The 144,179-nt window shown below is 41.4% G+C and overlaps 3 protein-coding genes and 1 long non-coding RNA gene across 7 annotated transcripts in view; 1 reads left to right on the top strand and 3 right to left on the bottom strand.

Annotated features, from left to right (window-relative positions):
• Positions 1–13,057: 13,057 nt before the first annotated feature.
• LOC308091645 (fibroblast growth factor 4A-like) lies at positions 13,058–22,308 on the bottom strand (the record flags this gene model as incomplete). The annotated part of the gene is made up of 5 exons (XM_080437307.1): positions 13,058–13,135; positions 13,333–13,566; positions 18,799–18,902; positions 21,720–22,033; positions 22,115–22,308. The coding sequence occupies 4 exons, from the start codon at positions 22,306–22,308 to the stop codon at positions 13,390–13,392; spliced, it is 789 nt and encodes a 262-aa protein (XP_080293433.1). The 3' UTR covers positions 13,058–13,135; positions 13,333–13,389.
• Positions 22,309–23,775: 1,467 nt separating this feature from the next.
• LOC308092724 lies at positions 23,776–24,626 on the top strand. Its single transcript, XR_013933808.1, has 2 exons — positions 23,776–24,008; positions 24,043–24,626. It is a non-coding gene; the product is annotated as an uncharacterized lncRNA (long non-coding RNA).
• A 6,000-nt stretch (positions 24,627–30,626) lies between these two features.
• On the bottom strand, positions 30,627–114,515 carry LOC308091815 (solute carrier family 45 member 3). Of its 3 annotated transcripts, none has more exons than XM_080437544.1 (8): positions 114,417–114,515; positions 67,829–68,164; positions 55,568–55,764; positions 52,824–53,108; positions 49,558–49,811; positions 47,077–47,249; positions 35,047–35,312; positions 30,627–32,349 (listed from the first exon to the last, which is right to left on the bottom strand). In XM_080437544.1, exons 2-8 carry the CDS (start codon positions 67,974–67,976, stop codon positions 31,894–31,896), a joined length of 1,779 nt encoding a protein of 592 aa, XP_080293670.1. In that variant the 5' UTR covers positions 67,977–68,164; positions 114,417–114,515; the 3' UTR covers positions 30,627–31,893. The 3 variants fall into 3 exon arrangements, with proteins under 3 accessions (XP_080293670.1, XP_080293671.1, XP_080293669.1); XM_080437545.1 differs by lacking the exon at positions 114,417–114,515 and adding an exon at positions 78,711–78,832; XM_080437543.1 differs by lacking the exon at positions 114,417–114,515 and adding an exon at positions 77,818–78,057.
• A 24,859-nt stretch (positions 114,516–139,374) lies between these two features.
• ferry3 (FERRY endosomal RAB5 effector complex subunit 3) overlaps positions 139,375–144,179 on the bottom strand; it is a 30,915-nt gene continuing 26,110 nt past the window's right edge. For both annotated transcript variants that reach the window (XM_080437574.1, XM_080437575.1), the window contains exon 14: positions 139,375–140,170. In XM_080437574.1, the coding sequence (XP_080293700.1) occupies positions 140,078–140,170 (93 nt within the window). In that variant the 3' untranslated portion in view covers positions 139,375–140,077. The remainder of the gene's footprint in view (positions 140,171–144,179) is intronic.

Raw genomic sequence — 144,179 nt, forward strand, 5'->3', positions numbered from 1 at the left:
TACGTCATTCACTGCCATTCATGATGAAACAGTGTGTGGACAAACACTCAACCAGGCTTTGATGTTGCCAGGTACAGGTAATTCACCCTTTGAAAGGTCATTACCATGTTTGATGTAATAGTAGTTCTAGTATAGTATATAATAGTTCCATGCTGTATTTCAACTCAAGGAATGGAATTGTAGCTTGAAGAGGCTTTTAACAATACAATGTGTTTTAGTTAACCTTAACAAAAATGTTCAAGTTGATTCTGTAGAATGATTCTGTTGATTCTGATTCTTTTTTTAAATGTCTTCTGCAATATCAATATGGATATGGATATATTTTCATTCTATTCTCTAATCTTCTGACCTTTCCTGAACTATACAAAATGATTTTGACTAAGCCTAATTAAGCCTAATGTTGACAATGGACAATCCTCTGTAGTGACTCTGTATGGTCCTTTAAGACAAGCGACTCAAACAAATAAAGAAAGACTCACAGAGCGGTACACCTCTCCTCTCAGGTCCATGCACAGGAACTGTTTTAGCCTCCAATCAAATATTGACACAAAGTTGCTCGTCCTGGTTCTTAACGGCAGAATAACTGTAAGAAAAAACAAGGCTGTTGTTCAGAAAAATGTAACTTCACGCATGCATGCTTGTACGTACAACATCCTAATAGGATTGAATCACATTTCATAAACCACATTTCATAAACCACATGAACCCTAATAGCGAACATTTAGGCCAAAATAGCCGATCTACAAGCTCAAAACGCACCGTAAAGCGACACATTGTGCTTGTAGATTGGCATTTTTTTGGGGGTGAATACTAGCATTCCTTAACCCATTCAATCCGGGGAAGCATCTGTGTCATTTTAGATTTCTTTGGGCTATTCAAAAAATAGCAGATCTACAAGCTCATAGTGCGGCACCGAGTGCCACGCTATGAGCTTATATATCTGCTATTTAAAAAAAAAATTGTGCAAATCTTTGAATATATATTTTTTAAAGTGAACATTTCTAACTCAAATCTTTGCTCCTGGGGATTCTACAAATGTCTTCCAAATCCTAACAGTTTTTTGATAAAACTTATGTTGCTATAATCAGTGGTTCTTTTTCTTTTCATGTCAAGGACCCCCAAAAAAATATGTTGTTCCAGGGACCCCCCCAGAAGCAAAGATTTTAGTTAAAAAAACGGTTTAAAAAAAATATATATAATGATTTGCACAAATTTTCACGATTTGTCAAAAAAAAAAAAAAAAAAAAAGCAGATCTACAAGCTCATAGCGCGGCACTTGTATATCTGCTACTTTTTAATAGCCCCAAAGACATCTTAAAATGACACAGATGCGTCCCCGGTCTTAATGGGTTAGTATAGACCCCTGGGGGACTCCGGCCACCTATAAGAATGTAAGGGTTTATTTTTAAGAAAGAAAGAAACATTTCCACATACCCAGAAAGTCCAGCTGCACCTCTATCCTCTTCACCAGGTCATTGGATCCCAGGCGGTCCTCAGGTTCACGCGTGAATCTCCTGATGAACCCGGAGCCTGAGCTGAAGCCGTGCTGGTGGGAGAGGAGCCTTGCAGGAACACACCTGAGCGATCCAGGTAGAACAATGAGCGTGAAGGTGAGGAGGAGCACTCTCATGATCAGTGAGGATGGGATCACACTGACTCTCACACTCACACACACACACACACACACACTCGCACACACTCACACACACACAGGCACTGAGCTCTCTACCCACGGCTGAGTGGACTGACTGCAAGTGGACCAGGAGAAAGTCCAACACGCTCTATTTAAACAGGGGGCCGGCCGATAAGCTGGCTAACTCATTTACCCACGCTGGAGTATTCAGTGCTTACCTGTTTATGTCACTATGGGCTGGCTTGGTTGGTTGGTCGGCAGCAAAGTAACTAAGTAGCCTAAATTTACTTAAGTACTGGAGTACAATCTTTAGGTATTTTTTTTACTTTACTTGAGTTGAGTATTCCATTTTTTTAAATGCTTTATACTTCTACTCCTGCATTTCAGAGGCAAATGATATTGTACTTTTTACACCAATTATTTGACAACTTTAGTTACTACAGTAGTTGCTTTGCAGATAGGTTATTAGTACACAACATAAATGAACTGATAAATGATGTATTATTATAGGTTACCCTAGCCAGCAGCACATGAAGTCACCTTTACCAGCTGCAACAATTAATTGATGAATGCATTATGGATTACAATACATTAATATGATTGTGAAATGGACCAAACTGCATAATGAGTACTTTTATGTTTGGTACAGTAAGTACAGTATTTTTATGCCAATACATTGGTACCTTTGGATTTTACTTTTTTTTTTTTTACAGTATGGTATTGTTAGTTTAAGTAAAGACATGCACATTAAAGGACCACTTCACCTATTTTCAACCATATCTTCATATAATTGGTCCTCACCAATGCTCATTATGAGATGACACAATTTCCGTCTACTCACTCTGTCTACTCACTCTGTGTCTCATTGGTGGGCTGTGGAGAGTTGAGAAACCTGCCTACCAGTGACATCATTGATGGGAATTCCAAGTTAATAGTAATGCTGTGTGTAAAGCTTGTATATTGCTAAAATGATTCATCTTGGGGACAGGATGTTACTGCAATATATACACACCTAAAGTACTGGTTACTGGACGCTAAAGTTACTGGACCTGCATTGGTCATGATAGGGCCTCGTACTTTTTTGATACTGAAGAAATAATCACATTATTTTGGTTTATTTTATTGTTTTATGACCATACTGTATTATGTCTAATCATGTGTTTGAATTGTACCCAGCTTGAGAGATGTAATGTACTGTATGGGGCAGTGACAGTGACAGTGGAGCAAGGAGGAAAACAGAAGTTGGTTAAATGCAGTGGTGTAAAGTAACTAAGTACATGTACTCAAGTACTGTAGCCTACTTAAGTAACATTTTGAGGTATTTCTTTTACTTTACTGGAGTATTTCCAATTTTCTGTACTTTTACTTCTACTCCACTACATCTCAAAGAGGCAAACATTGTGTTTTTTACTCCACTACAATTATTTGACAACTTTAGTTACTAGTTACTTTGTAGATTTTGATTATTATTACAAAGCATACATTACCCACTTCCGCCCTGTATACATTTCATCCATTTGAAAATAGGCAATCTACAAGCTCACAATGCGACGCATTGTGAGCTTGTAGATCTGCTATTTTCAAAAGATTTTAATAAATTGTATACATTTGAAAACTTTTGAAATGGGACATTCTGCATAATGAGTACTTTTGGTGCTTTAAGTACGTTTTGAAATTTTGAATTCTGGACTTTTACTTGTAACAGAGTATTTCTACATCGCAGTATTGATACTTTTACTTAAATACAAAAATGTGAGTACTTTTCCCACCACTCGTTAAATGATGAAATTTAGCAGGAAAGTACATAGCAGGTATGTATCCTGTACTTTGGGTTGGGGAAAGCAGATTACCAGACACACAGGCACACGCCCACACATAGATTGCTTAGAACAGGGGTGATGCAACTTTGATGATGGAGAGGGCCACTATATTTCCACACTCACTCCATGACACACTTTTTCGTAAATTAATGCCGTACTTCACTAGCCTGACACTCAGCCTGAATTTATATTTCGTTTCACTCCATTATTCAGTCTGAAAGCCCTCTCAGTGCAGCAGTTTTCTGAGATGGGGGCGTGGCCAAAGTGGGACTCTTTAGCGATAGATTCATACTGGATTAACCCGATCGGGCCGGCCCGCCGGTTAGATTTTTAACAGAGAAAACCGCCTTTTACGGCGTCACCACACTGAATGCGAGGTTAGCGATTTCAGGGGCTGGAGCTAGGTTAGTACTTCACCAGTCTGTCACACAAAAATAGCAAAAATAGCCGATCTACAAGCTCAAAACGCGTTTTGCTGCGACACATTTTGAGCTTGTAGATCTGCTATTTTTGAATTATAATACAGATTTTTTTTGTTTTTTTTTTATTGGAATCCTGAAAAGTAACGTTTGTATTTAATTTTAAATGCATTTAGTTATACTTGTTAGCTTTTTTTTACTTAAATACAATTACATTGGACATAAAAAAGTCAATCGAATTTTAATACAAGTCATTAAGCTACTAATATAGATTGAAGTAATTAAAGCGGGTCATGATTGCATGTTTGGAATTGTAACAGCTGAAATCAATAATATATCAGTAATCTGATATTAACCTGCGGGCCTTAAGTGAAGGTGGGGGCCGCATGTGGCCCCCGGGCCGCCAGTTGCCCATGTATGGCTTAGGGTGTGGGGGCACGACGCTGCTGCAATACACACAGGCATACGCACACACAGATTGGGTGTGAAACACGAATGCTGTGAAAGGCCTACAGACACACACTCATATGGGAAAAGTACTGGGCCATTACAAAACCACAGGGGGGTCAAGAAAGAGGATCTTGACTGTAATGAAGCAGAGTGGCAGATCGAGTGCTGGACATGATGAAAATGATGATTATGTGAATAATGTAATTTAATCGATAGTATCGATCATGCTGAAGTATGAAACTATAACTAAAAGACATGTGTACAACATCTGATAATGAAATGGAGGAGAAGTGATCTGTTGCTTATAATATGAGTGATGGAATTCATTGTTTATTATAATGGAAATGTGGAATTAATCATGACTGAACGTTTTAACAAAGGACATCTACATTTCAGTTTGGTTGGTGCTGATCGTATGTAGGCCTACTGTATGTACTGTAGTACGCATGTATGTACGTATGTATGTAGCATGAACACCAGCAACTGATTAAATGAATATTAAATGTCTAAATATTGAATCAAGCAACTGTGGTATCTGAAAACCACAGACTTAAAGGTTTCTATTGCTTTTGTAGTTGCCAACAACGCCATATTGCAGATAAGTTTGTTGTCCCAGAGATGAGAATGAATGGTTGTAGAATGAAGGAGTCATCACTAGTTAGTGAGGTTTCGTTGCTTCCAGTTTATTCAGACAGTACAGACAGTATAGAACAGCCAACCATCTCCAGTCCACAGCCCAACGGCCTGGAGTGGCACACACCACAAGCTTACATTTTAGTATGGTATATATAGCACATTCAGAGAAAGAGGAGGCACATGTATGGGTGTGTCAGACTTCAAAGGTGAGCCCCCCCACCCGGCACAAACAATAGATCACCCTTCGAGCCCCCTGATTCAATTTGCACCTGTATGAAGCAGGAAAGGGGAAGGAGACAGATGCATAGACCTCTGTCTCCCAGCTAAACAACAAAGAGAATGTTTAATTGTAACCCCCAACCAGCTCAGACCAAAAGGCACCTCTGAATACACTCTTGTGTCTGACAGTAGGCTACCTGTGAAATATGGCTTACATTTGTGTCTATGTTTATGAAATATACTACACAACTGTCTGAAGTGCACACAAAAATACAGATAAGTAGAAACGTTTGAGTACTAAACTTTGAGTACTAAACTGTTTTCTGTAATGGTGGCCTCTAATTTGCATATAAGGAGTAGGCTTACCACTAATTACATAAAAAATACCATACACACATTGTATGCACATTGATGTATACACCATCTCACCCTCAGAACATAGATAGACACTTTATTTTTCAGTTTTGCTTGCCTTGTTGAAATTGTTCAACATTGGCAGCCATTTCTTTATGCAAATTGGAAGGTTAAACACAATAACATTCGTTCGGGAACCATGTTATTCAGATTCAGCACCCTTAAATTGTGTATGTAAAATAGTCAGCTTCCCAACTTTTACCTCCAAATAATTATTTTTTCTGAAATCCCTCCCGTCTAATGATTAGTGGCAGTGCCCACCTGGCTGTAATTGCTATGGGGTGGGGGTGGGGCAGTCCAAGCACACGTGTGGATCTGCAGGTATTTGTGAGTGAATCTCACCAAAAGAGTGCGACGCTTGTCTCTAAACTGAATGTGTGTTGGTGTACTCACAGATGCAGATTCAACAATTCACACACAGAATTGATGATTTACAAATGATATTTTATGATAAATACGCCTGCAAGTATAAATTATTTTTAAAAATTGCAAATTATATATTCACAAATAGTCATATATTTGTAGCCTGGTAAACCCTCCCTCCGGAAATCTCAATTCCATTTCATTTCAGGAGTGAGTCTGGCCTGATCCGCCTGTCTGCAATATTGGCTGTGCTGGAGTTGGGCGGGAGTAATACCGTTGACTGACAACCCCTTCAGCCAATGATAATTTTTCCCCTTCAGCCAATCAGCAGTTCACCAGTCTTAATGTGACGCGACGGGACTTTTGAGACAGCCATACCCAAAATGGGTTGCCTTTTTCGGGTACAATGGTGTCACTGCCCGCCCCTACCGGTTCTCTAATTATTATTTTTTAAATAGGCTTTGTCATGATTAATTGACCACATATATGAAGTTAAACAACTAAATTCTATCCAAACGATATCTTATAAGTAAATTCCGTGCCTCAAAATAGAAGTTAGAGAGCTTTTTGAAGTAAAAAAATAGCGGAGAATTGGCCGCACAAGAAAAAGATGGCTGCCGTTCGTGTTTTGGGCTCACTCGAACTCGCCACCTGATTGGCCAACGTAAGCTGTCAATCACAGAAAAATGAGCGACGACGCTGATAGGCGCGTCCGTTTGGCATACAGAGCCAATATTGCAGAGAGGCGGATCATGCCAGACTCACTCCTGAAATGAAATGGAATTGAGATTTCCGGAGGGAGGGTTTACCAGGCTAATATATTTGTACAAATCATAGCACATGTATTGTGCAGTAAGTTTGCAGATAAGAAAATACATTTGTAAAAATGTTGACGTTTGTCTCAAAATGATGTAACGTGTGTTGCGTGTCACATGTATGCGTGTGTGACGGTGGCCAACTGTGTCACATGTGACTTGCCAATTTAATGGCACCCTTTTTAATCCTTTCAATTAAATTCACAATGGATTCACAATAATAAAATATAGGTTGCACATTAAATTGCGGGGTGCATAATTATCGTGAATACCAATGGAACAAATCACTTGCAGACTACGCCACTCAGGTTTGTTATAGGAGCCTAAGAACTCCTCCACTAACACCTTTCTTTTCAGGCTCTACACAGGTTCGAGTTAAAACCAGTAAGTACTTAAACTTGATTGAGAACAACACTTTTAAAACCCAGGAGAAAACGGAGACTGACAAATGGCTAAAAAGGGTGAATATACATTTATTAAGAATTTCCCTAATACAAGAGGCCTCTGTGCCTTTAAAATACAAATAAGAAAGAAACACAATATAATCCTAAAATAATCCTAAACTCCTATGGCGCCAACTAACTAACTAAAATGCAATACAAAAAGATAATGGGGCTGGACATGTGCAAATGATAGCAGAGTGCAAAATAACAGGGCGCAACAATAACTTAATTTAAGTAAAGTGCCAAATGCTGTTAAAGTGCGCTGTGTGCTATAATAACTTCAAGACCAAACTCATGAGTGCAAATGGGGGGTTTGCGGTGGGGAGAGGACCAAGCAGGTAATCTTCTGTAATCTTCTAGTTCCACATCATCATCTGAAATCATCTGAAATCACAAAAGCAGGGGCCAGTTCATCCGTTCCCAGATAATATACTGCGAGGCTCTAACTCAGTGGGTTTACACAGCTAGTGTTGCATAAGACGGTACTTACAACGACGGCAGGTATTAACCTGCCGCTGCGTTGGTTGTGCGTGCAACACTGTAGCCACCCCGTCGTCCTTGGCTCGCTCCAGGTCCCGCTCCGTTCGATCACTTGGTCACTGTTGAATTCGCTGCTTTTCCAGGCTCATCTCCTCCTCTGCATGCTCTGGTCTCTCGCAGGGTTCCTTGTCCACACGGCGTCTCACACTGTCTCGGTGGTGTGAGTACTCGCCCTTGGTCCCTCTTACCGCCCCAATGCACTGGTCTTTTTCTCGGTTCACACTCGGCCTCCTACACACAACCTTCCTCGTTGCTGTCTCCTTTTTGAATGAGCGCGGCTCTAGTTCATGTCCTGCTCACCGCGCCCTCCTCACTCTCGATTGGCCGCCGGTGACGTCGCCTACTAGGGGATTGGGCAGTGGGGACCACGCCCGAGTGTCTGTCAGCGTCTCAGCTGTTTGCTGTCATTGACACTTAGTGCTGCTAAGTGGCTTGGGGACCGGGGGAAAACATTGTCCAACAATAAACGAATACATTAAGACATCATAATACAGGCTTAAAAGGGGTTAATGAAAAACATGCATAAATAAATAACAGAAAAATTATAAGAATACCCCGTTTTCCCCCCTGTCACACGTGTGTTGGTCTACTCACAAATGCAGACTCAACAATTGACACGCAGAACTGATGCTTTACAAATGATATTTTATGATAAATGCACACACAAGTATAATATGTTTTTGTAAAAATTACAAATTCATATTTACAAAAGTCACAAATAAATAATTGGTGTTTGAAGATTGCAAAACACATTTGTGAATCATGGAAACACATTTCTAAATCATGGAATATTTGTGCATCATGGTATTGGATTCACAAATAATGTTGAGACAAATCTCTCCCCATATGCCGTTTGGTCAAATCCGTCCCAAGCCATCACACGTGGGTGTGGGAATGCGTTGAGTGAGGACCAATTATATAAAGATAGGCTGAAAATGGGTGAAATGCTCCTTTGCATGTCAAATCCTCTATTGCATGCCCATCACTACAGATTACTGTTCTGTTTCATAGTTGATAGAATGTATATTTACTCATCATATTCACTATTGATAGACTGTACATATACTACCCAGATATCCACTGTTGTATGGCTCACTGTACGTCCAGTATATCAGTGCAGTGCTGCAGGGTCTTAGTGCCCGTGGATATTTTGAAAAGCAACAACAGCATTGTCAGAAATAGTTATATTAAATACATAAATAAATACGTATTTTACGGTACATTTCGGTGCCTGTATCACTGTGTCGGGAGCAGACACCCATAGCGTTTCAAAAACACATTTATGTGGAATGGTTATTGTGAAAAATACATCAGTGAAAGATTATATAAATGAGATTATTATAATTGTTTAATTGAAAAAGTGACACAGTATGGTGTTGTGTTTGTTACAGGGAGCATGCTAATATGGGGAACATTTATTTGGAAACTATTCAAATGTAATTATATTCATTTGATGAAGTAACGAGTGTAATGAATCATTAACAGATTACATTTTCAAAAGTAATCTTCCGTGGCATCTAAATGCACCGAAGACACATGCACGTGTAAACATTAAATCATGTTCACATGATTTACAAAACAACTTTTTTATTTTCATTTCAGGAATACAGTTGACTGCAGTGCACAGCACATACGTACAAAAATAAAAGGAAAACCATTTGTAATATCGTATTTTTTTACAACTTTTTTTACTTTTAGTCTGTCCATTTTCAATAAATCGGTACTAAGGCAGAAAGGTGAGGTATATGTTCAAAAAAGAGGAGGAAGCACTCTCCCCTCAGTGCAGGAATAAAAAACTGAGAGAAACATGAACCTGATTTAAGCTGTGTCGTATGACGATGTCGCATGCTGGAAATAGCAGACCTACAAGTTCACATAGCTGAAAATAACTAAAGCTATTAGCTCACAACTCCAGCTATTAGCTCAAAAGCTATTAGCTCACAACTCCAGATATTAGCTGACAAGCTATTATCTCACAACTCCAGCTATTAGCTCACAGGCTATTAGCTCACAACTCCAGCTATTAGCTCACAAGCTATTAGCTCAAGATATTCGCAGAAAAATCAAGCTATTAACTCACAATTCAAGCTATTAGCTCCACAAGCTATTAGCTCAAGCTATTGGCTCACAAGCCAATGGGTCACAACGCAAAAATAGCCAATAATAGCAGACCTACAAGCTCACAATGCATTGCATCCGTGACGCCTTGCGAGCTAGCAGGTCTGCTACCTTGGTCATGTGACACGTCGTACGACAAAGTATAAATGGGGCTACAGAGCACCGTAGTCTGACGTAATTTACTCATCCTACCTGGGTTGCGGTTTATTTCCCCCATTCAGAATTCCCATAGACTTGTTTAATATCGCATCAAATAAGAACTGTGTTCCAAAAATAAACAAATGACCCTGGCGGTTTGACTCATATGGATATGAAGCATCAACTGACGGTGAGAAAACGCTAATGTTACTGCGGCCAAATTAGTTAAATTTTCGCCAGAAATAGACTTTATCAAATATGAGTGACTGACTATCATAAACAATACAGCGACACCTCCCTGACAATATCGCCGGGACAGTTTGTTTATTTTTGGACCACAATTCTTATATGAGACGATTCTAAGATGACCCAATGTTTTTCTCCATAGAGAAATTACTTCCGCAACCCAGGGGATGAACGAGTGACGTCAGAACTTCAGTACTCTATAAAAGCTGCCAGCACACAGGGAAACACAAGCCTGATCCCAAGTCAGTCATCCCACTCTCCTCCCATCTCCCTGTGAACCAATACAGCTGAAAACAGTTCAACAGAAGTACAATTATTATTTTTTCTATATTTTTTTTTATCCCACGATTTTGTACCCCTTTTTCACCCGGTGCTAATTATCTTAGTGATCCTATGCGCTACACTCCCCCCGCCAGCCTAGGGAACCCAGAGCCGAGCTTATGCCTCCTTCAATGCATGAGAGCCAACTGACCTTCTTATCACCTGACAGGGGGGAGTTTCCCGGTAGGACGTAGCGCGTGGAAGGAACACGTTATTCCAACCAGTTCCTTTCCCCTCCTTCATGGGGGAGGCGGTATAGTGACCAGGAGTACTACATGTTTTTGTGAGGGTATTACCTACCCTAGGAGACACAGGGAGAAGTACAACTATGGCAAACATCTGAATGTAGGCTCCGTAGCCACAGGGGGTAAAATGCAGCGAGACCCTTCCAGAACACCTCTTCTGCCTCGAACTAAAGGTTGTTTTGTGTGGTTAATTCACATTGATTTAAACTGCTGTTTGTGTCATGAGTAGGCTATATCCACACGCAAATATAATGAGGTGATAAAGCTAACTACCGCTTTCGAAACAGCGAATCACAATCCCGTCGGTTGAGGACCTTAAATCGTTGCAAAACGATTCAATACATTTGTATATAAAAAAAGGAGCAATGTTACACCCTCAGCTCAGCTTTGAATCTGAAGATCGGAAAATCCCAATCGGATATTTAATTCCCAAGCCTTTAAATGTAGGTTTAATATAAACACCAGCTGTTTTCCAAGGTCTGTTTTTACCCCTTCACAAATTAAGGAGCCGTTACACTATTTCGACTTGTTATCTAATTGTTATGTCATGTTTTCTGTATGACTGGCATGAAAACATAAACCATAATAACAATCAAAACTAAGCAATTATTTTTACTCTTGCATGTCTGCTAGTTCTGATAAAACTTTAGCTTAGTTTAGTCATTGTAGGTTCATATCATTGGCACAATCTATCTATCTCCACCAGGGATAACCAGCGCCTCTGACAGAGAGGAGGAAACTAGCAGTTGGATAACGCTCAAATATCCCCAAACTTCAGTTTTCAACAGGTATACAGTCCTTATCTTCTAAATATCAGATATCAAGACATCTTTAGCCAAACTGGGCTACCTGAAATATTGTTCACAAATCCTAGAATCGTGAAGTTAGCAACAAGTTCGTGATTTCAGAAATCAACTATAAATATTTACATTGTTTTTAAATTAATACGTTAGACCCTTATATCCAGAGTGATTTGAACATTAATGGCATTCGTTAGAACTTCAGCCTCTGTGTGCATTAAGCAAAGATTTTTGCCAACTAATGAACAAATATCATCAAACCAGTGTGTAAGAGAAAGAGCTCCTCCCACTTTATCTGTTTCGCTTTGACTGTAAACACTTAAAAAAAAAGTATCAGGTATGAATAAACTCAATGCCGGTTGCAACATGGAGGGCACAGCTTATAACCGCCAGTCCAGTCAAATGGAAGTCATGCTTTGCAGAGGCTGAGACTTAGACTTAAGCCTAGTTCAGACTAGTAGTTTTAAGCGGGATTTACAATTCGTCATACGACTGCGTCACACGTGGAAAACAGCAGACCTATAAGCTCAAAACAACGTGTGGCGGATGTGATGTTGTGGAGAAAAATCCATTTACGGTGTCTCAGATCAATACACACCTCATCCACACACACACACACACGACACACGCACACGCAGTGACGCGCACACACACACACACACACACACACACACACACACACACACACACACACACACACACACACACACACACACACACACACACACACACACACACACACACACACACACACACACACACACACACACACACACACACACACACATTCATAAGCAGATCCACGCAAATCAATCTGGCCTTAGCCATGTAGCATGAACAAATAAAAACCCCAGGATTGTCAAAAGCTCCCTTGGACATAGCTGCTTGGGGGATGGGTTGAATGACATCTCCACTTCAGGCTTTCCATATCGACTGAGTCTCAATTACTTAATTGATCTAATTATGGAAAGAAAATCAAGTGGAGTTACTTCTGGCCCTCTAGGAATTGGGCCCCATGTTGAGCGTCTGTGAGAGTGACTTGCGTTTCATTCCTATTTCTGACTCGAGGAGGCGTGCATTTCTGGCATGCGAGGGTGTGTGGGGCCGCAAACTGGGATCCAAGGCACCCCCCCCACCCCTCGACACCTCATGACAATGCAAGCGAAGCTGCCACCATACCCGCCCTTACAGCGCCATTGATAACAATAAAACATATCAAAAGGGGAAGGATGTAAAACCTTCCAGTCCATGGGGAGTGATGGTGTATAAAAACGTTTTCAGCAAACAGGCATTCTTCTTCTCTGTAGACATTTCATGCACACTTCTTCTTCTTCTACTACTACAACTTCTTCATCTTGTCGGGACATTACGCATTGAGGTAATAAAAGATATCCATTTCACAATAAAATATATCCATTTCACAATAAAATATATCCATTTCATTTTCCAGGAGACCAACTGACAGTCATATTATAAAGTGAAGGGACAGGTGCAGCCTTCTGGTGCAGGTGCAGCCTTCAGAAAAAGAGGGGAAAAAAAATAAAAAAATAAAAAGCAGCAAAGAATGGCATATCTATAAGTTCGAATACAAAGTAGTCTACCCAAATATACATATAAAGTCTTTGAATAAATATCATCATATTTAACGGCATTTTTTTCTTCTTGCAGTTTTTTCTTTTTATGTATACATGTACTTATAATATATATGTTACCTGGTGGGAAATAAGCCACATGTGCAAATCAGTTTAGTTATTGCCAGGCTTTGCTGGTCATATCCGGGGTAGGAAGTGTGTGACAGTCATGGCGGTGGTGGCCTTGTTGCCCCTCTTGACGCGGCCATGCTTGCTGAGGGCGATGTAGGAGCCTCGGTACGCCCACGACTCGTAGGCGTTGTAGTTGTTTGGCAGCAAGCTCTCCCTGAACTTACACTCATCATGGAAGACCGTCTGGAAAGGGCAAAAAGGAACAAGTGTGTTAATACAGTGATTTATTTATTTTTACCCCTTTTTTTGTCATAATGCCAATTTAATCCTCCCCACACATATTTACATGTGTGTTGTCACTGCTGTTGCATCTTAATGGCTCACCTGCCAGCAGACAATTGGACTCGAGTCATAGTGACTCGACTCGAGTCTGACTCGAGTCGCATATTTGACGACTTGCGACTCGACTCAGACTTTGAATGTAAAGACTTGCGACTCGACTCGGACTTGGAAGGTAAAAGACCAACGAGACTTGAGACTCGACTTGCTAGCCAATGACTCCCGACTCGACTCGAGACGAGATGACTTGGATGACTCGTTTTGTTTTTTTCCCTGTGAATGATCTGTGTGTGAAATGCGCTCTCTCTTTATACAAACCCATGCTCACTCTACCGCAAATGCGCTCTCTCTCTTTATACAAACCCATGCTCACTCTACCGCAAATGCGCTCTCTCTCTTTATACAAACCCATGCTCACTCTACCGCAAATGCGCTCTCTCTCTTTATACAAACCCATGCTCACTCTACCGCAAATGCGTTCTCTCTCTTTATACAAACCCAAGCTCACTCTACCGCAAATGCGCTCTCTCTCTTTATACAAACCCATGCTCACTCTACCGCAAACGCCACCCCCAGCGGGGTCATTTTGATTCTATGACGGCTGCCGTCCAGTTATCATCAGTGCCAGTGTTGTGAGGAAAAACAAGCAACCAGGTCTAGGAAAACCAGCCCAAAAGAAGCGAGTCAAGCGACTATGGGCCACATGAGCACTCTAACATATACATCAGCTATTTGAAAATAGCAGATCTACAAGCTCACAACGCGTCCCGATGCAACTATAGTCGTTCGTGTTTTGTTTATGACCCCAGCCTGCAGCCACCACCCCAACAACAACAGTAGCACCAGCCAGCGAGATATACGTACTTGTAAACATGAAAGTCACTCACCACTGTCGAATTTACTTTATCCATGGTAACAGCAATAAAGTCTCTGCGTAATCCATCACTTTCTCACGTCGCCACTTTTCCATTTGTCCGCAGGTTTAATAACTTTAACTTCACCAAATCACTCCCACCAAACTTGAATTCCTTCCTTATTTTTTTTCCACCATAAGTTTCTCTCTGCTATATATATATATATATATATATAAGCTTAAAGAGATGCCTTTATTCCACTGTGTTGTAGTTTTTTTTTTTTTTTTTTTACCAAGGACCCATTTGCAAAAACAAAATAAAAACACATATAGTGTTGCCAGATCTGCTTATTATGCCAGATCTGCTTATCATCATTTCCCCGCAAGATTTTTTTTGAAAATAGCAGATCTACAAGCTTACAACGCGTCACGAGCTTGTAGATCTACTATTTTCAAATAGCTGACGTATATGTTAAAGTGCTCATGTGGCCCATAGTCGCTTCTTTTGGGGTGATTTTGGGCTGGTTTTCATAGACCTGGTTGCTTGTTTCTCTCACAGAATCTGGCAACACTGCATGTGTCCTGTAGTACTAGATGGCTAAACTGTGCCTGATGGAAAATAACGTAATATTAAAATACTACAAAACAAACACAGACACGTCAAGATTATAGGCCTAATAGGCCTATAGATAAATGCCATTAATGTATTTCCTTTCCTGCATCATTTCACCCACAGTTTATCCAATATTCATTCATAATTAATATAATTATAGGCTATTTGTCTTTGATTGACCCAACTGCACCCAAACTGCAAAATGTACTGTCAGTAAATTATAATTAATGGTGTGTGTGTGTGTGCGTGTGCGTGTGCGTGTGCGTGTGTGTGCGTGTGCGTGTGTGTGCGTGTATGCAGTTTTATGTCTGCTACACAGAAATGTCACACACCAACTACTCAGAAAGGCGGTGCCAGTTTGAGTCTGCCAAATGTTAAAAAATAAACAATTTTGTATCAAACATGCCATTTCTTTAGTGTAATTTAGCCTTTCCCTAGTTCTAACTAAATGATCAGACATGTAATGTTGTAATGGATAAATGAACAGCTTTATGCTGGTTTAATTCTTGACTTTAAGATACAGTTTCTCTCTTCAAGATATAAACCTGAGTGCTTTGTGGGTGGGCTGGGGAACAATAGTAGTGAGGGACTTGACACAACCTTGTGACTCGACTTGACAACCTTGTGACTCGACTTGTGACTCGGCTTGACTTGCCCACAACAGAAAGACTTGGGACTCGACTTGGACTTGGGACCAAATGACTTGGGACTCGATTTGGACTCGGACCGGAGGGTTGGATTGACTTGGGACTCGACTTGGACTTGGGACCAAATGACTTGGGACTCGACTTGGGACTCGGACCTGAGGGTTGGATTGACTTGGGACTCGACTTGGACTTGGGACCAAATGACTTGGACTCGACTTGGACTCGAACCGGAGCGACTTGAACAATTGTCTGCCTGCCAGTGAGGAACCCCCACTGGGAGGACGCAGAGACTTCGCCCTACTCCTCCCGCCCAACACTCCCCGCTGACAGGTGTACCGCCCCCCCCCCCCCCCCAGCCTATAGGGCATAGCAGTGGCTGCCATTTTGTGGTGCCACAAATTGAAAGCCCATTCATCTTTCCCATAGAGATTTCCGAAAATATTTACATTAATTATTTTAAGCCTGTGTGACAACCCGGTAATTTACAACCCGACGTTCAATCGTTACTACAACCATGAGAAGTCCGTTTCAGCTCAGCTACTATTTGTGCTAATAATGCAGATGAGCAGTGAGGACCTCAATAACCTCAAATGGTGGCTTGAAGGGGGTACGTGTACCCTTCCAGTCAAACGGTGCCTTCCCGGCCCGGGCACTTCCACACTCCAGGAATTTGGAAGTGCAGTTCTCAGACCCAAGACCAAAAAAACAGTTAAAAGGACGGAGGCACGCCGTCTCAAGTGGACTTGAGCCACGGGGCGGGAGGCGCCACCGATCGAGCCATCAGGCGAGCGAGTCGCCGTGCCAAGTGTTGCTTGCCAAGTGTTGTCCGATTGAGCCGACTCAGCGCTGTTCGAGTTATCTTAACTCATCTTAACTCATATTCCCCAAAAGTCAACATGTGCCTTATTTTATTATTTAAAATAATTTCTCTGTATTTGTCACCATTAATAACAGTGGTAATGCTAAAGTACAACAGCAGAGTAATTAACGTCCATTAAAAGACCGTTATGACGTCAACCTAATTCAATCTGTTGTCAGATCAACAGCTTCCAGATATTAGCCAGGCACACACATCATCACCTCTGAGCCAATGATTGCCTCTCATTGTGTGTGTCAAGGGTGTTGGCTGAGGTGCCGACATGGAAATAGCAGCACATGTATAGTTAGACCTCTGGTCCTCTGGACCTCTGGCCCACTGCGCTGCGCTGCATGCTGCTGCTCACAAAGTGCTCTCCTGGGATCAAAGAGTCAACATCCCCCCAGGAAGCTCTAAACCAGTGGTTCTCAATCTTTTTTCATGCCAAGGATCCCCAAATTGACATGTATTTGGCGACAGACCCCCGTCTGAAAATATTTCGTGCCAGGGACCCCCAGAAGAGAAAATTTGCGTTTTAACATTCCAAATTATTCAAAATCTTTCATGCACTTGTTCATGCAAAATAGCAGATCTACAAGCTCGCGGCACGAAGTGAGATCTGTTATTTTTGAATAGCTAAGGTTACACATTTCGCTGGGGACCCCCTGAAACCAATCCAAGGACCCCTGGGGGTCCCCGGACCCCACTTTTAGAACCACTGCTCTAAACATTTATGCTGCATGCGTTCACACTGCCAGCTACAAACGATACAACGCCACACCGCCACGCATATCTGAGCTACAGACCCGTAATAATAATAATATCGCAAATTTATATAACGCTTTTCTAGTTTTTCAAGTACCCAAAGGTGCTTCACATGGGGGGGAGGAGAAAACAACAAAAGAAAATCATTTATCAGGGAAAAAGAACACTAGGAAAAGGCTAAAGACTATGGAACAAAATCAATAAAAACTGTGGAATGGAATGGCAGTTAGCTGGGGTAAGCCATATTGAAGAGGTGGGTTTTGAGAGCGAGAGGCTTTTGTAAGGACTGCTGCACATGTATGAATATTTAGATGGGTTCTTGCTGGCGAATGGCATAAAAAGAAAGAACAGATATTTACTCTGGCGTCTCACATTTTGTTTTATAATGCCATTTTAATGGGTCCTGGGTCATGGGTGGTGATGGCCGACCTCTTTGCTGTGAACCCTATACAGACTATAGGCCTTTACTATGAAATGAAACAGAATGAACACATGTTGAGTTGCTTGTACCTTCTAAACATAATTATAATCCTAGTGGGCACCTAAACCTTGTGGCCACCTCAACGTTAAATTGGCAGTTCTTTTTTTTCCTCCAAAATAAAAATAAATGTTTTAATAAAATAAATATTAAATCAAATAACATAAAAAATATATGCATTGGGAAATGGTCTTAAATTATGTAAAGTATTAATGTTTTGAACTTGCACGGTACATCATTTATCAGACCTAAATTTACCCTTCAACTTATTGTGAAACGACTGCATGGCTATCACAGGTTTTGTAGCAATTTGCAGCATTTGTAGACATATTGGGCCTTACTGTACATCTAATACACAAATATATATATATATATGTATTTGGCCCCACATTTATAAAATAAATGTAAATATACAATCAATTATAAAACATGAAATAATGCCTCACTATTCCAGCTACCGTAAGCCTAATGTTACAGTATAGACTACATTACTTTTGAGAGATGCATATCCTATGGGCTTTAGGCTTTGACTTGACAACCTTTCACATATAGGTCTGTAAAACAGTTATACGTACAGTAGCCCACATAATTCCCATATGTCTATGTTGACAGATTTAGTGCTCAAAGCAGCCTAATTTATATAGCCTACTACACCATAGTACTACAACAGTTAATAAGGGTGACAAAATTGTGAGTCTATTTGGCACAATCCTTCTAAGCTTTAAGGGTCACACAGTCACAGAATAGACTCTATGATCAGGGCCAGAGCCATGCACAGCACGCCACGCCAATCCAACATAATGGCATCCTAATAAAACCGGACCAGGGGGCTGTAATAATGATTATAATTATAGCAGCAGCACTATTTCAGGGGAGGCCGTTAATAAGTCAAATATAAAATGGAATAGCTTTGTGCATACCTACCGTTGCGTACAACCGTCCGCGGCTGTTCATGGCGACAAAGCGCTCGCTGCTCACGCCGTAGAGGCTGATGACCCCTCGATCCACCGTGGAGATCTCTATGAAACCTAGTAGACAAAGTAGATCTCTATTAAACCTAGTAGACAAAGTAGATCTCTAATAAACCTAGTAATCAAAGTAGATCTATATTAAACCTAGTAGACAAAGGATCTATACATTATTAGATCTCTATTAAACCTAGTAGACAAAGGATCTATACATTATTAGATCTCTATTAAACCTAGTAGACAAAGGATCTATACATTATTAGATCTCTATTAAACCTATTAGACAAAGGATCTATACATTATTAGATCTCTATTAAACCTATTCGACAAAGGATCTATACATTATTAGATCTCTATTAAACCTATTAGACAAAGGACTGTTAGATTATTCGATGGTACCATTCACCTCATGGATCAGATGATGTGTGTATAATGGTTACTACTATGGTATACAATTGTGCTCTGCACGTGTGTGTGCGTGTGTGTGTGTGGGGTGTAACCTTGCAGGTTGCTGCGCTATTGCTGCTGCTGACTGAGCCTTTTGTTCGTGCATCTTTTTTTCTAGCCAACACACCTTGCATTTACAACCCCATATATTATATATTATTACTCCATGCATTAAAGATAATATTGTAGTGACATGGTTTGTGGGGCAGGCCGTCACAAACAAAAGTTGCGTCTAGAAGCGCTTGATGCGCGCAGCTTAACGGAGACATTTAACTGATGGATGCTGGTTTTTAATGTGTCTTTGGGGTTGCTGGAGGAAACCCAACTGCGCAGCCGCATGAATGAATTTATTTTTGTGATAATGCATTTTATTTGTATTGCACCTTTCAAAACAAAGTTCCAAAGTGCTGCACAGAGCAAGGTTAAAAACAACAGACAACAAAGCAAAATCAAAACAACTTTTGATTAAACAAATAATATTAGAGTGTGTACAATCATATATAAAACAATAAAAAAAAACACTTGGTGTAGAGGTATGTTTTCAAAATTGACTTAAACAGAGGGACGGATGGTGCTAACCTTAGCTGCACCGGCAGTGCGTTCCACAGCCAAGGTGCCCGATCGCCCCGGGTAAGTACTGTAGGTTAGTTTTAGGGACCTTCAGGAGGGCCTTATCTGAGGATCTAAGGATGCACTCAGGCTTATGAGGGGACAGCATATCAAAGATGTAAGTAGGGGCCAGCCCAAGCAGGACTTTATAAGTAACTAGAAAATGTGCTCCTCGGAGCACAGGTCTCCGCCAGGCGAGTACTGTTCCTGATTAATCCTGTCTTACCTATTTATATTACATATTGTGATGTCACGTGAAGCTTGACCAATGTTAGCTTGGCTGAGACGGACACACACACACACAGAAGGTAAAACATACTCTCCACCATGCCTTCGGCCTGGCGGAGACAATAAGACGAATTTTAAAATCGCTCAAGGAGCTCACAGGCAGCCAGTGAAGGGCAGCTAGTATGGGTGTGATATGGTCCCGTTTCTTGGTATTAGTAAGCAATCTAGCATCAGAGTTCTGTATCAATTGCAGGCGGGATGTGACTTTCTTGCTAAGGCCGGAGTAGAGGGAGTTGCAGTAATCAAGGCGTGATGATATGAGGGCATGAATGACCTTTTCGAGGTCGGGGGCTGACCGGAATGACTAGATTTTCGAGAAAGAAACTAAACAAATTTTAAACTAGGGGAATCATTTTGGAGGTGCAAGGCGCCAGTAGCCTCACGTGTCCAGACTATATCACTGTCGAGGGCAATATTTTTTTTTGCGCTGGCAGATTTGTCTGGTCCCAGGCTAAGGCGTCGGAGGTTCCTGTCGTGGGTTCCGGCCGCCTGATGACGTAAAGTTGCGGTTAGGTTTAGGCATTATTTCTGTGAGGTTAGGGTTATGGTTAAGGTTAGGCATAGTGTTTGTGAGGTTAGGGTTAGGTTTAGTTTTAAGCATAGTTTTTGTGAAGTTAAATGTTAGGGTTTAAGCGCAATCAAGGCGAAACACCAAGGAAAGAGGGAGTCCCCACTTTCCAGTCCCGAGACGTCCATCACAGATTGGCGTCCCCCCCCCCGGTCCCAGCTCCCAGTACAATAGTTCCGCTTCATTTCCCAGCCTACTTTCTAACGGGCTCGGACCAATGTTCACATTCACAGCTCCCGATTTTAACACAACCAGTTTGGCAAACTCTGTTGCAATGATATAGAAACAACATTAAATGTTCCCCTGTCGAGTTTATCTACCTTTGAGATTTTTAGTATTGAATAATGAATGGTAAGACCCCCCTATCTTGTGTGTTTTAATTTACAGGCCCCTAAAACGTGTTCCAGAGCTTTTATCAATTATCATGGCCCAGCATGACAGAGTCATCCTGGCTGGTGACTATAATATTCATGTCTGTTGTCCTTCATCTACTTTAGCAACTGACTTAATTGTACTCGTTTGAATCGTTTAATCTGGCACAGCACGTAAATTGTGAGGGAGATCCTCCACCACTTCATGAACAAGGTTTGAGGAATAAGACAGCAACGACGCATGGCTCGTCGTAGGAGATCAATACGTCGTAGGAGATCAATCAGATGTATGCATTGATCTGCAGCTGTTGATGAATTGAAACTTGCTAGTGCACTTAGACGGCCAATAGGGACAGGCTGTAATTGCTTAAGCCCCGCCCCCTTTGTGTTCCTGTTGAGCAGCCTTGAAATGAATGGACAGGGATTTAACATTGTTCCTCTACTTCATATAGCTTAATGAAATTAACTCATCAAAGGCACCACTCTCTTCACACTGGGTGGGATTTGTATATGTAATACCTATAATATATACACAATATATATATATATATTATATATAATACCTATAATATATATTTATAACATGTAACTCACTGTATTGGTTCTCATCATGTGCTCCATTAATCCTCCCGTCTTGTAGAACCTGCAGGTGGAACCCGATGCCCACGTTGCAGTAGAGCCTCCTGACCCGTTTGATGCCCAGCAGATAGTCTCTCTGCTCCCCGGAGACCCCCAGAATGGAGCGGGAGAACAGCGTCTCCTCCCCGGAGACCCCCAGGATGGAGTGGGGGAACCCCGTCCTCCTCCTCGGTGGGAGGAGGACGGGGTAGGAGGACACGGCGCCCGCCAGGAGAGCCAGCAGGAGGAGGACGGAGGAGGTGGTGAGCGGGCGGTGTGTCCAGCCGGCCCTGCAGGACATACTGATGAGGAGGCGCTGCTCCTCCGGGGTCACGTGGTGGTGGTGTCACGATTAATGACCCTAAAAATACCCAGAGCAGGAGCAGGAGCAGGCTGGTTCTGCTGGCTTCTGCATGCCGCTGGCGGAGGAGAGGGAGGAGGAGGAGGAGAGGAGGAGTATTTTGGGAGCAGTGCGGAGCCAGAGGAGCGGAGGGGCTTTGGGCAAGAAGAGACACGAAGAGCCGAGGAGCGCAGCAGCACCGAAGGTGGCGGTGGTGATTACCATGTCACTCTTTCACTCTCTCTCTCTCTCTCTCTCTCTCTCTATCATCCCCCTCTAGCTCTCTCTCTCCCTCTCACCCCCCTCTATCTCTCTCTTTCTCTCTCTCCATCACCCCCCTCTGTGTGGAGGAGAATAGCCCAACATCACCACTCACCAAAAAAATTCCAACAAGGCAGGGCTATTGCATCATGACATCACCGTCCAATCATAATGGGCGGAGGATGAGGATGATGATGATGCCAGGAGAAGCCAGAAACATCAGTAAAGGGCCACTGTTATGGTGGGGCTCTTACTTCTGCGATGCCAAGTGTGTGGAGAGTTCAGCTGGGAATACCCACACAACTCTGAGAGTGTTTGCAAAAATGGTACCAAATGGACCCGGGGGGGTCCTCAGGAGTTGGATTTGACAGTGTAGGGGGGGGGGTCTGGCTCATGATGGGACACTTTGACAGCGGGGGCTCCCAAATTGGGTCGGTGGTCATATGTCTCGACGAGGCTGGCTTTCCTTATTTAGAAAGGGGAGCGTGTAAAAACAGGTCGCTTGTCACCGGAGAGCGGCGTGGTGGCTTTGGCTTTATGGTGACGCTTCCTATAGGCCTTCCTACTGCTGCTATTCCAAAAGAATAAACAACTTTTTTCTCTCTCCCCCATGCAGGAAAATGGCTCATTTTGTTCTCTGCAGGGTTCTAAATCATATTTCATTCTTGTACAATTAACACCATGCCTGGGGGGGGGGGGGGGATATATCACCCTATAGCCTATATATACAGTGTATGTGTTCCTGAGGCCTGTGGGAAGCAAACAGGAATGGATAGGCCTGTGCAGCGCTACATTGCTCGCATGCCATTCCCAGCAGCGACATGAAAAGCCCTCTCATCTTTTCCATGTAACAGATAATGCCAGCAGACCAGCAGCAGCAGCTTGGCCACCCTGCATACGTCAGTGTGGGACACACGCAGTTCCCCGACTGGTCCAAAGGATGGCGCTATTTCCAAGTTTGTTTTAAAAGCACCAGGGTTGTTTTGACATCATAATAGGCTCTATGCACAGCAGCCATTTTGGAGAGAAACCAATGATACCAATGATACTAATGAAGGCTCTGTTCCATTCTGGTCAAACAGAGTCAGGGTGTTGATATTGTGCATTTTAAAAGGTCTGTAACTCTGAGAGTGTACAAATGGAACCAAATGGACCCGTAAGGGTCCATTTGGTTCCATGTGCACACACTCAGAGTTATGGGGGTCCTTGAAATTAAAAGTTTGAGAACCACTGTGCTACTTGAAATAGAACAAAGCCGTCATTAGTATCATTGGCAAAACCTGTGAAGTAAGTAAGAAGAGGCCCAATTTCTCTCCAAAATGGCTGCTGTGCATAGAGCCTACATAGGCTCCTTTCCTCCACAGGGTAACCAAAACAGTTAGTATAAAATGTGCTCTTAAGAAATTACCAGGCTAGAGAACTGAATGGATTCAGGATGCAGTTTATTTTGTATAAAATCTATTTGGTAACTGCACAATTATAGACAATCTTACACATTATACACAAGGAAAAATAAAATACATCTTTCTGTAATGGATGAATGATGCAATAATGGCACTGATATATAGAAAAGTGACCTTAATGTCCTGTGAGAAGAAGATTGTGGTAATATGTGAAAAGTTCCCTGAACATCTGTGTGTGTGTGTGTGTGTGTGTGTGTGTGTGTGTGTGTGTGTGTGTGTGTGTGAGAGAGAGAAGTTTTTGGAGCCTTGGCTTTATAGGCACTTTTACTGTCTGTAAATTAGACAGCAATATTTAGGCAAAAACAAAAGGCCAGGTGTATGAACTGTACTGAACATGCACAATGACCAACTGTAACATAACACAAACCAACGTCAAGAGAAATAATAAGTGGTTATGATCCAGTTAAAGCAGAAGAGACAAGAACACAGCTTATTGCCTGCATTTCAACCAACCAGCACAAATACAATAAAATAGAAAACAAAGATCGTAGAAGCCCGACTTATATTTTGTCGTGCGGACGCGACACTTTGTGAGCTCATAAATCAGCAGATTTCTAACTGCTATTCGAGGTCAATGGGGATCCTATGAGTTTTAGACCCCAAAAAACAATGTTTACACTTTATTTTATTATTATTATTAATTATTATTTGGAATAGGGCAGCGGTCAGTTTAGACAGCCTACAGGACGCTAACAAAGCTACAGTAAACGGTGTGTAAAATATTGAAATAAATTACAGCCTTGAGTAATAACGGTCATATTACATGTTTTACACAAATAATTTATATTTTTCACAGAAATATAGCCTCGTCCTTGCACCTATGACCGATGCCAAAAAAGGCCAATATTTTATGTGCTTATAATTCGTAGTAAAAAAAAACCAAACAGAATAAATAAATGTATATTATGTACAACACGTCTTGATGCGAAAGAGGCACTTTGATTCCTAACCTTCTCTGGATCAGAGCTCACCCACCCCGTCATCTGACCACTTAATAGGCTGCCGTGTTAAGTGGTCAGATGGGTGGGCCTTGTGCAGTTTCAGAGCCCATTTATTTGACTGATCAATCAATTGCGTTCCGGCTTAGATCAAAAGAACCAACATAGTACACTTTAAGATCCCATTTTTCGCTTTCACAATGAAAAAAATATATAAAAAAAATACCATGACTTTTTTTTTACCTAAATTCTTTAATATTCAACATTTTTCTTGCATTAGAGTTTTGCCAATTATTTGGGGGCCCACTTTGCGATATCCGCACGGCCAACAGGTTAGGAATCGCCGCCCCCTACTGGTAGTATAGTGTTACCGTCGGGGCAGAAACCTCTCATCTCCACATTCTAACCTTTTGTGTTTTTTCGTAAATTAACGCCATACTTGATCACACTACAACGTCACACAGAAGCATCAAAAGTTTCGCGCCGCGTTTCGAGCTTGTAGATCTGCTACTTTTGAATTTGAATCCTGAAAAGTAACAGTTTTGCACATTACGAGGTTTCCACCCGACAGAGAGGATTATTCGTATCCTACATTAAGTTAAGTCTTCTTGCAGGTGCGCTGGGGTTGCTCTATAACAGTGACAGTTTTATAAACAGGTCTATAACAGGTTGCTCTATAACAGTGTATCATTTTCCACATCATTTGTAAATGAATCTTACTGTACTTTGCTGCCAACAGGACAGAACAAATCTGCTATCTGCTATTTTCATTCATCTCAACCTCATCCTCCCACTTGACTGTCTACGTCGGTGCTTTTCAACCCTTTTCATATCAAGGTCCATTATTTATTGGGCATTTGAGCCACGGAACCACCGCTTGATGAGATTTCTTTAGCCTCTCAGACCCAAAACTTAAGAATATTTTGTTGTGGTTTGATGAGATTTTGTCCACAATTCCATCATGCTCTAATTGTGTAGACTTCTTGTAAATTAAGTAATGCAGATGTTAAACAATAATTTAACTCTTGAGAGCGTAAAATGAAACCTTACGGGTCCATTTGGTTTCATTTTACGCTCTCAAGAGTTAAAGATCTACCCAATAAGGGTCCATATGGTCACCAACTCTCCGTCATTTAGCTGGGGACCACCTGGAACCTCCTCAAGGACCACTGGTGGTCCCCGGACCACTGGTTGAGAACCACTGATCTATGAATGACAGAAAGCCATCACTCTGGGGGTCATAGGTCACGCTGGGGGTCATAGGTCATACTGTACACTGCCACGGTCTCCTGTAAATACAGCCATTTGTATTTGTTGACGACATGCATTTAAGTGCTAATATTCTATGCTCTGTTGATTGAATACTTTAGTAGTCAGAAACAGCACGAGAAACAGTCAGACATTAAAGGGATAGTTCACCCCCAAAATGGCCTTTTTTTCCTATGGATTAGTCACCCCATGGAGACTTGAATTCATATTTTTTTTGTTTTAGTCGCATTCCTAAGCCAACAAGTTGATGACCGGCAGCAGTTCCGGTAGGAGACACAAAGAGTCTCCTTTGTATCTCCTACCGGAACCGCTGCCTACCGGTCCGCTCAAATTAATGGCTGTGGAATGCAACGAAAAGAAAAAACAATATCCATGAATTCAAGTCTCCATGGGGTGACTAATCGATAGAAAAAAAGTAATTTTGGGGGTGAACTATCCCTTTAAGGCTAAAAGGACAACACAAAAAAGTCCTACATAGCGACCACAATGTAAACAAGTCCCCAGGGCTTTTTTTGTGTTATCCTTTTAGCCTAAAATGTTTTACTGTACTGTGCTGTATACGTTTTTTGACTAATAAAGTATTCAATCAATCAAATAAACAGTACAGTAGCATTCACACTGATCACCCCCTCACTGGTCACTTCACTATAACGCCATCTGGACAGAGATAGAGATCTTTAAGATGGGAGAAGTTTCGTCCCCTCGGCCATTACAGCCGCAGCGTTAAAACACATTGTTGTGTGTTAGGACAGTGGTTCTCAAAGTAGGGCACGGGGACCCCCCCATGGATCCTTGAGGGGGTTCCGGGGAGGTCCCCCCAGCAGAATTGTTTAATATCACGATCCAGATCAGTTTAACCACTTTAGCCCTGTATTTAAAAAAACAAAAACAATTTGGGACTTTTTTTAAACATCTAAAAACAAATCTTGTATGGGAGAGGGGGGGGGGGGGGGTCCACGGCCAAATACAGATCAACCTGGGGGTTCACTGTGTTTGGAAGAGATTCTCTGTACCGGTATATGCTGGGTTGTACAGTATACTGTTCCTTATGAGTTTCTATGTTGTATCCCTCTGGTACAATAAAGACTAAAGGAAACAAACAGAGGTTTTGATGGTGAGTAAGATCAGCAACAAAAGCTTTTTTTAACAGTTTTAAATATAAAAGTAAAGTCTTGTCTGTTGAATACTTTACGCATCCTATAACTCCCACCATTGCCATCTCACTTGGGGACACGGACACACACACACACACACACACACACACCCTCATTTTGCCCAAGAATACAATGACAAATCATTTTCAGTAACAACGTATATCTGTTTGCATTTTTGGAGTCTTTCGTGCATGGGCTTATAGCGTGGGCTCAAGCTCATAGCATGGGCTCAAGCCCAAAGTGCGGCACCGAGTGCCGCGCTACGAGCTTGTAGATCTGCTATTTTTGAAAAATCGAGAAAATGTGTGCAAATCTTTGAATATATATTGTTTTAAAGCAAACATTTTTAACTCAAATCTTTGCTTCTGGGGGGTCCCTGGAACAAAATATTTTGAGATGGGGGTCGGCGGCCAAATACATATAATTTTGGGGGTCCTTGAGATGAAAAAGTTTGAAAACCACTGACATAGAATCATCCTTTTTTTTTCCAGAAAACTGTCGGGAAGTCCTTGCCAGAATTGCTCAAACAACTGCTGCCCTGGCAAAACTCAAGCCCCTATGGAAAGACAAAAACATCAGTCTGGCATCAAAAATGAGACTAATGCGCTCACTTGTCATCTCAATCTTTCTATACGCTTGTGAAACTTGGACCCTGACAACAGAGCTCCAGAAGAGAATACAGAGCATGGAGATGAGATGCTACAGAAGACTCATGGGTATCTCCTACACCCAACATGTCACCAACGAGGAAGTCCGGCAAAAGATCAGCCAAGCCATCGGCCCACATGATGACCTGCTTACTACTGTCATAAAGCGAAAACTGAGGTGGTACGGACACATCACCAGATCCTCAGGCCTTGCAAAGACCATCCTGCAAGGCACCGTACAAGGTGGCAGGAGACGAGGGAGACAGAAGAAAAGATGGGAAGATAACATCGGAGAATGGACTCACTTGAAACTCAGTGAGGCAATGAGAGCTGCCGAGGACAGAGAGGGATGGAGAGAGCTGGTCAACAGATCGTCTGTGGTGCCCCAACGACCCTCCGGGGTTATGGGATAGGTGAAGGTGAAGGTGTTGGGATTTAGAAGACATTTGTAGAATCGGCTTCAGGTCTTAATGGCTTAAAAGGATGTCATTGCTTATGGTAGTGAAAGCAGTCCATTAATGTATGCCAAGTGTGTCCAGCGCATAACGGTCAGTTCAGAAAACAAAACACCAGTAGGACGTGTTGATAAGACATTAATCATTATTCTGTTACTGCATTGTCTATTTCTCACCTCAAATGTTTTCAAAAAACGTTCTTGAGTGTAGCCTAACTGTTTAGCTGTAAATGACATGTGTTTGTTTGCATAGCTGCCATGATGGATATGGCAACATTAGAGCAAGTAGGGCAGATTGATATGAGCCAGGTGTCTTTCATTAGACAGCGGTCTGTTATGGAGTTCAGCGGTCAGTATTAAAAAATATACAAATCGCTGAATTCAGTGATTGACCAATCAGAATGCATTCAAACAAGCCATGTGATAAACATGGGTAATATTCAGACAGGACGTTTAGGCGGCGTTGAAGAGGAAACCTCGGGGGGGAACGGCCCAGATTGTCATTTTGGAATCCAGTAAAAACACCATGACAGCATGGAGCCATTGGTCAATGATTGATTGATCAATGGCATGGTGATCTAAAGGGTCACGGAAAACATCCTATCCTGATGGTAAAAAAAACAAACCAAAAAAACGTCACCCATTTTCAACCTTATTGGTCACTAATGCTCATGATAAGAAGGCGCCATGTGTGTGTCTACTCACTCTGTGGACAGCTCAGAAACCTGCCTACCAAAATGGTTGCAAATGGGGGAAGTGCTGCTTTTTAAGCCCCATTTCAAGAGCAGTGAAAATAGCTTCATCTACAAGCTCACAATGGGATCACGTGGATTGAGATGCGAACTAAAATCATCTTTATCTGGTGGAGAAAATCTGCAGAAAATAACAGAATTTGAGGTTAAATGCAAAACACACTTAAATGACATCCCTGCCACTTATACAGGAGTGTGGATACGTCCACGTTTGTCTTTGTGTACAAAGAGAGAGAGAGAGAGAGGCCGTTTACACTCTGAAGCAACTGAAAAGTGGCTCATTTTCCGGGGTTTACGTTTACCTATTTTGTGTTAGAGTTGAGATTTGCAATTTATTTTCACTTTCAACCTGGCGCCCTCGTTTTCAACATTTAAAAGTGATGCACAAGCACATTTGATTTGCTTGTTCATTGTAGAAGTAAAGTTGAATGTTCTTTTCATATTTTAGAGTTTAATGTACTTAATAAAAAATTGTTTTCACATAGTTTCATTTATTTTTGTTTTGTTTGCGTCTAAGTCAAATATAAATATTTTTTATATTATTATAATATTATTATATTATAAAAATTATATATTATAAACATGACCAGAACCGGAACTGGAAAACTATCAAATTGAAGCTGATAAATGATCTTTGTGGGGTTGTCTCTTCTGATTGGATCAAATTGGTATCCCAATATGTATTATAAATGTATTAGATCCCCTGTTACTGAACAAACACTATAGCTATGATTATGTGTATTATATGTAAGAGAAAAACTGCTTTCATGTATTATGCTCCACACAAACGGAACAAACTTCAGGACTCTCTGAAACGGGTGTGATTGGTCTCAATAGAGACATTCAGGGTGCTTCTTGAGGACACACTACATAGTCTGCACCTGTTTCATGTAACACTATGTTTATTTGCATCTGTGATGATTGTAAAGTGATTCAAATGTTTGTTATTGTTTCTCATTATGTATGTATTTTATATGTTGTTATCAGGGCGTCCTTGAAAAAGAGAGCTTGCTCTCAATGGGCTTCCCTGAATAAATAAAGGAAAAAGAAAGATTACTATCACAATATAGAGCTTTAACAAAAAAAAAAAAACTTACACCAACCTTAATTTAGAGTCCGTCGCACGATAGTGCCGAAAATAACACATTTTCTGCAAGCAACATCATGGTAGCCTAACTGCAGACTACAAATTAGGCTTCACCTCAACATCAGGGAGTTAAGAATGTTATTGTACCGTAAATGTGTTGTACCTGAGGAAGAGGAGGACGAAGGTAGGCACACGTCAGTACGGCCAAGAGAGGAAGAGGACTGACACCGCAGGAGAGCTTTAGAATAGATCTGTACTCAATTCTATAGCGTTTAGTCCTATGCAATACACAATCTGAGCACTAGGAGGCAGTGCAGGTAAACCATCGCTGTTGGAGCCAAAGTAAGTACCTATGCTGCCACATCCTGTCACACATGAACCATTTAAACCCTCTAGATCAGTGCTTCTCAAACCTTTTCATGCCAAGGACCCCCACATTGATAAATATTTGGCCGCGGACCCCCATCTGAAAATATGTTGTGCCAGGGACCCCCAGAGGCAAAGATTTGTTAAAAATTTTCACCAGTGGTCAAGATTTTTGAAAAAAATAGCAGATCTGCAAGCTCATAGTTGCTATTTTTGAATAGCCAAAGTATAAAAAGTTAAAGTGGTTAAAATGATGCTACATTAACTACTAGCTGGGGACCCCCTAGAACCCCCAAAAGGACCCCTGGGGGTCCCCACTTTGAGAACTAATGCTCTAGATTTAGTAAACTGGACATGATTTGGCTTTGTAACTGGGACAGCTTTTACACCAAACCTTTTGGCTAATGTTCCCCCCCGAATATGGATGCTGTGGTTCAAGTGGTAATAGACACACACACACACACACACACACACACACACACACACACCCACCCACGAGAGAGGCTAGCCTGGCATGGCCAGACATATATCACTGCAAGGGAATTTTTTTTTGTGCAATGGCAGATCCGTGTGGAACCAGGCTAGAGAGAGGCAGCACTTCCACAGAACGGTGCTGCCAGGCGGAAAGCTCATTTTGTCCAAAACTGTTACTTTTCACACAAATACTTGTGTGTGACATTGTAGCATGACAAAGTAGGGCATTCATTTACAAATAAACATACAAAGTTTAAATACGGAGATAAGAGGTTTCTGCCCGACAGCAACTTAAAAGCAACAGCAGCGCATCGGAGCAACAACAAGGCATTTGTGGGGAATCGTAGTGCATTGCATTGTGGGCCGTGTCGCGTCCAAACAACAACCTGAAAGGAACAAGAACTAATATCCCATAATTCCGTGACTTCTGGAGTTCCGTCCGACAGTGGTGGAAAGTAACGAAGTACATTTACTTAAGTACTGCACTTAATACAATTTTGAGGTATTTGTACTTTACTTGAGTATTTCCAATATCTTTACTTCTACTCTACATCTCAAAGGCACTACAATTATTTGAAAACTTTAGTAACTAGTTACTTTGCAGATATAAATCATTACATTATAAAACATACATTAATCACTTTAGCCCTATTTTATACCAAGGCTATTTGAAAAATAGCAGATCTACAAGCTGATAACGCGTCGCACCGTGTCGATCTGCTATTTTCAAACATTTTAGTACTTTTACTTTTGATACTTTAAGTATATTTTGATGCCAATACTTTTGTACTTTTACTCAAGCAAAATTTTTAACACAGGCCTTTTACTTGTAACGGAGTATTTTTTATATTGTGGTATTGCTACTTTTACTTAAGTAAAAAAAACGTGAGTACCGGTAATTTTTACACCACTGTCGTCCCGACTCCGTCACACCACACCCTCCTCTCAGCTCTTCAGGTCCTTTTGGTCAAAGACGATCTGATTGGCCAGGTAGATGGCCACGGCGCCGAAAAAGGCGGAGCAGGCGATGTAGGCGGTGACGGACTGGGCGAACTGGACGATCATGCCCATGAAGAGCGTGGGGAACACCTGAGAGAGGAGGAACGTGCTGTCCAGGATGGCGAAGTCCAGGCCCACGCCGCGCGGCTCAAACGCCTCCTCCTGCGCGTCCCAGTCCTGTGCCGCCTCGTCATTGGGCGAGGCCGAGGCAGACGCCCCCCCCGCGGCGGTGGGGTAGTACTCCGAACTGTCCGGGCCGTAGTAGGCGTGGCCGTTGGCGCCGGCCATCTTGTGGTTCAGCGCGCCTTCCTCGACCGCCGGAGTCAGAAGCAGCATGGAGTCCCTCTGGGTGGGGAGGCCGTTTTTATGTTTGCTTTTGCTCTTCCTTTTTGGCATAAACACCTGGAACACATTAAAATAAAGGTTCATTAGCACACAGTGTGTAGACTAAGGGCTGTTACTAACATGAAATATTAAGTCGATGGTTAACACATTGAGTGCCAGTCGCGTATATCTACGCGAACCTATTTAAAGACGCCACGTGCCAGTCGCGTAGATCTACGCCAACTGGTCTTTTTTTTTTTTTTTTTTATAAGTTCACATTGCATTGTAGGCCTCGTTCGATACGACACATTTCATTGTAGCACCACCGGAAACGGAATTATCCGGGATCCGTTTTTTCCGATCCCATCCGCTTCCATTCTAAAGCTGACACCAAATCGCCATTTTCTCGGTTGTAGTTTTTCTCGTCGCTGATCGCTGTTTAACATAAACCGTTGTAACTACAAGATGGCGGATCGGATTTTCATGCGGTCTTCACTGGTCGACTCAGACGGATCGCTTGTGTGTTTACAAAGAGTTGAATGCGCGATTTTAACTTTGTCTGTGGCGACGTGAAGAAAACAAGAAAACAACAATAAAACGCTGGCACTGGTGAGTACATTATGAGATTAAACTCTGGCGTGGAATGTGTTAATTCTCACACAAATACTCAGTGATGGAAAAAGTACCCACATGTTTTACTTAAGTAAAAGTATCAAAACTGCAATATATAAATACTCTGTTACAAGTAAAAGTCAGGAATTCAAAATGTACTTGAGTAAAAGTACATAAAGTATTGGCATACAAAATGTACTTAAAGTACCAAAAGTAAAAGTACTCATTTCAAATCTTTTGAATCTATGTCATCACGCAGCATGTTTTCGTTCACAAGAAGTCATTAAGATTGGCTTTTTAGGGACTTATGATATATATATACATATACGATATAAAAATGCACCCAAATTTTTTTTTAAATCTATTGTTATGTATGCCCATATGATGACCACGGATATTAGAGATGCGCGGATGGCCTCTCGGTCAAATCATGTACAAATTAATTATCCATCCGTTATCCAACCGCAATAATTATATTATCCAATTTTAATATCCGCATCAACCGTTTTTCCCGTATGTCAAAATATTATTATTTTCTGGTATTCCCCGTTAGTTTTAGTATTAGTTGTGCGATGCGATCACAAAATGCATTGATTTAGCCTATGGAATGTCGGTGCGTCTTTTTTTTAAACCGGTGCTGCGCTAAACATACAGAGCGCAATGCTCTGCTGCGCTGAACATACAGACTCTGTGCGGCATCCAACATACAGAGCGCACTGCTCTTCAGCGCAGCACAGCAGCACCGGTTAAAAAAAAAGAAAAAAGACGCACCGACATTCCATAGGCTAAATCAATGCATTTTGTGATCGCATCGCACAGAGGCTGCTCTACACACTCACACAGACACAAGCACGCAGAGATTTAGCTATTTTATGGATAGATACATTAGATGTCATTAATTTATTTATCGCAATATTTCACCCGCGGTTTATCCGATATTAATTAATAATTATATTTGATTGACCCAAATCCACCCAAACTGCGGTTAACTGCGGCAACCGCGGCTAAAACCGCGATCCGCGCATCTCTAACGGATATGCTCTAAAATTGTGAAAAACGTATTTGTATTTCACTAGACCTTTAAGTACAGTACTCAAGTAAATGTACTTAGTTACTTTATGTGCTTTGACTACTCTGCTTCACACACATACTGTGTACGTGTGACCAGACCATGAATGAAGCATGAAGCCTGATGTATGCCTCCTTTCACCCCGGTGTCACGGGCCAAACATACATGATGTACGAGATTGTAGATCTGCTATTTTAGGAGGACAACAATTGCTGTGTGACGGTTCTATGAATTAACCACTTAAACCCTAGACGTAGCTGACCCGATTCCCAAGGGCTCTGTACTGAATATCTTTGCCGATCCACAAGCTTACGAGTTCCGACGCGCTGCGAGCTTGTAGATCACCATTTCCGTCGAATGTTCGCCCCCCAGAGTAAGGGTGCAAGGGTTCAAGTGGTTAATTAGTATATAGTATAAGTATATAGCTCCCAGTAAGTGTCTTTCTTTCTCTTTCTACCTGGGCCCTCTTTTTTAGAAAATTACTTTGAACAGTAATATTTAAGACCGGGGAAAGCATCTGTCATTTTAGATTTTAACCACTTTAACCATCATCTTATACTAGCCTATATAATAGCCTATGAGCTTGCAGATCTGCTATTTTCTTTTTTGAAAAAATCGTGAACATTTGTGCAAATCTTTGAATATATATAACATTTTTAACTCAAATCTTTGCTTCTGGAGGATTCTACAAATGTCTTCTAAATCCTAACATTAAAAAAAATGAAAAGAAAACTTATGTTGCTATAATATCAGGACACCCCAAAATTATATGCACCCCCCCCCCCCCCCCCCCACATCTCAAAATATTTTGTTCCAGGGACCCCAAGAAGCAAAGATTTGAGTTAAAATATAACTTTGAATATATATTCAAAGGTTTGCACACGTTTTCATGATTTTCTTAAAAAAAATAGCAGATCTACAAGCTCATAGCGCGGCACTCATGCGCTATGAGCTTGTAGATCTGCTATTTTTGAATAGCCAAAGAAATCTTAAAATGACACAGATGCTTAATGGATTAATCATATAAAAAACATACAGTAGCCCCATGTTTATAACAAAACACCTGACATTCTCCTTTAACCCTGAGGGCTGACCTCTTTCTCCTTGTGGTAGTGGCAGGTCAGCGTGTAGGGCAGGGTCTGCAGGGTGGCGTAGGCGTACCCGGTCAGGGCGGACATGAGCGTGACCAGCACCACGCTCTTGGACAGGCAGATGACCAGCGCCGAGGCCGTGAAGCTGACCATGCTGCTCAGGTAGACCCGGCGCCTCCCGAAGCGCCCCACCAGCCGACCCATGGCCAGGGAGAAGAAGGTTGAGGTAGCACACTGCAGGAACAGGCCCAGGCTGCCCATACGGATACCTGGAACATAAGATAACATAATATAACATAAGATAACACTGCAGGAACAGGCCCAGGCTGCCCATACGGACACCTGGAACATAAGATAACATAATATAACATAAGATAACACTGCAGGAACAGGCCCAGGCTGCCCATACGGATACCTGGAACATAACATAACATAATATAACATAAGATTACACTGCAGGAACAGGCCCAGGCTGCCCATACGGACACCTGGAACATAAGATAACATAATATAACATAAGATAACACTGCAGGAACAGGCCCAGGCTGCCCATACGGACACCTGGAACATAAGATAACATAATATAACATAAGATAACACTGCAGGAACAGGCCCAGGCTGCCCATACGGATACCTGGAACATAAGATAAGGTAAGATTTGATTGATTCAATACTTTATTATTCAGAAATGTAAACAGCAAGAGGTACAGTCAGACATTAACCCAAGACCTGAAGCCGATTCTACAAATGTCTCCTAAATCCCAACAGTATTCTGAAAAACGCATGTTTCTATATCAGTGCTGCTCAATCTTTTTCACGTCAAGGACCACCAAAATTATGTATTTGGCCGTGGACCCCCATCTCAAAATATTTTGTTCCAGGGACCCCCCAGAAGCAAAGATTTGAGTACAAAATGTTCGCTTTAAATATATATATATTTTCAAAGATTTGCACACATTTTCACGATTAAAAAAAAATAACAAATCTACAAGCTTATAGCACGGCACTCGGTGCCGCACTATGAGCTTGTATATCTGCTACTTTTGAATAGCCAAAGTGTAAAATAATGCTTTTTAGCTCAAATCTAAAAATGACACAGATGCGTTCCCAGTCTTAATGGGTTAAAGCTAAAAGGATAACACAAAAAAGTCCTGGGGACTTGTTTCCATCGTGGTCTTCAATTCATCAACATAGCATATTCATTTTTAAGCGTACAAAGGAGAAAAAGGAAAAAACGTCAGCAGTGAATGACGCCTCCTCTCTAACCACTCAGCTATGCCTCTCCCAATTACGATGGTTCTACTTAAAACTGGTGGAAACGCAAGTCGGTTTGGGGGCCGGTTCCGTAGAAGAACCAAGGTTCCAAGAATCTAGAACGGAACCAAAGTTCTTTTGGTGGAAAAGGGACCACAGAACACAGTAACCAGGGCTCTCCGTTATTATTTTTTTCCATCTACACACCAAATGTCTTTGTGAAAATAGCCCATCTCACAAGCTGAGAAGGCTGGCTATTTTAGACGCATGTTTGCCTCCAGAATAGGGTCGTGGTTAACTTTAAAACACTGGTGTTTGCTCAGAGCCGTATGTTTGGACGCTCTTGCTCTCAGGGCGTGGCACCGTGGCCAGACCAGACGCTTTGGCCTGGATCGTACCGGAGCCCTCTTGAGGAAAACCCTGACCCACATGAAGCCAGATGAATCATCAGGAACATGACGTATTCACGCCGTTTACTGATCTACCGAGGAGAAGAGACTTTATCTTTAAAGCATCACAGGACGTCAGTATAGAATTATTCACACTGTAGGAATGTGGTGTAAAGTAACTAAGTACATTTACTCAAGTACTGTACTTAAGTACGATTTTGACGTATTTTTTACTTTACTTGAGTATTTCCAGTTTTCAGTACTTTTACTTCTACTCCACTACATCTCAAGAGGCAAATATAGTACTTTTACTCCACTACAATTATTTGACAACTTTAGTTACTAGTTACTTTTCAGATATAAATTATGTTATTATGAAACATTAACCACTTTAGCCCTATTTTATACGCGCTGTGAGCTTGTAGATCTGCTATTTTCAAGCATGTTAGTAATTTTTCTTTTGGTACTTAAAGTATATTTTGATGGCAATACTTTACAACTAACATTTTGAACACAGGCCTTTTACTTGTAACAGAGTATTTCTACATTGCCATATTGATACTTTTACTTAAGTAAAACATGCGAGTACTTTTTCCACCACTGAATGTAATGCTCTTTAGCAGTGGTGTAAAGTAACTACATACATTTACTAAGTTCTGTACTTGGGTACAATTTCAAGGTATTGTTTTACTTTATTGGAGTATTTCCACTTTTCAGTACTTTTACTTCTACTCCACTACATCTCAGAGGCAAATATTGTACTTTTACTCCACTACAATTATTTGAAAACTTTAGTTACTAGTTACTTTGTAGATTTTGATTATCATTACAAAACATACAGTAACCACTTCAGCCCTTTATACATTTCGGCCATTTGATAATAGCAGATCTACAAGCTCACAATGCGACACATTGTGAGCTTGTAGATCGGCTATTTTCAAACGATTTTTATGCATTTTATACATTATAAAACTTGTGAAATTGTGACATTCTGCATAATGAGTACTTTCAACTTTTGGTACTTTAAGTACATTTTGATACCAATACTTTTGTACTTTTACTCAAGTAAATTTTGAATGCCAGACTTCTACTTGTAACAGAGTATTTCTACATTGCAGTATTGATACTTTTACTTTAAGTAAAAAATTTGAATACTTGTTCCACCACTGTCGGAATGTAATGCTCTTTAGCACAGCTGGTATCTGTGTTACTGTACTCAACAGAACAGCAGAAGTTGTCATAGTTTTTTTTACTTGACAACAGAATAATGCTAAATGTCCAGTTGACCTGCAGTGTGTTCCAGTTACAGTATGTGGTGCATAGACACTAAATGCTGCTTCTCCACGTTTAGTTTTGATTATAGGGACAGAAAGGAGAGCTTTTGGCAGCTGACTTCAGAGGTCATCTGGTGTTGTAGGCAATGCCAGCCTTTAGTGGTAAGCAACCCCTGTGCCTCCCCCCAATGCCCCAAGTATGAAATATCACTTCTTCATTTATCCTAAGCTTGTTCTGTTGACTTATTCTGCATGGTCCCTACTGGAATTATGAGAAAAATATAACCAGTGGTGGAAGAAGTACTCAGATATTTTACTTAAGTAAAAGTAGCAATGCCACAATATAAAAATACTCTTGTTACAAGTAAAATGCCTGTGTTCAAAATGTTACTAGAGTAAAAGAACAAAAGTATTGGCATCAAAATATACTTAAAGTACCAAAAGTATACAATGTTTGAAAATAGCAGATCTATAAGCTCACAACGCGTCGCGATGAGACGTGTTGTGAGCTTGTAGATCTGCTATTTTCAAATAGCCTATGTATAAAATAGGGCTAAAGTGGTTAATGTATGTTTTATAATAAAATAATCTGCAAAGTAACTAAAGTTTTCAAATAATTGTAGTGGAGTAAAAATAAAGTAATGAAAATTGGAAATACTCAAGTAAAGTAAAGGTACCTCAAAATTGTACTTAAGTACAGAACTTGAGTAAATGTACTTAGTTACTTTACACCACTGAATATAACTTCAAGTAACAACCTTAAAACAAAAAAAGAAAAAAAAAGAGCTTGTTCTCACGCTAAATCCTTTTAATTGAAACAAAAAGGCCCATGAGAGATCAGCTACTGAACTGGACACCTGTGTATTTGTAGCGTTTTGCAGTTATCAGCCCCAAATATCAGAGCCTGGTTATTGTGAGAATTATGGGTCAGGGGTTCACCGGAGGGCCAGATAATCTCTCCTGTGAAAAGGAGGATGGGGATCATGTTACTGTTTGAGAGCAGAGCTACTCTGCCCACTTTGCAAACATTACAGGAGCCGTGAACGCTGGAAAGGAACTAAGTACATGTACTTAAGGACAATTTGTATTGCAGTATACTTTTACTTCTACCCCATTACATCTCAGAGGCTACATCTCCACTTCAGTTATTTGAAAACGTTAGTTACTAGTTACTTTTAGATTTAGATCATTTAAAAAAAAAATAGCCAATATACAAGCTCACAACGTGTCGCGAATCGCGGTGCGACTCGTTGTGAGCTTGTAGATCGGCTGTTTTCAAGTACTTTGATGCCAATACTTTTGCACTTTTACTTGTAACTGGAGTATTTCTACATTGTGGTACTGATACTTTTACTTGTCTATGTGTAAGTAAGTAAGTAAGTAAGTGGTAAGTAGGTCGGGAGATGGCTTATTGTCGGTATCAGCCGAGTAACACGCAGGAGTCTGTCCCCGTTACTATGCGCTAGACCCCTGGGAGATGGATTGCTGAGGTGGAGCGCCACACCTATCCTCAGCTCCCAGTACTTACCGCACGACTTACTGCACCCAAGCCGTGCTACTCATGCGCCGAGTTGGCGGTGCCCGGGATCGAACCCATGACCTTGTGGTCTGAAGGGGAGAGCTCTACCGACTGAGCTACCCGGACACAATGTGTCTATGTGTAGATATGTAACTAATGCATATTACCTTATGTCTATGTGTAGAAATGTAACTAATGCATATTACCTTATGTCTATTTGTAGAAATGTAACTAATGTATATTACCTTATGTCTATGTGTAGAAATGTAACTAATGCATATTACCTTATGTCTATTTGTAGAAATGTAACTAATGCATATTAACCATGGATGGATAAGCATTTTTTGCAGCGCTAGATTAACCACACAAACCCTAGCGTCCCTATTCTGGGAGCAAACATTTGGAGGAAATAGACGATCTACAAGTTTGTAGAGCTTGTAGATCAGTGTGTAGAACAGGGGTCTTCAACGTTTTTCAAAAATAATAAAGGAACGGTAAAACAAACAAACGGTATATTAACCATAAAAAAAATTGTCTGCGACCCAGAATGGGTCCACGACCCTACGTTTGAGAACACCTGTTGTAAAACATGCCCCTGTGTGTGTGTGTGTGTGGTGGTGGTGTAATGACGGTGTAATAAGTCTACCTGACCTGAATGAACATGCTCTTTGTGTACGGATGCCTTGACATTCATTCTTTGTGAGTGTGACATTCCTCCTGGCCACGTGGGGGGGGGGGGGAAGAGAGAGAGAGCGAGAGAGAGAGAGAGAGAGAGAGAGAGAGAGAGAGAGAGAGAGAGACAGAGAGACAGAGAGACAGAGAGACAGAGAGAGAGAGAGAGAGAAAGTGGGATGTGGTAACATGAAGGGAGGGAAAAGACGACAACAGGGGGAAGATGGAGAGGAAAGGGTGAAGAGAGAGAGAACAGAATGAAAGGGAGAGAGAGAGGGAGAGAGAGAGCGAGAGCGAGAGAGAGAGCGAGAGAGAGAGAGAGATAGAGAGAGAGAGAGAGAGAGCAGAATGAAAGGGAGAAGAGAGACAGAACAGAATGAAAAGAGGGTAAAGAATGTGGGTTAAAGAAAGCTAAAGGGAGAAAACAGGAGAAAACAGGTCATTGAGGCCAGCCTCAAGCCTGACATTGTGTCCTGAGCAGTGTTTCAGTGTTTCTCAAACCTTTTCATGTCAAGGACCCCAGATTAATATGCACTTGACCGCGGACCCCCATCTGAAAATATGTTGTGCCAGCCCCCCAAATGGTTCAAATGGTTGAACTGTTGTTGATGCTATAGGCTAACTAAAGCAAGGAAATTATGGCCAATATATTTACAATTTACAATGTACTGTAGGTTATTTAGCAGACGCTCTTATCCAGAGTGACTTACAGTAAACAAGGTAAACACATACATAGAATACAGAGAGACAGTGTAGTGCCTCAGTAAACTAGGATCACAGGTAAACCAAGAACCAATAGCATCTGTCAATAAAGTCAGATAAAGTCTGATAAAGTATAAACACACCTTTAGAAAGGTTAACCCTTTCAGACCGAGACATCTGTGTCATTTTAAGAGACCAACAAGACCAGGAGACCTGGTTCTTCCAGACCCCTAGTGGTTGAAATCTGAATGGCTGGGTAGGAAAAGAGGGACAGACCGACCGACCGACCGACCGACCGACAGAATGACCGACAAAGCCTCCTGTAGGCCGACCCCCTGGGTCTGGCAAAAATGGCAGATCTACAAGCTCATAGTGAGATTTGAAAAATCGTGAAAATGCGTGCAAATCTTTGAATATCTTTTTTCCTGTAACATTTTTAACTTCTGGGGGGTCCCTGGAACAAAATTATTTGAGATGGGGGTCCGCGGCCAAAATTCATATAATTTTGGGTGGCCCTTGACATGGAAAAGTTTGAGAACCACTGATTATAGCAACATTTTCTATTTATTTTTTAACTAGGATTTAGAAGACATTTGTAGAGACCCCCCAGAAGCAAAGATGTGAGTTACAAATATTTGCTTAAAAAATATATATTTATTCAAAGATTTGCTCAAATTTTCACGACTTTTCAAAAATAGCAGATCTACAAGCTCATAGCGCTGTAAATCTGCAATTTTTGAATAGCACAAAGAAATCTAAAAAAGACAGATTCTTTCCCGGTCTTAATGGGTTTAGATAACAAGTGCAGAAAGAGAGCGGCAGAGTAAAGATGGAGAGGGAGTGAAATAGAAACAGCCTTTAACTATTTCCTCAGATATCCAGGACGTCCATTAACTCCCGTTTCTCCACCTCCTGTTCTCTCCACAACCCTCTGTGATCAGATTATGTCAAATTATGAATATTGGGTTAAAACAAAAAGCTATTTTGTTAAAAAAGTAAAGCACCATTATTGTGATAGTAATCATTGCTATATAGAGTGTTTGTCCAGTAACAGAGGTCTTCCTGTCTCTCCAGCTATTTAATGAACAGAAAATACATTTTCAGGTGGGGTTGCCATTTTAATCCAATCAGGAAAGAACACATTTATCAGCTTCAATTTCATAAGTGTTCCAGTTCCACTTGTGTGTCTGGCTCTTTTTTGGGTTTGTTTTGTTTTATCACTTCCAATTTCACTTGATTATCTTCCTGTATCCTGTATGAGTCCTCTATCCTGATTGGATGAAATTTGTATCCGGGGCTGAAGATTACTATCACAATAGGGAGCTATTCACATCACTTATGCCGCCGTTAAATCTATTTCCTCAGATACAGGCCGAAACCTCTTAGCTCCATATTTCAACTTTTTATGTTTTTTTTTCTTTTTTCGTAAATTAATGTGCTACTTCATTATTCTCGAGTGTCACAAAAAAAGTTGTGAAAATAGCAGATCTACAAGCTCACAACGCATCTGCGTTGTAAGCTTGTGAGATCTGCCATTTTCACCATTTTAAAATGTTTTTAAAATAACAAAAGAAAAAGTAATGGTTTTGGACATACAAGGTTTCCACCCGACAACAATGATTATATCCTTTAACCCATTAAGACCGGGAACGCATCTGTGTGTCATTTTTAGATTTCTTTGGCTATTCAAAAAATAGCACATCTACAAACTCATCGAGTGCCGCGCTATGAGCTTGTAGGTCTGCTATTTTTGAAAGATCTAGAAAAATTTTGCGAATCGTCGAATATATACTTTTTTAAAGCGAACATTTGTAAAACATTTTGTTCCAAGGACCGCCAGAAGCAAAGATTTTAGGTAAAAATTGTTTCAATAGATACATGTATTCAAAGATTTGCACAAATATTCAAAATTTTTCAAAAATAGCAGATCTTGTGTATCGGCTATTTTTGAATAGCCCAAAGTATAAAATAATGGTTATAGCTAAAATCTAAAATGACACAGATACTTTCCCGGTCTTAATGGGTTAAGTCCACCCCTCCCCCCCTGCCCTCTCCAAGGGCCTCTGTGATCAAATTAAGTCAAATGAAGTAAATGCCAAGTGATCCTGGTGGATCACTTGGCACTTGGCTGTCTGTGTTGGATGTGTCAGGAAAGCTGCGCATCCCGCCGTGTGAAGTTCAGCCTATACACGAATCCATGGAGCGCTGCCCTGTAGGTGGCGCCGCTGCCATTGCTGCGGTGTCAGACTCGGTCAGCTGCTGCTACGGTTCTGTCTGTCTGTTGACGTTACTCTTTACCTGCTTGGCTGTTGGAAAAGTTAGTAAAAAGCAGGTAAAAGAGTAACGTGAGCAGTCAGTGACTGCAGCTGACTGACACCACGCAGCAGCAGCTGACCGAGTCTGCGCTCTGTGGATTCGTGTATATTTAGACCACTAGCTTCTTCTGCTCTTCATCATCATCATCATCATCACACAGGGCTATGCAATCTTTCTGCAGAGGGGGTCTTCAATGTTTTTCAGGCCAAGGACCCCTTAGGTGAGAGAGAGATGAAGTAGGGACCCCCACCCACTACATACTGTATAAAATTGTGTTCCAGACGAAGGGTCAGGCCTGTCTGCCTGCCACCAGACAGAGAGACAGGCCTGGTGTCTGCCTGCCACCAGTGTTGATTTTGACAGCAAATTTTTATTTAGTTTCAGTCAATAGTCTTTTGAATAAAATTCCATTTAGTTTTAGTCACATTTTAGTCATCTGAAAAGTTTTTTTTTTTGTCTAGTTTTAGTTTGACTAAATATCATAAGATTATAGTCGACTTAGTCGACTAAAATGTATGTTGGCGGTGCCTTGATGGCGTCGTAATGGCTGATTTTACACCTGGTTGCATGCTGAAAATAGCCGATCTACAAGCTCACAACGCGTCGCGCTGCGATGCGTTGTGAGCTTGTAGATCGGCTATTTTCAGAACACAACCAAACACAAAATGACTTGTCTTTTAGTTCTACTGGATCTCTTCTCCTCTAGTCCCTCCCTTACATTTCAGTCTAGTTTTTATTTGTTGACGAAATTGTCAGTATATGTAGTCTTAGTTTTAGTCATCATAGCTACGTTTTTATTTCATTTTTATTTCGCTTTCGTCAGTGAAAAAAGGTGGACATGAAGACAACATTATCGTCGGTGTCGGATGGAAACCTCGTATGTACAAAAAACGTTTTCAGGAAATGGAAAAAAAGAGCCTATGGCTCCAATGTAGTTATCATTTAGTCACAAGCACTGGTTAATACTTTTCATGTGTTCAATATTAATAAAAACCCACAGACACACCTAACCACTTTCCCTTTTACAATGCTTCAAAAATTACAAAGAAATTGCCGATCTACAAGCTCAAGTATGTTAACTCTTTGACTGCCAGAGTATTTTCATAAAGTACTCCCCCAGTGCCAGCGATTTTCGTTTTTTTGTTGTTGTTATTTTGTTATTTAATTTTCAAATAGTTTGTCTGGCTGCGGTTTTAAACACATACGACAGATCGACCAGCAGAGAGCAGCAGATAGACACCTCGATCACTCACTCGCTCGACCCCCCCCAAACAGGCTCAGACAGTCCATACGTCATAACCGGATGTGACGTTTTTGCAGATCGCCGATCGGCTTCAGTTCGGTGTGATACACGACGACGATGACTGTTCGTCACCCAGACTAAAGAAAATAGAAGTGGAGCTCTCCGTTCGTTTTTTATACTGTGTGAAAAAACAGGTTTTTCCCTATTCTGGCCTAAAATGACCGGTAGAGTTCTCAACGGGCCTGAAAATTAAGGCTCGGCCCTAACTGGGCCCGACTGGGCCGGCCCGAGGCTCGGCCCGAACCCGAGTATTACCGTCATGTTTTTTATTTTTTTTATAATTAAAAAATATATATTATTCTGTTCTGAATGTGTATTTATCTATTATGAAGATGGCGCTGACGGCGCTGACTGACGTTAACTTATACTGTGCTGATTTAAATTAAGTTAAATCCTTGTCTTGCTCACGGACACACCTCTGTGCAATGCAATGCATCGTCTGCATTTCTCTGCCTCTCTCGACCGAGTCTTCGTCTCCTCTCCCCCCCTGACTGTTGTTAACCTATTAGCTTAAGTTTACACGTGTTGGGTGAAAAATATTATAATACTGAACTAAACGCGGGTGGATAACATTTTATTGTGAAAATCAGAGAGCACTGTTTCCACCACTTGTGTAACTTAACACAGCACGCTGGCATAGAACACGCCAGTCAGTTATCTTAACTCACAAAAACACAGTGAACATCCTGTTAAACCTTCAAATTAAAACCATCTGACGAGTGACGACGTAAACAATGACACATGTGTAGTGTACTGCGTGTATGCACGTTCTCGCGCGTGGCTATATATGGAAAGCTCGCTCCTGCGTTCTTCAATTGATTTCTGAACGAACCTGACCACTGAATGTACCGCTATTGTTGAAGGCTGGTGTAGACCGACTTTATTTGCCGTGTTTTTTTGTACTGGAGTCGCAGAAATGATCACTTTCTGTTTCTTTTTCCTCGGTAGGTTTTACTGTTTTAAAATACTTGCTTAAAAATGCACACTTTGCAGCTGTTGCGCAGATATCTCTTGTATCCTCTCATTATGTTTTTGAGCTCCTAATTATTTTGTTTCGCCAAATTCGACTTGTAAACAAGTGGTGAATGAAATCACAGAAGACTCGTCCCTAAACACACTCGCCCCGGGTCTAATCCGGCGGCCTCTGTCCGCGAAATGAATGGGGGCGAGTGTGTTTTGGGGCGAGCGTTCCGGTGGTAACCGGAACGCTCGCCCCAAAACCCCAGAATCGTTTTTTTTTACTCTCTCTTGCTTTGCTGCCTGAGCCCTGAGCAGCACAGTGCACGTTAACGCCAGTCAGTCAGCGCCGTCAGCGCCATCTTCATAATAGATAAATACACATTCAGACAGAACAGAATTTTTAAATATATTATTAAAAAAAAGAAGGAAAAAAAACATTTAAAAAAATCATTTTCAATTTTTTTTTTTATGGCTCGGCCCAACTAATTAGCATACTTTTGAGGCCCGGCTCGGCCCGAAAACGTCGGGTCGGGCCGGGTCGGGTTTGGGTAGAATTTGAGAACTCTAATGACCGGGAACGGAACCTGCGTCATGAATCCGGAACCCGGTGAGTCTGAAGGAATCAGAAAGCGAAACTGATGATGAAAAATAAACAGAACAGCGTGATCACAGTAAAAGTAAAAACTCAGGATTTCTCGTTCTGGCACTGAGGGCATTCAGAAAAAACTCGGGATAACTCGGGGCTTGGCACTGAGAGAGTTAATACTATATTAACTCTCTCAGTGCCACGCCCCGAGATATCCCGAGTTTTTCCCGAGTACCCTCAGTGCCAGCACGAGAAATCCCGAGTTTTTACTTTTGACTGTGGTCGCGCTATTCTGTTTATTTTTCATGATCACTTTCGCTTCCTGACTCCTTCAGACTCACCCGGAGCCGGATGTAAAAAAAAAAATTCATTTCCGGGTCACGTTGTTTTTCTCCGGTGATTTTCGGCCAGAATAGGGAAAGTCACGTTTTTTCACACGGTATAAAAAGCGAACGGAGAGGTCCACGTCTACTCTCTTTGGTCTGGGTGACGATCAGTCATCGTAGTCGTGTATCGCATCGTAATTTAGCCTGATCAACGATTGTCGAAAATGTCAACATCCGGTTATGACCGGATATGACGTGAGCCTGTTTGGGAGGGGGTGAGTGAGCCAGCGAGGTCATCAATGTGTCGATTTGTTGCTCTCTACTGGTAGAACTGTATTATGGGTTTAAAACCCCAATCAGATCATTTATTTGAATGAAAAATTACAAAATTAAAAAAAAAAAAAAAAACGCAAATTGCTGGCACTGGGGGAGTACTTTATGAAAATACTCTTGGCACTGAAAGAGTAAAAGTAAATTGTTTAGTTAAAAGGTGAAATCTATATTCTGATAGTTATCATTGCTATACTCTATAGCAATGATAACTATCAGAATATTATGGAAATTCTTTGATTTATTTTATGAAAATGTTAGATTTTTTCGTTTCATTTTTGAAAACCTTTTGAAATATAATATTATGTTTTCTTTTATGTAGGTAATGAAAAACTCAACCCACATAAATGTGGTGACTTTACATCACCTTTAAACAGCATTGAAACGGTATAAGGGTCTCACCTTCATCGTATCTCTGTCTGGACGCGCTCCCCGGCGAGGCGCTGGGAACGCCCTCGTAGAGCCCCTCCCCCACGAAGTCTGTGTAGAACAGCATGAAGGACATGACGGCCATCCAGCTGCACAGCTGGGCCACGCACAGCTGGCGCATCACCCTGGGGACGTGGCAGTAGCACCTGGAGAGAGAGACAGGAGCTGATCAATGCAAATTCCCATTCTGCTTATCAATTCCCTAACCCTTAACCCATTAAGACTGGGGAACGCATCTGTGTCATTTTAGATTTTAACCACTTTAACCATTATTTTATACTTCAGATATTCAAAAATAGCAGATATATATGAGCTTGTAGATCTGCTATTTTTGAAAAGTCTTGAAAAATAGTGCAAATCTTTCAATATATATAATTTTATAAAGCAAACTTTTTTTTACTCAAATCTTTGCTTGTTAGGGTCCCTGGAACAACATATTTTGAGATGGGGGTTCGCGGCCAAATACATATCATGTTGGGGGTCCTTGACATGAAATAAGTTTGAGAAGCACTGATATTGTAGCAACATAAGCAACATACTGTAAGTGTTTCAGAAAACTGTTTTATTTTAGAAGCAAAGATTTGAGTTTGCTTTAAAAATATATATATTCAAAGATTTGCACGCAGATCTACAAGCTCATAGCGCGGCACTCTGTGCCGCGCTATGAGTTTGTATATCTGCAATTTTTGAATAGCCAAAGAAATCTAAAAATGACACAGATTCTTTTCTGGTCTAAATGGGTTTAAAAAAGGTGAAATGCTTAGATAACATAAATATCTTCATTATTTTAAGCATTAAAATAATGTCCTGGAAACACTGCTGTTTAAATTAACCAAACACAACGTACACTAATGTTAGGACAATAATTAGAATTATACAATTATAATAGTTAATGCTTTCAAATGTATGTCATTAACATATGAGAGGTTACTATTCATTACATTTCTTAAAGGTTGTTGTACTCTTTAGGTAACCTACTGGACTGTTAATGATTAGGATTTATCCATTCAGATACCTGAGACCCAAACTTTAGTTTAGCCAATTTTTTTATATATATAGGATGGATTAATTTTTTTATTTCGAAAAATGTTTGAAATGTAATAGATTATTATTATTTGTATTAGGTCAGGTGGCAGTCCTGAGACAGGCATGCAATGTGGCATGGTCCAAGTATATTCCATGTTTGGGATTTCTTATCAGTACAGACAGTGCTTCCATGTTTCATTGCAGAAGCAAAAGGGCCACTTAGTTGCAAAGGTGTGTGGGTTCGTATTATACTTCATATGGTTATTACAGTATATAGACAGATGGCTTTTCAGAGGACAGGAGGAGACAGGAAGTTCCAGCTAAACTTGTTTTGTGTTCGTCACGTACAATAGCTTCAATAGTTGTGGTTTCCATTAAGGTGAACAGGTGCAGCAGGCCTAATCTATGTTGATGAGAAAGTATGCCGATGGAACAATAGAAAAATACGTGAGAGTCAAAACAGATAACTATGTACAATTATGTGATTAACAATGAAGGGCATGGCAGCATTTAAAGGAATGCAGTGTCACAATAGTTTGTTGCAAAGGTGCCTAAGTTTGACTAGAGGTGAGGAGGAGGTCTGATGGTGAGGCTGTCGATCAAGGGTTTCCATGGATTATGCTTGTTGAGTGTTATTATAATGTAGCTGTTATTTTTATTATTGGACACTTTGAAGTTCTGCCCTCCTTTGCCTTGGTGCTCCTTCTCAACAGATGACATGCCATGTTTTGGCTCTTTTTCCACTGTGGTCACACCGTTTGACTTGGCGTGGTACGTGGTACATACGGGTATCACGTACAATACCACCAATCTCCTGCAACATATTAATGAGCATGTCATCCCGACACTTTATGAGTCACCAAAATTATTCAAACACATTTTTTAACATTAGATTGTGAATATTCAACAAAAAAAGACAATATTTTTCAGGAAAAAACGAAAAAAGTGCCACGGACATAGACAAGTCTTGCCACGGACATGTTTGCCCATGTACGGACATGCTGATGACCCCTGGCACCCACCTCACGTCTAAAATACACTCTTTGGCCAGAAAAGAAAATATTTCACCGGAAGGAAAAATCTGGTCAATAAAAAAATTCCATTGACCAGATCTGTAAGGAGCGCAGTGGAGTAACCAAAATTTGTTTTTTTCGTTCCGGTGAAACAAAAAGTGTATTTTAGACGTGAGGTGGGGGGCTCAGAGTGAGCCAGAGTGTTTCCACTAAGTAGGCTTTCAACTCCATAAAACCGTCTTTGTTTTGGTGAGTAGCAAAAGTGTATGTTTTATTTTTTACTAAAGACGAGATACTGTGCAGCCTGCGCTGCCGCGGGTGTGAGGGGAAAGGATGGAGAGTCCCATAGCGTTAGAGGAGAACTCCTTCTAACGCTATGGACCAGAGCTAGGTTAGGGTTATAGGGTATATATACCTGTATATGGCCGGGGTCATGGACCAGCAGGTTCTCAGCAGACACAGCACGGGTCCTGCCTTCAGCAGCCTCAGCTTGCACTTCAGCAGGTAGCAGCAGGAGCGGGGGAGGGGCAGGGGCACGCCACAGCGCCCCGCCCCCTCCAGAGAGCCCCCCAACACCCCCAGCCCGCCCCCAGACTCCAGTAGTGACCCCCCTCCTCCCCCTGGCCCCCCGGCCATGCTGCCAGCGCTGCAGGGCGGCTCCTTAGACACCTGCAGGGGATTCAAGGAAAGGAAACGCAAAACTAAATAAAAATGTCAAGAGAGAAAAGTTTTGGTTTACGCCAAGTTCTAGTCTCTCTCTCGGGATAAAACTGTTGGCTCAGTCCAGTGGTGGAAAACGTATACTCAAATGTTTTACTTCAGTAAAAGTATCAATACGGCAATGTAGAAATACTCTGTTACAAGTAAAAGTCCAGAATTCTAAATTTACTGGAGTAAAAGTACAAAAGTATTGGCATCAAAATGTACTTAAAGTACCAAAAGTAGGAAGTACTCATTATGCAGAATGTCCCGTTTTACAATTTTTCAAAAGTATAAAATGTATTAAAATCTTTTGAAAATAGCAGATCCACAAGCTCACAATGAGACGCATTGTGAGCTTGTAGATCGGGCATTTTCAAATGGCCAAAACGTATATACAGCTGAAGTGGGTAATGTATGTTTTGTTATAATAATAAAAATCTAAAGTAAGTAAAAGTAAAATATTTGCCTCTGAGTGGAGTAGAAGTAAAAGTATTGGAAATTGGAAATACTCAAGTAAAGTATAACATACTTAGTTACTTTCCATCCACCACTAGCAGAAACTTAGAGGATGTCCACCTTTCCCCCCACAACTTTCATCTTTGCAATAGCGTAAATGAATCAAATAAGTCTAAGCTTGCTGCTTAGCAAAGAAATGGAAATTCTAAAATATATTTTTAAAGATAGTTTAAAATAGAAGGTCAACAGCTTCCTGTGCGTGGCTTCCAGGAGGCGTAGTTACAGACTCTGTGTAGCTTAATGTGGAATAGTCGTCTCGCTTGAGAGGCTCGCCAAGACCCAATGTGCAATTTGTGAAACGGCATGAAAGGAGCAGATCTGGTTCCTGTTGTGCTGAGATAAGTTGTTGCCCTGAAAACACTGGAGTTTTGTTTTATGATTTTGTCATTAAGAATAGCTCATTTAACCCTTTAAGACCAGGAGAAGCATCTGTGTCATTTTTTTATTTGAGCTAAAAAGCATTGTATCTGTCTATGAGCTTGTAGATCTGCTATTTTTGAGAAATCGTGAAAATGTGTGCAAATCTTTGAATATATATTTTTTCAAGCGAACATTTGTAACTCAAATCCTTGCTTCTGGGGGGAACCCTGGAACAAAATATTTTGAGATGGGGGTCCATGGCCAAATACATATACATTTTGAGGTCCTTGACATGAAAAGGTTTGAGAACCACCGACATAGAAATATACGTTTTTTTCAAAAAACTGTTAGGATTTAGAAGACATTTTGTAGAATCGGAACCTCAGGTCTTAATGGGTTAAGTAAGGGTTTCTCTAACATGCAGTGGTAGTCCAAAGACACACTGTCCTGCTATGTGTGTTGTTCTACAGAATGAAAATGTAAAAAGTGTTTCCTGTCCTCGTCAATACTCTGAGGAACTGAGATCCGTTACAGCATAGCTGTGTGCATGTACCGTACTCATATGCCACAACCATCAGTATAAATTAATGTGATTTAAAGGAGAATTCCGGACAACGTTTTTATTAACTTTTATATGATAATATATCATATTAGAGTGTTACAGTAGAAAAAATGAACTCCACCCCGAGTCCACCGTAGCTAAAAATCAGAGCGGACGGTCCATGTGCTACATTGCGATTTTATACATATTTTTTTGTTCATATCTGACTTTCCTAATGACAGAAACCGCGCCACAGTGTTTTTGTCCCAAATGGGCCGCCGTAGTGTTTACAAGCTGATCACGGGCGAAATCTCTTCTTGCGAGACTTCCGGAGGGGCGCATCTCACACAGACACTGTGGACAGTTCTGTCCACACAATTTTTTCCTTTTTTTTCTTCTTTTTTTTCAGAACCCAAGATATCGTGATCCAAAGATTTGCTGCTCCATTCACTTCTTGTTTAACTTATTACTTAAAAAGGCTGTATCTCGGCTCCTGAGCACTTTTTTTTTACTATGTATTTTTGGCCCATGTTATTTTCAAAGGCAGACAATGAATGTCAACGAGGTCGCGATGACCTCATTTGCATTTGTGAAACCACACAGTATAACCCTCAGTGATTAGCAATCATCAGGGGATCGATCATAATGGAGATAAATATTCTGTGACTACTTGAAAAGGGTAAGAAAATCGAAAAATCGCTGGCAGTGGGCAAACGCGGCCAGAAATAAGTCTGGCAGTGAGAGAGTTAAAAGGACTAGGGCTGAACAATTCATCGAAGTCGAAAACACTTTTTTTTTTTTTTTTAAAGGTTAAAGTACTAGATTCTGATAGTAATCATTGCTACAGAGTGTTTGTTCGGTCACAGGGGTCTCTCCAGCTCTTTAGTAAACACAATATAGTACATTTCAGGTAGGTGACAACATTTAAGCCAATCAGGAGAGAGCACTGAACATGCATTTTCTGTTTAATAAAGAGCTGTAGAGACATGGGAGATTCATTTTACTGAACAAACACTCTATAGCAATGAGCACTATCACAATATAGAGCTATTTAACACTTATTTTAACCAAAGTAAATCACTTACCCTACCTTTAAATGAACACTGAGGATTTTACAGGGTAGATTAGCCCATTAAGACCTGGAACGCATCTGTGTCATTTTTAGATTTGAGTAGATCTACAAGCTCGTAGTGCGGCTTGTAGATCTATTTTTTTTTAAATCATGAAAATGTGTGCAAATCTTTGAATATATATATTTTTATAGCGAACATTTTTAACTCAAATCTTTGCTTCTGGGACCCCCTGGAACAAAATATTTTGGCCAAATACATATAATTAATAATAATAATAATAATAATTTGGGGGTCCTTGACATGAAAAAGATTGAGCACCACTGATATTGAAACATACGTTTTTCAGAATACTGTTGGGATTTAGGAGACATGTAGAATCGGCTTCAGGTCTTAATGGGTTAGGGGTCCCAAAAATAAAGAATTGCATCAAATGGGGGGTCTTTGACATTCAAAAAGGTTTATAGAATCGGTGCACTGTGAATCCATCACCTTCATGGTGATAAGGACGCTGGAGATGAAGATGAGGATGAGCACGGAGAAGAGGCACTCGGCCTGGCCGCCCAGGTAGACGGAGAGCAGGCCGCGGCTCCAGTCCAGCGCGGGCAGCAGGTAGCCCACGCAGCCGCCCAGGCTGACCATGAAGCTGAACATGGCGAAGGCCTGGCCGCAGTCGTCCTGGTCGCGGTACAGGTCTGACAGCAGGGCCTCCAGCGGCGTGAAGCACACCTGGCCGCAGAAGTCCAGGAGCCCCACCCCCAGGATGAGGAAGAACACCTAGAGAGAGACAAACACAGTGGCATTTACACATGAGCAGTGGTGTAAAGGAACTAAGTACATTTACTCAAGTACTACACTGAAATACATCTTTGAGTTTTTTCTTTTTTTTACTTTACTGGAGTATTTACAATTTGCAGTACTTTTACTTCTACTCCACTACATCTCAGAGGCAAATATTGTACTTTTACTCCACTACAATTATTTGGCAACTTTGGTTACTTTGTAGATTTTGACATTTAAGACCATGAAAGGCAACCGGAAACTGACGGAATACGTCACCACTCTTCAAAAGGGACATATCTACAAGCTGACAAAGCGACGCGACGCACCGCATGACAAATTGTAGATCAGCGCAAGGGAGTCCCTCACACGATTAAACGTTTATAAAGTAATTAGCCGACTATCATGTGTAATGAAGAGAATAAGAAGTTTGTTTACAGTGTAACCTCACGACCAAAGGCTAATACAACTGGGAATATTATATTGTTACGTCCCCGTCTAGGGGAAAAAGAGATGCAACATAAAGTGGGAGTGAAACCCGTTTTTATTTAGAACTTAATATTTACATGAACGTAAATAGACTTTAACACGCATGCGTGTGTGGGCAGGGGTGATGGCCTCCATATGATATATCTGAGGGCGGAACACACACGCGTTGCATTATTTAAAAACGTCAGAGGCTTGATATGTTTGACATTTCAAATCTGTTTCAATATGCAAATAACTCGACCTGTATTGTTAGAAGGATGCATTCCAGATCATTTAAGGAGTGCTGCATTCCTCCCTAGATATGCGCGGAAACCGGTTTATTATATCCTTAAATGATCTGGAATGCATCCTTCTAACATACAGGTTGAGTGATTTGCATATTGCAACAGATTTGAAATGTCAAACATACCAAGCCTCTGATGTTTTTAAATATAGTTCATCATGCAACGTGTGTGTGTTCCGCTCTCAGAGTCATCTAATGGAGGCCATCACCGCCAAGTCAAATCCTTCCTAGGGCACCAGATTCCTCAGGGCCAGCACTGCCGGTAGGCAGCGGTTCCGGTATAGGAGACAAAGGAGACTCTTTGTGTCTCCTACCGGAACCGCTGCCGGTCATCAAATTATTGGCTTAGGAATGCGACAAAATGAATTCAAGTCTCCATGGGGTGACTAATCCATACAAAAAAAGAAGTCATTTTTGGGGTGAACTGTCTCTTTAAGTTAACTCTAATAACCCTGGCCTGGACAGACAGGGGTGTAAACAGCAGCTGGTTGGTGCATCCATACATACATCCATACATACATACATACATACACTATGCCATAGTTTAGTGTCCAGATATCACATCACTGGAGTGTCAGCAGCACAGCCAGGCTCATCAAAGGGCCCGAAGTAGTGGTGGAAAAGGTACTCACATGTTTTACTTAAGTAAAAATATCAATACTGGAATGTAGACTCTCTATACTCTGTTACAAGTAAAAGTTTGGAATTCAAAAATGAACTTGAGTAAAAGTACAAAAGTATTGGTATCAAATTGTACTTAAAATATAAAAAGTAGAAAGTACTCATTGCAGAATGTCCCATTTCACACCTTTTCAAAAGTCTACAAGCTCACAATGTGTCGCATCGACGCATTGTGAGCTTGTAGATCGGCTATTTTCAAATGGACGCAATGTATATAGGGCTGAAGTGGTTAATGTATGTTTTGTAATAATAATCAAAATCTACAAACTTAACTAGTAACTAAAGTTTTCAAATAATTGTAGTGGAGTAAAAGTGCAATATTTGCCTCTGAGATGTAGTGGAGTAGAAGTAAAAGTACTGCAAATTTGGAAATAACTCCAGTAAAGTAAAAGTACCTAAAAATTGTACTTAAGTACAGTACTTGAGTAAATGTACTCAGTTACTTTACACCACTGCAGAGATCAGATCACCAGAGTGTCAGCAGCAGCACAGCCAGCAGGCTTCATCAAAGGGCCTGAAGGAGGAAGATCAGTGCTTTGGCACGGCCGAGGGGACACTTTATACGTACTGTAACACCTTGCAGTCCTCAGTTCCTCCCTACACAGCTCCACCAGTTGGTATCACACATCAAACACACTACAGTATTAGAAGACTCCTCTCAGTACACTATGAATCACTCAAGACACTTGTCTTCACGTTATGCGTGCCCTATATACATTTTCGTCCATTTGAAAATAGCAGATCTACAAGCTCACAATGCTCCGTGATGCATTGTGAACTTGTAGATCTGCTATTTTCAAAGGATTTTTTCAAAATTGTATAAATTTTAAAACTTGTGAAACGGGATATTGTGCGTAACGAGTACTTTTGCTTTTGGTGCTTGAAGTATATTTTGACTTTTACTCAAGTACATTTTGAATTCCGGACGTAAAAGAGTATTTCTACATTGCAGAATATTGATACTTTTACTTAAGTAAAACATGTGACCATCGCTCATGGTTACCTGCAGCGTGGTGCGCGCCCCGCCCCAGGCCAGGCGGGCCGCTAGGACGTCGGCGTGGGGGATGATGATGAGCGCCAGCAGGACCCCCAGGGACAGCAGCCAGATGAAGGGGCGGCGCCGGCCATAGCTGCTGTTACAGTGGTCACTGGCCGAGCCAATCAGAGGGATGAACAGGAGGCCCAGCACCGGCCCGATACCTGATTAAACCAGATTAAGAGATTCATAATTGATCCTACAGGGTGAAATGCAGTCGCCAAAAGGCAGCACAGCAGCTTCAGATACAGGGCCAGATAAGTATTTTATAGTACAGAAATCACACACAAAAGAAACAGTCAATAATGAACCGAAATATCGTTGCTGTTGGGTGGAAACCTTCAATGGCCCTGTTACTTTTCAGGATTCAAATTCCAAAATAGCAAAACTGAATTTTTACAGAATGGGTTCCCAGATTATTATTATAATTGTTTTAAGATTTATTTTTGGGCTTTTATGCCTTTATCTGATAGGACAGTAGGCTGACAGGAAATAGAGAGAGAGTCTCTCTCTCTCTCTCCCTCTCTCTCTCTCCAACAGATGTAACAGGGTTACTGTTTCATAACAGCAGGATGGGTGAAATTGTTGTTTGTAAAACAATGTTTCTGAAGTGTTCAGAGAGGAACTAAAAACAACTGGTTAACACAGGCGATCCTTTCTCTAGCGCTTGCTTGGTAGAAACACACACACACACTCAGTAACACACACCGTTACAGAGGAATAACATCTAAGGCCGCATGTCTGGAACGTATCACATGTACAGGAAGCAGAGCCGAGCAGATACAGACACCACACACACACGCACGCACACACACACACACACACAAGCTGTGAGCACCCATCAAAACAATGCACACATGCATGGTGTCTCGTCTCAAACCCCCCCCCAAAAATAGCAGATCTACAAGCTCCCAACGGGCCGCGAGCTTGTAGATCTGCTATTTTGGGCGATCGACACAGACGAACAACAGATTATACAACAGGTAGTTCCGACCAAGCAATCTGATTGGTTGAAATAGCTTTCTAGCCGTGCTTCAAACCAGCATCATAGCACGGGCCTAATCACATTAATAAATCACTCCGCACTGCAGTCCGCACTCCGCACCTGATTAGACCATATGGTACAGCTGTGCTGTGAAGTCACGCTGTCCCACGGTAGGAAAACAAACAGACAGTACCCACCGCCGCCACCGGAGAACAAACAGCTACGCAAAATGGACTATGTTGTTAATTTTGACTTATTTGGTGGACTTACGGTTGATCAATGGTTAGAAGAGAGCACACTAAATCGCCTAAAATCCTATAATAAAAGGAATAACTGGAAAAAAGTGTGCTTTATTTCAATGGTAACATCCATACTGTATAAATATCCTCCTGTGTTAAAGTAAAATTACTCCCATTTCGTTAACAGTCCAGTGTATGTTATACTTTATCGTACGAAGGTATCGCACGGCAAAAATAGCCGATCTACAAGTTCACAACGCATCGCCATCTTGACGCGTTGTGAGCTTGTAGATCAGTTATTTTGGCCACGTAACACGATCGTACGACGGAGCATATAGCCTACTGGAATCAGCTGTGTTGATGAGACGAGAGTCAGAGAGACAGAGTGCTGCGCTGTTACAGGGACTATTTTGTCTCAGTCAAATAAACTCTTCTCTTTACAGGGAAACGGATAAGCGAATTTTTTTTATTATGAATTGCCCCACAATATGAATACATTTGGATGTGTTTTGTTGGTAACTGTTGTATAATCGCAATATTACACTCGAGGGTGTGCTTTACCTTACATTATTAGCACTTCTGTGCTGCGCCTCGTTCCTGACCGCATCACAGGCGTGCTAATAATGACGGTAAAGCACACCCTCTCGTGTAATATTGCTTAAGTATAAATCAGGCTGGTGTACCCCACCCCCCCCCCCCCCTCTCCTCTCAACATGCACGCCACACACACACACACTCCACACGCTACGTACAAAGCAATGTATATCACACACACACAAACACACACACAGTAAAAGACCCCACAATTAATATGCATTTGGCTACAGACAGGTAGGGGTAAAGAGGTTTACTTTGATACTATTTAAACTAATTGTGTTAGTGCTCAGGGGGTCCTCCCTCTAAGGACCCCTGGGGGTCCCCGGACCCCACTTTGTGAACCACTGGACTTACTGTACATACAGTACCATCACACAACTCACTGGCTCTAATACAACACATACCACCGTATACAGTATCTAATCACTGAGCAGAGTAATGTACACCATCCTTGACCTGCCATGACATGAGACATCACTACTGTGTGTGTGTGTGTGTGTGTGTGTGTGTGTGTGTGTGTGTGTGTGTGTGTGTGCACGCGTGCGTGCGTGTGTGAGTGAGAGAGAGGATGTCTAATATTAAATCCGTCTAGTGGGTAGACTGACTATGTTTCGACTATGTTCTAGCAGACCACATGTCCAATTTCCTACACATTTAGGCCCAAAAATCGATCATGCCTGTAGCCTTTGGATCATGTACTTTTAATTGTTCAGTATACATTTGTATTCGTTCTTTGGGACATATTTCTGGCTCAGTAGCGCACTACTCTATCGTCACACATATTATGTCCCCGTAATTTTTTACCTGGAAGGGCTACGGAGGGAAAGAGAAATGATGTGTGTGAATGACAAGGCGGAGCTCGAGCGCGTGCCTGCGCGCGTGTGTGTGTTAGGGCTGGTAAACGAATATTCGATATTCAAATATTGGGAAAATATGTATATTGATATACTGGAATCGTACCTGGGACAACCAGGGCCTCTGGCTCCCTAGGCGGGCTCACTAACCACTCAGCTATGGCCGCCCCATCATTTGACAATTTGCTGCTCCATTCACTTCTTGTTTAACTTATTACTGAAAAAGGCTGTTTTACTATGTATTTTTGGCTGGCACAATAATTTTTTTATTTCATTGGCACTGAATGAGTTGTTAAGACCAATATTCGAATATCATTTCTGAGGAAAGTTACCAGCCCTAGTGTGTGAGTGTGTGTATTCTCTCAGCTAGGGGTACCTTGGGCTGACAAAGCGTTGAAGACCCCTGCTCTAATTGTTATCTTTGATGGTTTGGGGTGGACTGTAATGTCTCATGTTGCGTCAGGTCACGAGATGAGCCTCAACACTACAGCACCATGGGAAGGCTGGTTACACTGACAGCATAAAGCCTCCATTCACACAACTCACTACTACTGACCTTATGCAGGAGCACGCTGCATGGGGATAAATATAACACCTATGGCCTCTCTCTCTCTCTGTGTGTGTGTGTGTGTGTGTGTGTGTGTGTGTGTGTGTGTGTGTGTGTGTGTGTGTGTGTGTGTGTGTGTGTGTGTGTGTGTGTGTGTGTGTGTGTGTGTGTGTGTGTGTGTGTGTGTGTGTGTGTGTGTGTGTGGGTGTGTGTGTGTTAGAGCCTGACCTATACTAACCTCACTCCGTCAAATGGAAGAAGCTTGCGACACACATTTTGTTTCACAGCGTACTTGCATCTGAGACTTCGGGCGCAGAATCGATGACAGACGGAGTTTCATTTTTTCAAGCTACTAGGCAGGTGATTGGATGATCCCGCCCCTAGCAGCCGCTGATTGGTTCGTATGCACAGCGGTTCGGGCAGCTTTACTCTGTGAGCAATCCCAGACCCTCCTTCCTGAAACCAAATGCAATGCAATGCATGAGATTTCCGGAGGGAGGGGGTGTTTACCAGGCTAGACCTATACATCAGATTGGTCGATATATCTGTCGTTATTGGAGTTTTTTTTAAAGACATAAGTATCAGCAATTAAGGATTTTATAACCAATCGCATCCCTATTTTGGGCAAGTCATTATATATTAATTTCAAAATATTTACATTTCCTTCTTTCTTTCTTTCTTTTCTTTCGCTCTCTAACATGATGGTTGTGAGCTTGTAGATCGGCTATAAAAAGAAGATGGCTGGGAAGAAGTGGGCAGGTGTCACCAATTTAAATAATGATTAAACATGTATACATTATTAACCCAAAGTGTATATAGAATGCTACTGTGTTTATACTTAATGTGATACTGTCCTGATACTGACAATTACATGCATGTCAGTTATTGTGTTTCATCAAGTCTGAGCCCTTCAGAAACACTAGGTACTGAACACTGATGTCAGGAGGACAGGTTTAGCATATTTACTGTAACTGACATTCTCATGCGTGGAATGGAATACATTTCATTCCAAAACAACACTACAAAGTCACATGGCCAGTATAGCAGTGTTGATTTCGTCAACAAACTAAATGTTCGTCGACCACCTTTTTTCACTGACAAAAACTAAATAAAAACTAAGCTACGATGACTAAGACTTAATACATTGACAATTTCGTCTACAAATAAAAACTAGACTAAAATGTTAGTGAGGGACTACAATTTGCTTTGTTAAATTAGTTGTAATTGTATTCTTGCTCTGTAAAGCACTTTGAGCTGCATTTCATGTCATGAAAGGTGCTATACAAATAACGTTTATTATTATTATTATTATTAGTAGTGGAGAAGAGATCCAGAAGAAGTAAGAAGCAAGTCATTTTATGCTTGGTTGCACTCGGGTGTTGTGCTCTGAAAATAGAGATTTAGAGAGTGAAAAAAAGACTATCAGTACGTTCTTTACAGGTGCGTTTTACCAATTCTAGAGGGTTTAAGTGGTGCAGCTGCAAAGGTGAATTGATCCCAGTGTATGACGGAGGACAATTTCACCATCAATTTAAATCTCTGCGATACGATTATTGTGAACGCTTTTTATCACGATAAACGATAATAACGATTATCGTCCCATCCCTATTACAGACAACAAGTTACAGTAGGCTATCATGATGGCCCATAGACTGTAAAGAAAATACAGGGAACGGTGACGTCACCCATTTTGACATTAATTGTCTGCCTTTTTTTTTTTAAACTCGTGATAACTTGTTCTTGGCACTCAGGGCATTCAGAAAAATACTCGTGATAACTCGTTCTCGGCAGCCAGAGAGTTAAGTACAAAATGTGAGTACTTTTTCCACCACTGTCCTTTAGGTACTGTGGTCTCCCCTCCCCTCACAACAACAACAGCATGTGGGGCCACGTCGGTCGCAAGTGAACTCTTTCCATTACAATGCATGCCAAACGGCTCTCCAGTGCCTTCTATAACTACCTATTGTTAGACGCAGAGCCCTAGAGCTCTCCCAAAGCCACAGTCCCTCTCACACCGAGGCTGTGTTTATGGAGTTCTATATGTGCCCTGGTTAACCCCGCGGTGCCCGACAGGAAGCTCACAGAGACACTGTCCCCTCATTAAAGACACATTCACTCACTGGGAATTTAACCTGTGAGTGCAAAAAAACAGGAAGCTGAAAACAGCACTGTTGGCCAAACATAGGGGTTGTGACTCAATGTGGGTCACAGACCTGTTTTTATGGGTATGTTTTTAACCACTTAATACCCACTAGACTTGGTAAACTGGACCCGAGTTGGCTCTGTAACTTGGACCTCTTTTTGCCGTCTATTCTATAAAAATGCCCGATCTACTTGGAGATCAGCAATTTTTGGCTGATGCTCTCCCCAGAAAATGTAGGCTGGGGTTTAAGTGGTTAACCACTAGCGTGCATATTCAGGGGGGGGGCATTCACAGAGAACAGCAAGCTCACAACAGCAAGTTTGTAGATCAGCAATTTGGGGCAAAGAGATTTGGTTTCAGCAATCTTTAAAAGAAAACTCAAAACTGTTTTAGAAATGGCGAAAAGAGCACATCTACAAGCTCACAATGTGTCGCCGATGATGCTATGCAGTGGTGTGATCTAGTTTTTTTCGGAGGGTATACGATAATTATTCCCTGCGCGACATGAAATGGTTATTAGACTGTATACGCTTTCCCCCAAAAAAATCGGCACTGCAAATCTTTGAATATATATTACAGCATATGTTTTAAAGCGAACATTTCTAACTCCAATCTGTGCTTCTGGGGGGTCCCTGGAACAACTTATTTTGAGATGGGGTCTGCGGCAAAATAAGTATCATTGACCACTAGCCTGGCTCCACCCCCTGAATCGTTTGCCTCGCATTCAGGGTCTGGTGACGCTGTCGAAGGCGGGTGTTTCTCGGTTGAAAATCTGTACAACGAATCGGGATCGGGATAATCCAGTATGAACCAATCGCCAAAGAGTCTTTGAAAAAAAGATTTCGGCCACGCCCCCATCTCAGAAATCGGCTGCATTGAGAGGGCTTTCAGACTGAATAATGGAGTGAAACTAAATGAAAATTCAGGCTGAGTGTCAGGCTAATTGACCACTGATATAGTAACATAATGTTAGGATTTAGAAAATATTTGGCCGTGGACCCCCATCTCAAAATGTTTTTTGAGATGAGATTTGAGTACAAATGTTCACTTTAAAACATATATATATTCAAAGATTTGCACAATTTACAAGCTCATAGCGTGGCACTCGGTGCCGTGCTATGAGCTTGTAGATCTGCTATTTTTGAACAGCCAAAGACATCTAAAATGTCACAGATGCGTAACCGGATTGAATGGGTTATGTGATTAATTCATAATGTTTGGGTTGCTGTCTGGGGGAGACACAAACGTTCTCTTCTGGGTCTAGAGCTGAAAACACCAGGCTTCCACTGATCTACAACTACAGCTGGACAGGACTTTAGACTGTGTGACAACAAACTGCAGTCCATCAAATGTCAATGTTTGATGTTCACTGTCACACAAACTTTGACAGTCACACGGTCACTGAACAACTGGATAAAACGTGTCTTCTCAAAGCAGCACTGTGTCACTTTCCTCTTCTACCCCGGATTTGAACCCGGTTTCCTGAGCAAGTGTTGACATTTGTTTTACCATTGAGCTAATAGAGCCTGCCTGCTTGCTCAGGGGATTAATTGAATCTTGACCCTTAAGGTCAAAATGTTGTGCTCAAACTAGAAACAGGATCGTGTCGAGGGTCAAGTCTCACCTAGACATGGTATCTAAATGTCTCAATAGAAGAGGAGAGAGTCAAAATACAACCACAACCATTATATAAGTTATATTGTATTAACATACTCTACCAACTTTTTCATGTTAAGCACCCCCAAAATGATATGTAATGGCCACGGATGCCCATCTGAAAATATGGTGTTCCAGGGACCCCCAGAAGCAAAGATTTGAGTTAAAAATGTTTGCTTTAAAAATATATATATATTCAAAGATTTGCACAAATGTTCACGATTTTTCAAAAACAAATATCAATAGCCAAAGTATAAAATAATGGTTAAAGTAGTTCAAATCTAAAATAACAGATGCTAACCCTTAATGGGTTAATAGACCAAAGACTGGTCATCTATTTAAGACCTCAGCTAGCTTACAGCATATGTCCACTAGCATACAATAATACAATGCTTTGTTGCTGTGGGAAAAAAATGATACATGTTCCCTTATGAAAAACAGGAAACGTAGTCAGACATCTCTTTTTATGTTCTAACAAACAAACGGTCACAAAGCAGATGTCTGTCAGGTCTTCATTTCATTTTTGCACTTCCGCAAAATCCTTCAATAATAATGAGATGGGTCAGCAAAACCGGTTAGGTTTACCACTGCTCTTGCATCTTTCTACATGGGATCTAAAACGTGCTTTCATTAGATGTCAGATAATATACATGATGATAGACAGTCGATTCTCAACCATTTTCCATTCATTTCTACTTTGGGCTATTCAAAAATAGCAGATATACAAGCTCGTAGCGCGGCACCGAGTGCCGCACTACGAGCTTGTAGATCTGCTATTTGTTTTAAATCGTGAAAATGTGTGCAAATCTTTGAATACATATATTTTTTTTAAAGCGAATCCTAGTTTGATATGCATTTTTAATGGCACAGGGGGCCTAAAGTCGTCTGGACCAGGTGCAACGTATTCCAGACATGGAGAAAACTATCACTATCACTTGAAAGCAGCATAGGGTGAATTCTCTGAGTGTATAATCAGTTGTGTAGTGTGTGTGTGTGTGTGTGTGTGTGTGTGTGTGTGTGTGTGTGTGTGTGTGTGTTTGTTTGTGAGAGAGAGTGTCTGGGATACTGTGGTAGTGCCTCCAGCAGTTTCCCATCCCGGCGGTGCCTTTCAATTAGCGTGTGATTACCTCCTCAACACAAACAACAGGTGATGGTGTGACACAAACAGCCTCCATCATGGCTTTGAAATCCTGGCTGGGAAAGAAGCTACACTATGTACCCTGAGGCACAGTCACATGATCACACTAAACCTCTAGACCATAGACAGTAAAAAGAATGGACAGAGTGACGCCATTGGTTTCTACAGACCGTAAATGAAGCCTATTTTTCAGCCATTTCAAATCCGCCATCTTTCTATATCGCGTCATATCCTGCACAACCGGAAATTAATGCAATTGGTTGGGTAGCTTGTCAATCAAGAGCGGGGGCGGGGAATGAATGCTATTGGTTGTGTAGCTTGTCAATCAAATCATACCGCCCCTCCTACAGCATACCCTACTTTATCGTCAATTTTAAATAAATTGGGCCCATCATTTACCAAAACGCATATCATGGTGATTAAACTAGCGACTGGAAGCATAGAGTATTTATGACAATGTTTATTAAGGTAAAATTGTGTTGCAGAATAACCTTTTTCAACGATAGCTCCACAGACGTATAAATTATTATAATAATATATAACTCTTATTATAAGTTACAAAGTGGTGCTTCAAGTTCTTGCTTCTTGAGTACAATACTTGAGTAAATGTAGTTACTTTACACCACTGCCAAAGACTGGGCAACTTATTGAAGACCTCAGCTAGCTTACATCATATCTTACCGTCCACTAGCATACAATGCTTTGTTGCTGTGGAAAACAATGATACATGTTCCTTTATGCAAAACAGGAAACGTAGTCAGACATCTCTTTTTAAGTTCTAACAAACAAACGGTCACAAAGCAGATGTCTGTCAGGTCTTCATTTCATAAAACAATTAAAAAGGGGGAAATAGCCAATCTACAAGCTCACAATGCATCACATAACGATGCGGTGTGAGCTTGTAGATCAGCTATTTACACTAATTTGAACATGTATGTATGAACATCGACGAGTCTGACTACAGAGAGGAGATCAAATCACTGGCACACTGGTGCCGTGAGAACAACCTCTCTCTTAACGTCGACAAGACCAAAGAACTGATCGTGGATTTCAGGAGGCCGCGGAGAGACCATGCGCCCATCCTCATCGACGGTGCTGCAGTGGAAAGGGTCAGCGAGTTCAAGTTCCTCGGAGTACACATCGAGGAGGACCTCAAATGGGAGACGCACTCCACACACGTGAGGAAAAAGGCTCAGCAGCGACTGTACTGGCTCCGCCGCCTGAAGAAGCTCGGAGTAGGACGTCGCATCCTCAGGCTGTACTACAACAGTTCTGTTGAAGGCATCCTAACAGGCTGTGTCACGGCCTGGTACGGGAACTGCACTGCCCGAGAAAAGGTCAGCCTACAACGAGTAGTGCGATCGGCAGAGCGGATAATGGGAATCGAGCTCCCAGCGCTCCAGGAACTGTACAAAAAGCGGTGCGTGGTCAAAGCCAAGCGCATCATCAAGGACAAGCACCACCCAAGTCATAGACTGTTCAACCCCCTACAACGACCGCGACCGGGCAAGGGGCTCTACCGCAGTATCAAGAGTTCCACCACCAGATTTTGGTGTAGTTTCAATCCAGCCGCTGTCAGAATGCTGAATGGGGCATAAGCCTGGATGAGTTCAGCAGCCTGACAGCAGGCGGCGCAGACTTTTCTGGCTCTTCCTGAACACACCTGTGGATTATACCAGGGACAATGACTTGGACTTTAGCCCCCCCTCGGACACACCTGTGGACTACACCAGGTACAAATGACTTTTTGTTGCACTCCCTCATGGAGCTACATGCGGATTATACTAGGGTCAGTCCACTCTAGGTGGACACGCACTGACCTTTTGCACCTTAATCCCTTGTATAACGCACTGACTTTTTTTGGGTCTTTTTATTGTGCTCCTTTTCCTCTAAGCACCTTAACGTCCTTTGTCTATCATGCACAGTATAAGTATAACATGCACAGTACAATACATTGCTGCTACGCTCAGGCACCTTAGTTTAGTTTTTTAGTTTTTATTATCTCAGGTAATTTGTAAATATGTAGATAACTTGTCTGGCCTTCTGTTGCTCTCTTGTTTTTGATCTCCTTCCCACCTGCCCCCCACCCTCTTCTTCTCCCCCCCCCCTCTTCTTTCTATGGAAACTAACGTTGCGATGGGAACGATGTACAAAAAAGAATTTCACCCACTTTTTTACCTTGTAAACCTGTGATGTGACAATAAAACTGATTCTGATTCTGATTCTGATCTACAAACGGAAACACCATATAATTGCTTTTATCTCAAATAATTGCGATTAGGCAATTATGTAATAATTGTGACAGGCTATGTGTCAATATTTTTAAATACTTTAAACCTGGCGTTCAAATAGAAAAGACGAGCGTGCACGCACACACGCACATGCACACACACAGTAATTGTGTGCAAGCACATTTCTTAGAGATACTTGTTGACACAGCAGCACCAACAACTTCTTCTTAATTTATCTCATCTAAGTTTCTCAGAAAGTTGTGACACAAAGTTGTTGTGACTCATAAATCAGTATCTGTGTGACGTGCATCAAAGCTCCACACACACTCCACTGTGCTTGTATATTAAATAAACATCAGTAAATTAAGCACTCGGCTTGTGAGATTAAATGAAATCAGCGAACTAGGCCAGTGGTTCTCAAAGTGTGGTCTGGGGAGCCCCAATGGTCCTAAAGGGGGTCCCCAGCTAAATGATCAACAATTTAACAACTTTAACCCTATTTAATACTTCGGCTATATTTGAAAAATTACAACATTTTAAAATGTTCTGACAAACAAATGATGAAAAAAAACGACATATTTTGATGGGTAAAACCATCATACCCAAAATTAAATGTATTTGTCCGCCGACCCCATCTCAACATATTTTGTTCCAGGGACCCCCAGAAGCAAAGGTTTGACTTACAAATGTTGTTTAAAAAATACATATATATATATATATTCAAAGATTTGCACAAATGTTCACGATAAAAAAGAAAATAACCCAAAGTATAAAACAATGGATATAGCAAAACAATCTAAAATGACACAGTATGCGTTCCCGTACTGAATAGGTTAAGAACCCTGAACATATGAACCGCTGGACATCAAGACACTATGTGGTCAGCAAGAAAAACCACTGCAACCCAACCCAACAGATCCTGTTCCTCCCTCAGGGCGTGTGTGTGTGTGTGTGTGTGTGTGTGTGTGTGTGTGTGTGTGTGTGTGTGTGTGTGTGTGTGTGTGTGTGTGTGTGTGTGTGTGTGTGTGTGAGAGAGAGAGAGAGAGAGAGAGAGGGAACCCCTACTCTGCCTTTCATGTTTAATGAATGTATTCTGTCAAAGAGGTTGAGAAATGGACAAAGAGAGAGAGAGATAAGAGAACGTGCACGTGACGTGCAGACATGCACACGCACACACGCAGTAACAAGATCCCCTTTCATCATTTTCGGACCCGATATCCGTATAATGCACATTTTCACGCGGCAGTGGATCAGGGGTAGAGCGGCCGGATGGGAACCGTGACGTCCCCAGTTCGATCCCGGGCTCCCCCAGAGTTAGTGTTAAAATGTCCTTGAGCATGACACTGAACCCCTAATTGCTCCAGATGAGCAGGTTGGTGTCTTGCATGGTTTCCTCTGCCATCGGTGTGTGAATGTGTGTGTGAATGGGTGAATGTAATGCAAAATCTATGTGAAGTGCTTTGGATAAAAGCGCTATATAAATGCACCATTTACCATTTACAACGTTCTACATCGGCAAGCTCACACGGTTCTGTTCATCTGATTTTATGGTATTCTTTTACATTTCAAAAATGATTTTCAAACTGTGGACATGTAGAGGCTTAACCACATGAACCCTATAGCGTCCCTAATTTGGGCATGTCATATAGTAAGCAAACATTCATTAACTCATTGAGTGCCAGAATTAATTCATTCATTAAGTCAGAAAAACTTGTACATCTGCTATTTTTGAAACATTTTGAAAAATCTGGAAATGTTTGGAAGATTTTGAATTATTTTAGAATTTCTTAACACAGACCTGGCGGTGAAAGAGTTAAGTGTGTTAAGTGTGTTTTTACCTAGCACCATGGTCATGTAGCGCTCCTCCACGCCGGCCTCCAGCAGCAGAGGAGGGACGTAGGTGATGCCGGCCGCCACACAGATCTCCAGCCCACAGGTCAGGGAGTTCAGCAGGACCAGACGCCACTGAGCCCTCCATCCAGGCATCCTTGTGTTACTCCTCTCCTCTGGGACAGGGACCAGGTGGGGGGAGGAGGGGGGGAGGTGACGGTCGGAGGAGCAGGAGGAGGAGGAGGAGGAGGGGACAACCTCCGGGGAGATGGAGGAGGAGCAGCGAGGACACGCGCACGTCTCAGATGACCTGCAGGGGCCATGGTCTCCTCTGCATTATGGATCTGTGGGACACGGAGGAGGAGGATGGAGGGTTATGATGGCATCCTTACAACTAGTGGTAGGACACAAAAAAAACGTTCATTTCAGTGAATGAGCGATTGTGTTCATGTTCACGGCAATGATCTGTTCAAATGATCCGTTCAAATGATTCGTTCAAATGATTCGTTCATGTCTAGTGAAAAGCAACTGAACCGCACCGCTGTCTGTCTGTCCGTCCCTCTTAGGAACAGCCCGTCCTCCCGTCCTGTGTATGGGGGGAGGGGACGGGGGGCATGAACGAAAGCGTGAACGTAAGAGCTTCAGGAAGTGAACGGGTTCGTTCACATTCACACCAAATAACTAGTTATTTTAAACGAATCAGTCATGATACGATCTAATAAAGTATTCAATCAATCAAACGACCCATCACTACTTACAACCAGAGACCAATCCATGACACATTTTTTTGCTAGACCAGTTCGCTAGAAAGCACCACGGTTCCAAGAATCTAGAATGGAGCCGGTTCTACAAGCAAAGTTATTTTGGTGGAAATGGGGCCTTGTGGGGTCTTGTAACCCTAGTTTCGGCTCTGGCAGTCCACATCCAGGATTTCCTATCCAGATTGGAGTGGGATTGGTCTTATGCAGTCTGAACAAGGCTAAGGAATATGATTCTAATCTGGCAAAAATCAGTTCCCATGTATTTTTTGGCTGTTGTTCAGACTGCATAAAAACAATGCGATTCCAATCTGGATATAGGCCACACATCAGATTTGGGATGCCATTCTGAACATGGCCTTAAAGCTTATATTTCTACGTCTATTTTCAATTTGGATTTTAAAAAGCTTGCAGAGCGGTTATTTTCAGGGGGGGGGGGGGGGGGGGATCTTGAAAAAAAAAAGGAAAAAAAGAATGCTGCAGGCTCCGACTCGGTACTGTATTAACGTAAAAATACATACCGTACATTGTTATTGTGAAAGATATACCAGTGAAAGATTATAACAAAAATAACATTTGCTCAATTGAAAAGGTGACCCAGTATAAAAGTATAAACCATGACTGTCCTCTCCTCATCCAAGCAGACACAGGAGATGAGTCAGAGCTACGTGGCAAACTCATCCAACCACATCCAACCTCATCCAACCATTGCCAATATGTATTCTCTATCTGCAGTTTTTTTCTGTCCTTGTTAGAAACTCAACAGTTGGCACGACAGCAGTAGGGCTGTCACAAGTATTACATAATCATATTTAATCATTCATTTGTTGAAACATTGCTTGTAAATCTGGTATCATTTTTAACCCATTAAGACCTGGAACGCATCTGTGTCACTTTTTGATTTGAGCTAAAAAGCATTATTTTACACTTTGGCTATTCAAAAATAGCAGATCTACAAGCTCATAGCGCGAGTGCCGCGCTACAAGCTTGTAGATCTGCTATTTTAGAAAAATCATGAAAATGTGTGCAAATCCTTATATATATATATTCTTTTAAAGCAAACATTAACTCAAATCTTTACTTCTGGGGGTCCCTGGACCTAATACATATCATTGTGGGGGTCCTTGACATGAAAATGTTTGAGAACCACTGATATAGAAACATACGTTTTTCAGAAAACTGTTGGGATTTGGAAGACATTAGCTAAGAATCGCCCTCAGGTCTTAATGGGTTAAAGGAAATTATCAGTTTTTGTCACCAGTTGGCTGTTCTCCAATATATGGCCTGTGTTGACAATATTATTTTGATTATTGGCCTTGGGTTCAGATAAATCATGATGAGCATTTAGCAGTACTTTGCACTTCATCACCTCATGTACAGTTTTACAGCATAAGTGAAATGGATGAACATTATGTTTAGTCGCCGCCCTACATTTCTGTGAGAATAGTTTCAGCGTGTGGCTATAATGCTCGACACAAACAGGTGACATCTCAGTCAACTCCATCCTCTCAGCAGAGAGGTGTTAAGAGAGACAGCTTCAGGTTAAGGTGTGAAAGATCTCCATGGATGGATGTCCATCTGTTGCGCGCACGCGCACACACACACACACCAGCCTGATCTCCAGAGAATACCGTAACATTGCACGGAACGAGTGCACTTCATTCCGTGGATAGTCGCCTCGGAACTCCCAAATTGCGTGCATATGTACGGCGAGTCCCACGGTGGGCGTAACCAGTCGCAACACGGAAAAACCCGGAAGCAGAGCAGTCCGCACAATAAAATTTACGATTCTGTGCCTATCGGTACATAACTCAAACGGCGCTGAGTAGGCACAGGCGAATGTCACACCGTTCAGGACGGCAACTCGGTCGCCTTAGCTCCCTCGGTGGTCCTTCACGGGGTGACAATTCGCCTGTGACTGCGCGCCTCCGAAATGGTTTTGTCACAAAGGCAGCGCCGTACCATATGCACGCAATTCGGGAGTTCCGAGGCGGCTATCCACGGAATGAAGTGCACTCGTTCCGTGCAATGTTACGGTAATCTCTGGAGATCGGGTTGCACACACACACACACACACTTTGTTTTTAAATCGTGAAAATGTGTGCAAATCTTTGAATATATATATTTTTAAAGCGAACATTTGTAACTAAAATCTTTGCGTCTGTGGGGGTCCCTGGAACATTTTGAGATGGGGGTTGTTAGGATTTAGACGACCTTTGAATGGGTTAAGCCCATAATCTGAGTACAACTTCCACTACTGGAAAAAGGTGAGGTGAAAACCCTGCACACTGATTGGTCAGTGAGGAGAGAACACTGCACACCGATTGGTCAGTGAGGAGAGAACACTGCACATTGATTGGTCAGAGGGGAGAGAACACTGCACACTGATTGGTCAGAGGGGAGAGAACACTGCACACTGATTGGTCAGAGAGGAGAGCTTGGCGCAAGAAGGACACACAAGTGGATAGTTATTTTTCTTGGAACAAGTGAAGTATGAATTGAAATCCGATTGGATACAGCAGGCGACCTCTCCTCGGGCTATGGGATGTAAACATCTACACCCTCCGAGAGATCCAAAAGTCCAAAAGTCACGACACAAGCTCGGATTTTTAATGACAAACATGTAAATTTAAAAAGTCCATTGATGACTGGTCAGAACTAACAGTAATGCTTTGCACAATTCAACGCCTCCTCGATTTGACGAACTTCACGGATATACGTTAAACTTGTAGTTGTAAAACTATTATTTACAGACAAGTCACCGTTGTTCTTTTAGCACTCTGCTACGTATGTTGCTATGACAACCAGCTACATTGAGGGGATGCTATATGCAGTGGAAAAACAAAGTACCTGTTACCAAGAGCGACTTCACACACCCCCGTGGTGTGTGTGTGTGTGTGTGTTTGAATGTCCCCACAAGTATAGTAGACTTTGACAAAGACATTTTGAGGACAACTATCATTTTCCTGTTCCTTGTATATATCTTTTTTAAAGCAAACATTTGTAACTCAAATCTTTGCTTCTGTGGGGGTCCCTGGAACAAAACATTTTACAAATGTTCACTTTAAAAAAAACATATATTCAAAGATTTTTTTTAAATAGCAGAACTACAAGCTCATAGCACTCGGTGCCGCGCTATGAGCTTGTAGATCTGCTATTTTTGAATAGCCAAAGAAATCTAAAATGACGGACTGAATGGGTGAAGAACATTCATAAGAACCCCATCCAAAAATGATGATGTCCTCACAAGTATATAAACACAAACGCCTGTCTCTCTGCGTCTGTGTGTGTGTGTGTGTGTGTGTGTGTGTGTGTGTGTGTGTGTGTGTGTGTGTGTGTGTGTGTGTGTGTGTGTGTGTGTGTGTGTGTGTGTGTGTGTGTGTGTGCCTGGCTCTAGCCCCTGAGGTCAGCGTGGTCTCTTGCCCTGCATTCTAAAGAGGAACTCTTTTTGACATCTCTGCCTACGGACTGGTTATGCTTTCATGGCTCATGTTGAATGGCACTGAATCCCCCCGCCATGCAGCCAGGCAGAGCCCCCCGCCAGGCCTTCTTCCCACTGACTGCACACAGAAGGGCCCCCCGACGGCACCTATAGAGCATTGGTTCTCAAAGTGGGGTTCGGGGACCCCCAGGGGTCCTTGGGGTCCCCAGCGTTAAATGATACATAAGCTCATATGAGCTATGAGCTTGTAGATCTGCTATTTTTTGAGTGGTGCCAACCACTCACAAGGACTGACTTTGTGTGTGTGTCTGTCCGTCCGGGTGTCCGTATGTTTGAGCACAGCCTCAACAGCTGCAGCTGATTGCAACAAAAAAATGCAACCAGTTACACTAATTAAGCACAATCAGGAGTGCAGGCACCACTCACTTAACACTGTGTGTGATTTTATTTTTTTTATCGTGAAGATTTGTGTAAATCTTTATATATATATTTTTAAGCGATCATTTGTAACTCAAATCTTTGCTTCTGGGGGGTCCCTGGAACCAAATTGTTTTAGATGGGGGTCCAAATACATATCGTGTTGGGGGTCCTTGACATGGAAGAAGTTTGAGAACCACTGAAATAGAGAGATGTGATTGGTCTACAGCCTGTAAGCCCACAGAGCAGCTGGCCAGCTGCCCTGACACTGCTGCTGCATGGGGTCAGATTCCAGGGTTTTGTCAAATTGAACGGTTTGCTGAAAGTCTTCTTGACCCAAACACTAAACACTGGTGGTTTCACTGGTTTGGAAGGAAGGATGGAAGGAATGAAATGGAACGAGGGATGGAGAGAGGGTTGGGATCCTTGGGATCGTTTTAACGATTCCCTCTTAATGGTCCGATTCCTAAACGGTTCACTTTAACCATTCCTATCATGTTCCTACAGTATAATATATACGTATATATATATATATATATATATATATATATACGTATATATATATATATATATATATATATATATATATATATATATATATATATATATATATATATATATATATATATATATATATATATATATATATATATATATATATATATATAGTACTTTTACTCCACTACAATTATTTGAAAACTTTAGTTACTATGCAGATCTATATACATTATTACATTATTAAACATACCACTTTAGCCTATTTTATACATAGGCTATTTGAAAATAGCCGATCTACAAGCTCACAACGCGTCGCGATGCTTGTAGATCTGCTATTTTCAACCATTTGAGTTTTGAGTCTGAACCTACCCGACCAGACGTGTTCGAGCCGGGCCCAAAATCTATGCTAATTTGTCGGGTTCTGCCTCGGGTTCCGTGAAGAAAAAAAATCATTTTTTTCTGGTTTTCGGGCCAAAAGTATTGTAATTGTTCGGGTCGGGCTGAGCCTCGGGCCGGCCCAGTAGGCCCAGTTAGGGCCGGGCCTTCATTTTCAGGCCCGTTGAGAACTCAAGGACGGAGCATGTATTTATTTACAATTCATAGAGTTCATAGCGCGGCACCGAGTGCCGCGCTATGAACTTGTAGATCTGCTATTTTTTTTTTTTCAGGTCTTAATGGGTTAAATTTGTTGAATTCCGACGGAGCCGATACACGCCATTAAGAGACCTGCTGTTAAGCAAAAAAATAGACAGTTGCCGACGATGTCGCAACAGCTAAATCCATCTTGTATTGCATCAGTGATGAGCAACATAACAAGGTGATTAACTCGTTAACTGCCAGAGTAATAGTGTAATAGTGTCACCCCACTGCCGCCGAAAACAAAAGTTTTCTCACGGAGATCGCCTAAATACACACACGGGGGTCTCGTAGAATCGGGGGGGGGGGGGGGGGGTACTGTCCGGTCGCGGTAATCCATTCCATAGCTATGGCCAGTTGAATGTGGCTTGTTTTTGCCAAAGACAACAGAAAGCAGAGAAAAGGGGACTTTTATAAATCCCATATAGCACTGAACAAAACTAGCTTTATTTTGTTGTGATCACGCGCTTTCTGGGTGTGCTGTTCTTTGGTGATCCTGGGACCATTCACAGGCTGCGGAACAGCCTCCACTCCCTCCCGTCCTCTCCTCCACTCCCTCCATCAGTGGCGTCAATTAGACATTTGTTGAGACAGATTTTCAAAAAATTGCCAAAGAAATCTAAAAATGACACAGACAGATGTGTTCCTGGATTGAATGGGTTAAGTGGATACAATGTGGGTAAATGTAGCGATCAGCTCCACCATGCAGTGGGCTGTGGAGTGTGTGTGTCTGCCAAGACATTGTGTAGGAGAAGAGACTCGGACACAGTGAGTTGTGTCAGGTTTCTGGTAGTGTGAGAAGTTGGCAGAGCAGAGAGAGAGAGAGAGCACATCTCTCAGGTTGACAGCCTGCACAGTCATTTCACACACACACACACACACACACACACACACACACACATTGATTTTGTCTAACACACACACACACATGTTGTCCTGGCTCCCCTGTCACATATAAGCATTACAACGAAAAGAGAGTGGAGGGGAGGTGGCGCGTGTGTGTGTGTGTGTGTGTGTGTGTGCGCACACGCGCGCAAGCGAGTGCGTTCGCTTTTTGTCATTACAAAACTCTCAATTTGCCCTATTTGCCCGGTCCTATTCAGACGCCGGCCCCCAAAATCAGCCCTAATTGACTCCTGCAACACAAAACAGCCTTTGTGTACATTGAGCCAGGGAGAGTCACTTTATAGAGTGAGGTATCAGGCCCATTTCTATTCATATAAACAGTGCTATAGAAAGAGTCGGGGGGGGGTGGGACGTTAAGTAGAGTGTTGGGTCTCAAGAGAAGGTGGTGGGGGCGGGGGGTTGGGGGGGGGCATTGCTCCGAGGTGACATCAGAACTGCCGTGGTGCTGGGAACCTCGGAGGAGGTGTTTTTTTGGCTCAAGCTGAATGGCTTCAGAGGCTATTAGTGACCCTCTCTCTCCAGCACCAAGGCACAGCACAAAAAATTGCCGATCTACAAGCTCAAAACGTTTCGCGAAAGCGGCACGTTGTGAGCTTGTAGATCGGCTATTTTCGGTGCGCGACAAAGTAGAAATCGAGCTTAAAGACCCCCGATAAATGGTGTATTCTGTTTGGTAAATGTCGTCTTGAAGACGGTCGGCTAAAACCACTTTCAAATGCTCCCACCATACAGTCAACGGAACAGTGCTTAAAATGTGAAGAAACCACAGCGGATGCCACGTGAATTTGGATGTTTTGGATAATCCAATTCTGGAGGATCAAATGTTCATTGTATGTCATAATTCATAGGATATAAAATCTAATAAAAAATAAATATGTGATTACATTTATTGAACGGAGATGATTTCTGGGAGAATTTCAGCCACACAACCAAGCTCCACTTTATTTTAAAGTAGAGCTTAGAGAGGAGACTTCTTTTTTTTTCCCACGATTTTGTAACCCATGTTTTTCACCCAGTGCCAATTGCCTATGTAATCCTGGGCGCTACTCTCCCTCTGCCAGCCTGGAGAGAGCCTCGAGCAGAGCTCATGCCTCCTTCAATGCATGAGGAGCTAGCAAGCCGCTTCTTATCACCTGACAGGGGGGAATTTCCCCGGTAGGACGTAGCGAGTGGAAGGAACACGTTATTCCAACCAGTTCCTTTCCCCTCCATCAGGCTCCCCGGCTGACCAGGGGGAGGCAGTATAGGGACCAGGTTTACTGCATGTTTTTGTGAGGGTTACCTACCCTAGGGGACACGGGGAGAACATGCAAACTCCACACAGAAAGGCCCTTTCGGTCACAGAGAAGACTTGACGTTGTTTTAAAGTAGAGCTCCTCACAGAGAAGACTTGATGGAGAAGACAATGACATCCAATCAATGTCAGCAGGAGGACAGATAAGCATACGTGTGCTTCCTAAGGCTTCTAATCATACGTGTGGACGCCTGCCCAGCGCCCACAAGTGAAGTACCCTCCATCTCTCTGCATAATTATTCATGCCCGTGACTCAGAAGACATCCTATTTAACCCATTCAGAACGGGAACGCATCTGTGTCATTCTTAGATTTATTTAAGCTATTCAAAAATAGCAGATCTACAAGCTCATAGCGCGGCACCGAGTGCTATGGGCTTGTAGATCTGCTATTTTTGAAAAATCGTGAAAATGTGTGCACATCTTTGAATGTATATATTTGCTTTTTAAAGCAAACATTTTTAACTCAAATCTTTGCTTCTGGTGATTCTAATGTCTTCTAAATCCTAACAGTTATTTTTATTTAAACTTATGTTGCTATAATATCAGTGGTTCTCAAACTTTTCATGTCAAGGACCCCCGAAATTAATAGGTATTTGGCCGCGGACCCCCATCTCAAAATATTTTGTTCCAGGGACCCCCCAGAAGCAAAGAATTGAATAACAAATGTTAAAAAAAAATATATATATATATATATATATATATATATATAGTACATATATTCAAAGATTTGCACAAATTCAACATTTTTCAAAAATATAGATCTACAAGCTCATAGCGCGGCACTCCGTGCCCACTATGAGCTTGTATATCTGCTATTTTTGAATAGCCAAAGTATAAAATAAGTGGTAAAGTGGTTAAAAATCTTTCCCGGTCTTAACGGGTTAAGTTTAAAAACCTAAAGAAAAAACAAACCATCTATTGCATAGTACACAGTATAGAGCCCGGGAGCTGAAGATTAGTGACTCCCAAGTCCCAAAGCACTCTTGTTTGAGTCATAACATATACAAGTTTGTGTCTGTCACTGTACTTATACTCCTACTGGGCTGGGGGGGGGGGGGGCTGTCAGACAGGGAGTGTTGTGCGGGAGGAGTATAGGACAGAAGAGGTGGTATCATGTCCTCCCAGTGGGGGCTCCTCACTGGCAGGTGAGCCGGTAGGGTACAAGAGCAGCAGCGGGCAAGCAGTGGGAGGAATTCAAAATTTACTTGAGTAAGAGTACAAAAGTATTGGTATCAAAATGAACTTAAAGTACCAAAAGTTGAAAATACTCATTATGCAGAAGGTCCCATTTCACAAGTTTTCAAATGTGTAAGATGTATAAAAATCTTCTGAAAATAGCAGATCTACAAGCTCACATGTGTCGCATCGCGACGCATCGTGTGCTTGTAGATCGGCTATTTTCAAATGGCTGAAATGCGATATAGGGCTGAAGTGGGTAATGTGTTTCGTAATAATAATACAAATCTAAAAACTAGTAACTAAAGTTTTCAAATTTTATTTAATGAAAAAACAAAAATGGCATAATGACTCAATGGTGAGAAAAAAGGGTTAAAATAATTGCCTACTAAAAAAATTAAAATAAATAGCCAGACTCACAGACTCTCTCTCTCTCTCTCACTGTTCGTTTCTTTCTCTGTCTCTCTCTCTCTCTCTCTCAGAGATTTTCCGTCATCCTCAGCACACAGCTGTACAGTTCCTACGCTACAGTGAACACGTCCCACATTGAGGGACAGACAGAAGGCTTTGACATGTGACGACATCCCAACTGTCCAACGTGTCCATGCATAACTGACACAGCCTGGCTCTGTCCTGTCACACACTGTCACACACGCTGTCACACTGCAACCCCCGGCCAGCATTTAACAAGACTATTTGCATCCCAGAGCTCACATAAACACCCTCCTCCCCTTACAAGTTCACAGAGAGAGAGAGAGAGAGAGAGAGAGAGAGAGAGAGAGACAGACACACAGACAGAGAGAGAGAGACATATATGATGAGAGCAGAATAACCAGATAGAATAATAAGTGGAGGAAAACGATACTCACTATCCCGAGTAAAAGAGATGCCTCAGTCAGTCAGGAAGTGATCTCCAGACTTCCATGGCTGACATCAGAAAGGTAATTCCATTCACAGAGCACTCACACACACACTCCTGATTCAATAAACACACACACTCATACACGCTCATACAAACACACACTCCCCTCGCTGCGTGGAGCAGCGGAGCACATTCCCTCTGGCTGTTTTTGACCACCTGCCCGACTCGCAGCGCTATGTCTGTACCACACTCTCTCTCGCTCTCTCTCTCTCTCTGTCTGTACCACTCTCTCTCTTTCTCTCTCTCTCTGTCTGCCCACCTCCTTTCACCACCACACCGCTTCCCTCCCATGACTCACTGCTCCGTGTGTGTGTGTGTGTGTGTGTGTGTGTGTGTGTGTGTGTGCTCCAACCTGTCAATCTGCCATCTGGGAAACTCCCAAAGTACTTCAGGAATCCTGTCACTTTCCCAGTCAGTCTGTCTGTCTGTCTGTCTGTCTGTCTCACCTCACGATGAGACGAGTAAAGAAATATGCAAGTTGTACCGCGTTCGTAAGACAGTCACACACACAGTCACACACACACACGTTGCAGCATGACACGTCGCAAGCTTTCCAGAGCAGCTATTTTCAGTGTGCCACACACACACACTGGCGCAGCAGTATAAATCCTGCATAACTCCAACCAATAACCCTTAAACCTAACCTCTAAATGTCTAAACTATAACCCTAGAACCCCAACCTGAATCTTTTATCATTGTAAAGCCAACTCTAAAAATATGTTTTTAACCATAAACAGCCATTTCTTTAGTTTGCCTCTGAGATGTAGTGGAGTGGAAGTAAAAATACTGAACATTGGAAATACTCCAGTAAAGTAAAAATATCTCAAAATTGTACTTAACTCTCTCAGTGCCACGCCCCGAGATATCCCGAGTTTTTCCCGAGTACCCTCAGTGCCAGCACGAGAAATCCCGAGTTTTTACTTTTGACTGTGGTCGCGCTATTCTGTTTATTTTTCATGATCACTTTCGCTTCCTGACTCCTTCAGACTCATTGGGTTCCGGTTTCATGACGCAGATTCCGTTTCCGGTTCTCATTTTTTTCCCGCGGTCATTTTTGGCCAGAATAGGGAAAGTTGTGTATCACATCGTAATTTAGCCCAATCAACGATTGTCAAAAATGTCAACATCCGGTTATGACCGGATGTGACGTGAGCCTGTTTGGGAGGGGGCGAGTGAGCCAGCGAGATCATCAATGTGTCGATTTGTTGCTCTCTACTGGTAGAACTGTATTATGGGTTTAAAAACCCAATCAGATCATTTATTTGAATGAAAAATTACAAAATTTAAAAATAAAATAAAAGGCAAATTGCTGGCACTGGGGGAGTACTTTATGAAAATACTCTTGGCACTGAGAGAGTTAAGTACAGTACTTGAGTAAATGTACTTAGTTACTTTACACCACTGACAAGTATAGAAATACAAGTACACACAGACACAGACACACACACACACACACACACACCCTTGTGGTATGCTGTCATAGCACAAGAGGCAGTCAGGAAACAAAGAGTGAATTGATATGACCACAGTAATGTACACCGGACCACTCCCCTCTCTTTCTATGTATCACTCCTCACTGGAAATCCTATAGAATAGATCCTTTAACCGGTGTCATGTTCAGCAGCCAATCAGGACGTGGCTTTTAGTTAAACCCCAGACCACTGTTTGTCTGAATGTGGAACGCTTTTAAACCCTTTTAACCCTTGCCGTGCCTGCTTTGGGCATTATGGGAAGAAATGTGATTCATTGGGCCTCATTCACTAAGCTGTTTGTAAATAAGTGTGTAAATAAAGTGTCTAAAAAGGGGGGTGTATTTCCTCTAAGGACAAACTGACGTGCGATTCACAAAACGGGGTGTAAATCTCTGATATGTGCGGATCACACGTGTTCCTAATTTTTTTATCTGAAAGTCAGAGGCGCGCTAGTGGAGATCATTTGCGTTCCGATAATTATTTTTGCGTAAATGCCGGTAAGTACAAAATATGAACGTAAACGAGCTTGGCTTTCTGTCAAAAAATTAGAAAATAGTCAATCTAGTGAGCTTGAGGAGCTTGAAGCTTGTGAGCTTGAAGATCAGCTATTTTTGCCATTTCTCGTACGACAAATTAAAAGTCATACCGTGTTATCATGAAGCAGTCTTTTTGGCAACACCTTTGGCCTGCTATGGTCTGATGGAGCTGTGATTCCCAGAGTTCAGTTTGGAATAAGCTCCAAAACGCTTCACTAAACCCAACCTGTAAGGTCCTAGCTCTGAGGAGATGTTGGAAAGCAACAACAAGGTTTTCAGAATCAGTATGTATTACCTTTAAAATAACATTTCCGATGCTTGCGTCTGTCCCCAGCATGAGACACTCGTGACTAAAAATAGTGTTTTGAGAAGTTGATAAAGACAAATTCCACATAAAGACAAATGTATGTGCAATGGTTATTTTGGAGGGGAAAAAAATAATAAAAATACACACACACACACACACACACACACACACACACACACACACACACACACACACACACACACACACACACACACACACACACACACACACACACACACACACACACACACACACACACACACACACACACACACACGTGAAAGTAAAACAAAAATACTTTCAAGTGAAAAAGTTACATCATGTTTCTAGTTCACCCACTAATGTAGCTTTTCCTTTTTTTTCTTATTTTTTTTTGTCCCGCGATTTTGTAACCCTTATTTTTCACCCGGTGCCAATATTCTAAGTGATCCTGGGCGCTACACTCCCCTCACCAGCCTAGGGAGGCCAGGGCCGAGCTCAAGCCTCCTTCAATGCATGAGAGCCAACTGACCTTCTTGTCACCTGACAGGGGAGAGTTTCCCTGGTTGGACGTAGTGCGTGGAAGGAACACGTTATTCCAACCAGTTCCTTTCCCCTCCATCAGGCGCCTCGGCTGTCATGGGGGAGGCGGTATAGCGACCAGGATTACTACATGTTTTTGTGAGGGTATTAACTACCCTAGGAGACACGGGGAGAACATGCAAACTCCACACAGAGTAGGCCCTTTCGCCAACCCCACCTAGGGAATGTAGCTTTTCCACAGCACCATAGAACTGTTCTGAGGAGGGCTGCACCCATGTCTGGGTCCAGATCCGACCGATATGTGGCATCGTTTTTTACACTAAATCATAGTACATTATCAATCCACAACTATTCATAGAAGACTACAGTTATTGCCACCTATATATGCACTCAATTGCATGTTATCACAGGGTTGATTACAGGCTATTCAGGTAAATAGCACCGGTTCTCACCTGAACAGACACACATGGTTTTGTGTAAAATACAGATTCAGCATTCAGCAAATTAAACTAGGGATCTGGTCAAGGCTTTTTTTAAATGTATTTTATCACTGTATAGGTAAAATGTCCAGTTATTTGTAGGCCTGTCGGAATTATTACATAATCGTCTAATCTCAATCTAATCGTCTAATCTAATCGTTTCCATGTTGAAAGATTTTTACATATTTTCAAATATTAAAAAAGCAGAAATAACAGATCTACAAGCTTACAACGCGTCACGAAGTGAAGCTTGTAGATCAGCTATTTCAGCTTTTTTTTTTACATGTATAATTGTCTTTAAAATGTAAATAATTTCTTTGTACATTTCAGTTATTAGTCATATCTGCCCTGTGCAATTTTTGATTAGGAACCCTAAAAAGGCTTCATATGTTCCAATGTTCAACTCCAAACACACAATTAAATTGTTAATCGCAATTATTTGAGTGACAATTAATCATCAACTTAAATTTGTAATCGTGACAGCCCTAATTATTTGTATATTTTACATTAATAACCACAACTTGTGACAGCGAGACAGAAACATGTGTTTACCGTGTTTACCGTTTAGCAGCGGCTGAAGGGTTGACCTGGACCTCATTGTCCTGTATCTTTAGATCAAACTGTAAGCAGATGCTGCAGTTCAGAGTGTCCTGAACCCAAACAACCATAATGACAGCATCGTCTTGGAAGTCACACACGTGGAGAGTTGCCAAAAGAGCATGCTGGATTTGAAAACAACATGTTTCGGGTGATTTGATCAGAACAAAAAAAATAACTTAGTTTAACCCTTTAAGACCTGAGGTTCCGGTTCTAAAAATGTCTTCTAAATCCTAACAGTTTTTTTTTTAAAGGTTATGTTGCTATATCAGTGGTTCTCAAACTTTTTCATGTCAAGGAACCACAAAAAAAAATATTTGGCCACGGACCCCCATCTCAAAATATTTAGTTCCAGGGACCCCCCAGAAGCAAAGATTTGAGTTACAAATGTTCCTTTTAAAATGCCCCCCCCCCCCCCCCCCCCCACGGAAAGGGAAATATATGAACATATATTTTGTATATATTCAACATATGTTTATCATATATGTGACATATCATTCTAAATTGGCCACCTGCAATATATGTCTCTACATATATGTACAGTACATGTATATATATCCATAAATAAGCTATATATGAGACATACGTCCTATATATCCACATATATGCACATATATGAACCTGAATATGGCATATATGTAGCATACTTGCCATATATTGGCATATATGTTCATATATTTAAAATAACACCATAGCACCACCATTAGCCCTTTCATGTCACGCACCCCCTAGAGAGCGCTCGCGCAACAGTTTTTTTCTTTGGGGGGGGGGGTTTGTGATTCCAAATCATTGCTGTGATTTGCACAAATCATTGCTGTCGGGTGGATACCTCATTTGTCCAAATCTGTTACTTTTAAGGATGCAAATCATGCAACAATAGCAGATCCACAAGCTTGTAGATCGGCACAGAATGATAAGCGTTCACACGACTCCGCCACGGAGCAGAGTGGAGTGGCGTTGGCTCCGACTCATTTGGCTTCAGAATGGAGAGAGCCTTTTAAACTAAGACCATTCAATCACACATACTGACTACACACCACACACACAGGCCACGCCCTACCATCTACTGAAAAGCTTTTCATTTGATAACACTGCAATGAGCAAAAATGGTGCGCGTGTGTGTGTGTGTGTGTGTGTGTGTGTGTGTGTGTGTGTGTGTGTGTGTGTGTGTGTGTGTGTGTGTGTGTGTGTGTGTGTGTGTGTGTGTGTGTGCGCGATGATTGTGGGGGTTCATTAGACTGCAGCTGGATTTAAGGACTGTCCAGAGGCAGATCAATAAGAAACAGAGTGATGCTACAGCAGTGGCTGACCGCCTGCAGTTAACCACATGAACCCAACAGCCCTATTCTGGGCCAAACTTTCATCCACAACAGCAGATCTACAAGCTCACGACGCGTCGCGACTCGCAACGCTATGTTTGGTGATGGTATTCAGTCAGTGTAGAGTGAAAACAGGAAGGGGCCTAGTGTAGAGCCCTGCGGAACTGCGGTCAACTATGTACAGTATGTATATATATATATATATATATATATATATATATATATATATATATATATATATATATATATATATATATATATATATATATATATATATATATATATATATATATATATATATATATATATATATAGGGCTAAGTGATTAAAAGATGGTTCTACAATACACACTGCTGACTTCAATAAGTACGCTTGCCAACAGGGTTCCTGGCACTGAATCTGTTCAGATGGGGGGTCCGCTGCCAAATACATATCGATGTGGGGGGTGGGGGGGGGGGGGGGGTCCTTGACATGAAAACGCTTGCGAACAGTGAAATAACTGACCTAACATTAAAAAAAAAGAGGCTATTCTTCTGTTTTTTTTTCCTAAATGAATGCCAAAGGCATCTATCTAGACAAAGGTTCAGGACGTAGAGCAGTTGTCTGTGCGAATCGTATGGTTCCTGTTTTAATGCCCAATAGGAGCTCCTAGAATCACCTCCAAGCAGAGGTGGAATAGTCCCAAACAAGTCCTAAGCTTGTTGGAAGGTATCAAGTGGACTTGAAAAGTCAAGTCACAAGTCATTGCGATTGAAGTCCAAGTATTTTTTTGATCAAGTAAGTCGAGTCCACATCTCTGCCTCCAAGTGTCCTTGAGCAAGGCACCGAACCCCTAACTGCTCCCAGCATGCTACTTGGTGACTTGCATGTTGTCTCCACTGTGTGTGAATGTAATGCTGATGTGCGTGTGCGTGTGCGTGTGCGTGGTACAACTGCAGATCATTTGCATTCACCATCTCATTGTCCTGTGATTACCTTCCTGTTCAAACAGTGTTGTCTAGAACACACACAGCCTCACACCAATCATTAACAAGCACTCTACGTTATTGTGTGTCAACGGAAGGGGAAACGTGTGGCTCTTTAATAGCGACCGGCCGCTTATTATTTGATGTATTATTAAATGTATGGCTCTTTAATAGCCACCCTAACGGTTATTAGATTTTTTTTAATATATTGGTATCTGCATGTATGCAGCTGACGTATACCGATTTTCACTATTTATTTATTTTTCTTTTGTGTTAAGTACAAAAATATATACATTTATTTCCCCATTCCCAAATTGTTTTTATTAAATTAAGATTATTTTATTAAAATATATATATATTTTTTAATCATTTAAACTGATTTGTTCGATTAACTGCACCCCCGTTGCTGTCAGGTAGAAATGTCATATCTCCATATTTCAACTTTTTCAGTTTTTTCATAAATGAATTCCCTTCATCATACATATGAAGCGACACGTTGTGAGCTTGTAGATCGGTTATTTTCATTATTTTAAAGACAGTGAAATGAAAATCACGGTAAATGTCTGTGTATTCTTATGTCAAAAGTCCCTATAAGTCAAAGTTGTATTACTTCCTGAAAACGCAAAAAAATACTGCGTGATGACATACAGTAGATAAGACCCTTATGAATCTAAATGAATCTTGATTTAACTCTATCCCATTGCTCAAAGGGACGCAGCAGTCTGATTGGTTGACAAACACCACACCCCTGTTTCTGAGCTAAGCTTAGCAGAAAAGTAGGCAATAAAGCCACGTCGTGACGTCTTTAAAATATTTTTTTTAGATAATAATAAAAAAAAGGAACAGTTCTGGACATACTAGCTTTTCTAACGTTAACCCGCGACCGCGGCTCCCCACTTGGAACCACCAAACCCGCCAGGGGGGCCATGGTCAGACTCCTCTCTACTTCCATAATAAAACCCAGGCACTATGTCACAAACAGAGCTGTGGGGAATAGCAGCAGGCAGTACATCGTTGCTGTCGGCAGTGGTGGAAAGTAACTAAGTACATTTACTCAAATGCTGTACTTAAGTGCAATTTTGAGCCATTTTTATTTTTACTCGAGTTTGTCCAATTTTCAGTACTTTTACTTCTACTCCACTACTATTACTATATTTCAGAGGCAAATATTATACTTTTACTCCACTACAATTATTTGACAACTTTAGTTACTAGTTACTTTGTAGATTTTGATTATTACAAAACATACATTAACCAGCCCTATATACATTTCGGCCATTTGAAAATAGCCGATCTACAAGCTCACAATGCGTCGACGCATTGTGAGCTTGTAGATCTGCTATTTTCAAAAGATTTCTATACATTTGAAAACTTGAAATGGTACATTCTGCACAATGAGTACTTTTACTTTTGGTACTTAAACTACATTTTTATACCAATACTTTTGTACTTTTACATAAGTACATTTTTAACACCGGACTTTTTTTTTTATTACAGTATTTCTACATTGCAGTAGGCTTATTGATACTTTTAGTTAAGTAAAAAAATTTAATATTTTTTCCACCACTGGCTGTCGCGTAAATCAACGCCTTACTTGATCATACTACAGCGTCACACAAAAGTAGCAGTAGCTTATTATTTGATGTATTATTAAATGTATGGCTCTTTAATAGCCACCCTAACGGTTATTAGATTTTTTTTAATATATTGGTATCTGCATGTATGCAGCTGACGTATACCGATTTTCACTATTTATTTATTTTTCTTTTGTGTTAAGTACAAAAATATATACATTTATTTCCCCATTCCCAAATTGTTTTTATTAAATTAAGATTATTTTATTAAAATATATATATATTTTTTAATCATTTAAACTGATTTGTTCGATTAACTGCACCCCCGTTGCTGTCAGGTAGAAATGTCATATCTCCATATTTCAACTTTTTCAGTTTTTTCATAAATGAATTCCCTTCATCATACATATGAAGCGACACGTTGTGAGCTTGTAGATCGGTTATTTTCATTATTTTAAAGACAGTGAAATGAAAATCACGGTAAATGTCTGTGTATTCTTATGTCAAAAGTCCCTATAAGTCAAAGTTGTATTACTTCCTGAAAACGCAAAAAAATACTGCGTGATGACATACAGTAGATAAGACCCTTATGAATCTAAATGAATCTTGATTTAACTCTATCCCATTGCTCAAAGGGACGCAGCAGTCTGATTGGTTGACAAACACCACACCCCTGTTTCTGAGCTAAGCTTAGCAGAAAAGTAGGCAATAAAGCCACGTCGTGACGTCTTTAAAATATTTTTTTTAGATAATAATAAAAAAAAGGAACAGTTCTGGACATACTAGCTTTTCTAACGTTAACCCGCGACCGCGGCTCCCCACTTGGAACCACCAAACCCGCCAGGGGGGCCATGGTCAGACTCCTCTCTACTTCCATAATAAAACCCAGGCACTATGTCACAAACAGAGCTGTGGGGAATAGCAGCAGGCAGTACATCGTTGCTGTCGGCAGTGGTGGAAAGTAACTAAGTACATTTACTCAAATGCTGTACTTAAGTGCAATTTTGAGCCATTTTTATTTTTACTCGAGTTTGTCCAATTTTCAGTACTTTTACTTCTACTCCACTACTATTACTATATTTCAGAGGCAAATATTATACTTTTACTCCACTACAATTATTTGACAACTTTAGTTACTAGTTACTTTGTAGATTTTGATTATTACAAAACATACATTAACCAGCCCTATATACATTTCGGCCATTTGAAAATAGCCGATCTACAAGCTCACAATGCGTCGACGCATTGTGAGCTTGTAGATCTGCTATTTTCAAAAGATTTCTATACATTTGAAAACTTGAAATGGTACATTCTGCACAATGAGTACTTTTACTTTTGGTACTTAAACTACATTTTTATACCAATACTTTTGTACTTTTACATAAGTACATTTTTAACACCGGACTTTTTTTTTTATTACAGTATTTCTACATTGCAGTAGGCTTATTGATACTTTTAGTTAAGTAAAAAAATTTAATATTTTTTCCACCACTGGCTGTCGCGTAAATCAACGCCTTACTTGATCATACTACAGCGTCACACAAAAGTAGCAGATAGCTTGTAGATCTGCTACTTTTGCTGTTTTTGAATATGAATTGAATCCTGAAAAGTAACAGTTATGGACATATGAGGTTTCCACCCGTCGCTGCTTGCTGTGGTTACTAGCTAGCAGCCCAGCAGAGACTCATTAAAAGCTAAATGTCAGCCACATTATAGATAACATGAGCGATGGGAGGGATCAATCACTCATTGTGTTGCTCCCATAGCAAATTAACCTTTAAAAGTTAATACGTGATGCTAATGCTAAAACACAGCACTCACTCACACACACACACACACACACACACACACACACACACACAGAGCATGGAGTGTGTTTTCAGGACGAGCCACTGGATTCCATTGACACTGTGACTGAAGAGCAGTGCTGAGAAAGTTAGTCAGGAAGAGTAATAAGTTACTAGTTACTTTTTATTCCTTTAAAACTTAATAATAGCCAATAATCCAATATTTGACTAATTACAGTAAAGTTAATAGGAGACCAATCTTAACAAGAGCAAAACCATATTTACTTTTAACTTTTCCATTTCAAGGACCCCCAAACTTATATGTATTTCAAAATCATCTCAAAATATTTTGTTCCAGGGACCCCCAGAAGCAAAGATTTGAGATAAAAATGATTGCTTTAAAACAATATATATTCAAAGATTTGCACACATTTTCATGATTTTTTAAAAATAGCAGATATACAAGCTCATAGCGCGGCACCGAGTGGCGTTTGACTTCATTGCACCTTTCATCTTCAAATGTAACAGTCAAGTATCAACCAAACAAAAAATATTCAAAGTAAATACAAAGCTGATATAAGCGCATTGAGTTGCCTTGTGTTTTATGGACATTCAACAATCAAAGTGTTGATTTGGCTCGTATTAAGAAAATCCCTACGGTCATAGCGTAGGGAGCGTAGAGTGCCGTGCTATGAGCTTGTAGATCTGCTATTTTTGAATAGCTAAATAATGCTTTTTTTCTCAAATCAAAAAGTGACACAGATGCGTTCCAGGTCTTAATGGGTTAAAATAAATAGCAGACCTACAAGATCACGACGCGTAGTGAGCTAGCTTGTAGATCTGCTATTTTTTAAAAGGGTCAAAAGGTTAAAAGTCAGGACATGTCAGCTGCGGAACTGCCAATACCGAAGTCAATCCATTCATGGGTCAAAGAGATATATTGATGCTCTAAGAGAGAGACAGGCAAGTTAATTAGACTGTATTTGATCACCCAGCTGCCCAAGTAGTCAGGCAGTTAGGGGTTAAGTGTCTCGCTCAGAGGACACCTCGACACATTGGCGGGGCTCGAACCTGGGACCTTCTGATACCCAGCAGCCTCTCTAGTCTACCCCATTGGTTCTCAAAGTGGGGTCAGGGGTTCCAAGGGTTCCAGGCGGCCCATGGTCAGACTCCTCTCTACTTTCATAAGACAGTGGAGACATCTTGGCAACCAAATATTATGGCATACCATAATGTATCATACAAGTACGATAAGTGATGGTCAAATATAAAGGTTAGATATAAACAACCATAAAAACAATATAGTATAATTCTTCCTCAGGGGTACCAGGGAGAACACATCATATCAAGTGGGGGTCTGTGGCCTTAACGGCCATCTAACTTAGGGTCCTTGAAGTTAAAAACGGATGAGAATCACTGTCATACTTGATATGAAAAGATGCACGGCTGAATGAATCATAGCTTCTTTGTTCTCATCTAACACCATTAACCAGCAACACACACATTCTGTCACTGTGAGTCCTCTGTGAAAAGAAGCCTCACTGTGGGACACCAGTTAAACCGTTACACACACACACACACACAGGTTTTTAGACAGAGATGCTTTCATGAGGACCAATCCAGAACTGTGGATGACTTTTGTAACTCTTTGGAACACTGTGTGTTGCTGAGTGAGTACACAATATCACAGGTCTGCAACTCAGAGAGTGTACACATATGAATACACATACGTACACACATTATGTACACTCTCAGTGTGAGAACGTCTCAGTGTTTATAGGCTCTATGCACAGCAGCCATATTATCACTTCCTTCACAGGTGTTACCAATGATACTAATGAAGGCTCTGTTCCATTAGTGTAGCACAGTGGTTTCCACGACCCTCATAAATCTGAGAGTGTACAAATGGAACCAAATGGACCCGTAAGGCCCATTTGGAAGCCCATGAGGGTCCCTGGACCCCAAATTTAGATCCACTGGTGTAACAGAGTGTTTCCAGAGAGCCAACATCCAACAATATCAGCACCCTGACTCTGTTTGACCAGAATGGAACAGAGCCTTCATTAGTATCATTGGTAACACCTGTGAATGTCTTCACAATATGGCTGCTGTGCATAGGTCTCTCAGATCACTGGTGGACAGTGACGGAAGAAGTACACATTTTTTTCTCTTCTTCCGAGTAAAAATAGCAATACCCTATTGCAGTAATAGTCTGTTAAGTTCGGTATTCAACATTTACTTGAGTAAAAGTACAGAAGTATTGGCATCAAAATACTTAAAAGTACCAAAAGTAAAAGTACTCACTATGCAGAATGTCCCGTTTCACAAGTTATCATAAGTCTAAAATGTATTAAAAATATTTTGGAATACAGCAGATCTACAAGCTCACAACGCGTCGCATCCCGACGCGTTGTGAGCTTGTAGCTCAGCTATTTTCAAATTGCCAAATCTTAAATAGGGCTGAAGTGGTTAATGCATGTTTTATAATAATAATCATGTCTCACTGTTTCTCTACCCTAGGTAGAGAAATAGTGAGACAGACAGCTGGACATCAAGCAGCTGTGGCTCGCTCCACATCCAGGTGTTGAAGCAGGACGGGCCGCCCAGGGGTCCTCACCTCACCAAGCAGGGCCCAATGATTACTCCATTAAGACTGGGAACGCATCTGTGCATATTAAGATTTCTTTGGCAATTCAAAATACTATATATATATATACACACACACACACACACACACACACACACACACACACACACACACACACACACACACACACACACACACACAACTATAGAGCACCGAAGTCTGACGTAATTTACACATCCTACCTGGTTCGCGGTTTTCCACCCCCATTCTGAATCCTCATAGACGTGTTTAATATCGCGTCAAATAGTCGATACACTTATTTGTTTTAGCTCGTGCTCATTTGATTTTGCTATTTTGTCTCATCTGTTTAAGAAAGAAGGTAGCTGATATATTGCACTTTTACCTTAGCGCTAGGTATACTCTTGGTTGCTTGTTTTTGCAGGAAATGCACTTAAGACTTCTGGTGATTAGTAGTTTTGTTCCCTACCTATGTTGAATGCACTTAATCGCTTTGGATAAAAGCGTCTGCTAAATGACTGTAATGTAATGTAATGTAAATAAGAACTGTGTTCCCAAAATAAATAAATATTCCCGGCGGTTTGGATATGAAGCATCAACTGACGGTGAGAAAACGCTAACGTTACTGAATTAGTTAAATTTTCGCCAGAAACAGATTGTATCAAATATAAGTGACTGACTATGATAAACGATACAGAACCTCCTCCCTGACAATATCGCAGAGACAGTTTGTTTATTTTTGGACCACAATTCTTATATGAGACGATTCTAAGATGACCCAATGTTATTCTCCATAGAGAAATTACTTTACGAACCAGGGGATGGACGAGTGACGTCAGGACTTCTGTACTCTATAATAGCCTATCTACAAGCTCACTGCCGCGCTATGAGCTTGTAGATAGGCTATTTTTTAAAGTATAAATGGATAATGTGGTTAAAATGATTGTGATGCTATATTAACTCATTTAGCTAGGGACCCCCTGGCTGGTACTTAACTGTACTGTACATTACTGTACATGGACAATGCATCCCCACTATGTCTGTCACAATGATCCTGATCAGTTACTTTTGCATAACGGTTAGCAATAACGGTTAGCATCGTTTCCATTCATGTGTATATCATGAACCCAGCTGCATTTAAATGTCATATTTCCATGTCACTGTCCACATTATTTCACCTCTTACACCTTTCATCTAGGGTATTTAGAAGGGGGGGGGGGACAAAAATGGTGATACTTAGTTGACTGTGGTCAACTAAGTATATAGAGTTTAAAATACTACACACACACACACACACACACCCCCCCACACACACACACACACACACCCCCCCCACACACACACACACACACACACACACACACACACCCACACACAGTCTGTTAGGATTTAGAAGACATTTGCAGAATCCCCCAGAAGCAAAGATTTGAGTTAAAAATGTTTGCTTTAAAAAAACACAGTATTCAAAGATTTGCACACATTTTCACGATTAAAAAAACAGAACATCATAGCAGATCTCCAAGCTCATAAGCTATGAGCTTGTAGATCTGCTATTTTTGTACAGCCCAAAGTATAAAATATTGGTTATAGATAATTTAAAAAATCTAAAATGACACAGTATGCGTTCCTGCATTAGGATTTAGAAAACATTTTAAGAATCGGACTCAGGCCTTAATGGGTTAAGATCCACATGGGAGCCACACACTGGATCCTATAAGATCCACATGATCCCATTTTTGTATACGCCTGGTCCAGCGTCCAGCAGCCTCCCTGCATGAGGCAGAGGAGTCTGCATTCAACTCCAGACGCTCCTCCTCCAAAAAGACGTCAAACGCACACAATCCCAACAATAGGAGCACTTCAAACAAGCTCCTCTCATCATGTCTGACACCCCGACACGGCGGGGAAAGGGAAAAGGGCCGTTCCTTTTAGTCCAAAGGGACGTCTGGGAAAATAAGGAATTGTCAATCAGCGAGACAAAAGGGGTTCTCTGCTCGTAAATGGAGATGAATGATTAAGACAAGTTTCCTTCCTTCCGCCTCTCTTCTTAATTGCGTCCCCAGATGCCCTCCCGAAAAACTTGGACGGACATCTGACCGACCCGATGACTTCAGAGACGTTCTACTTGTTTACAGTCTGAGGGCAGTGGAACAAACGTAGTCCAGCTGATTCTCACACTATTTGTTTTTATTTATTCCGAGGACCCCCAGTTTCGTATGCATTTAGACCAGTGGATCTCAAACTTTTTCATGTCAAGGACCCCCAAAATTATATGTATTTGGCCCCGGACCCCCATCTAAAACAATTTGTTCCAGGGACACCCAGAAGCAAAGGTTTGAGTTACAAATGTTTGCTTATAAAAAAATATATATATATATATATTCAAAGATTTGCACAAATGTTCACGATTTTTCTAAAATAGTAGATCTACAAGCTCGTAGATCGAGCTTGTAGATCTACTATTTTTGAATAGCCAAAGTAAAGTACCTCCCAAATTAATATGCTTTTTTTGGCACCTCATAGCGACGTTGTCAATACAGCTTTTTGTCTATGAGGAAGTAGCACTTAAAAAGAAGGAATGCTGCGTGCGTGTTCCAATAGCGCCCAGGGATATTTTGGAACACCACACGTTATCAGAAACTATAAAAAATAAAAAATAAATTCCCTTTTACGTATCTGCATAAGTACCAACTTTTGATGTTGGAATGCTTCTGTGGAAAATCCAATAAACAACGTTTTTTTTTTTTTTTTAAATAAACATTTCTGGTGGTTATGATTTTTTGCCGTGAGTGTTGCGGGCTGACACTCACAAATAAAAATAGTGTTTAACAGTATTTAGAGAAGTTTTAGAAAACACATTGATGCGAAATGTTTAGATTGTGAAAAATACAGTGTACCAGTAAAAAAAAAAAGTGTTTAAGTGAAAAGGTTACATCGTATAACTTTAAGCACTATTGAAACGATATCAAGAATAGCAGATCTACATTTTTTGAAGATAAAAATAATAATAATCAGGACACGTGTTATATGGGTCTGGCTGTATAGGCTATATAGGGTCCGGTCACTTCAAATCCCCAGCGTCCACATTCTGGTCCACATTAGCCCGAAAATAGCAGATCTACAAGCTGAGCTACGGGCTTACAAGTGGATTTGGTGTGTAGACAGGAGTTGGAGTGGTTATGAGCACACAGTACTGTACTGAAGAGAGCTTGTCACAGAGCTACAGGATCGGGGTCTGGAAACAAGCATCAAAGCATACAAACTTAACCCATTAAAGACCGGGAACGCATCTGTGTCATTCTAAGATTAGTTTGGCTATTCAAAAACGGCAGATATACAAGCTCATAGCGTGGCACCGAGTGCCGCGCTATGAGCTTGTAGATCTGCTGTTTTTGAAAAATAAAAAAATAAATGCAAATCTTTGAATAGGTTTATACATGTTTAAGTCAAATCTTTGATTCTGGGGGGTCCCTGGAACAACATATTTTGAGATGGGGTCCGTGGCCAAATACATACCATTTTGGGTGGTCCTTGACATGAAAAAAGTTCGAGAACTACTGATATAGCAACATAATTTTTTTTTTTTAATCGTTTTAGAAGACATTTGTAGAATCCCCAGAAGCAAAGATTTGAGTAAAAAATAAGTATGCTTTAAAATATATATTCAAAGATTTGCACAAATGTATGATAAAAAATATAAATAAATGCAGATCTACAAGCTCATACTGTAAGTGCCATCTGCTATTTTTTGAATAGCCAAAGAAATCTTAAGTGACACAAACGTGTTCCCGGATTGAATGGGTTAACTCCGTAGACACGGCCCTCTTGCTTTCACACACACACACACACACACAGATCTCACATATCAAAGGTCCTGGAGCAAGGCTTTCAGCCTGGCTACATGAAAGCCTACACTGTGGTTTGTCTCTCATACTTTCACAGTGTTTTCAGACACAGGGCCGCTACTTCAAAAGACGCTTAAATCGCTACCTTTTCTTTTTTTTCCTTTCTTCACTCCACAAACCTTTCTCTTTTTTTTCTCCTCTTTAGCTTTGCTTGATTCCTGTGATTCCTGGTACTTGATAAGCGCGCCGCGACGACCAATTCTAAATTGGCACGGTTATTAACCCCCGCCCCCCCTTTTCTGTGTCTGCCGCGATGCTTTAGTGCGCCTAAAGGTGTGTGTGTGTGTGTGTGTGTGTGTGTGTGTGTGTGTGTGTGTGTGTGTGTGTGTGTGTGAAAGAGAGAGAGAGAGCGAGAATGACACACAGACAGACAGAGTCAAAAAGACAGACAGACAAAGACAGAGACAGACAGAGACACAGACATGCAGAGAAAGAGAGAATGAGACAGACAGACAGACAGACACAAAAACCAGACAGACAGAGAAAGGCAGACAGAGACACAGACATGCAGAGAAAGAGAGAGAGAGACATGAAGAGAGACTTGAAGACAGAGAGCTAGAGAGATAGAGAGACAGAGAGAGAGAGAGAGAGAGAGAGAGAGAGAGAGAGAGAGATGAAGAGACAGAGAGAGAGAGAGAAAGAGAGACATGAAGAGAGAGAGAGACAGAAAGAGAGAGAGATAGAGACAGAGAGAGACAGACGAAGAGACAGAGAGAGAGAGAGAAAGAGAGACAGAGAGAGAGACATGAAGAGAGACTTGAAGACAGAGAGCTAGAGAGAGAGAGAGAGAGACAGAGAGAGAGAGAGACAGAGAGAGAGATGAAGAGACAGAGAGAGAGAGAGAAAGAGAGACATGAAGAGAGAGAGAGATAGAGAGAGAAAGAGAGACAGACATGAAGAGGAAGAGAGACAGAGACAGAGACAGAGACAGAGACAGAGAGAGAGAGAGAGAGAGAGAGAGAGAGAGATGAAGAGACAGAGAGAGAGAGAGAAAGAGAGACATGAAGAGAGAGAGAGACAGAAAGAGAGAGAGATAGAGACAGAGAGAGACAGACGAAGAGACAGAGAGAGAGAGAGAAAGAGAGACAGAGAGAGAGACATGAAGAGAGACTTGAAGACAGAGAGCTAGAGAGAGAGAGAGACAGAGAGAGAGAGAGACAGAGAGAGAGATGAAGAGACAGAGAGAGAGAGAGAAAGAGAGACATGAAGAGAGAGAGAGATAGAGAGAGAAAGAGAGACAGACATGAAGAGGAAGAGAGACAGAGACAGAGACAGAGACAGAGACAGAGAGACAGAGACAGAGACAGAGACAGAGACAGAGACAGAGACAGAGATGAAGAGACAGAGAGAGAGAGAGAGAGAGAGTATTACAAACATGTGTTCATGTTCTTATCACCATGGGAAAATGTGTTCAGACAGACTGGTGCATTATCCCAGCTGCAAGGGCCGAGCGAGCTGCATCTCTGTCTCTCTCTCTCTCTCTGTCTGACCTTAAAACGGTGCCTTCAAGCCACATTATGTATCCTCACCATATATACTGTATATATACATTTATTATGTATTCTCACCACGGCCGTGACTCACTAGGGTCCACGGCGTTGTGTGACAGAACATTTTAAACGAGGCCTTAAGGCCCCCGACACACACTTTTCCAGCAGTGGACCAGCGTTGCTGTGGGGCATTATCCATATTCTAACTTTGTGTTTTTTTCCTCGTAAATTAACGCCCTACTTGATCATACTACAGCGTCACACTGAAGCATCAAAAGTGGCAGATCTACAAGCTTGAAACGCGGCACGAAGCGACGCGTTTCAAGCTCCAAAAAGGTACAAAGAGTACTCAAGTAAATGTACTTGTAGTTACTGTCCAGCAGTGACTCTTTGATCAGCATCAACAGACTGAGCAGTGTGATGACATACAGGGCAACATGCTCCAACTCATATACATTATCTCATTTTTCAATAGAAACGTTAAATGTCAACATAGAAAATGTGACATGTATGTATCAGGGCCTTTTAGAGTTAGACCAGTCGTTTTCATGTCAAGGACCCCCAAATTAATATATATATGTATTTGGTCAAGGGACCCCCATCTGAAAATGATTTTGTGGCAGGGACCCCCCCATTACAAGATAGTCAAAATGTTGTCACATTTTGTTCAAGATGTCTTTGAAAATGGCAGATCTACAAGTTCACAACGCGTCCCGATGGGCCATTTTCAAAGAGCCGATGTGTACAGGGTATTGTGTGGTTAAAGTTGTTTTGGATACTATGAAGTCGTTTTGCAGTGGGGGACCCCTGAAACCGCTCCTCGGACCACACTTTGAGAAGCACAGTTTTTTTAGACAAGAGTCATGTGAATGAGGCCAAGCACCTTCCGATACACCCCCCCCCCCCCCCCCCAACACACACACACACAATGTGGACGGAACTTTGTAAAGTCAGTTAAATTGAATTAAGCGAGGGGGGTGGGGGGGTGGCTTTCTTTCTGAACTGTTAATTCTGTTGTTTTCCAAAAAGGAAGCTAAGCACTGCCAGCCGGGTTTTGCGATGACTAACTCACTTAAAGTCCCAGTGAGTCAGTACTGTGTGTGTGTGTGTGTGTGTGTGTGTGTGTGTGTGTGTGTGTGTGTGTGTGTCTAGCGTCAGCAACACCATTATCCGGCCGCTAAGTCCAAGAATCATTGGCCAGCAGCACATCGTATACTGCGGTGCCAACTCCATGTTTTATTTTGCCAAGTTTCTGAGGACCAATTTAGTAGCGAAGGAGGAAGACAGACAGACAGACAGACAGACACTTGTGAGACACTTACAGCTCATAACTGGCGTGGCACTTTTTTCTCTAAAACAAAAAAGCTGTGGTGTAAAGTAACTAAGTATATTTACTCAAGTACAGTACCATATTGAGGTATATACTACTTTACTGGAGTATGTCCAATGTTCAAATCAGTACTTTTACTCCACTATAATCATTTGACAACTTCAGTTACTTTGACTATTTCGATTATTATTACAAAACATACATTAACCACTTCAGCCCTATATAGATTTCGGCCCTTTGAAAATAGACGATCTACAAGCTCATCGCGACGCATTGTGAGCTTGTAGATCTGCTATTTTCAAAAGATTTGACATTTTATACATTTGAAAACTTGTGACATTCTGCATGATTAGTACTTTCTACTTTTAGTACTTTAAGTACATTTTCATACCAATACTTTTGTACTTTTACTCAAGTACATTTATAATTACGGACTTTTACTTGTAACAGAGTATTTCTACATTGCAGTATTGATACTTTTAGTTTTACTCAAGTAAAAAAATTAGTACTTTTTCAACCACTGCAAAAAAGTAATTCAATCTCATCACAGCAGTGTGTTGACAGCAGAGATGTTCAACGTCACATTCAGCTCCACAGCAACTACAACAACGTGCTTCACAGATAAGTTAGTTTAACACATTGTAGATTGGCTGAGAGTCCACAACCTTCATCTCTGACATGATGTGGAAACTAAGACTTGGTGCAGTGGTGGAAGAAGTACTCGGACATTTTACTTAAGTAAAAAGTAGCAATACCATAATATAAAAATACTGTTACAAGTAAAAGGTGTTCAAAATGTCACTTGAGTAAAAGTACAAAAGTACTTACAGTACCAAAAGTAAAAGTACTAAAATGTTTGAAAATAGCAGATCTACAAGCTCACAACGTGTCGCCATGCGACGCGTTGTGAGCTTGTAGATCTGCTATTTTCAGATAGCCTAGATATAAAATGGTGCTGAAGTGGTTAATGCATGTTTTATAATATGATAATTTATATCTACAAAGTAACTAGTAACTAAAGTTTTCAAATAATTGTAGTGGAGTAAAAGTACAGTATTTTCCTCTGAGATGTAGTGGAGTAGAAGTAAAAGTACAGAAATTGGAAATACTCCACTAAAGTAAAAAATACCTCAAAATTTTACTTAAGAACAGTACTTGAGTAAATGTACTTACCGTAGTTACTTTACACCACTGACTTGGTGGCCCTCCACTCTTCTCATTCTGGAGAACAGATCAACAAGAACTACACAAGGACCTGAGCAAAAAAACCTTAAACTTTTGTTGCTTGATGCAAATAGTCGGTGTAATTTTCATTGCTATTTTCAGCGACAACAGATCTACAGATCCACAACAGGAGAACAGATCTACACCAGGAGAACAGATCTACAGATCCACACCAGGAGAACAGATCTACAGATCCACACCAGGAGAACAGATCTACACCAGGAGAACAGATCTACAGATCCACACCAGGAGAACAGATCTACACCAGGAGAACGGATCTACAGATCTACACCAGGAGAACAGATCTACAGATCCACACCAGGAGAACAGATCTACACCAGGAGAACAGGATAGGAGAAGCGTTCTGTGTCAAACAACTCACTCAGAAAGTGGTTGGAAAACGTCTGCCAGCCGAGCCTACTGCATGTAATACATTCTCATCATCATATTCATATCCTTTATTTAACAAGGTTACACTCATTGAGATTAAATTCTCCTTTCCAAGAGTGACCTGGTCAAGAGGCAGCATTATTATAACAATAGACAAAATAACAATACATTTACTGTATAACCCACCAGACAGAAGAGAATATCCAGTTATAGAAGTGCAAAACAGGATCAGGAGGAACTAAAATGGTTAGGAACAACTTCAGGAACCAGCCACATTTGCCGTCTCTCCATCCTTTAAAAAAGATTTAAATTCCCCCAAAGGGATCAGCTCAGATCGGTTCAGATCCTTCTGCAAATCATCCCAACAAGAAGAGGCAGCATATTTAAACGTTTTTTTGCCTAATTCTGTCTGAACGGTGTTTTGAGAACGCAGGCCATACTGACTTGGATTCCTATTATAAAACTGTAGATAAGAAGGAGTGATGTGTAAATGAAGATCAACCAGTGTGAAATTCTGCGTACATACAGAGAAGGCCACTTCACAGCATAGAGATCACAATGGCTTCCACAGCCAGTAATAAAACGTAAAGCACGTTGATGATGTTGTCCTCACAACAGAACAGACCGATAAGACTACAGGTTAGACATCGGCTTGCATAGGCGCTCTTTAACACATCCACCGCCAGAGGTTAATCTCATAATAATGTACTCACCTGCCAAGGTGTTTTTGTTGTTTTTTTGTTTTTTTCATGTCGCCATAGATCTTGTTAAAATCCTTAAGATTGAGCCGTGAACGGTCTGTTTACGTCCGCGAGATCTCCCTGTATCTCCCAGTGAAGACCGCATGTCAAACGGACTTCCATGACTGTAGTTAGAGCGGATTACGTTAAACAGTGAAATGCGAGGAGAAAAAACTACAGGAAGAGAATTGAGTTTCAGTTTCGTCTGTAGAATGGGAGCGGGCGTGATCGTCGAAACCGGATCCCAAATAATTCTATTTCCTGTCATCAAACCGGAAACGGAAGTGGATCAAAAAAATTCCGAAAGTGCACCCGGACCGCGCATGCGCGAAAAGACCGCAGCCCGTAGGACTACGGGCTCGGCGCTTAACCGTTGGATTTAACGGCCCGTAGAACTACGGGCCCGGCGGTAAAGGTGTTAATACAAATAAATTCATAAAATGGACTGTCGTCATATTCCTTGTTGCTGTAATGTGGAAAAGGCAGAAGGATCATTGCTTTAACCCATTAAGACCGGGAAAGAAAACTATGTTGCTATAATATATAATCAGTGGTTCTCAAACTTTTTCATGTCAAGGACCCCCAAATTGTCCGCGGACGGCTCCATCTCAAAATATTTTGTTCCAGGGACCCCCAGAAGCAAAGATTTGAGTTAAAAATGAATATATATATATATATATATATATATTCAAAGATTTGCACACATTTTCACTATTAAAAAAAACTAATAGCCAAAGTATAAAATATTTTTTAAAGTGGTTACACAGATGCGTGCCCGGTCTTAATGGGTTAAAGTTCAAATGGCCCCAAAACAATACAGAGAAGCTAATTAAGAGCGATGCTGCGTTCAGGCTAACGGTGACAAGCGGCCAGCGCGTGGTCGCGGCTACGCTGTCGCCCCGCTCGCTGTTAAAGTGTTGCTGGAGCCACGCTGCATGAATGAAAAGGTTAGGGTCACATAGCAGAGGGAAATGCTTAACGCCAATAATTAGCTTCCATTTATGGGAAGTGGACAGGAGAACTGTGTGGAGAGAGAGAAGGAGGTGGACTGGAGACGGTGAAACCAGAACATAATATTGTTGCTGTCGTGTGGAAAACCCAGATAATAGACGCTAATAAATTATAATTGTACAGTATTGTAAACGGTGAGGTTCTCGTATACGCCCTCCTAAATGGTAAATGGTTCATTTCTATAGCGCTTTTATCCAAAGCGCTTTACATAGGTTGTGCATTACATTCACCCATGTCCAAAACTGTTTGTTTTTAAAAGCAGTGAAAATAGCTGATCTACTCCTGTACAAGTGGTCCCCGTCCCACAGGTTGAGAACCACCACGTTAAAGGGCAAGACCACTTTGGTAGAGGTTTGGGTTGTGTAGTTACCTTGCCATGATGTAACTCCAAAGGTGGGCAAGAAATAAAAAATAATTGCTCCATTGATTAGAAATTGATAATTCAAAATATGCTCCTCATTGACTTACATTGTACGGTAAAACTGCTCTCAAAGTCACTCTTTTAGCACAAAAACGAACGCAAACAAAGTTGATTCAGACAATATAGAACATTAGGGGTGTGCCGATACACTAATTTCACCAAACGATACGATACGATATTTGGCTCACAACTTCGATACGATTTCGATACGATACGCACTTTTTAATTATGAAAATATATGGGGGAGAAAAAATGCAAACAAATAATTCTGTTTTTGCATTATTCAGACGCAAACTTGTAGCTTTTCAGCTACAATAGCCGTTTTGAATCCAAATAGGGCAATAGTGTGACACCTGACCCGAAAAAAAACAACATGTTGTCACCCTTTTCACCTCGGGGCTGTTTGCATGCCTGATTATTATTATTGTAAAAAAAAAAAACGACATTTTTTTGTTTGTTTTTTTAATAAAAATGTTAACTTCCTGCTGATTTTACTATTTGAAGATCCGGATCCGGATCCGCGAATCCAGTCCGGGTTTTCTTCTTAATAAAAATGACAAAATCAACAGGAAGTTAACATTTTTATATTTAAAAAAAACAGTACTGGGTTTGGTGATGTTCTATATTGTCTGAATCAACTTTGTTTGCGTTTGTTTAGGTGCTAAAAGAGTGACTTTGAGAGCTGTTTTACCGTACAATGTAAGTCAATGAGGAGCAAATTTAGAATTATCAATTTCTAATCAATGGAGCAATTATTTTTAATTTTGGAGTTACATCATGGCAAGGTAAATACACAACCCAAACCTCTACCAAAGTGGTCTTGCCCTTTAACTCATTCAGTGCCTGACTTATTTCTGGCAGTTTGGCTCTGAGTGCCAGAGCCAAAAATACATTGTAAAAAAAAAGTGCTTAGGAAGCGAGATACAGCCTTTTTCAGTAATATGTTAAACAAGAGGTGAATGGAGCAGCAGATATCTTGGGTTCTGAACATTCTTTTTCAAAAAAAAAAATAATAATAATAATTTAAAAAAAGATTATATCTTTTTTTGGCCCCCTGGGCTTATAAAAACGTGACGTCAATGGCACTGAATGAGTTAACCCATTAAGACGGAGATACAGCAGTTGGCGGCAGAACGGAGCGTGTGGCCCGGCCCGGGAACAAACCCACCCACACGTTGGCATCCAGAGACTCCATCAAGCCATCCATGCCATCCTGTGTTTGGTCATGTTGCTAAAGAAAGAAAGACTCATTCCGTCCGTGTTCGGCTGCTGGAAACCCGCATATGTCCAAAAAAACTTTTATTTTCAGGAAATGATAAGGAAAACTTGTCAGAGATAAAAAAAATAGAAAAAAATAGAAAAGAAAATAGCCCATCTACAAACTCACAATCGGCTATTATTTCACTACTTTAGCTTGAGACTCTTGTATGACGAAGTAGGGCGTTAGGTGAAGAAGAAACATACGTTGAAATACGGAGATACAAGGTTTCTGCCCGACATCGACGATTCAAAGAATAAAATATACCGCAGTACCCACATCGTCCACCGGTCAGAGAATGATGTGCTTTTTCTCTCCTCACCAATTAATCCATTCAATCAATCCGGGATCCAGGGGTCATCACCATGCAAGCTTGTGTGACGGACATTTCCATCAATATTGTATTTTTGCCACGGACGTATACAAAACAACTGATCAGTAATATTACCAGAATCACATAGGCCTAGCCCTACATGTATACTGATGGATTGGATTCCTGATGTGCCATAGTGTGTCTACTCTATTCCACTGCGCTACACATTTTAAAACCAGCCACTTATCAAATAAATAAAAATACATTTTGGGGGGGAAAGCGGAACTACAAGGTTCCAACACATTTCTTGTAGATCAGCTTTTTTTTTTTTTTTTGCCTATAATGACATGCTCAAAATTGCGATGTCAGATATGTATTTGACCACGGACCCCCATCTCAAAATATTTTGTTCCTGGGGGTCCCAGAAGCAAAGATTTGAGTTGAAAATGTTCGCTTTAAAAATATATATATATTCAAAGATTTGCACACATTTTCACGATTTTTCAAAAATAGCAGATCTACAAGCTCATTGCGCGGCACTCGGTGAGCTTGTAGATCTGCTATTTTTGAATATCCAAAGTGTAAAAATAAAAATCTTAATGGGTTAAAGCTATACTTTAGAAAACCTGGAGACCGGGAAGTTATCCACTGTATACTGGTAGGTGGCAGGAAGTTATCCAGTGTATACTGGTAGGTGGCAGGAAGTTATCCACTGTATACTGGTAGGTGGCAGGAAGTTATCCACTGTATACTGGTAGGTGGCAGGAAGTTATCCACTGTATACTGGTAGGTGGCAGGAAGTTATCCACTGTATACTGGTAGGTGGCAGGAAGTTATCCACTGTATACTGGTAGGTGGCAGGAAGTTATCCACTGTATACTGGTAGGTGGCAGGAAGTTAACCACTGTATACTGGTAGGTGGCAGGAAGTTATCCACTGTATACTGGCAGGTGGCAGGAAGTTATCCACTGTATACTGGCAGGTGGTAGGAAGTTATCCACTGTATACTGGTAGGTGGCAGGAAGTTATCCACTGTATACTGGCAGGTGGCAGGAAGTTATCCACTGTATACTGGTAGGTGGCAGGAAGTTATCCACTGTATACTGGCAGGAAGTTATCCACTGTATACTGGCAGGTTGCAGGAAGTTATCCAGTGTATACTGGCAGGTGGCAGGAAGTTATCCACTGTATACTGGCAGGTGGCAGTCCTGAGACTGGCATAACATGTGGCATGGTTCACCTATTTTCCATTTTGGGGATTTCAATAAATCGGGTCTTATCAGTACAGACAGTGCTTCCATCTTACATTACAGGAGCAAAAGGGCCATACCTGAGGACAGGAAGAGATGAAGTTCTACCAGCTAAACTAGTTTTGTGTTTGTCAACTTGAATAGTTGTGGTTTCCATTAAGGTGAACAGGTCTATGTTGATGAGAAAGTCTAAGGTGTGCCGACAATGGGAAAATACTTGAGTGTCAAAACAGATAATTATGTACAGTACACAAGTGATTAATGAAAGGCGTGACAGGATAGAAAGCAATGCAGTGTCACGATAGTTTGATGCAAAGGTGCATAACTTTGATCAGAGGTGAGGAGGAACTCTGAAGGTGAGGCTGTGTGGATCAAGGGGTTCCATGCTTAACTTAAATCTTAGATCTACAAGCTATGAGCTTGTAGATCTGCTATTTTTGAGAATCGTGAAAATGTGTGCCTACCAGTGTATACTGGTAGGTGGCAGGAAGTTAACCACTGTATACTGGTAGGTGGCAGGAAGTTAACCACTGTATACTGGTAGGTGGCAGGAAGTTATCCACTGTATACTGGTAGGTGGCAGGAAGTTATCCACTGTATACTGGCAGGAAGTTATCCACTGTATACTGGCAGGTGGCAGGAAGTTATCCACTGTATACTGGTAGGTGGCAGGAAGTTATCCACTGTATACTGGCAGGAAGTTATCCACTGTATACTGGCAGGAAGTTATCCACTGTATACTGGCAGGTGGCAGGAAGTTATCCACTGTATACTGGCAGGTGGCAGGAAGTTATCCACTGTATACTGGCAGGAAGTTGTCCACTGTATATACTGGCAGGTGGCAGGAAGTTATCCACTGTATACTGGCAGGTGGCAGGAAGTTATCCACTGTATACTGGCAGGTGGCAGGAAGTTGTCCACTGTATATACTGGCAGGTGGCAGGAAGTTATCCACTGTATACTGGCAGGTGGCAGGAAGTTATCCACTGTATACTGGCAGGTGGCAGTCCTGAGACTGGCATAACATGTGGCATGGTTCACCTATTTTCCATTTTGGGGATTTCAATAATCGGGTCTCATCAGTACAGACAGTGCTTCCATCTTACATTACAGGAGCAAAAGGGCCATACCTGAGTACAGGAAGAGATGAAGTTCTACCAGCTAAACTAGTTTTGTGTTTGTCAACTTTAATAGTTGTGGTTTCCATTAAGGTGAACAGGTCTATGTTGATGAGAAAGTCTAAGGTGTGCCGACAATGGGAAAATACTTGAGTGTCAAAACAGATAATTATGTACAGTACACAAGTGATTAATGAAAGGCGTGACAGGATAGAAAGCAATGCAGTGTCACGATAGTTTGATGCAAAGGTGCATAACTTTGATCAGAGGTGAGGAGGAACTCTGAAGGTGAGGCTGTGTGGATCAAGGGGTTCCATGCTTAAAGGAGAATTCCGGACAAATTAAGTGTTATCTTTGATGTCTCGTTACTCACCTACCGACGTAAAAAGTGGCGTTCTTTTTTTCCATAGATTCCCCTGTCGTCATTTTTTAAACCCCCTCCGTTGTCATAATGGGAGCGCGTGGGTCAGGGAAATTCGTCTATTATAACCGATGCAAAGTTATTTTTTTCTCTACTACTATTCATTGTAGAGTCTCAAGATAGTCAAACATGCGCTGAAACTTCCTGCGAGGCTACCGTTAATGAAAACGTTAATAAAACGATTTAACACTGGATGCTTGTTTCTTTCCAGAACCTGGCAACTCGTGTTGCCAGGTTCTGGAAACAAGCAACCAGTGTTAAATCGTTCGCCATTAACGGTAGCCTCGCAGGAAGTTTCAGCTCCTTTAACTTAAATCTTAACTTAAAACTTAGATCTACAAGCTATGCGCTTGTAGATCTGCTATTTTTGAGAATCGTGAAAATGTGTGCAAATCTTTGAATATATATATATTTTTTTTAAGCGAACATTTGTAACTCAAATTTTTGCTTCTGGGGGATTCTACAAAATGTATTCTAAATACAGTTGTTTTTTTGAAAAAAAACATGTTGACAGTATATATCAGTATATATCATTCTCATGTCAAGGACCCCCAAAATGTGTTGCAGGGACCCCCCAGAATCAAAGATATGAGTTAAAAGTGTATATATAAATTCAAAGATTTGCATGGCTTTTTTCCCCCCAAAATAGCAGATCTACAAGCTCATAGCGCGGCACTCGCTATGAGCTTGTATATCTGCTATTTTTGAATAGCCAAAGAAATCTAAAAATGACACAGATGCGTTCCCAGTCTTACAGGGTTAAAACACCAAATCAAAGAAAAGGACATCTTTGAGAGCCCCTCCCCCCTCCATCCCATCACCCTCCCCCCATATGACATCACAGAGGTGACATTCCAATGTGGTGCTAAGCTGTCATCTTTGCTTATTGATTTGCTCCATTAGGGTCACTCCTCCTCCTCTCTCTCGCTTTACTTCTCTCTCTTTGGCACAGCTGGCTGGGAACACTATTACAGGGGAAGCCGTTTGAACTTTGACCCCGAGGCCCTGCACATTGGCTGGGAAACCCTTTAGTGTGCCTCTGGCTCATCCGAGAGCACCACAGCCTGCAGGGAGGCACACAGGAGTAACTAAGTACATTTACTCAAGTACTAATACTCAAGTACAATTTTGTACTGTAAAAAAAGTCAATTTGTGGCCGATATCAGTGATTCACAAAGTGAGGTCCAGGGACCCTCAGGGTTCCTTGGGCGGGGGGGGGGATTCTAAATGGACCCTTAAAGGTCTATAACTCTGAGAGTGTACAACAGGTCCATTTGGTTCTATTTGGTTCCATGTGTTAAGGGTCCATTTGGTTCCATGTGTTAAGGGTCCATTTGGTTCCATGTGTACACTCTCAAGACTTATGGAGGTCTTTGAACCACTGGTCTAGTAAACTGGGCCAGACCGATAATATCAGTCAGGCTGGAGGCCAAAAGAGATCCAACCAACAACTTTGTTTTTTTTCTTCACTTTGGCTCCCAACCCACAAACTGATCTGTGTTTTTGCAGCGATTAAGCGCTTGAGAGGGACGCGTTCAGCCTAACAGTAAACGCACAAGGCCTCAGCGCTTTGGCTGTTTGCACAACGATAACCGTAGAATACACCAGGCAGGCCTTGACACACACACACAATACATCAGGCAGGCAGGCAGGCCACACACACACACACACACACACACACACACACACACACACACACGACATGTATCAATACTGCAATTTAAGTAAAAGTCCGGAATTCAAAATGTACTCGACTAAAAGTACAAAAGTATTGGTATCAAAATGTGCTTAAAGTACCAAAAGTAAAAGTACTAAAATGTTTGAAAATAGCAGATCTACAAGCTTGGTTTTCAAATAGCCTATATATAAAACACGGCATTTAATAATATATATCTGCAAAGTAACTAGTAACTAAAGTTTTCAAATAATTGTAGGTGTAGAAGGTGTAAAGGTGTAAAGTAACTAAGTACATGTACTCAAGTACTGTACTTAAGTAACATTTTTAGGTATTTTTTACTTTACTGGACTATTTCCAATTTTCAGTATTTTTACTTCTACTCCACTACATCTCAGAGTCAAATATTGTACTTTTACTCCACTACAATTATTTGAAAACTTTAGTTACTAGTTACTTTGCACTTATAAATTACTACATTATAAAACATACATGAACCACTTCAGCCCTATTTCATACATAGGCCATTTGGAAATAGCAGATCTACAAGCTCACAACGCATCGCATCGCGATGCGTTGTGAGCTTGTAAATCTGCTATTTTCAAACATTTTAGTACTTCTACTTTTGATACTTTAAGTATATGTTGATGCCAATACCTTTGTACTTCTACTCAAGTAACATTTTGAACACAGGCATTTTACTTGTAACAGAGTATTTTTTAATTCTGGTATTGCTACTTTTACTTCAGTAAAATTTGCGAGTGCCTCTTCCACCCCTGCATTTAACTGTGTAAGTGTGCAAATGGACCCGTAGGGGTTTTAACAGTGCCGTCGTCAATAGAAAGGAGGAATTAAAAGTCTCTCTCTCTCAGCGAACTGAAAGAGCCTCCTGTACAGGCAGGGTGAGAGACAAGCCATTGTATGGATCACATACCTCTGATTGTTCAGGAGCCTAACACATGATACCAATGCCACACAAAGCTTTGAAGGACACGCACACACACACACACACAGCTTAACCCATTAAGACCGGGAACGCATCAGTGTCATTTTTAGATTTCTTTGGCTATTCAAAAATAGCAGATACTGTACACAAGCTCCCGCGCTATGAGCTTGTATATCTGATATTTATTTGAAAAATGGGAGCAAATCTTTGAATATATATATTTTTGTTTTAAAGCGAAACATTTTAACTCAAATCTTTGCTTCTGGGGGATTCTACTATACGTCTTCTAAATCATAACAGTTTTTTGAAAAAAGTTGTGCTGCTATAATATCAGTGGTTCTCAAACTTTTTCATGTGAAGGGCCCCCAAAATGATGTATTTGACCACGGACCCCCATCTCAAAATATGTTGTTCCAGGGACCCCCCAGAAGCAAAGATTTTAGTAAAAAAAATCGCTTTAAAAAAATATACATATTCAAAGATTTGAGGCACCGACACATTTTTCAAAAATAGCAGATCTACAAGCTCATAGCGCGGCACCGAGTACCACTTTAACCAAATAATGGTTAAAGTGGTTACACAGATGTGCTCCCGGTTTTAATGGGTTAAAAAACACACCCGAACTGCAGCGGCACAAGAACTCACGAAACGCTCCCGGAAAAAGACAAAGACTCAACTCAACGTTCATGAAGAATTTATCTGGACCACTTCTCCGTACCCCCTACAAGACCATACTGCAGTCAGTGTGGTTCTCAAAAGTGGGGTCTGGGGACCCCACAAAAGGGTCCTTGAGGGAGGGGGTTCTTCCACGTGGTCCCCAGCTAAATTATTCAATTATCAAAACCAGTTCGACCAATCGACAAGTCGAATCGTACAAGCTTGTGACGCGTTGTGAGCTTGAAGATCGGCTAATTTTGAACAAAGAAATGACACAGATCTCCTTGTGTGGGGGTCCCGGGGCCAAGTACATATCAAAATTGGGGGTCATTGACATGAAGATGTCCGAGAACAATTGCCGTACTGCACTGTCCCTATGAGGGCCCATTATGAGCCATTGTGAGCTTGTAGATTAGCAATTTCACTGAATGTCCTCCCCAGAATAGCAGGGCCTCTATGGTTGAAGTGGTCGAAGGTTGTACAATATAGGCTTTAGGGCAGTGTGTTTTTCAACCCGAGGAACCCTAAATTGATATACATTTGGCCGCGAACCCCCATCTGAAAATATTTTGTTTTAAGGACCCTCATGAAGGAAAGATTTGAGTTAAAAATGTAAAAAAAACTATATTCAAAGATTTGCACACATTTTCAAGATTTTTCAAAATAGAAGATTTACAAAAATAGCAGATCTACAAGCTCATAGCGCGTGCCGCGCTATGAGCTTATATATCTGCTATTTTTGAATAGCCAAAGTATAAAATAATGGTTTAAGTGGTCACACAGATGCGTTCCCAGTCTTAATGGTATGTTATAGGAGTTAGGGGGGGGATCAGCCAGCTGGTCTATAGCGGGTGCATCCCGGGTGAAGAGCAGACCGCTCCGCTACGCTCCTCTCACCACAGAACAGATGAAGCTGGGAGAAGATCAGCTCCACCATACAACTACTTCCTGACATGTTTCACAAAACATTTTTTTTTAAATCATCCATTAAAAAAAAGTAAGTAATAGCAAAAATAGCTGATCTACAAGAGTTTGTAGATCATCTGATCAGTGGTAAATTCATGATGCATCTTTGTACGTTCGGGTCCCATGGGGGAGACACCAACTGCATCATTTGGGTCTCGAGCTAAAACGTTTGGGAACCCCTTGCTGGTGGGGGGAGGGGGGACATCAGCCAGGCCAGCTGGTTTAGTGGGAGCATTCCAGGTGAAAAAGTGTTGCTACAGAGAGATGATCAGCTCCCCATAGATATAGAAACCTAGATACCTCATTGGCCGCTGCGGTTCATTGAAGTGACCTGTATCCGCCGCAGCCGCCATATACTCGGAGCCAAGCCTGGGGGTCAGCCTGGTTGCTAGTCTGCACGTTATAGGATATATACTAGACTGCTCACAACTCATCAGCTGTCTTAGGCCCTTAGTGTCCACTGGGAGTTTTTTTTCCTCGGCTGAAAACGCATCGCGCGAGGTCAATGCGCAGCGCCCTGGAGTTTCATAAAACACGGCGCTGCCATTATCCCATTAAGACCCGAGGCGATTCTTTAAAATGTTTTCTAAACCCTAACAGTTTTTTGAAAAAAAAAAAATAAGATTCTTTCAAGATTTTTCAAAAATAGCAGATCTACAAGCTCATAGCGCAGCTATGAGCTTGTAGATCTGCTATTTTTGAATAGCCACATCTTGGTGGACACAGGGCCTTACTTTGAGATATGAACACTCACACGCGCCACACACACACACACACACACACACACACACACAAGTTAAAAAACAACTACAACCACATGAACTCTAGTGACCCAGTTCTGGGCATGTCATAATAGGCGAACATTCCGCGAAAATGGCCGATTTACAAGCTCACACGCCGTGGCCTGGTACATCTGCTATTTTCGGCAAAGGGATTTGGTGTAAAGGGGAACGATCAACAAAGTATTATGGGATTTAAGACGTGTTTTGTTAAAAAAGGCAAAGATCTATTCTGATAGTAATCATTGCTGTTTGTCCCTCGAGCTCTTTAATAAACTGAATACATTTTTTAGGTGGTTTTGCCACCTTGTTTATAGTGTTCCAGTTTCAATGCTGTCTGCTCATTGCTTTGTGTCATCACTTCCAATATCACTTGTTTTATCCTGCATCCTTTATGAACCTCTCCTGATTGGCTAAGATTGGTATCCCAACCTGAAAACGTGTCTCCGTTTACCAGAGCTGGAGAGACGAGTAATAACAGACACTCTATAGCAATGATTACCATCATAATTTAGAGCTATTTAACACTTAACCCGTTCAATCCGAGAACGCATCTGTGTCATTTTAAGATTTCTTTAGCTATTCAAAAATAGCAGATATACAAGCTCATAGCGTGGCACCGAGTGCAGCGCTACGAGCTTGTATATCTGCTTTTTTTTTTTTATCGTGAAAATGTGTGCAAAATCGATTTTTGCAGAAAGTTTCACGATTTTACAAAAATAGCAGATCTACACGCTTGTAGATCTGCTAGAATAGAAGAGAAGAGAAGAAACTGTGGTGCCCAGCAGAACTAAAAAGAGCAGTCTCAGGGCCCTATTTGCGCCAGTGGCCTTACCCATTATCCCCATTACTATTTTTAAAAACATTTTCAAATGGTTCAACTAGCCGATCTACATCGACACGTTGTGAGCTTGTAGATTGGCTATTTGAACTATTTGAAAATGTTTTTAAAAATAGTAAAAAATGGCAAAGAAGTTTAGGGATAATGGTTAAGGCACCGACGAAAATAGGGCCCTCAGTCCATTTTGTTTTTTGGATGTAAATGAATCAAACAGTGGAGTGGTCCTTGGAGAGGGAGAGAGAGAGAGAGAGAGCGAGAGAGGCCTTTGTGTGACTCTGGAGTCATGGTCATGGTGACAATAAGAGTCTCTCTGTCATGGACTGGAGATGTTTAACCTTTTGATCCGCCTCCTTCATGATGTGCTTTTAGAGTCTGTTGAGTTCCTGCTTTAAAAAGGGAGTCAAGATGCTGACAGACAAAAAAAAAGACGGGAAAAAAGAACTGTGGTGGACTTGTAGACTCAAGTAAAAGTAACAATACCGCAGTGTAAAAGTACTTTGTTACGAGTACAAGTCCTGCATTCAAAATCTTGACGCAGGTCAAAGAACAAAAATAATTAGCATCACAATATGCTTAACGTAGCAAACGTATAAATTACTCATTATGCAAAATGGCCATTAGAATCACATACAGTATCATATTATTGGACTAATAAAAATTTCAATCAATCAATCAAAAGACTATAATCATTCGATCATTAACCACTTAAGCCATTATTTTATAAAAGAAAGAGGTTTTAATTCATCATCTAAATCTACAAAGTGCTTAGTAACTAAAGCTGTCAAAAAAATATAGTAGAGTAAAAAAAATACAATATTTGTCTCTGACTATAGCTAATCATTTCCATTTCTTGATACTTTAATCTCAAAGCACCTTGAAACTGTACTCAAGTACATCACTTGAGTAAAAGTACTTAGTTACTTTCCATCAGAAAGGTTAAGACTGTTATTGTGTCACTGTGTCGTATAAGTAACACCGTTCCATCAAACTGTGTGGTTTCACTTCCTGTTAGGTGGTTTTTCTGTGGAACCCAAAAGGAAGTAAACTCTGCTAAATATCTCCAATCTTAGGAGATCATCTTCTGTGCTTTATAGCATACTGTGTCATTTTAGATTATTATAGCTATAACCATTATTTTATACCTTGGGCTATTAAAAAATAGCAGATCAACAAGCTCATAGCTACGAGCTTGTAGATCTGCTATTTTGTTTTTTGAAACATCGTGAAAATTTGTGCAAATCTTCTGAATATATGTGTTTTTTAAAGCGAACATTTGTAACTCTGATTCTACAAATGTCTTCTGAATCCTAAAACAGTTGGGTTTTTTTTAAACTGATGTTGCTATAATATCAGTGGTGCTCAAAATTTTTCATGTCAAGGACCCCCCCCCCCCCCCCCCCAAATGTATATGTATTTGGCCGTGGACCCCCATCTCAAAATATTCTGTTCCAAGGACCCCCGTGCAGAAGCAAAGATTTTAGCTAAAAATGTATATAATATATTCAAAGATTACACACATTTTCACGATTCTTAAAAAAAAAATAGCAGATCTACAAGCTCGGTGCAGCGCTATGAGCTTGTAGATCTGCTATTTTTTGAATAGCCAAAGAAATCTAAAGTGACACAGATGCGTTCCTAAATGAAGTTAGTTGGTTTTTCTGTGGAACCCAGAAGGAAGTAAACTCTAGACACAAATGGTGCTAAATACCACCAATCTTTATAACTCCTATGTTAAGCACCTAAACCCTATACTTAGAGTCCCTCAGGGCTCTAAATTAGGACCTCTAACCCTCTAGTATTTCCCTCTCTAAACCAAAGTCTCAAGCTCACAACGTGTTGCAACGCGGCCTGTTATAGAGCTTGTAGATCGGCTATTTTCACTGAAATGTTTGCCGCAGAATATTAGTCTGGCCATTGGCCAGACACTGATGATTTGAGATCAGTCTGGCCAATGCCAGGCTACCAGAACAATAAGGACGCTACTAGGGTTCAAGTGGGTTAGCACGTTTATCAAAAGGGTTCTATTATAGAAACACAGGAGGTTCCTAAACGAGAGAGATAAGATGGCACACTTTAGGAAGTCATTCAAATGTAACAGGCTATTCAAATGTATAACCAAATGAACCTCAGAGTTTAAAACAGCCCTGAGGGTTTAAGACTGTGTAGTCTGTTTAAAATAACTGTCCCTACATACATTAGACTTGCATAGTCTTTAGCTTAATTATCATAGTTTTACTCTGAGATTTAACTATAATAGCTTAGCTTCTGAGAGTCTACACATGTAACCAAATGGACCCGACCAAATGGACCCTAATGGGTCCATTTGGTTACATGTGTAGACTCTCACGAGTTAAAATAGCCCTGATGAGGATTCATTTTGGACGCTGTGCCTGTTTAAAATAATCTTCCCCAATAATAAGTCTATCCTCCCCCAGCCCTCCATCATGTGTCTAACAGCAGGGGTCTCAACCCCCAGACCCCAACCAACCATGTTTAACATCATCTGAAAACCTCTCTCTCTCTCTCTGATGTAGAACACTATAAACACAGCCAGTCTATCTCCGTCTGCCACTGTTGCCACCATGGCACTATGCCACCATGCCACTGTTGCCACCACTGTTGCATCCATGCCACAGTTGCCACCACTGTTGCCACCATGCCACTGTGCCAGAACCAGCTTTATGATATATAATATACCAGATACCACTATATAAGTTCTAGGGTTGTTGTAGCAGAGGTTCTTACCTTGTTGTGAGAGACTCTGACTCCATGAAACAAGCTGCTGACAGAGACAGACAGACAGACAGACAGACAGACAGCATGGCACTACTGTAGCCACCATGCCACAGTTGCCACCATGCCACTACTGTATAGCCACCATGCCACCATGGCACTTGGCACCACGTCAATTCCCAATGGAGAGGAGACTCAACTGCAGTCAAAAACACTGCTGAAGGGACCATGCTTTACCCCATCTCTACCACACACACACACACACACACACACACACACACACACAGAGAGAGAAGCCTGACGTTACCCCGTTAAAGAGCCGACCAAATACACACACACACCACACGCCGACGTGGAACCCATTTTAACAAACACACACACACACACACACACACACACACACACACACACACACACACACACACACACACACACACACACACACACACACACACACACACACACACACACACACACACACACACACACACACACACACATATTCTAATTCCGAATCCGTCCTGCTCTTCGGTATCGTATCGTAACGGTCCACAAACACAATACAAGTAGATACACGCAGATTAACGCACGACGCGTTGTTTGTTTTGTTCCAAAAGTGAAGCCGTTGGCGGTGTGTGTGTGTGTGTGTGTGTGTGTGTGTGTGTGTGTGTGTGTGTGTGTGTGTGTGTGTGTGTGTGTGTGTGTGTGTGTGTGTGTGTGTGTCGAAGCCGCTTTCTCTCTCAGATACAATGAAAGAAAGTTTGAAAGAAAACCCGCTGTTTTCTAACAAGACAGATAAACCGTCCAGAAGAGACTCCTAACAACCAGCTTTACGATGATATGATACCTCTATGTATAAGTAATACGTTCTAGTAGTGTTGTTGTTGTTGTTGTTGTTGTAGCAGAGGTTCTTACCTTGTTGTTAGAGACTCTGACTCCATGAAGCAAGCTGCTGACTGAGAGACACACACAGACAGACAGAGATGTTGCTCAACTTGTAGGAAGGACTTTCCTTCAGTGTGTAGGAGGCAGTGCCATCTAGAAGGCTCTGGTAGGAGGGAGGAGTGAGGAGGGGGGAGAAGGAGGAGGAGGAGGAGGAGGAGGAGGAGGCATGGATGCATGGCTCTGCCTCAGCTCTGTTGGCTGTTCAGGAATGTAGTGTGGAGGGGCCATCGTCATCATCACTGCCAGTGGTGGAAGAAGTATATTTTACTCAAGTAAAAGGTGTTTTCTTTCGTTTAGTTGTTTTTACTTAAAGGTAGGGTAAGTGATATTTTTGGGGTTTTTGGTTTTCTTTTTGTTAAAAAGGTTAAAGTACTAGATTCTGATAGTAATCATTGCTACAGAGTGTTTGTTCGGGCACAGGGGTCTCTCCAGCTCTTTAGTAAACAGAATATAGTACATTTTCAGGTAGGTGACAACATTTAAGCCAATCAAGAGAGAGCACTGAAAATGTATGTTCTGTTTAATAAAGAGCTGGAGAGACATGGGAGACTCCTTTTACTGAACAAACTATCTATAGCAATGAGCACTATCACAATATAGAGCTATTTAACACTTATTTTAACCAAAGTAAATCACTTACCCTAGCCTGGTAAACCCTCCCTCCGGAAATCTCATTTCCTGGAATCAAATAGAAATGAGATTTCCGGAGGGAGGGTTTACCAGGCTACACTTACCCTACCTTTAAAGTAAAAGTAGGCTAGTAATACCACAATATTGTTGTTGTCGGGCAGAAACCTCTTATCTCCATATTTGCTTTTATTAATGCAGGGTCATCACCATGCAAGCTTGTGACGGACATTTGCATCAATATTGTATTTTTGCCACAGACATATACAAAACAAGTGATCAGTAATATTAACAGAATCACATAGGCCTAGCCCTACATGTATACTGATGGATTCCTGATGTGCCATAGTGTCTACATAGTAGCCTGAGGCTACGAGCTCAATCCATGGTCTTGAAGGGCGGACCCAAACACAGCCGCCTGGATTTGTGCGTGGCTTCCTATTGCTTCACCAATCTATGTCCCCGCCTCCCCTCCCCTCCCCCCCTCGGCCTGTGCACGGAGCACGCTGACGTCACCAAATTTAGAGCGACGCCCCTCTGCACTCTGATTGGTTAGGAGATAACAAGGTCCAAGACCATCGTTCCTGCATCGCTCCCCCAGGCTTTTTTTCTTTTGTAACAAAAAAAAAAGCCTGGGTTTCCGAGGCTATCTACATAGTGTCTACTTGCCTATGAATTGAATACCAAGGCCCTCATTGGAAACAAGTCCGTTAGGACTTTTATGAACGGACCTGTTAGACAAAGTATTTTAAATGTAACTGTGCTGTTTTAAAAAAATTTGCCTAATAAAATAATCAATCAATCAAAAAAAAATCTATTCCACTGCGCTGCACATTTTAAAACCAGCCACTTATCAAATAAATACAAAATTTAATAGAATCGAATTTATTTTTGGGGAAAAGCCGATCTACAAGCTCCCAACACATCACAGCATGTTGTGAGCTTGTAGATCAGCAATTATATTTTATTTTATTTTTTTAGCCTAAAATGACATGCCCAAAATTGGGATGTCAGGGTTAAAGTGGTTAGCTATAGAAAACCTGGAGACCGGGAAGTTATCCACTGTATACTGGCAGGTGGCAGGAAGTTATCCACTGTATACTGGCAGGTGGCAGGAAGTTGTCCACTGTATATACTGGCAGGTGGCAGGAAGTTATCCACTGTATACTGGCAGGTGGCAGGAAGTTATCCACTGTATACTGGCAGGTGGCAGTCCTGAGACTGGCATAACATGTGGCATGGTTCACCTATTTTCCATTTTGGGGATTTCAATAATCGGGTCTCATCAGTACAGACAGTGCTTCCATCTTACATTACAGGAGCAAAAGGGCCATACCTGAGGACAGGGAAGAGATGAAGTTCTACCAGCTAAACTAGTTTCTTGTTTGTCAACTTTAATAGTTGTGGTTTCCATTAAGGTGAACAGGTCTATGTTGATGAGAAAGTCTAAGGTGTGCCGAATGGAACAATGGGAAATTACTTGAGAATCAAAACAGATAATTATGTACGGTACACGATGAGTGATTAATGAAGGGCGTGACCGGATTGAAAGCAATGCAGTGTCACGATAGTTTGATGCAAAGGTGCATAACTTTGATCAGAGGTGAGGAGGAGGTCTGATGGTGAGGCTGTGGATCAAGGGTTTCCATGGATTATGATTGTGGAGTGTTAGTATGGTTGTTATTGGTATTATTTGACACTTTGAAACACTTTCTCTCAACTGACATAAATCAGCTTTACTTGTCCAGTTCTGCCAGTGCTCCTTCTCAACAGGTGACAGACATGCCATCTGTTTTTGCTCTTTTCCTGCACCATTTCTCACTGTGGTCACTCACATACCGTTGACTTTAATTGTTTCATTGTCTGACACAACTCATACACTCCATTAATTCATTGTCTTAAAAAATAAAAATACTAGTATCCCACAAAGGATTGAATGGATGTTTTGACATTTTCAGGGAATCTTGTTGTCTTGTGCGTTGTCCTCACATGATGCAATCATGTCCCGTACATGATTGCAATTCACAACATACAATACCACAAAGCTCCTGCAACATATTAATGAGCATGTCATCCCGACACTTTATGAGTCACCAAAATGATATTTTTTAAATTAAATTGTGTATTTTAGAATATGTTTTTACATTATAATGAAAAAGCATAGGCGATATTTTTCTAAGGACATAGTTAAGTCTTGCCACGGATATGTTTGTCCATGTACAGACATGTTGATGATTTCTTGTGTGTGTTTCTTCATTTTATTGGAGGATAAACCCCTTGAGATGCATCATCTCGTCTTCCAGGGGGTCCTCAGGCACAACGCACAAACAATAGCACAAAACCATCACATAACATTCAACAATAACAACAACAAAACATACAAATGAGGAATCTCACACCATCCCAGACCATTCTACATCTGTTACACGTCATCAAAAAATAAAATAAATAAATGACCCGGTCTTGATCATAGCCTACTACAGTGTCACACAAAACTATCAAAAATAGCTGACGTTTTGATCTTGTCAATCTGCTTCTCTTTTTTTTTTATCCCGAAAAGTAACAGTTTTGGACATATGAGGTTTCCACCTGACAGAGATGATATAATATACTCGATTTTCAGGGTGTTACACTGCCTTCAAACAACCTAGTCCTATGTTGCGCAACTTGCGCTGATAAGAGCAATGGTCACCGAAGTATGGCCATTTTGAAGTGCTAAACACTGCTATATCACTGCTGCCGAGCAGTGATGCACTTGGAGCACCCAGTTCCACTGTCATACCTGTGCAACCTTGTGTTCGGGAGGTAGCATACTGGGAACTGGAGTTATGGGTGTTTGAGCCCTAGTCAATAGGAACACAAAGGGGGCGGGGCATCAGCAAATTACAGCCTGTCAAACTGTTTTGAAAATAGCTGAAGTATAAAATGTAATATAATAATAATCGTCCATAATTCTACAAAGCTCTGTGAGTGAGCGCGTCTCCAAAATCTCTTCCTCAGTGGCTGGAGCAATTGTTCTGCTTTTGCACACAGCCATTGACCATTACCATGTGCACGGAACAGCGAAGCCCGTTTTTTGCTTTCCCCACATGTCAGTTGTTTATTAGCGTTTTTGTGTTCGCTGGCTCCCGGTTTGCCAAATCATGTGCGTGAAACAAGCGCCGGTGTTGCCACATCTGTGAAACAAGCGGACCATGAGGCACTTTGAGTGCTCATATTGAATAGAATTTTCATGGAATAAATAAAGCGCTGAATATAGCCAACAGAGGTTTGAAAAAGCGGAAGTGTGTGGGCAGCTGACCAGTGAGTCAGTGGTTCTGAGAAGAGTCACCCTGAAGGTCCCCTTGAAAACCAGTGGTGTAAAGTAACTAAGTACATTTACTCAAGTACTGTAGTACACTTTTGAGGAATTTTTACTTTACTGGATTTCCCATTTTCAATACTTTTTAAAAAACTTTTACTCAAGTAACATTTTGAACACAGGCATTTTTGCTTGTAACAGAGTACTTCTACATTGTGATATTGATACTTTTACTGATAAAGTCATTTTTCTTCTCCAGCGAGCCCATCAATGTAATCTGCAAAACGGAGGTTGGTGATTGGTCTGCCTCCTATGCTGACAGTTCCTTCATGGTCTGCCAGGGCATCCGGCATGACTCGACTTGACTTGAAGTCCCGATTTTGATGACTTTAGACTTGCTTGACCAAATCAAAAATAGACTTGGACTTGCTTGGGACTTGAATGCCAAAGACTTGAGACTTGACTTGACTTAAACGCTAAAGACTTGAGACTTGACTTGACTTGAGCCCTCTTGACTTGAAAATTCAAGTCTTTTCAAGTCACTTTCAAGTCACTTAAGCAAGCCAAAAATGTTTAAAAAGTGTGCATCAACTATAATGTTATTAGTCAGAAATCCCGGCCGTCAGTGACACCTAGTATAGTGTTGCCAAAGCTGCTTATTTACCCTAACTTTTGGACAAACTTTGGCTTGTTTTTGGCTTGTTTTGGAAGTCGGTTCGCTTGTTTCTCTCCCGATACTTGGCAACACTGGCCCACATGTTGCACGTTACCAAACAAACAACACACCGGCTTCACTCCTGCCGTCGCTGCTGGAACTGAAGCCAGGTGGAATAAAATGTCAACTCCAGCAGTTATAGCTTTCGGTTTTAAAGATTACAAGGTGGAAGACAAGACGAGAAAAGCAGTATGCAAGGCAAGACCTATACTTCACATTAACATTACGGCGTGCTAAGAGCAAACTACAGTATAACCAGTGGTGGAAAGTAACTAAGTACATTTACTCAAGTACTTTACTTAAGTACAATTTTGACTTATTTTTTACTTTACTGAAGTATTTGCAATTTTCAGTACTTTACTTCTACATTACAGTCATTTAGCAGACGCTTTTATCCAAAGCGACTTACAGTAAGTGCATTCAACATAGGTAGGGAACGAAACTACTAATCACCAGAAGTCCTAAGTGCATTTTCTGCAAAAACAAGCAACCAAGAGTATACCTAGCGCTAAGGTAAAAGTGCAATATATCAGCTACCTACTTCTACTCAACTACATACATATCAGAGGCAGATAGCCTACTTTTACTCCACTACAATTATTTGAAAACTTTAGGTACCAGTTACTTTGTAGATTTTGGTTATTAATACAAAACATACATTGACCACTTCAGCGCTATATACATTTCCTCTTCTACCCTGGATTTGAACGCGGTTTCCAGTGCAATTGCTGAAATTTCACCATTGTGATAATAGAGCCTGCCTGCTTGATCAGAGGATACACTGAATTTGTGTCAGATCCTGTGTCTAGGTGAGACATGGCCTTTGACATTATCTAAATGTCTCAATAGAAGAGCAGGGAGACAAAATACAACCACCCTGATTGTATAAGTTATATTGTAGTAACATACTCTACCATACAGATTGTACAAAATTACATTATATTCATTAAAAAGGGCCCTTTTAAACCCTGTCCTCAAGGAGGAAATTAAAAGTACAGTATCTGCGTTCTGTTGGCCTGGAAGAAACCTTGTTTTAAAATAAATGCAAATTGTGAAAAATGCTCATGATTTATGTAAATCTTTACATATCTTGAATTAACATTTTGACTTGTTTGGGACTTGAAACAAAAGGTTAGGACTTGTGTGGGACTCGAAACAAAAGGTTAGGACTTGTTTGGGACTTGAAACAAAAGGTTAGGACTTGTGTGGGACTCGAACCAAAATGCTAAGGACTTGTGTGGGACTCGAAACAAAAAGCTGAGAACTTGGACTTGACTTGGGACTTGGCTGTGTTGACTTGGACTTGACTCGGGACTTGAGAGCAAAGACTTGAGACTCGACTTGGACTTGCAACATAGGGACTTTGTCCCACCTCTGCATGATACGCTCCAGAAATACATTAAAGAGGATGGGAGAGAGAGGGCATCCTTGGCGCATTCCAATTGTTGGTAAAAGTACGTTTACTTTTTCCACCACTGTTGAAAACACGGAAGTGGATGTGGCCCTGGATGAGGTCGACCACCGATCATGTGAAAAATTCATCAGTTCCTCCATGTCCCATGATGTCAAACCTTCCTTCAAAGTGTTGTGGTGTTAAGTTATAATCTGTTAGGCAGTGGTGGAAAAAGTAACTCAAATGTTTTACTTAAGTAAAAGTATCAATACTGCAATGTAGAAATACTCTGTTACAAGTAAAAGTCCGGTAAGCAAAATGTACTTGAGTAAAAGTACAAAAGTATTGGCATCAAAATGTACTTAAAGTACCAAAAGTACTAGATCTACAAACTCGGCTAGATCTACAAGTATATCGGCTATTTTCAAATGGCCGAAATGTATATACTGTAGGGCTGAAGTGGTTCATGCATGTTTTGTCATAATAATCTAAATCTGCAAAGTAACTTGAGTAAAAGTGCAGTATTTGCCTCTGAGATGTAGTGGAGTAGAAGTAAAAGTATAATGGGAAATACTCCAGTACAGTAAAAAAAAAAAATCAAAAGTATACAATCATGTACTTAGTTACTTTACACCACTGCTGTTAGGGCATGGGCCTTCAATGTTTTTCAGCCCAAGGACCCTTTATCTGAGAGAGAGAGAGATGAAGCAGGGACCCCCCACTACATACAGTATTGTATAAAACTGTAGTAATTTTGAGGACCCCCTAGGGGTCCTGGACCCCCTGTTGAAGACCCATGTGTTAGGAAATTTCCCACCTTACTCACATCAACTTTAGTGTCTTCCTGTTTCCACTACTTCCAGGAATGGGACCACATGACATTTTCATGATTACGGTGGCAAAAATAATTGTGCTTAACAATATTATCACGATAATCAAAATATGCTTAAAGATAAAATATGCTGTCAAAACCACTGCACCCAAGCATTCATATTCTGGGCGGAACATTAGCCAAGCTTGTAAATCAGCTATTTTTGCCTAAGAGATGTGGTGTAGACAGGAACAAAAGCGGTCCAAGTGTATGCCGAACAATTATATTAAAATCTAAATAAACGTTAGCGGAAGCTCGTGAGGTGAGGTGTGAGCCAACAGTCTACGTGGACTTCCTCTTCGGTCAATAACAAACCTCTCAAAGTTTCAAGGTTTACATGAGTCCATTCCAGAAGGAGAGCTCTTTTGTGATGGCCACAACTTTATTTTTTTTGCCAATCAGCATGAAGTATAGTTCCTCAAATCTTCTTTGACCCATGAACGACCTTTCCACAGTGTTGTGCAAATCCATTAATAACTTTGTGAATAATGGAGTGCATTCAGACAGGAGACAAATGAAAGGAAAAACCAACACTAGAAAAAGTGCTCCTCGGAGCACAAGTCTCCGCCAGGTCAGGTAGGTTATTGTGGCCTCCTGGTGGCGCTATAATAGGTCAATGTGAAAAGGGTGCCATTTCTTCTTAGGCCTTTCACAGCAATCGGACACTGCATTCATGATTTGAGGCATTTTGTTCCAAAAATGGGGTTTGCTAAATTAGACCTGCTGGCAGTGGCGCGGGAAGGGGGGGGCTATGGGGGCTGCAGCCCCCCTGGTGATGGGAGCAGCCCCCCTGGTGATGGGAAGAAAAAAAAAAGAAAAAAAAAAGAAAGTTTTATTTTATTTTATTTTTTATAATATATATATATTTTATGGATCATAGCAGTCTGTTACGGTCATGGATGAACTTCAACCTGGTGTTTACACTGTCTTTCTGCCTTTTTGTGTGGGGAAAAACACAGAAAACCCCCCCCCCGACGCACAGCCCCCCTAGGTATTAAGGACTTCCCGCGCGCCTGCCTGCTGGTGGCGCTATAACAGGCCAATGTGAAAAGGAGGGCATTTCTTCCTTGGCGAAGTGGGAATCAACGCGGAAAATTTAACGGAAATCGTATGCTATGTTCAGGATTTTAGGCATTTTGTTCAAAACGAACCAATCCTGCAAACTTTGGGAGCCAATCTTAGCCAATCAGGATGGAATATGGAGAATCGGACAGATCCGTGTTGATCACATGGCTATAGAGATACTGTGTACCGATTTGTGTGTTGTTTGGACAAAATCTGTAGGAGTGTTTGGCAAAAGTCGGCCTCATGGTGGCGCTATGACAGACTGATCTGAAAAATGTGGGACAGAGATTCTGCTGTGGCATCCAGGGAGGGTGTGTGCGCAGTTTCACAGCGACCGGGCCACCGGTGGCGGAGATTAGCTGGTCGCAGACAGACGGACGGACGGACGGACGGACGGACGGACGGACGGACGGACGGACGGACGGACAGACGGACGGACAGCGGGCAAAACATACTCTCTCGCCATGCCTTTCGGCCTGGCGGAGACAATAATAATAAACAAAATAAATAAGTACTACCCGTGAAAATGGCAAAAAAAATTGCTAAAATGCCACAATAAATTGAAAATGACTGATTTCCTTTTGGTGAAGGACATAATTTGTGTGTGTGTGTGTGTGTGTGTGTGTGTGTGTGTGTGTGTGTGTGTGTGTGTGTGTGTGTGTGTGTGTGTGTGTGTGTGTGTGTGTGTGTGTGTGTGTGTGTGTGTGTGTGTGTGACGGGTTGGTGTGTGTGTGTGTGTGTGTGTGTGTGTGTGTCTGTGTCTGTGTGTGTGTGTGTGTGTGTGTGTGTGTGTGTGTGTGTGTGTGTGTGTGTGTGTGTGTGTCTGTGTGTGTGCGCGTGCGTGCGTGCACGATTAAGTGAGAGAGAGTGAGAGAAAGAGAGATTGCAAATTAGAGCTCTGTCCTCCTACGCCAGCCGTCTGGGCCACAATAGCCACATTTTTTACCTACAAAATGGAAAAAGGAAGGACACCCAAGAACACTAGAGAAACCTATTATTATAATTTTTTAATTTTCGCCTATAATGAAATGCCCAAAATAGGTAATGATTGTTAATCTTTATTTTCTAAATGATTGATTGTCGGTTATTTGTTTTGTAATCGATCAAATCGATTAGTTTGATTAACCGTTGCCCCCGTAGTTCATGTACAGTAGCCTATACCCCCTGACTCTGGAACAGCCAACCATATACCATACCATACAACTTTATTGTCCACACAAAGTGGACAATTATTTTTCGCTCATATTTTCCCTGTATGTTAAAAGGAACTTGAGACCCAAGAGATAAACGAGTCGTCTCCCCAGGACACAAACTTGCAAAAATACATTATGAATGCATCACTTGAGCGCTGTTTCAATAATAGTGAAAATAGCCAATCAACAAAGCTCTACAAGGGTCGCATCGTGACGTGCCGTTATTTTGAAGATCGGCTATTTTCACTGGGCCTATTTAGACATTTTGTTTGGTTTCGGGGAATGTTTTTAATTTCTTTTTTTGAGCCTGGCATGAAAATGCCCAAAACAGGAATGCCAGGTTGAAAGTGTATGAAAGCAAGTTATGATTTTGTGCAAATTGTTGCACTAGCTCCAAGCAGACAAGACCTCACACCTCTTCTATCAGGCCTGGTCCCCAAGGTGGGCCCCGGACCACAGGTGGGGAAGCACTGATCCAGTCCATCCACATTAATGTTCATCAGCACCTCAGGTGTGTGTTTATGACGAGGAGCACCCACGGGATCGGTGTCTACGACATCATGTGTGTGTGTTGTGCCTTGGGATATTTAGCTATGCACACTTCTCTGGGGCATGACATGATCTGTTTTCTACAGTATGTCTAAAAAGAACAGGAGCACTCAAAACATGTGGAGGAGAGGATATAAAGTTAATACACAGATTATTATATAAAGCGCAAGAACTGAACCCGATCACTCCCTGATGAAGACCATGACACTTGTGTGACGGCATAAAGTCCACCTACCACACAGATGGACTTTTGGTCAAATTGACCTTTTTTCCTGCGTTATCATTGGCCACTGTCTCCCCTCGGGGCTCCACGCGTCCTAACACCTTCTTCCCCACGCAGCGGGGAAACCATAGTCTTATAAATATTATTTCAATCCCACTCACATCTCACAGGTATACTACGCTTCATTTCGCTTAGAGACAGAAAACTAACTGATATATAACTTAAGTTACACGTATTCACTTTACAAAAAAACAAAAAATACAAACATATACCACACACTGTAGGCCTACAGTAGTAGTCACTACAACACTCACTTCTACTGTACAGTATGTCACAGGAGCAATCCATATGAATTCAACAGTTAAAGCATTATTCCTTTTCACATTGGCAAAGTAATCACCGAAAATCATTATTCAATATACCAACAGTCACACAAAAGTTCTACATCCAGTCCAGTGCTTTTCTATTCCGTACATACAACATACCATCATGTCAACAACATGTTTCCCTCAATACAACAGTCACAACAGGACTCCTAAAATAATGCTATGGTATTATGAAAATATGGCATCTGTCTACCTAACATGCTATCTAAATTACATTTTAGCCTTTGCATAATCCTGGTCATCAAGGTCATCAAGGCTAGGGTAAGTGCTACAGGCTTTTTGACAAGTATACTGTACGTACAACCCATACAGTAAACAGATCCCGTCATGCCCCAGAGAAGTGTAAAAACTGTACATAGTTAATATCACAAGGTACAACACACACCTGAGGTCATAGGCGCCGATGCTGTGGGTGCTCCTTGTCATAAACACACACCTGAGGTGGTGATCAGGGGTGCACTGGGCGCTTTGTGTCTCCTACCGGATACATTAGCCGGTAGGAGACGGGAATCAAATTATTAGCGTAGGAATGCGACAAAAACAAAAAAGAATCCATGGATTCAAGGCTTCATAGGGTGTGCAATTGATAGAAAATAAGTCATTTTTTGGGTGAACTCCTCCTTTAAATACACTTTTGAGAATGTTTTACTTTACTGGAGTATTTCCAATTTTCAGTGCTTTTACTTCTACTCTACATCTCAGGGGCAAATATTGTACTTTTACTCCACTACAATTTGTTTTAAACTTTAGTTACTAGTTACTTTGTAGATTTTGATTATTATTAAAAAATCACACCCTGTGTGAAGTGGGCGGTGTCTTGCTAGCTAATCACAATACTGAATGGAGTCGATCAATCATGTACAAAAGATAAATACATTTATTGAAACACTCTTTATGATGGACGAAACCATAACTTGAAAAAAACCATTCTGGTTTTTTTCAAGTTATGTTTGCTTATATAGGGCTATGCACATGTGTCATGTGACACTGGCCAATCACAGTCCTGAATAGATTGTGATTGGCCAATCACAGCGCAGGATAATTGTACAAATTTCCTGGGCCCGGATCACAGCGCAGGAAAATGTACATTTTTCCAAATCTCACTTATAGGGGCGGTTTCACCACCCAAAAACATACAGTAACCACTTCAACCCTATATACTTTCGGCCATTTGAAAATAGCCGATCTACAAGCTCGACGCATTGTGAGCGCTGCTCACGCTGTGAGCGCTGCATGTGCTCAATGCTCAAATGGTAATGTAGGTAATTCATGTATTTGTGCAAGATAACCCAGCTATAAAATGTGCATATTACTAATTCAAACAGTTCAATCCAAAATATCATGCTGTAAGTGTTAGGCTGCATTTATGCACCTGCTTGTCCTTAATGCTTAAAAATATCTATGACCATTATTTTTTATCAGATATCCGATACACTTTAATCATGCCGGACATTGGGGCCGGCCACCCAAATAATGTGTGTGTGTGTGTGTGTGTGTGTGTGTGTGTGTGTGTGTGTGTGTGTGTGTGTGTGTGTGTGTGTGTGTGTGTGTGTGTGTGTGTGTGTGTGTGTGTGCGAATGATTTATTTATTTTCGTGTCTGGCTGCCTTTCACAGCCCATCCCTTATCCCTTATCCCTTAACGGATTATTCAGACACATTAAACACATTTTCCAGTGTCAACATGCTGACACAAATAAAACAATGTGAAAAGGGTGCCATTTCTCAATTTCTTCGTGAAAATTTTCGTGGAAATCGCACACTGCGTTCATGATTTGAGGAATTTTGTTCAAAACGGACCTATCCTGCAAACTTTGGAAGCCAATGTTAGCAAGTAGGATGGAATAGGAAATATCGGACACATCCATCTTGATCACATGACTATAGAGATACTGTGTACCGATTTGCGTGATTTTTGGACAGAATCTGAAGGAGTAAGAGCAAAAAAATGTTTTACAAAACTCAGCCTCCTGGTGGCGCTCTAAAAGGCATATGTGAAAAATGCAGGGCAAAGGTTTTTCCTTGGCCTTTAGGGAGTGTGCGTGCAAAGTTTCACGCAGATCGGTGCAGTTATACTGTAGCTAAAAACGTGAATCAGCCTGTTATAGCGCCACCATGAAGCTGATTTGAAAGTTTTCAAGTGGCATTTCTTCCTGGGCCAAGTGGGAATCTACGTGGAAAATGTCACGGAAATGCCATGCTGCGTTCATGATTTGAGGCATTTTGTTCAAAATGAACCAATCCTGCAAACTTTGGAAGCTAATCTTAGGCAATCAGGATGGAATATGGAAAGATCAGTGTTGATCACTTGGCTGTGGAGATACTGTGTACCGATTTGCGTGTGGGCAGATGTTCTGCCGTGGCATCCAGGGAGTGTGTGTGTGCAGTTTCACAGCGACTGGGCCAACGGTGGCGGAGATTAGCTGGTCACAGACAGAAGGACGGACGGACGGACGGACGGACGGACGGACGGACGGACGGACGGACAGGGGGCAAAACATACTCTCTCGCCATGCCTTTCGGCCTGGCGGAGACAATAAAGTCTGTTGGTACTTGGTAGCCTAAGGCAGTGTTTCGCTAACCTTTTTGGCTCAGGGTACCCCTAAATAACCTTTCATCCACGGCACCCCTGAATTACATTGCTACCTTATATTATAGCATCCTTATAGCCTTTATGGTGTTGGGCCACTACCAGCCTCCAGGACACGCTCCATGCTCCTTGGCATAGATCACTATTTCCAAAACACGGACCCATTTTAATACTATTATTATTTCAAAAGATAAAAAAGAAGACAAAGTCAAACATTTTCAGATATTAAAAAGACATTTCAAACATTTTCTGCTCAAAAATGTAACAAATTCCATATAATAATTTTAATAATAATAATAATAATTAAGAAGTAGTGAAAATAGCCGATGCTCATGCTCACAACGCGTTGCATCGCATTTGGGTAGAGGAGACTCTTTTGGGTCTGGAGCTACAACGTTTGGGAACAAGTCTCTGGAGTCTGGACCTCAACTGGAAGAATGGAACATTATTCTAACTAAACATACTCCCTCGTTTGGTGTTTTGATGACCTGGTAGAGAGACATGTCGGTCCATCTCAGAAGGCGATGGCATGAAACCATTCAGTGAGCCCTCGCGCCCTGTGGATGGGCAGTGTCACCCTGGAAGAGACTAGCCTGGTAAACCCTCCCTCCGGAAATCCTGGAATCAAATAGAAATGAGATTTCCGGAGGGAGGGTTTACCAGGCTAGGAAGAGACCATCAGGATAGAAGTTTGATCATAGGATAAAGGTAATCATTCAGAATAACTTTCTATTGATTTGTTGTGACCCTTCTCTCTAAGGAAAAATGCCTCTCCACAGCATAACAGAGCCACCAGATCCCCTCTAGCTCTGGTCCATAGCGTTAGAAGGAGTTCTCCTTAAAGGGATAGTTCACCCAATTCTATCGATTAGTAGACTGGAAACTTTGATTCATGGTTATTTTTCAGTTTTTGTCGCATTCTTAAGCCAATAATTTGATGACCAGCGGACCAGTAGGCAGCGGTTCCGGTAGGAGAGACAAAGGAGACTCTTTGTGTCTCCTACCACAAAGGAGACTCTTTGTGTCTCCTACCGGAACCGCTGCCGGTCATCAAATTATTGGCTTAGGAATGCGACAAAAACAAAAAAATATCCATGAATTCAAGTCTCCATGGGGTGACTAATCGATAAAAAAAAAGTCATTTTGGGGGTGAACTATCTATATGGACCAGAGCTAGATCCCCCCACTGTCAGGGTCAAGCATTGTCAGGCCTGTACTGTTCTTTTGGTGTACGCGCCACTAATGCACTCATCACCCACTTACAGTATGCACAGTCTGATCACGTCCTGCATTGACATTCTCAGTCACCCGAGGAAGAGTTTCTCTTGACAGACTACAACTTGTTCAGAATGCGGCAGCCAGAGTTTTAACATAAACCAAGATGAGAGAACATATCACACAGTTTTAGCATCTTGGACCCCGGTATCGGTACACTGTAGGATTGATTTTAAATTGTTTTTAAGGCACCTAATTGTTTAGCGCCTTCCTAGCTTTCTGATTAAGTAATATAAGTAAGCCTTTGCCAAGCCATGAGGGCCATATGGGGCAGGAGCCTATCTCCTGTTTCCTTATAGCGTGAGACAGTTTGATGTACAAGCATCACGTCCCCTGGACATGACGCTATTATGTCACAGGGACTTACTCCCCAATTCTACCCTTGATGCTGAGCATTGTTGCCAGATTCTGTGAGAGAAACAAGCAACCAGGTCTAGGAAAACCAGCCCAAAAGAAGCGACTGTGGGCCACATGAGCACTTTAACATATACATCAGCTATTTTCAAATAGAATATTGCGGGGAAATTTTAATAAGCAGATCTGGCAACCCTGATGCTGAGTGCCGAGCAGGGAGGCATTGGGTCCCATTTTTAGAGTCTTTGGTGTGACCCAGCTGGGGATCGAACCCAAACCTCCCAATCTCAGGGCTGACACTATAACCACATGGCCACCTTTCTGATTGCCTGCCCAACTATGTTCCAACCCCTCTTGTTAAAGGAGAATACCGGACAAATTAAGTGTTGTCTTTGATGTCTCGTTACTCACCTACCGACGTGAAAAGTGGCGTTCTTTTTTTAACACTGGATGCTTGTTTCTTTCCAGAACCTGGCAACTCGTGTTGCCAGGTTCTGGAAACAAGCAACCAGTGTTAAGTCGTTCGCCATTAACGGTGGCATCGCAGAAGGTTTCAGCGCATGTTTGACTATCATGAGACTCCACAATGACTAGCAGTAGAGAAAAAAACAACTTTGCATCGGTTATAATAGACGAATCTCCCTAACCCACGCGCTCCCATTCTGACAACGGAGGGGGTTTAAAAAATTACGACAGGGGAATCTATGGAAAAAAAGAACGCCACTTTTCACGTCGGCAGGTGAGTAACGAGACATCAAAGACAACACTTAATTTGTCCGGTATTCTCCTTTAAGTCATCTAGTGCTGGCCACCTCGAGGTGCCAAAAATGAATAATAAAAAACATGACGAAGCAGCTTTCTGCTTTTATGGGCCAATTGCCTGGAACAAGCTCCCATAAGACAGGCAACGACCATAGATAGCTTTAAAAGCAAGCTAGACCCACCTTTTTACTCTTTTTACTGGTTCCCTGTAAATGTAGATTTAGTATATCTTTCAATAGGTAGAGTATGTGTGGTTCCTTATTGATGTATGTACCTATATAGGTGACTGGTTGTGTGGTTCCCTGTAAATGTAGACAGGCCTAATACATTTTGGATAGGTTTAGAGTCTGTAATCCTTCTAAAGTGATGTACTGTAGTGATGTTTTGTTCTTGCTATGTTCTTGTATTGTTCTAATTCTGATCTAGCCTCCTTTTAACTTGTTCTTGATCACGTTTTTTGATCTTATTGTTTTTAATCTTGTTTAATCTTGTGTTATTTTTTCTTTTGCTGATCTCTTTTTTCATGTAAAGCACTTTGGGCTGCATTTGATGTCATGAAAGGTGCTATACAAATGAAGTTTATTATTATTATTGTGTTTTTCCTTACATACAGACAGTATCACACTAATGCACCAGCATCACAGTCATTGAATCAATGTGCGTTTCGGACAGCAGTTTCCAACCCTATAGATGTTTATGTTCCTATTGAAACACTAGCCAGTTGAGCAGTCTTTGAACAAGGCATGACCTCTACTGTCATCAGGCTGGCCTTGCACAGTTACCTACCTGTGGATTATACCAGTGACAGTTACCTACCTGTGGATGATTAGGATGATTTGGATGATTAGGATGATTTGACTATGCTAGCTCCTCTTGGTACTCCAACACCTCAGTGTCACTGCAGACTAAGCTTCAAACCTCCCAAAACAAACTGATCCGACTACTTCTCGGACTGGGGCCCATGACCCACCTCTCTCCCACTCACTTTGCCAGCCTAGGCTGGCTCAGGGTGGGAGACAGGGTTAAACAACTAAAAATGGGTCTGGTCTTCAAAATTGTAAATGCAGATTTGCCCGATATGCCCCCTATACCCGCTAGGGGTGTGCCGATACACTAATTTCACCAAACGATACGATACGATATTTGGCTCACAACTTCGATACGATTTCGATACGATACGATACGCACTTTTTTTATTATGAAAAATATATGGGGGAGAAAAAAAGCAAATGCAAACAAATAATTCTGTTTTTGCATTATTCAGATATGCGAACTTGTAGCTTTTCAGCTACAATAGCCGTTTTGAATCAAAATAGGGCAATAGTGTGATACCTGACCCGAAAAAAAAACATGTTGTCACCCTTTTCACCTCGGGGCTGTTTGCATGCCTGATTATTATTATTGTAAAAAACGATATTTTTTTTTCTCAAAACGATACATATCGTCACGAAAACGTATCGCGATATATCGCGGGACGATATATCGGCACACCCCTAATACCCGCATATCTGTATAAATACCTCGAAAAAGTTAGTGACACCCACAGCCACGAAACTAGAGGGAGCGTAAACAACAATCTGGTACCACCCTCCCATAAAACAAACATGGGCAAATTCTCCTTCTATAGCACAGCCACCAAGGAATGGAATAGTCTAACCCCATCCCTCAAAAAATGCAGTTCCCTGGGCTCATTCAAAACAGCCCTAAAAACCCATCTTTCTGGAGGCCGAAAGAGGAGCTAGTACCAGTTTCCCTGTAGACAGACGACCCCCCCCCCCTCCTCTTTTTGTACATATTTTGTATTTCCTCATGCTTTTTTTGTATATAATTTTTATTTTTCCATGCTTCCCCCCCCCTTTTTTTGTACATATATTTTTTAAATGCTTTTTTTGTACATAGTGGTATTTTTTCTGTATTATCTGTATTTTCATGTTGATTTTTGAACTGTTTGGTTGCTACTATATATGTCTATGAAATTAACTCAAGGACCCCAACGGAAACAAGTCCGCAAGGACTTTTTTGGCCGGACCTTTTAGACAAAAGCATTATAAATGTAACTGTGTTGTTTTACATTCTTTTGCCTAATAAAAATTTCAATCAATCAATCATGATACCAGTGACAGTTCCCTACCTGTGGATTATACCAGTGACGTTACCTACCTGTGGATTATACCAGTGACAGTTACATTACATTACATTACAGTCATTTAGCAGACGCTTTTATCCAAAGCGACTTACAATAAGTGCATTCAACCAACCCGATCGCCAGAGGAAACGTTCTCTTTGAACGTTTTTGAAATTCCGTGAATAGACAACTGGAAAACCTGAAATTCCGTGCATAGCCGCCTCGCATCTCCCCCATTGTGACTAAACCATTTCGGAGGCGCGCAGTCTCAAGGGAATTGTCGCCACGTAAGGGGCCACCGAGCGAGCTAAAGCGAGCGAGTTGCCGTCCCGAACGTTGTGACATTCCCTTGTGCCTACTCAGCGCCGTTTGAGTTATGTACCGATAGGCACAGAATCGTAAATTTTGTTGTGGGGACTGCTCTGCTTCTGGGTTTTTCCGGGTTGCGACTGGTTACGCCCACCGTGGGACTCGCCGTACATATGCACGGAATTTCGGGGTTTCTAGGCGACTATGCACGGAATGACATGCACTGGATCCGTGCAATGTATACTAATTATCTGGCGATCAGGCTGATTCAACATAGGTAGGGAACGAAACTACTAATCACCAGAAGCCTTAAGTGCATTTCCTGCAAAAACAAGAAACCAAGAGTATACCTAGCGCTAAGGTAAAAGTGCAATATATCAGCTACCTACTTTCTTAAACAGATGAGACAAAATAGCAAAATCAAATGAGCACGAGCTAAAACAAATATGTATATCGACTAAACAAGATCCAATAAAACAATACAACAATAACACAAGAGTTCGTATAACAAGTTAACAACAAGTAGGCCAGGCAAAGAGGAAGGGTAGTGTTTCCTGAAGAGGTGGGTTTTCAGCCTGCGGCGAAAGATGGGCAGTGAATCTGCTGTCCTGACATCAGTGGGAAGTTCATTCCACCACTGTGGGGCCAGAACAGAAAAAAGTCGTGACCGTGTCGATCGACCAGAAGGACCCTTGAGCGACGAGGTAGTCAGTCGCCCCGAGGTGGCAGACCGAAGTGGTCGGGCAGGGGTGTAGGCATCGACCATAGCCCGGAGGTAAGAAGGAGCTGTTCCTTTCACTGCCCTATAGGCTAGCACCAGGGTTTTAAACTGAATGCGAGCCGCTACGGGGAGCCAGTGTAGAGAACGGAGAAGGATAGTTGTGTGGGAGAACTTGGGGCGGTTGAACACCAGACGAGCCGCAGCTTTCTGAACAAGCTCCAGAGGTCTGATGGCAGATGCCGGAGCACCAGCAAGGAGGGAGTTGCAGTAGTCCAGGCGGGAGATGACAAGAGCCTGGATGAGCACCTGGGCTGCCTTCTCCGTGAGGAAGGGGCGAATCGAGTTACCTACCTGTGGATTATACCAGTGACGTTACCTACCTGTGGATTATACCAGTGACAGTTACCTACCTGTGGATTATACCAGTGACAGTTACCTACCTGTGGATTATACCAGTGACAGTTACCTACCTGTGGATGATACCAGTGACGTTACCTACCTGTGGATTATACCAGTGACGTTACCTACCTGTGGATTATACCAGTGACAGTTACCTACCTGTGGATTATACCAGTGACGTTACCTACCTGTGGATTATACCAGTGACAGTTACCTACCTGTGGATTATACCAGTGACAGTTACCTGTGGATTATACCAGTGACAGTTACCTACCTGATTATACCAGTGACAGTCCTATGTGGACTAAGTGGTTGAACCTGAACACGCGCTGATAATCTGCACCTTAATCTCTTGCAAAACGTGCTGATATTCTTCTTGCTCCTTAAAGGGATATTTCACTTTCAAAAAAACTTTTGGTCATTTTATCGTCTACTCAGGCCTTTGTGAACCCCCCAGACAGTTTTTAAGTTGCTTGATTCTGTATTTAGATATTTGATATTCATTTTAACAGACACGCCCCCTTCCTATACAAACCCATTGTAACTTCAAACTTCATTTTAACCATGTTAGATTCATCAAAAACACCCGTCCTTGGTTCTGGTGACTCACCCTGCCCTCCTAATGTGTGAGGGGGCCATGTTTTTCTGATAATTTTTTTCATGTATTTTATATTATGTTTTTATTGTATTTGATTTTTTTGATTTTCCAAAAAAAATATTAAAAATAAACGAAAAAAGTAATTGAAAAAACACGGCCCCCCGCGTTTTAGGGGGGCGGTATGAGTCACCAGAACCAAGGACGGGTGTTTTTGATGAATCTAACATGGTTAAAATGGAGTTTGAAGTTACAATGGGTTTGTATAGGAAGGGGGCGTGTCTGATTAAATGAATATCAAATATCTATATACTGAATCGAGCAACTTAAAAACTGTCTGGGGGGTTCACAACGGCCTGAGTAGACGATAAAATGACCAAAAGTTTTTTTGAAAGTGAAATACCCCTTTAAAGGGATAGTTCACCCAAAATGATTTACCCCATGGAGACTTGAATTCATAGATATTGTCTTGTTTTCGTCAGATTCCTAAAACAATAATTTGATGACCAGCGGACCGGTAGGCAGCGGTTCCGGTAGGAGACACAAAGGAGACTCTTTGTGTCTCCATATCAGAACCGCTGCCGGTCATCAAATCATTGGCTTAGGAATGCGAGAAAAACTAAAACATATCCATGAATTCAAGTCTAATTGGGGTGACTAATCCATAGGAAAAAAAGGCCATTTTGGGGGAAACTATCCTTTTAATATCTATATCATGAACAGTACCAGCTGCTAGTTCATGCGCCTTATGTCTAACCTTATACATACTATTTTATTTGTATTTGTTTCCCTCTTGCCCCCCCCCCCTTTCTTTTTTCTTTTTCTTTCCGGAAACAACAAAAACGAATTTAACTTGTGATGTGACATTCGTTCTGGATGTCTTTGCCATCCAGAACTTCTCTAGTTCTTTGTGTGACAAATAGCAAAAAATAAAATGTGTGTAATTGTAATCTTAGCCAACATAATTATAATATATCAGACAGTCTACATTATCCAGAATGAAATACATGGTTTAGCCTAATTAATTAATGGGGGTTAGGAGTGATATCTTTCATTTTTTTTGGGGTGTGAAGTCTGTGAACTATTCCTATATTTCATTGCATGTGAAATAACTTGACACCAAGCACAAGATGTCGCCTACATGGATGTCATTCCAATGAATGACATACAGCTTATTGACTTCACAACGCTGTATCTGAGGATTAACTCCCAATCTTAATGTTGCACTCCAAGTTTTATTGGGTTCAGCGTATTAACGCTGAACCCAATAAAACTGGGAGTGCAACATTTTTGGCAAGCTACAAAAATAGTTTAACAAAAAATATGAAGTAATGAGCAATTCACATTAGTTCTATGTACAGTTCAACATATACACATTTTGTATTTGTATGATAGTAATCATTGCTATAAAGTGTTTGTTCAGTAACAGGGGTCTCCCTGTCTCTCCAGCTCTTTAATAAACAGAAAAGAGCACCCATTTATCAGCTTAAATTTTACAGTCAAAAAATCACTTACACTATCTTTAATTAAGGGCCGTCCACACCAAGCACTAACAATAACTCTTATATTTGTGGTGAGTTCTGAGTTAGATTTTTTTAATCGTATTTCTTTAATTATGATATTTATAATGGATGACTCCTGGCAGTGGTGGACACGCACTGACCTTTTGCACCTTAATCCCTTGTATAACGCACTGACTTTTTTTGGTCTTTTTTATTGTGCTCCTTTTCCTCTAAGCACCTTAACGTCCATTGTCTATCATGCACAGTATAAGTATAACATGCACAGTATACAATACATTGCTGCTATGCTCAGGCACCTTAGTTTTAGTTTTTTTTTGTTTTTATTATCTCAGGTAATTTGTAAATATGTAGATAACTTGTCTGGCCTTCTGTTGCTCTCTTGTTTTGATCTCCTTCCCACTTACCCCCCACCCTCTTCTTCTCCCCCCCCCCCCCTCTTCTTTCTATGGAAACTAACGTTGCGATGGGAACGATGTACAAAAAAGAATTTCACCCACTTTTTTACCTTGTAAACCTGTGATGTGACAATAAAACTGATTCTGATTCTGGCAGGGAACATCATCTATCTGTCTGCTCATCCCATAGACTGTAGGCTCATCCTTCTTCATCTTTAGGAGCAGTGCCACCTGTTGGTCCAGACGGTCAAATGCACGTACCCCCCACACACTCTCAAATACACGTGTGCATTCTCTCTCTCTCTCTCTCTCTCTCTCTCTCTCTCTTCCCCTCGTGTTTGTATTACTATACTTGTGAGGACAGGAAAATCTTCACTCTTTTGCCATTTTTAACCCTAAACCTAATGCCGGAGTTAAAGCAGGAGTTCACCCCAAAAATGACTTATTTTCTATCAATTGCACACCCTATGAAGCCTTGAATCCATGGATTCTTTTTTGTTTTTGTCGCATTCCTAAGCTAATAATTAGATTCCCGTCTCCTACCGGCTAATGTATCCGGTAGGAGACACAAAGTAGATTATTTGTGTCTCCTACCGGAAATACACACGGTCATCAAATTATTGTCTTAGGAATGCCACAAAAACAAAAATAAATCCATGAAATCAAGGCTTCATGGGGTGTGTAATTGATAGAACATAACTACTTTTTAGGGTGAACTCCTCCTTTAAACCTAGCCTAGATGCACACCAAACATAGTGGTCAGCACTGTGTCTGTTTCCCAAATTATACCACAGTATATACTTGAGGGGACATTTGGCCCTCACAAGTATAGTTATACAAGTATGCGCATGCGCACTCACGCACGCAAACACACACATGCACGCACGGACCCACGCATGCAGCACACACAGTGTTTCTCTCTATAATCACTGCATTGCAGTCTAAAGCCCTGAGTATACTCAACTTAACAGCAACATTATTAATCTTTTGGAGACGAGTGTAAAGAGCCAAGACTTCTTCTTTCTCTCTCTCTCTCTCTCTCTCTTTCACGGGATTACAGGCTAGTGAGTCTCAGCAGCTAAACTGTGTGGAATCATCCATCACAGTTAATTCAAGGGGCTTAAAATGAAACATGATGTTTTGCTGGAGCCTCTCTCATCAACAACTAAACATCAGCTTAACTGGAAGCTGCTACTGACCGTTATCTGCTGCTTTTAGGCCTACTAACCTGTGTTTGCTATGTGTATGAGTAAGTGCAGTGGTCCCCAAACTGGGGGGGTCCCCCCAATCTTTTTTTGGGTGTTCCCCAGATGATTAGCTTAATAGTTATAATAGTTTATGAACAGGTTGATCTTGCGGACAAAAATCTAATTTACAAATTCCAATCTGGCTTCAGAAAAAAACACTACTGAATCATGCCTTCTCTATTTGAACGACTACATCAAACAAGAGGTCGACAAGGGCAAATATTGCAGCATGGTCATGCTGGACCTCCAGAAGGCCTTTGACACCGTTAATCACCCAATTCTGCATGATAAGCTAAAAGCAATAGGTTTTGATGATACGTCGGCTAGCTGGATGAGATCCTATCTGGAGGGGAGGGAACAGGTGGTCGAAGTAAACGGAACCCTGTCCCCCAACCTCCCAGTGAGTTGTGGCGTTCCGCAAGGAAGTATACTAGGACCTTTACTGTTCCTGATATATGTGAACGATATGTCATCAGCTTGCGACTGCAACCTGTTCCTGTTCGCAGATGACTCGGCTCTGCTGGTCTCGGACAGGGACAGGTTTCAGGTTGAAAAATCTCTCAGCTCTGAACTCGATACGATCCGCATCTGGCTCTCTGACAACAAACTATCATTACACCTGGGTAAAACCGAATCCATTCTCTTTGGGTCTAGTGTTAACCTTAACAAGGCTGAGAGCTTCACAATCAAAGCGGGTGACGATGTTATCACAAGAAAGGAGGAAATTACCTACCTGGGTTCCATCTTGGAGGCAAACCTCTCCGGTGATAAGATGGCAGAAAGAGTCATCAAAAAACACGTTTTCTGTACAGGATCAACTTTCTAGTCAGTAAGAATACCCTGAAAATTCTCGCAGGGGCCCTCATCCATTGTCATTTCGACTATGCATGCTTCGCATGGTATCACAACACCACTAAAGCCTTAAAAAGACATCCCAAAACAAACTGGTAACGCTACTTCTTGGCCTCAATCATACAACCCATCTAACCCCTGCTCACTTTGCTAGGGTTGGATGGCCAGGGTCGAGGACAGAGTATGGCAATTTGCTATGGGCCTAGTCTACAAGATTCGACACAACATTGGGATCCCCCTGTATTTGTCAAAATACTTCCAAAACGTAAATGAAGTCCACAATCATAACACCAGAGGCAGCTCCACTGATCATGTTCAACCCAGATTTGGCACAAACAAGGGAATGAACACTTTCTCATGCTACTCAACAAAAATGTGGAATGCCCTACCCATAGGAGTAAAGGAGTGTAAAACCCTACTCACTTTCAAAACTGCCCTAAAGAATCACCTTCAGGAGGCTGCAATTCCAAACTGTCCCCTGTCAAAGTCTTAACCTACCCCCCCCCCTCCCTCCTCCTAAAACTGTCTATTGTACATATTTCTTGTTTTTCATACGAGTAACCTGTAAACTGATTGTATGACGTTCTGCATAGTAGTGTATATTTGTATGTCTTCTTAAATGTCATCATGATTTCAGTGCACAGGGATCTCATTTTAAATAAGGCAAGTGCTTTTATGAGCGATCCAGTTTAAAGGACCTTGTACTGTGAATTGTACTTCCATGTAATTTTACCATGTCTTTCTAAATAAAGTATTCAATAAATCAATCAATCAAGCAATCAATCAAAAAGGGTATCTGCACATTTCTTAAGTTATAATTTAATGACTTTTAAGACCAAATTGGCGAAGTCGTTAAATACTACGTAACACACACTCACTCACTCCCTGACAAAAAAAAATGTACTTTTACCTTGGTACTGTAAGTATAATTTGAGCCAAAATGTTTGTACTTGTGCTCAGCTAATATTTTGAATGTAGTAAGCAGGCTATCACAACTTGTAGTTAAGTAAAATATACTGTATCTGAGTACCTCTTCCACTCAGTCACAGACTGTGTTCTGTTTGAAACATTCAGATCTATGAGAGCAGAACCACACCCTGGACTTTTAATGGCTTTCTTTTTTTGGTTTGTGTTTTCTTCCCCGTTTTTTTTTCGCCCAATTTATTCATTCTGCCAAATCCCCCCCAATGTACTGTATCCCTGTCACAGCTGCCCCCTACTGGTTGGTCTTGGGAAGTATGTAGACCAGTGATATTATCAAACATAAATATCAAACATATCAGACGGAGTCATTTTCCAGAAGGAACGCAGAAGCAGGGATAAAACACATCACCAACACACCATACACATTAATGACCAGAGTGGGGATATCAAACGCAGAGGCTCTCATTGTTTATGCCCATAACGACTGGATATACAGGTTTTCAACCTGTTGGTAATGCAAGTGGGACACCAAACAATTGGCAAAACTCTTAAGATTTATTTTGATAATACAACATTAATATAAAAGAATAATGTAAAAAAAAAGTACGAGGTGGAGATATGAGGTTTCTTTCTGCCCGACAGTAACTGTTCAATGTGTCTTCACAACGCCACGCAGAGACACACCTGAGTTAGTCTGAATTACTGCAGGGAATGTAGTCAATTCCACAAAACACAAAAACAAAGTGTCCCTTGTAGGATAAATTAATTAATAATAATAAAAAGAATAAAAAGTGCTAGCCATTAAAAAAACAGAAAGAAAGACAATAAATGAGTTGTTAATGTCGGCAGACGGCCCAAGGCAGCAGCACACATTACAGGCTGCTACATACATACAGTGCTTTGGAGGTCAGGGTGAGTCTCTTGGGTGAGGGCCTTGGAGGTGAGGGTGAGGGTCTTGAGGTGAGGGTCTTGGAGATGAAGGTGAGGGTCTTGGAGATGAAGGTGAGGGTCTTGGAGGTGAGGGTCTTGAGGTGAGGGTCTTGGAGATGAAGGTGAGGGTCTTGGAGATGAAGGTGAGGGTCTTGGAGGTGAGGGTCTTGAGGTGAGGGTCTTGGAGATGAAGGTGAGGGTCTTGGAGATGAAGGTGAGGGTCTTGGAGGTGAGGGTGAGGGTCTTGAGGTGAGGGTGAGGGTCTTGAGGTGAGGGTGAGGGTCTTGGAGATGAAGGTGAGGGTCTCCATCAGTGCTTGGAGGTCAGGGTGAGCGTAGAGGACACACGGAAGATCTGAGGCAGCATGTTGCTCAACTGGTAGAACATTTCTTCTGAGATGCTCTGAGGAACACACACACACACACACACATACACACACACACACACACACCAAATGTTACGATGGCATTGAAAATGTGTTAAAATAGCAAAAAAAATTGCAGATCTACAGGATCCAAACGTGTCGCAGCATAACTCAGTATGAGATAGGGAAAACTCTAACCCTAACCTCTAATTGTCTGATCTTCACCCTAACCACAACCTGGATCTTTTTCTAATTGTAAACATGTCTCTAAAAACATTTTTTTAAATCATAGAACAACCATTTCTCCTGTGAGGATCAGGATAATGGTTCTTCACAACGTCTGTTTCTCAAATTCTACTCTACTTGTAGGAACGTTTGATCCATTACATGTATTACACGTAGTAATACAAGTACAAGCACACACATACACAAACCCCATTTAGCCTTCATCATAAAACACAAGTCGCATGCCGAAAATAACAGATCTACAAGCTCGTAGCTTGTAGATCTGTTATATTCGGCACACTACCACAACAGATGCTCGGCGAGAGTTAAAGCTCATACAAGCATGTGCACAAACCACAGGAGGAAAAACACACAACCTTTAAAGCCACTCTACACAAAAACACTAATTGGAATGTTTTGTGCACAGCTTTAGATTAGTGTTAAGGTGCTTTAAGTGTTTGTTTGTTTTTTGCTACAGTAAGTATCCTATATTAGTACTCATTGCTATAGCGTGGTTGTTCAGTTACAGGGGTCTCCCCGTCTCTCCAGCTCTTTTAAAAAAGAATTCAGGGCAGGATACCAATTTTATCCAATCAGGAGATAGGACAATCCTACAGGATACAGGACAAACCAAAGTGAATTTGGAAGTGATGCCACAAAGAAAATAAATGAGCGTCACGCCTGGCACAGCCGTGCGCAGAGCAAGTTCTGCCAGGGAACTCAGCGCAGTTGTTGGCGGCCGACCATTGGACCTGGCCTCAGCTTCACGTTCACATCCACTCATCCAATCACACTCATTTCATTCTCAGACCGCTCTATTTAACCCTTTAAGACCTGAGGCGATTCTTTAAAATGTTTTCTAAATCATAACAGATTTTTGAAAAAAAATCGAAAACATTATTTTTCAAGATTTTTCAAAAATAGCAGATCTACAAGCGCGGCGCTGTGCTATGAGCTTGTATATCTGCTATTTTTGAATAGCCAAAGAAATCTAAAGTGACACAGATGCGTTCCAAGGTCTTGGAAGTTTGCACTTCTCATCCTGCTTGCTTTAGCTGCTGCTCATGCTGATGCTGCTGCTGTCATTGCTGTCACTGCTGTCTTGCTAAAATTGCTGCTCACCCTCCACCACCCCAGCTGCCACCTGTCGTTTTGGATCTGCTGTTTATGTACTATGGGGGGGATTCGGAGTCCCTATGGTTGGGAGATGCGCTTTATCAGAGTACCTAAAAGCAGATCCAATTCATCGCCAAACCATAATAAATATATTGCTCATTTTATATTCAATAAAAAAAAAGTCTTATCCTTCATAAGTTGTCTTTATCCATTCATGAGTTGTCCTGACAGAACATGTATTATCTTTGTGGAGTACTCTCTCATGAACGCATGAAATTCGTATCCCGGACTGAAAATGTTATTTTCAGTTTGCTCGGAACGATGTTTGACCCCGGCAGCTGAGGTTTAACCCTTTATGACCAGAGGCCCATTCTACAAATGCCTCTTTAGTGCCGAGGGCCCCCACAATGATATGTATTTGGCCGCGGACCGCCATCTGAAAAATGTTGTGCCAGGAACCCCCCTAGAAGAGATTTGTGTTAAAAAATCAATTCAAACGCTTTCAAGATTCTTCAAAAATGTTCAAAAACAGCAGATGTACAAGCTCGCAGCGTGACACGAAGTGATGCGCTGTGAGCTTGTATGTCTGCTATTTTTGTGAACCACTGTTCTAAATCCTAAGAGTTTTCAGAAAAACATATGTGTTACCATATATTTATATATATAGCTAAAATCTAAAATGACACGGATGCCTTCCCTGTTTTAATGGGTTAATAGGGAACACGATGGCCATGGAAAAGGCATTTTAAGTACTAATGTTTAAGTGCAAACACATGCACGAGGCAACGCTCCCTCATACACTAACTATCCCACAGCAGTAGAGCACACAACATAAACACATACCGGCGCGCGCGCGCGCACACACACACACACACACACACACACACACACACACACACACACACACACACACACACACACACACACACACACACACACACACACACACACACACACACACACACACACACACACACACACACACACACACACACACACACACACACACACACACACACACGGTGCCTGGTGAAGGAATCATCGCTGTCGGGGTGGACACCTTCTATCTCCAAGAAAACGTTCTTTTTTTAATTACAATTTTAAAAACATTTGAAAATAGCTGTTGTGAGCTTGTAGATCGGCTATTTCAACTACTTCTTGGCGACCGTATGACGAAGTAGGGCATTCATTTACCTAAAAAGTTGTCAACGCGCTGGCATGTCATAACATTATGAACTTTAACCCATTAAGACCGGGAACGCATCCGTGTCATTTTAAGATGTCTTTGGCTATTCAAAAAATAGCAGATCTACAAGCTCATTGCGCGGCACAATGAGCTTGTAGATCAGCAATGTTTTAAAAAATACGCTTTTTTCAATGTTTTGAAAAAAACTCCTATCTGTGCTTCTGGGGGGGGGGGGTGTGTCTCGAAGACATTTTGAGATGGGGGTCCACGGCAAAATACTTAATTAAATAATCATTTTGGGGGTCCTTGACATGGAAAAGTTGGAGCACCACTGATGTAGCAACATACTGTTTAGAAAACATTTTTAGATTATGTATTTGGCCGCGGACCCCCATCTCAAAATGTTTTTATAGCTCAAAATCTATTTTTTATAGCCAAAAAAAATCTAAAATGACACAGATGCGGATTGAATGGGTTAACATCCATCCAACAAGTAACTAAGTCCATTCACTCAAGTACTGCACTTAATTAAGCTCTGTTTTTTTAGTGAATACCATGTTATTTTGCCTAATCTGTATGGTAGTTATGTTAATACAATATAATATACAACTGGGGTGGTTGTATTTTGTCTCCCTGCTCTTCTATCGAGACATCTAGAATCCTGTGTCTAGGTTGGACACGACCTTTGACACGACCCCGTTTCTGGTTTGACACAAATGTTGACCTGAAGGTCCAAATTCAATTCCTCCCCTGAGCAAGCAGGCAGGCTCTATTAGCTCAGTGGCAAAGTGCTGAAAGTTACATAGTGCAGCTTTAAGTACATTTTTTCAGGTACTTTTAATTTACTTAAGTATTTCCATTTAATTTATAATTCTTCTCAAAATATTGTACTTTTTTACACCACTACAATTATTTGAAAACTTGACTTAATTGCTTTACTTCACTTAATTGCTTTACAATTGTATTACCCATTATTAGCCACTTAAGCCTTGTTTTATACTTTGGTTATTCAAAATAGCAGAATAGAGCTCACAATGAGCTTGTAGATCAGCTTGAAAGACTTCTAGCAACAACATAAAAAAGAAAGGAGGGGAAAAAAAGGGAAATGGGACATTCATTTCTTTGGTACCGTTTAATATAATTTAATGCTCAATTCAATTCTCCTGTATATCTGTAGGCCTGTATATCAGCTTCTAAATCTGCTATTTTTGAATAGCCAAAGTATAAAATAATGGTTGAAGTGGTTACACAGATGCGTTCCCGGTCTTCAGGGGTTAAAGGCAATGTTTCACTTTCTCTCACAATGAGCGTGGTGTGCTGAGTGATCTGCGGTTACACCTTTCATTCTAAGCCAGGTTCATTGTGCCACATTTTGGGCTTTCGTGCCCACAGGCAACAGACACAAATATTCTGCTTATTATACCTTAATAAGAATGACCCTGAAGATATAGAATATGATTTATGGAACTCTTTGTGTCTGCACTCAAAGGGCTGTGTTCTAGGAAAGCCAGGTGTGCTTT

Source organism: Gymnoscopelus braueri (genome assembly GCF_963280865.1).
Source record: "Gymnoscopelus braueri genome assembly, chromosome: 9".
Lineage (NCBI taxonomy): Eukaryota > Metazoa > Chordata > Actinopteri > Myctophiformes > Myctophidae > Gymnoscopelus > Gymnoscopelus braueri.

Bases quoted from the DNA above. Each gene is read 5' to 3' on its own strand.
- LOC308091815 (XM_080437544.1), bottom strand. From the start codon at position 67,976: ATGCCTGGATGGAGGGCTCAGTGGCGTCTGGTCCTGCTGAACTCCCTG. The intron at 47,250-49,557 runs GTATATATACCC...CTCTCTCTCCAG, and splicing joins ATGACCCCGGCCATATACAG to GTGCTACTGCCACGTCCCCA. The intron at 32,350-35,046 runs GTCAGCCCTCAG...AATGTGTTCCAG, and splicing joins ACTACCACAAGGAGAAAGAG to GTGTTTATGCCAAAAAGGAA.